This window comes from Tasmannia lanceolata, unplaced genomic scaffold, assembly GCF_043159265.1.
Source record: "Tasmannia lanceolata isolate RefF3 unplaced genomic scaffold, GAP_Taslan_0.1 ptg000020l, whole genome shotgun sequence".
Lineage (NCBI taxonomy): Eukaryota > Viridiplantae > Streptophyta > Magnoliopsida > Canellales > Winteraceae > Tasmannia > Tasmannia lanceolata.
In genome coordinates, this window is record NW_027518697.1 from 31,294,294 (window position 1) to 31,438,472 (window position 144,179).

Sequence of the window (144,179 nt, forward strand, 5' to 3'; positions counted from 1 at the left end):
TCTTTTCGGTATTTTCGTCATGGTTATTATCCCTTCAGATTGCTCGGTTTCAACCTCTCTAACTCAAAGAGTACCAAAAGAAGTGTTGATGGCGTTTACTCAAACTTTGAGAGGCCGCCAAAGGAAACTGAAAGTTTAGCTGGCTCTTTAAAGCTCTGTCCTCCCTTCATGAAGTCACTGCCATGACCAAATCGCCTTTTCAGGTTTTTGATTCGGCGGACCGCATGCCTTAATTTTTGCTTGGACAGTCTGCCCTTGCAGATTTTCTATCCAGCAGGCTCTGCACCATGATTTTTGCCTAAGTTACCCTTTCCGGTTTTCAGCTTAGCGGGTGAATGACCCTAACTTTTGCCTAGACCGCCCTTGCAGGTTTTCAGTCTAGCGGGTCTAAGACTCCATCATTTTTCTTTCTTGCTGTTTCTCTACAAACCGGAGCCCAAAGTACACCAGAAGGACTTTCAGGTAGGCTTAGGTTCAAACAGGTTAGACTTTGGTATGTTTGCATGCATTTAGACCGAATCTGGACCCTCCAGACTGCCTACGTATCCCCAAAGAAATTGGGAATCAGGTCACGCATAGTTCAGGTTTAAAATCTTTTATGACGAAAGTCATAAAAGATGCCGTCATAAAAGATGCCCCTGGTTTAAGTTTTGACAAAGAAATTTTGATTTTGCTTTTGGCTCAAAGGTGCTTTTAGCAGAAAGGGTTTTCATCATTCACCATTTTTTTTAGGCCCAAAGGGTTTGCAAATGGTTTAAAATATTTGGGATATTGGCTTGAAGTTCGAATCGTCCAAGGATGGCCTCCTGGTGTACTTAAGCATAATATTTCTTTAATTGAGCCAGGTTTGTAGGTTCATTTAATTTTTCTCCATTTTCATTGAGGAGTCTTACGACTTTTTCAGGCAGGACTTCATCGACGATGTAAGGACCAGACCAGTTTGGCCTGAACTTTCCTCTTGGGTCAAATACCGGTTCCCTGTAGGACTTCAATACAAGATCTCCAGGCTTCAAATCTTGGACACAAACTTTCTTGTTGAAAGCTCTCTCAATCCGTCTCTGATATCCCTAGATATGATACAAGGCTCTCAGCCTCTTCTCATCTATCATCTCATCATGTCTGGCCTTCGCCCATTTTGACTCTGGCAGGTTAGCCTCCATCATCACTCTCAAAGAGGGAATTCTTAACTCAACAGGGAGAACAGCTTCCATTCCGTACACCAAAGAATACGGAGTTACACTCGTTGAAGACCTGATTGATGTCCTATAAGCCCATAAGACATAAGGGAGTTTGTTCGACCAGTCCTTGTAAGTCTCAGTCATCTTACTGATAATGACCTTGATATTCTTATTTGCTGCCTCTATAGCCCCGTTTGTTTGAGGTCTGTAAGAAGATGACTTATGGTGCTTAATTTTAAATTCTTCACACAGGTGCAACACCTCTTTCTTGAAATGTGATCCATTATCTGAAATCAACTCATGAGGTACTCCGTATCTGCAAATTATATTGGTACAAATGAACTTTGCAACTGTGTTCGAAGTTATGGAAGCATAAGATGCAGCCTCGATCCACTTCGTAAAATAGTCGATAGCTACCAAAATGTACTCATGTTCGCTGGATTCAGAAATACTTTTCCAATGATATCTATTCCCCATACTGAAAACGGCCATGGCGAAGTCAATGAGTGCAATTCTGAAGGAGGAACATGAATAAGATTAGTATAAACTTGGCACTTGTGGCACTTCTTCACGAAAGCAAAGCAATCGGCTTCCATAGTAGGCCAATAAAACCCAAGTCTCAAAATCTTTCTGGATAATATTTTCCCATTCATATGAGGTCCACAAACTCCTTCGTGGGTCTGTTCAATGAGTTCTGCAGCTTTATCTTCATCAACACAAAGGAGTTGTATGCCATTAAATGACCTTCTGTACCGCTCTTCACCGCAAATGATGAAGTTAGCAGCTAACTTCTGAAGAGTCTTCCTTTCTTTGCTTAAAGCTTCTGGAGGATGTCCCTTGCCTGAAATGAGGTTTCTAATATCTGTGTACCAAGGCTTCCCATCTGGACACCTAGCTGAAATCTCAATAGCATTCACATGTGCAGGAGCCCATTGCAGTCGGACGGCTAGCGGTTGAACTTCCATTGTAGCAGAAATATCTAACATCGAGGCAAAAGTAGCCAAAGCATCAGCAAAATAATTTCTGGTCCTTGACAAGTGAGGAAATGTGACGCTCCTGACTTTCTGGACCAGAGATTCCAAATACGCATTATAAGGGATCAATTTATCTTCTCGAATTTTCCATTTTCCATTAATCTGGCAAATGATCAGAATGGAGTCCCCAAACACATCGATGTCTTGAATCTGCAAAGCCAAGGCTGCTTCGAGTCCGGCAATACAAGCTTCATACTCTGCTATGTTATTGGTGCACTCGAACTGCAACTTGATAGAGATAGGAATGCACTCCTTCTTTGGAGATACCAAAACTGCACCCACTCCTTGACCACGACTGTTTATGGCTCCATCAAAGTACATTAACCACTTGGTGTTGAGAGCCTCTTCTTCTTCAATATCCATAATCTCTTCATCAGGGAATTTGGCTTTCAGAACAACATTCTCCTCAACTGGAGCATCAGCCAATTGCTCAGCTATAACCCGCCCCTTAACTGATTTCTGAGTGACATAAGTGATGTCGAACTCAGACAATAACAATAACCACCTTACAGTCCTTCCTGTAAGGGCGGATTTTTCAAACAAGTACTTTAGAGGATCCATTCGCGAAAGCAGAAGAACCTTGTTCGAAAGCAAATAATGTCTAATCCTCTGGGTTGCCCAAACTAATGCTAGACAAGTCTTTTCCAAAACAGTGTATTTTAATTCATACTCTAGCATCTTCTTGCTGATGTAGTAAATGGGCCTTTCTCTCTTAGACTCAGGATCCTGCTGAGCAAGCATGCAACCCATTGCTGTATCAGTAATCGACAAATACAACAACAATGGCTGGCCCAGAATGACAGGCGATAAGACAGGAGGCAAAGCTAAACACTACTTAACCTTCTCAAATGCTTATTGACACTCATCATTCCATTTCTTTGAGGAATTCTTCTTCAACAGCTTGAAAATAGGTTCACTTGTCATAATCAAGTGAGATATGAACCTTCTTAGGTACTGAACCTTTCCAAGAAAACCTCAGATCTGCTTTTCTGTCTTAGGCGGTTCCATTTCTTGAATCGCCTTGATCTTCTGCGGGTCCACCTCTATTCCTCTTTCACTTACCATCAACCCCAAGAGTTTTCCTGAAGTAACGCCAAAGACGCACTTGCTCGGGTTCAGGCGAAGCTTAGACCTCCTGATTCTTTTGAAGAATTTTCTTAACACAACTGTGTGCTCAAGCCGAGTCTTTCCCTTTACGATTATGTCATCAACGTAAACCTCAACCTCTTTGTGAATCATATCATGAAGAAGAGTCATAGCGGCCCTCTGATATGTAGCACCAGCATTTTTCAAACCAAACGGCATCACCCTGTAGTAATAAGTACCCCACTGAGTAATAAACACTGTCTTTATCATGTCTTCAGGTGCTATCTTAACTGATTGTAACCTGAGAAGCCATCCATAAAGGATAAAAGAGCATGTCCAGCAGTGTTATCCACCATGAGATCAATGTTTGGAAGAGGAAAGTCATCTTTAGGACTTGCCTTGTTCAAATCTCTAAAATCAACCCACATTCTGACTTTCCCGTCCTTTTTGGGCACCGGTACTATGCTTGCGAGCCATTCAGGATATTCCACCACTTGGATGAATTTTACTTCTAACAATTTCTTCACTTCTTCATAGACTTTCAACTCCCATTCTGCTTTGAGCTTTCAGAGTTTTTGCTTCTTTGGTTTAGCACCAAGGATTAAGGGTAATCTGTGCTGGACAATTTCCTCACCTAATCCCGGCATATCATCGTAAGACCAAGCAAAATCTTCCTTGAACTCTTTAAGCAGGGTGATCAATTTTCAAATGGATTCAGAGAGGTATGATGATTTGAGCTTTGAGAGAAATCGAAATTTTCGATTAACAACTTTAGAAGCAAAGGATTTAATGACACCATGCAGCAAAGGACTTTCAGGGCTTAAATATGAGATGCCACTTCATTAGCAACCTGCCCCAGTTTGAGGCATTCTAACCTTCTTCTATTCATTGACCAGAGATTATTCTTTCAAAGATCTTCGCCATTCGTGACAGTGTCACCTTTTTCCAAGTTTCTCAGAACTTGTTAATGAACCTGCCTTCAGAGTGATTGCACCCTACAACAATTCTAAAAATAGAGTTCGTAAATTATTTTTTTTTAACAAAATAGAACCACAGACATTTGTAATAAAAAGACAAAATAAGAAAGATTACTCAAGTAATCTCGTGATGCTTCTGACTTATCAGCATTTTCTTTTGGGTTAGGCTAGCCTCTTTTAAAGAATGTTTCTCCATTGATAAACTTCTTCACTTATTTTTAAGACAGTGATACTTCATATATCTTTCTATCATCTTTCGGATTGCTTTGAAATTAATGCCCTTAGTTTCGAGAATCATTGTTTATTAGCTTTGTCTGACCTACCGCGAGTTCAGAGATCGCTGTAATTCTTCTGGGGAGAACCCAATCTTACCATGACCAAGTCTTCCTTTTTGGATTTTCAACTTGGCGGACCGCTCGGCCTTAACTTTTGCCTGAATCGCCTTTTCAGGTTTTCGACTCAGCAGGCCACCCCCTTAACTTTTGCCTAAGCCGCCCTTCAGGTTTTTAACTTAGCAGGGGAATGATCCTAAATTTTTCCTAGATCGCCTTTTCAGGTTTTCAATCTAGCGGATCTTCAAGCTCCATTTTTTTCTTTTTCTTTATTTTTTCATTTTTTTTTACTTGAACACCAAAAGGACTTTATAGGTGAGGTAGGGCTTTTCAAAGAATGGCTTAAGGTTTTGCAAGAATTTCGACCGAACCTGTGAACAGGTTGCCTACGTATCCCAGTGTAGGAATCAGGTCATGCGTAGTTCAGGGCGAATGCCCCTAGTTTGAAGGTATTTTAATTTTTCTTTTCTTTTCTTTTTGCATGGATTTTTTCTTTTTCTTTTTTTTCTTTTCAACTTCTTTTTGGAATGAATTTTTCCTTTTTCTTTTCTTTTTTCTTTTCAACTTCTTTTTGGAATGATTGAATTTCTTCTTTTGAAACAAACGAACTCGGTTTGACCGAGCTGCCTACGTACCCCAGTGTAGGGATCAGGTCATGCGTAGTTCAGGGTGAATGCCCCTAGTATATTGGGTTTTTGAAGGAAATTTTTATTTAGGCTCAAAAGGGTTTGCAAAAGGTTATATATTTTCTAACTTTGGGTTATGAATTTGGGATTTATTCGGCCAAAAGACAGCCTTCTGGTGTTCAAGCATAGAACCTCTTGAGTTGATCAAGATTTGTTGGTTCTGGCAATATTTCTCCATTCAAATTACGGAGCTTGACGGCTTTTCCGGGTAAGATTTGGTCCACAATGTATGGTCCCGACCAATTTGGTTTGAATTTGCCTCTTGGGTCAAATACTGGTGCACGATTCTCTTTCAGAACAAGATTGTCTTCTTCTAAATCTCTGACCTTAACGTTTTTATTAAAAGCCCGGGCTATTCTGTGCTGGTAACCTTGCACATGGTAAAGTGCCTTTAACCTCTTCTCATCTAGCACGTTCAACTCTTTATATCTGGCATCTGCCCATTCATTTTCTGGCAACTTAGCCTCAGTCAATACTCGAAGCGAAGGTACACGGATCTCAACAGGTAGCACTGCCTCCATCCCGTAAACAAGAGAGTAAGGGGTTGCCCCAGTTGAAGCTCTAATTGATGTTCTGTAAGCCCACAAGGCGTACGGCAACTTATTCGACCAATCCTTATAAGTTTATGACATTTTGCTAATGATAGTCTTGACATTTTTGTTTGCAGCTTCTACCGCTCCATTTGTCTGTGGACGATAAGGCGAGGATTTATGATGCTTAATCTTGAACTCTTCGCAAAGAGAGATTACTTCCTTCTTGAAATGAGATCCATTATCTGAGATAAGTTCATGGAGAATTCCGTATCTGCAAATGATGTTGGTGCGTATGAATTTAGCAACTGATGCGGATGTAAGCTTTGCGTAAGAAGCGGCCTCAACCCACTTGGTGAAGTAGTCAATTGCAACGAGTATGTACTCGTGACCATTAGATGACCTAGGAGAAATCTTGCCAATGATGTCAATTCCCCATACCGAAAACGGCCAAGGAGAGGTAAGAGAATGCAATTCGGTGGGTGGTACATGGATGAGATTCTCATGTATTTGACATTTATAGCATTTCTTTACAAATGTATGACAATCTGCTTCCAATGTTGGCCAATAGTACCCCAGATGTAGGATCTTCTTTGCCAGCATCTTTCCATTCATATGAGGCCCACACACCCCTTCATGAATATCTGCGAGAATTTCTTCTGCCTGATCTTCAGTGACACATAAGAGTTGAATTCCGTCGAAAGACCGTCGATACAACTCCCCTCCACAAATGACAAAATTAGCTGCCAATCTCTACAAAGTCCTTATTTCTTTATTCGACGCCTCATTGGGATGCCCCTGGCCTGAGATGTAGTTCTTTATGTCCGCATACCATGGTTTTCCATCGGGACATCTTGCAGCTATCTCTATAGCAACAACATATGCAGGAGCCCATTGCTCTTGAACCGTGATGGGCCTCATCTTCATATCGTGAGGTATGTCAATCATAGAAGCTAATGTCGCTAAGGCATCGGCGAATCTATTCTTCAACCTTGGCAGATAACTGAAAGTGATGCACTTGAATTGTTTAGCAAGAGCATTCAAGTATTCATGATATGGCAATAGCTTTTCTTCTTTGGTTCTCCACTCTCCTTGAGTTTGGCAAATGATTAGCTTCGAATCTCCATATACGTCAAGATTCTCTATGCCTAAGGCCAATGCGGCCTCAAGCCCAACAATGCATGCTTCATACTCTGCCATATTGTTGGTGCAATTGAATTGTAACTTAACGGCAAGGGGAACATGCTCATTTCGAGGTGACACCAGCAATGCCCCTACTCCTTGTCCTGTTTGATTTGCTGCTCCATCAAAATAGAGGGTCCAACCAGTTTCTGGATATTCATCTTCTACCATCATGATCTCTTCATCTGGGAACATTGGTTTGAAAGGTTGATTTTCTTCTCGGGGTGCTTCTGCCAATTGCTCAGCAATGACTCGGCCCTTTACTGATTTTTGGGTTACATGGGTGATGTCAAACTCAGACAACAACAATAACCATCTGGCAGTCCTGCCTGTCAAGGCTGGTTTTTCAAAGAGATATTTCAGAGGATCCATCCTTGACAGGAGCAAGACCTTATGTGATAAAAGGTAATGCCTGAGTCGCTGAGTAGCCCAAACCAGAGCTAAGCAGGTTTTTTCTAGGACAGTGTACTTCTGTTCATACTCCAACATTTTCTTACTGAGATAATACACAGCCTTTTCATGCTTGGTTTCTGGATCTTGCTGTGCTAACATACAACCCATTGTGGTTTCTGTTACTGACAAGTAAAGTAGCAATGGATGCCCCGGTATTACTGGTGCTACTATTGGCGGTTCAGACAACTTCGCTTTATCTTCTCGAAGGCCTGTTGACATTCCTCTGTCCATTCCTTGGAAGTATTTTTCTTTAGGAGCTTAAAGATAGGTTCACAAGTTAATGTCAGATGAGCGATGAATCGCCTTAGGAACTGTATCCTTCCTAGGAATCCCCGAATTTCATTCTCGGTTTTAGGCGGCGGCATCTCCTGGATAGCCTTAATTTTCTGAGGGTCTACCTCTATGCCCCTTTGACTCACCATAAATCCAAGCAACTTACCGGAGGTAACCCCGAACACACACTTGCTAGGATTCAGGCGAAGCTGGTATTTGAGAATTCTTTCAAAGAACTTCTTAAGGTTCGGGATATGGTCTCTCCTTTCCTTGGCCTTTACTATCATATCATCAACATAAACTTCGACTTCTCTATGTATCATGTAATGGAGTAAAGCTGTAGCTGCTCTTTGGTATGTCGCACCAGCATTCTTAAGACCAAATGGCATTACCCGATAGCAATATGTCCTCCATTGTGTAATGAACGAGGTCTTAGCCATGTCCTCGGGTGCCATCTTAATTTGATTGTAGCCCGAGAAACCATCCATGAACGATAGTAATTCATGCCCGGCCGTATTGTCTACCAGGATATCGATATGTGGTAGAGGGAAATCATCTTTTGGACTTGCCTTGTTCAAATCCCTGAAATCTACACACATTCTCACCTTTCCATCTTTCTTCGGTACAGGTACTATATTTGCGAGCCATTCTGGATATTCTACTACTTGCAAAAATCCAGCATTCAACTGCTTAGTAACCTCTTCCTCTACTTTCAAGACCCACTCGGGCTTCATTCTCCTTAGCTTCTGCTTTTTAGGTTTAATTCCTGGCAACAAAGGTAGCTTGTGCTGAACAATGTCTTCACTCAACCCGGGCATATCCTTGTAGGACCAGGCAAAAACTTCTTTATATTCCTTAAGTAGGTTTATTAATTCATCGCGCTCTTCAGAGGATAGAGTATTTCCAATTCGTATTTCCTGTATTAAATCTTCTGTTCCGATGTTTATAATTTTGATTTCATCTTTAAGAGGCTGGGCTCGGCGCTCCTCCTCTTGTTTGAGCATATGCTGCAATTCAAGGGGAGTTTCATCGATCCCTTCTTCCTCGTCTGAGGAGGGAGTGTTATCATTATTAAAGTCAGAAGCAAACACAGAGACATACTGAGAATCAGATTTTATTGAATTGAAAGAAATTACATCATTATCATTGGACTCATCCTGAACAGGCTCAGGATTCACATAGTAAATAAACTCAGAAAATGACTCGCCTGGACTAGGCACTGACACTGATTCAATCGACTTGACTAGACTTGACTTAGCAATAAAATAAGATGGAAAAACATCAGAACTCCAGTTTGAAAGATTTTCTGTTGCGGGTGCAATCTGACTCTGAGGTTCAGTAAATGTATCATTACTCTGAATAACTGCCACCAGCACATCTTCACAATCTGTCTCTTCTTGTTCTTCAGAATAGTAATCAACATCAGGCATATTTTCTTCAAACAAAGATCCCAGCACATCTGGCTCAAGGTAGGCTAACCAGTCCTCAACAGCTTTCTCAACATAATATATCGGCGGTTCTATTCCTGGGAGAGCAAGGCCACTGAATATTTCAAAACCGGGTATCATGATCCCTGTCACTGAGTCATACCATGGTTCAGAAAACCCATAGTATGTAGAAGTCTCACTTTCTTTGATAAAATGACCATTCATCGATAAGGAATATGGAGCCATTGGGAGTACCCTCCCTGTGCGGCGGATTTCTTCCTTCAATTTCAACAATTCTTCCATGGCTTCTTCCTCCTCCTCAGTAGGTACATATCCAAGACCAAAAATTCCATGGTTTGCTTTGATTGGGCGCCAGTGAGATGCCTTGCTTGGATCACGGCCCAAATTCATACCAGGAAAGTAATTCATTTTTCTCATCATCTTGGCTACCACAGGACTGATAGCAAAAGGTAAATACAACTCCTCCCGAGAGGCCTCTTCATAGGAAATAGCAGCAACGTCGAATGCGAAACCATTCAAGTTGTAGTCATCTGCTTTTGCAACTGGAAGGATCAAGGTTTCCCCTGTTATCTGCCCTACTTCTGGCTCTTCGTCACCTCTGACAGTGAACAACTTCCCATCTTTGATGAACTTCAGTTTTTGGTGAAGGGTTGAAGCAATAGCACCTTCCTTATGCAACCAGGGACGTCCCAGAAGCATATTAAACGAGGCCTTGATATCAATAACTTGAAACTCAACCTCAAATTCTTGACCGCCTACAACAATCTTGGTGGTAAGGACTCCGACCACATTTCTACGGGTGTTGTCATATGCAAGGATACCAAGGGTTGATTCGGCAAAATCAGTGGGACCGAAACCCAAGGTAATGGCAGTTCTCAATGGACACATATTCAAGGCGGATCCGTTATCTACCAACACAGATGGTACTTTCTTGCCTCCACAGACAATAGTGACATGAAGAGCTCTAGCATGATTCCGACCTTGAGGAGGCAGCTCCTGATCTGAGAAACTAATGGCCCTGGTGGCCTGGGTTAGAGCAACAAGTTCAGCCAGTTGCTCCGGAGATATCTCTGAGGATACCTGTGTGGTATTCAATTCTTTCAACACAACCTCTCTGTGTTTCTTTGATGCTATCAATAATCCCCATACAGATATAATAGCCAGAGTTTTCTTCAACTGCTGCACAACTTCATCATCTGGATCTTTCACATATTGCGGCTCCTCTCCTCGAGCCAATGCGCCTGGATTTTTGACTCTCAATTCAGCAGGTTTGAAAATTCTTCCGCCCCATGTCTGGCTTCATCCAATTCAGGCTCATCATAAGTGATAATTTGAGGGACTTGTGGCTCGTAGGTGATTACCAAGGGAGGTACTGACTCTCTTGGGTATGATTCATCACAGAAGATGATTTGGGGTTCAGAAACGGGTTCTAAAGCACATATGAGGGTGAGAGGGTCAAACTTAGGATCTCCTATGATTATGGCATTAACGGCAGCAGGAGGATTTGCATGACCAGGTAGCGGGTTTTGGGTGACATTGGGTCTTGGCTGGAATGCAATGACTTTCTCATCAATGAGTTTCTGGATTCTATATTTCAAGGCAATGTAGTTGTCAGTAAGATGACCAGGACCTCTGTGGTACTCACAGTGTAAGTTAGCTCGCCAATTTGCAGGTAGAGGATTGGGGGGAGGCCGGATGGCAGGTAGGGTTATGCGACCTGAAGCAAGACACTGCTTAAGCACCTCTGAAGATGGAATGGGAAGAGGGGTAAATTCTACCCGGGTTTGTTGCCGAGGTGCGGTCGCGGGTTGAGCATAGTCCATCACTAAAGGTTCTTGGGATTTAGAGGGCTGAGCATTGGAACGAGAGATACTACTGACTTGGGCTGGCAGGGATTTTTTGAAATCTCTGGGGTTTGGGTTGCTACGGTTAAATACACCTTGAGTCATAGCCTCCTCTATCTGGGTGCCAGCCACAATGAAGTGTTTGAAGTCTGGATAGTATTGCAATGACATGTGATACTGGAGTTGGGGGGGAATATTTTTCATGATTATTTGAACCTGCTCTTCTTCAGACGGGCGCTCCATCATCTGAGCTGCTATTCTCCTCCATCTTTTCACAAAAATCAGAAAGGATTCCGTCGAGTCTTGCTTTGTTCTCTCTAAATCCTTTCTGGTGATTTCTGTCCCATCATCATATTTGAACTACCTGATGAATTGCTCGCCGATATCCTTCCATGTCCTGTAACGAGTCTTGTCCAAGACCATGACCCATCTCCTAGCAACCTTGGTTAGGGAAACTGGGAACAATTGAGCCATTTGCTCAGGAGATAAGCCTTGAGGCTGACACATGATGGTGAACATTTGCAAATGTGTGATTGGACAACCCACACCATCATATTTGTCGAAATCGGGCATTTGAAAATTGGCAGGAAGGCAGATTTCGGGAAATAGAGTAAGATCACTAGGATTGAAACCGCCCTGGTCTTGAAACTGAATGTCTTGAACTTTTCTGGTAAGACTCTCTAATTTCTCCATAACAGTCTTATCAACCATGGACTGAGAAGGCCTACTGCGATCATCGCTGTACTGCTCTTTTTCCAAATCTTCTTCGGCTTTATCAGGGATAGTGATGAACACTGGCTGGGCAGGTGCTGCTGAAGTAGCTGCTTGGTGCATAGGCCCTTTATCCTTGGACAACGACAGTCCCAACTTTTCAGAAAGCTGAGCCTTGATAACTCGGTTCTCTTCTTTGAGTTCTTGAAGCTGTTGGAGAATCAAAGTAAGAGTATCGGTAATAGCAGCGGGTGGAAGACCATCTTGGTTGTCTGCCATTGGTGAGGATGAGGACGGGAAGGAAGGAGATGCTGGGGTTCTTAGAGAAGGTGGCGGGGATGCAGATTTCCTCTCCAATCGCGAAGAGACCCAAACCCAAGGAGTAGTAGGGTTAGCTATGATGTTTACTTCCCTGTAATATTTGAAGGACACATTTTAAAATCACGGAAAGAAGTAAACAATGACGCATGCATAGACTAGGATAATGAAAGAGAAAGATGAACTTTATTAATCAATCATTAAAGCTTGAGTACAGGGTTCATTCTTTCAAAGATAAACGGATAAGATTAAACATGAAACTAAGCATTATTTTTAGACTTCTTCTTCGGACGACAATCTTGCTCAGCTGACTCTTTTAAAGGCTTGATGATTTTGACATCCCAAGCAGATGAAACGGCTTTGACAATCTTGGGCTTGAGATCCTCAGGCGGATAGAAATGACGAAGGGGAGGCACAATAGATTGCTCCCTTCCATACTGACGCAGGATCCTGGCAGGAACATAAAAGGAAGTCTTTTTGAGACCAAGAAGGCGAACGTAGTTAGCTTCTCCAGTATGGAAGACAGCTTCTTGGATTCTAGGAATTTGCCAATAAATCTGATATTGTTGGCGAGAATTTAACCATCCGACCCAATCGCTTTTATGATCGAAAGAAACATCATGACGCCATTCATTGAAGGTGTACAACGTATGATCAAAATGGACAGGAGCTGCAATTTTTAGCTTGTGGCATAACCATACCTGAAGTAAAGCAGGACATCCTGAGAAAGAACCAACGAAGGAGCGAACATAAGAGCCTGGACCTGAGCCGGCACAAAGACGAGCCATATCATCCAATCCATTGAAGGTTTCTGCAAGCATAATAGGAATTGGATTGGCGCCCCGATCCATTTGATCCACGAGATCCAAAAGAACAGCTGACGCAAAGCGAGAAGGCTGGACAGTGAGGAACCTGCCGAAGGAGCAGAATCTCAAAGCGCGACGTCGGGCTTTTTGAATATCAACAGCACCAATGTGTCCAATAGGAGGATAAATGTCAATCAGTTGTTGCATGGACACTTCTTGGCCTTTCATGAAAGAGTTCATGGATTCATCTGGATTATTCATCAAGCGAAGGAACAAAGGACGATAATCTGGTACACAGGATGGCGTCACCAGAGGGCCATCCACAAGATATTTCAATAAGGCACACCATTCTTCAAAGGTGGGACACATTTCTTGGTTGCCAAAACGGAAGACATGATGATCGGGATCCCAACACTCTGATGCGGCATAGAGTAATCCCCAATCGAACTTAATGGTCGCCACATAGCCGAAGAGATTTTTCTCTTGCTCACTTATGGCATAGATATGGGATTCTCTTAATGTACCACGGATCCAATCAAGAATTGCACGAGTAGACATGGTGCCTGCAAGCCAAGAGAAGGGATAAAGAATGATCAGGATTAGATGAACACGAAATTGGGATAAGTTCCTGCCAGTACAAAGAAAGTATGGATACATGATCGAATCACATGATAAAAGATTGAAAGTCGTACGATCAAGAGATAGGATGAGATAGCATAGGATTGCTTTCAACGGATAGATCATGAATGACTAATCCTATGAGATCTTTGGAAATGATGGGATTTATATCCTAACCCCAAAGGGAAAGTTTTTAATCTTCGCACATTTTAACAGTGTTACCTGAAGGCATCAAACCCTAATCGTAATCTAGCGGAGTGGAGACAGGATCTCGACTCATGACTTTGTTCGTGTATCTAAGGACCGATCGTGACCATTGGAAGATGGACCACGGCCTAATCTAGACACCAATGGGTAGGATATCCTAAGCTAGGCTCACACACGTGACGCACATGTGTTCGTATACTACATGCATGTGTGGGTTAATCTAGGGGTAAGGCCAAGAGTTCCCTTAGCGCGAATCCATGTTCGATATACTGTACCAGTGTCCGGCGTATCAGTACGTGAACAAGAGATCCGTTTACACACCATAAGGTGCTAGGCTAAGGGTGGAATGCTTCTCTAGCACAGAGGCACCAGGTGATGAAATCCTAGTCAACCATGCTAGATAACACTCCGGGATCCTAAAATAGGACGTGTGTGCATGTGAGATGCAGGGTTTAGATGCAAGTGATGTAGGTGTGTGCAATAAGTTCGCGCAATCTATGATGCCTTCAGGTTTTGTTAGATTAAGTTTGAGTATGATGTGATGAGAAATAAAGCATACAAACTAATCTAACAAGTATATAAGAGATAGAGTTTTTATGAGCCAGTTAAATTAAATTCAAATGAGTTATCTTTTAAAATTTTAATGAAGTTAGGTGATCCCCAGCAGAGTCGCCAAACTGTGGGACCCGATCTCGCGAGAGGGGTGGGGCGCGAGCCGCCACGCACTCTCTTGGTCTCTCGTACCCACGCGATTGGCGTGTGCTTCTTAGTATTGATTTTAATTCGTCTTTTATGTGAACTTGGGATCACTAAGGCAATCCGAATTCCACACAAAAGAGACTGACAGAGTCGCCACCTAGATGTGGGATATAGGACCCATAATTAACCAGAAATCTAGACTCGCTACCTGGTTACGAGAATGGAAGGTATGGGGATTTATCCACCACATGCACCATTCCTGCCCGATAATCGGTCTTCGATTCCAAAAGCTAACTCTTTTGAATTTATTTTAAATGGCTCATTCAACTCTCTGCTAGTGTGCGAACTAAGGGACATGCATCCTAAAATCTAATTTCAATATGAATCCTAAATGTGTATCTTGATTTCTTAATTTGTCTGGATTCAATCTAAGTGCAAGTTCTCCTAAGATTCTAATTTCATGGAAAATCTTAAGTGATTTAATTAAGCATTTACAAGAAAATTAATATACAAAACCCCACAATTTGTTGTGGAGCAGACTCGTGGTTGGTATGCCATCAGACATCCAAGCTGCCTACGTACCCAAGCCTCACTGGGATCAGTGTCGACGTAGTTCGGTGCACCTAAGCTAAGCTACTTATGCCTAACTCAACTAAGACACCGATCTAGACTGATTTGACTGTTTCAACAGTTTTAAGAGGAGTTATTTAATTCAAGTTGAGGATTTTATTATCCTGGGATTTCATCTAAGATTCTATATGATTCTTATCTAAATGCAAGTTGTCCCTTAGACTAATGCAGGTTAACCTACATCCTAGGTAACTAGGCTTGTCCTAGGGAAAATTTGGGTGACTAGTGTAACTAGACCTATGGCACGGTTGCTATCCATAGCAAGCGTCCGTGATGAGGCTGGACTCCTAACTCTAGGACTCCCTAAAACCTAAGACTCCTTAAAACTTAGGACACGACACGACACCAGTGTTCCTAAATTGAGCTCTAATGGTTCTTATGACGGAAACCATAATCCAATGGTTCCGAGAGACACGAGATGAATCGATTTCAGTTCTTGAAGTTAATTAATTTCAGATTTCAAGGATTTTCTGTTTCTGGACATTTAAGGATTACCAATAGCTCTAGGGTTCACCAATTTTGGCCTAGAATAACATCCAAGGAAGGGAATCGTGCGCTTTTTCCTTGTGCAATTTAATACTTAGGTTATAGCATCTTATTGCCTGGCATATCTCAGGATTTCCGTGGACAGTGAACCTCGGAGCCAACAACATGCTATAGCTTAAATATTTAAATTGTCAAAGATTGGTTGCAATTGGGATATGATTATGGATGCGTTGGTCATTTTTCCAGAGAAATCTAAAGATCCTAAGATTTCTGTTTCAATGGATTGAGGAGTGAACGTGTGACAGAATTGTAAGGTTCTTTAGAAGCTTTATGATGACTTTTAATTAATTCCAGTTTTTCAGTGGATTTTATCAATTTTAAACCATATGAGTGATTTTACAAGTGAAATTGTTGCAAACGAATTCAAAATGATTTGAAATTTCTGCAGCAACAAGATGTGATAGAATGTAGCTTATTGAAAGAGGTTTGCAGATTTTTACATTAAGCTCATATTTAATTTTGATTTAACAATAATAAGACCAGATTGCAAAAATAACACAGAAACTACTAGAAATAGAAATCTACATTCATTGAAATTTCTACAGTAGAAAGATATAAGTAAAAATAGCATGCTGTGAGATTTTTATGAATTTTAGAAACTATTTACTATCAATGTCGGATTTTACAATTTTCAGACCAGATTATGAATTAACAGTACATCCCATAGGAAACAAAATCCAAATTAATTTAAAAATTTACAGCAGCAAGAAATATGAAATATAAGACTACTGTAAAAATTGTGTGAATTTTAAAGGTGATCTGATGTCAGTAAAAATTCTCACAAAATCTGATAATTTTCAAAGAAAGCATAAAATAATATACCAAACAGAATCCAAAAATTCTTAAAAATTCATGGTAGAATGTATTAGTACCATATTATTTTCCCACAAAATTTCATTATTGTTGGAATCTTTTTATTATATATTTTATTTTTCTTCGTCGAAAAGATATTTTTGAAGAGTTTTCTATTTTTAAAACACGATTTTCGAGAAAATTACGACTCCGGAAAACGTCCTTTAATCTTGTTCTGATATGATGAACACAATAAAAATTTAAAATTCCAAAAAATAGATCATCCTGAGATGGCTATTTTTTTCGAATTTCGTAATTTCTCAGCCATTATTTTAAATAAAATTCAACTCTTCACTCAAATTCTAAATAACCTTTGATCCAATGCCCGATCCGATCCGATAGTTATTTTACTCTATTTAAGTAGAACATTGTATTAAAATTTTGGGACGAAACGGATTTGAAACACTCATGAAGATCATGATTTTTAGCTCACAGATATAATATTGAATTAAATTCAATTAAATGCTTAAAAATCATGCAAAATACATGAAAAATACCAAACAATCTTGGAAAAATCTGAGAATCGTGTACCTACCTGTAGTCGAGATCCTCGCCCAATTCAAGAGCCGAAAAATCCGAAAATCCCGCCGCCGCACGATCCGATTCCTTCTTTTTTCTTTTTGTTTTTCTTTTTTTTTCACAACTGAGAGAGAGAGTGATATGGATGAGAGAGAGGCCAAGGGAGAGTGAGAGGGTAATAGAGAGAGAGAGAGAGAGAGAGAGAGAGAGAGAGAGAGAGGTTGGCGAAGAGAATGAGTGAATGAAAGATACAGTGAGGAGATGAGAGCGAGCGAAAGAGATAGAGAGGGGTTGACAGAGAGAATGATAAGGGAAGTGAGTGTGGGAGATTAAAAGCAGAAAGGGAGAGTGAGGGAGTATAACCAAGAGGAAGAGTGAGAGGGTGAGAGGGTGAGAGGGTGACTGAGAGATGACAGATAGAAAGAGAGAGTGAGAGATAACAGAGATGAAATAGTGAGAGTGAAATAACAGAGAGACAGATAGAAAGAGAGGGAGTGAGCGTGAGAGATAACAGAGATGAGAGAGTGAGAGTGAAATAACAGAGAGACAGATAGAAAGAGAGGGAGTAAGCGTGAGAGATAACAGAGATGAGAGAGTGAGAGAGAAACAGAGGAAGAACGATGTTATGTTTTTCTTCGTTTTTTTTTTCTCTTTTTTTTTTTGAAAAATTCAAACTCTAATCCGCTGTTGCCCCCCGGAAAAGGAATGTGAAATCTCCCTAAAAACCTATGGGAGAGGAACTCTGTCACAAAGAAGGTTGAGGGTGAAGATCTGCTTCAGCAAGGATGGAACTCCAAAAATTTTGTTTGACAGAGGATCCCTTTGACGAGAATCCAAGAGAGGGCTTAAATATGGGAGATGAAGTGTGTGGGAGATCTGTGAGAGATAACAGAGATGATAGAGCTGTAGCAAGGTGAGTTCTGTCCAAGAAAAAAACGTGAATTCTCTCCAGGGAAGGTTTTTCGAGAGGTTTTTCTATTTTTCTTTTATAAAAGGATCATCCTCTTAAGCGTGAAGATCTGCTGCCCAAGACAACCCAAACGTGATATCTCTTTCCATTTTTAACATATCTTAAAATAACCCCATGTAGTACTGCCATTTTAGCATTTTCTAGAATTCATACCCATCTTGGTTCACTCGGTGAGGCTGAAATTAGTATACCCAATAAAGATGAAACATCCACTCTCCATCTATTCCTTTATGGCTTATTAAATGTGCAATATAAATGGTAAGCTGCCACCCTTGATCAATAGCTTGCCATCCAAAACATATTAAGGAATGCCATTAACTCCTCCAAATCTTAGAAGACAATAAGATAAGGAAAGCCATGGCACGTATACTTTCTCTTCTAAATGACTACACTTGTAGCTTTCTAACAGAAATCCAACCCTTGCACTTAATCTTGAATTTTGAGTCAACTTTGGGTAGGTCCCACCTTTGGAAGAATTTGCAACATAAAAGAGTCCTAATCTACATTGGTGGGTCTTACCTGCAGGAAAGAACACACACATGGGTCCCTAACCGTTCCCATAGATTGATCAAGCTATTCAACTTGTGGGCCTCAATTTGTAAACCAGACACGCCCCCTAAATCTCCTCCATTGGATGATCTAAACCGTTGATTTGATGGGAGACCATAAGATAATTCTGGCTGTCCGATTGAGGGGTCATTTAAGGAAACCGATTTTTATTTTTTAGATCCAAATAAATTCAAACCCAATATTTATTAAAACGATGTGGGGCACACTCGTTTGATAAAAAATGCTCAAAGTGGATCCACCAAATGGATCCAAATTCTCTCTTGCTTAGATTCTTGTGAACAACCCCTCTCAACACTTAGCATAAAAAAATGCGAAACATGGCGGAAACGATTAAAAAAATTGAGAAAATATAAGAGGCGAACACAGGAATTGGAAACACCGAAGAACCAATAGAATAACACTAACTTCTTTGTTGACTAAGGCGGAGCAAAATGGGGGTGTCTACACAGTCATGCTCAAAATGCTCTGGATGAAATCTGGCAGCGTAACGGCTATACAAGGGATCCCCACAGCTCAACCAAAATAGTAGGGCAAGACTCTCAGCAAGAATATCAATACTCAACCCACAGTGAGAAGGTAAGCTCACAATCAGTAGATGAAGTGTGGTCATAGGAGAAAGATAATCAAATGAATGACTGGCCATAGGTGAGAGCATATGACAACGGGTCAAATCCTATAACTAATAAATCGAAGGGCTAATCATGGCCAAGGTAATGGCGATCAAAAGCTATTGACTAGATCTAGATCTGAATAAAGAATAGGTATAACCGATTGAAATGAATCGAGCAGCATCGAGCAAAACCATTAGAAGATGAGTTTGAAACTATTAACATAGGCACTGAATCCCTGCTTCAGGAGATAAAGATGACAAAACCTTATCCCCTGAAGAGCGTGCGGAATTAATCAAATTGTTAAAAGAATTTAAATAAGTCTTTGCCTGGTCATACAAAGACATGCCAGGATTAAGTGAGAAAATTGTCCTGCACCATATCCCTCTCTTCCCAGAAGCTAAGCCGAAGAAGCAGAAGCTCAGAAGGATGAAGCCTGAATGGGTCCTCAAAATCAAAGATGAAGTGGTCAACCAACTGAAAGCAGGTTTTCTAGAGGTTGTCACATATTCCGAGTGATGGCAAACATCGTTCTAGTGCCTAAAAAGGATAGAAGAGTACGGTGTTGCGTCGATTTTAGAGATCTGAACAAAGCCTGTCCAAAGGATGACTTTCCTTTGCCTCACATCGACATCCTCGTCGATAACACGGCAGGTCATGCCTTACTCTCATTCAAGGACAGTTTTTCTGGATACAATCAGATAAAGATGGCTCAAGAAGACAAGACCAAGACAACGTTTACTACACAGTGGGGAACCTACTGCTACAGGGTGATGCCATTCAGTCTCAAGAATGCAGGTACAACTTATCAAAGGGCTGCAACTACGCTCTTACATGACTTGATCCACAAGGAAGTAGAGGTCTACGTTGATGACATGATTGTCAAAGCCAAAACTCGAACATACCACGTTCAAGTTTTAAGGAGATTCTTCAAAAGAATCATGAAAGATAAGCTTCGGCTTAATCCAAACAAGTGTGTTTTTGGAGTTGTCTCCGAAAAATTATTAGATTTCCTAGTCTGCCATAGATGAATCGAGGTAGACCCTGCCAAAGTAAAGGAAATTCAGGAAATGCCGTCTCAACAAATAGAAAAAGAAATCAGAGGATTCTTGGGAAAAGTTCAGTACTCAAGCCGTTTCATAACTTAGCTTACCAGTACATGCGAGCCGATTTTCAAGCTTCTAAAGAAAAATGCTTCCAAGCAGTGGAACCCTGAATGTCAGCAAGCTTGAGAGGATCAAAGAATGTTTGTCATCACCACCAGTGTTATCACCTGCAGTCGCTGGACGACCCTTTCTCCTGTATCTTTTCACCACGGACACGTCTCTCGGATGTATGTTGGCACAAGAAGATCCAGAAATAAGAAAAGAAATGCCAGTTTATTATCTCAGTAAGAAGATGCTGGAATATGAACTGAATTACACTCAACTGGAGAAAACCTGTCTAGCACTAGTGTGGGCCACTCAAAGGCTCAAGCACTATTTGTTATCACAGAGGATCTTCCTCATATCTCGAATTGATCCGATGAAGTATCTGTTCAAAAAACCAGCCCTGATCGGCAGAACTGCTCGTTGGTTGTTGTTGTTATCAGAATTTGACATCATATGTGTCACCCATAAGTCTGTCAAAGGTAGAATCATTGCAGAATAGTTAGCCGATGAACCTACTGAAGATACAGAGCTGAGCCGTGAATTTCTAGATGAAGGGATCATGACGATCAGAGATGCATCCAGTCAACTACATGGACTATGTACTTTGACGGAGTGTCAAACTCAAGAGGAATTGGTATTGTTCTTGTCTCACCTCGAGATGAGCACATACCAATCTCCATCAAGTTAGAATTCAGCTGCACCAACAACATGGCTGAGTATGAAGCTTGCATAACTGGTCTAGAAGGAGCCCTGTCATTAGAGGTACACGACCTCGATGTGTACGGAGACTCTCTGTTGATCATTTGTCAAACAAACGGGAAATGGCTTACCAAAGAAGATAGGTTGATTCCGTATCACACTTACCTTACGAGTTCAATGAAGAATTTCCACAATATCAGCTTTACTTACATCTCTAGATTGAGAAATAGATTCGCTAATGCCTTGGCCACTCTTGCATCCATGGTTGACATCCCAGTAGGGGTTAAGGTCCGTCCTTTGGCAATAAAGCGACACGTCATCCCAGCATATGTACACATGGTTCAGATAGCAGCCAGATGTCCAAACGAAAAACCTTGGTATTTCGATATCAAAAATCTTATCTCCGGCAGGGGACACCCTCCAGAGGCCTCTTTAAAGGAGAAAAGAGCATTGCAGAAACTGACATCTAGGTATGTCATTTGTGGAGGAGACCTCTACTGCAGATCATTTGACAGAGTCCAGCTCCTTTGTGTCGATGAAGACAGAGCCGCAGAAATCTTAGAAGATGTTCACTCAGGTGTCTGTGGTCCTCATATGAACGGCAAAATATTAGCTCGGAAGATCCTCCGTCCGGGTTACTCTGGACTACTCTCGAAGCAGATTACTTCTCTTTTGTTAAGAAATGCCACTAATGTCAGATTCACAGTAACCTGATACATGTGCCACCCTCAGAGCTTCACTCGCTCACATCTCTGTGGCCTTTCTCAGTCCGGGGAATCGACATTATTGGCAAGATTTCCCCTAAGTCCTCCAGTGGGCACGAGTATATACTTGTTGCGATCGATTACTTCACTAAGTGGATCGAAGCACAATCATATGCTTTAATATCATCGGCATCAGTTGCCACGTTTATCTAGGCCAACATCATCTGTAGATATGGAGTCCCGCACGAGTTGGTATCAGACAACGGTTCCCACTTCAAGAAGGAGGTAGCCACGTTGCATGAAGAATTCAGAATCAAGCATCGTAAGTCGTCTTCGTACCGGCCTAAGACTAATGGCGCTGTTTGTACATCCACTGGAGCAACTCCGTACTCACTCATGTATGGTATAGAAGCTGTTCTACCAATCGAGTTGAAAATCCCATCACTCAGAATCCTGATGGAAAGTAATCTACCAGAATCTGAATGGGGCCGCATTAGTCATCAAGAATTATGCATAATGGATGGGAAAATGTTGAAAGCAGCGTACCACGTACAAGGCTATCAGCGCAGAGTAGAAAGAGCTTTCAATAAGATGGTTTGAATCTGAGAACTCAGAGAGAGGGATATGGTGTTAAGAGAATGCCGAGCTTCTGTGTTCGATCCAAGGGGAAATTTTAGACCTAACTGGTCTGGCCCCTACATCGTTGATGAAATCCTGTCCGAAAAAGACATCAGACTTCTTGACCAAAATGGAGATAGAATTTCCGAACCTACGAACCTCGATCAAATAAAAAGATATTATTCTTGAACATCGAAGGCCTCCTTGCCCCGATCAGAGCCTAAAATGACTCATCAACAAAATTCAAAACTCTTTTGAAAATACCTTCAAGCCTCGAACTACGCGGACCTGATCCGAACCTTCTTTGGGGTACGTAGGCAGCCTGACAAATTCAAGTTCAGTCACACTTTGTAGAATAAGCAAAACCCTTCACCCATGCTCCTTAGCAGAAAGCCTCGAACTACGTAGATCTGGTCCTAATCCTTCTTTGGGGTACGTAGGCAGCCTGATCACTTCAGGTTCGGTCCCTTTTGGCAAAGCCAACATAAGTCATTTACTTCACTCTATTCGATCCCCTTTTCCCCACATAAAAGCCTCGAACTACGTGGACCTGATAACAATCCTCTTTGGGGTACGTAGGCAACTTGGTCAGTTCAAGTTTGGTCCCATTTGGGAAAGCCAAACAACCCAATTAGTTTCCCTTTAAAAAGCCTCGAATTACGCGGACCTGATCCCAACGTTTTCTTGGGGTACGTAGGCAACCTGATCATCTCAGGTCCGGTCACCATTGACAAAACCAACAAACCTTGTTCTCAGAATCTCTAAAGACTTCACAAGCAAGTCTTTCCAATGTCCAGAATAAGAAGATCTGAAGATCCGCTAGGTCGAAAAACTGAAAGGGCAACTTTGGCAAAAATTAGGGTCATCGTGCCTGTAGAAACGAAAAACCCGAAACATGTTTCTAGCAAAACTCAGGGTATAAACGGTCCGTTAAGTTGAAAATCCACAAATGATAACTTAATTGTTGGCAAGGCATGCCTTTGAAAATATCGAGCAAAGCACTCTTTAATCTGAAACAAAATGTATTAATACTTCAAACAATCTAAAGGGTATTTGGACCATGATTGAAAAATAGGAGCAGGGAACACTGCCCATGAACAAAAACATTATAACTCATCTATTTAGGGTTCGACTTACCTAAAATAAATCAAACTGAAAGCATTTGTTTTAGTAAAATCGAGTCTCCATCCTTTCCTCCATATAAGGAAATTTAGAAGAGAAAAAGCTCCATTCCCAAGCTAAATCGTTACCCCGAAAAGGTAAGCATACGTTGAAGGAAAATATTGCGGGTTTCTCTTCTATTTTTGAAGAATCAAGATCCAGCTCAGTACTCCGTCTACAGAACAAGAATGGGCAGAAATTGTAACTTCACAATCATGGATGCTTAGAATGTGCTTTCCTTTCATTGCAATGAAATTCCTACTCTTGTTTCTTACCTCGTATTGACTTTCTCTTGTCCATAGGAATAAATATACTAAAGGCATTTTGTATTATTAGTCATAGAAATATGACTGTGGGACATGATCCCGCGAGAGGGGCGTGGGGCGCGAGCCGCCGCGCGCTCTCTCTTGGTCTCTCGTTCCCACGCGATTGGCGTGTGCATTTTTAATTGTTGATTTGAATTCGTCTTTCATGTGAACTTGGGATCACTAAGGCAATCCGAATTCCACACGAAAGAGACTGACAGAGTCGCCACCTAGATGTGGGATCTAGGACCCGAAATTAACCAGAAATCTAGACTCGCTACCTGGTTACGAGAATGGAAGGTATGGGGAGTTATCCGCCACATGCACCATTCCTGCCCGATAATCGGTCTTCGATTCCAAAAGCTAACTCTTTTAAATTTATTTTAAATGGCTCATTCAACTCTATGTTAATGTGCGAACTAAGTGACATGCATCCTATGATCTAATTTCAATGAGAATCCTAAATGTGTATCTTGATTTATTAATTTGTCTGGATTCAATCTAAGTGAAAGTTCTCCTAGAATTCTAATTTCATGGAAAGTCCTAAGTGATTTGATTAAGTATTTACAAGAAAATTAATATACAAAACACCACAATTTGTTGTGGTGCCGACTCGCGGGTGGTATGCCATCAGACATCCAAGCTGCCTACGTACCCAAGCCTCACTGGGATCAGAGTCGACGTAGTTCGGTGCACATAAGCTAAGCTACTTATGCCTAACTCAACTAGGACACCGACTTAAACGGATTTGACTGTTTCAACAGTTTTAAAAGTAGTTATTTAATTCAAGTTGAGGATTTTATTATCTTAGGATTTCATCTAAGATGCTGTATGATTCTTATCTAAATGCAAGTTGTTCCTTAGACTAATGCAGGTTTGCCTACACCCTAGTTTACTAGGCTTGTCTTAAGGAAAGATTGGGGGACTAGTGTAACTAGACCTATGGTACGGTTGCTATTCATAGCAAGCGTCCGTGATGAGGCTGGACTCCTAACTCTAGGACTCCCTAAAACCTAGGACACGGCACGACACCAGTATTCCTAAATTGGGCTCTAATGGTTCTTAGATTGGAAACCATAATCCAATGGTTCCGAAAGACACAAGATAAATCGATTTAAGTTCTCGAGGTTAATGAGTTTCAGATTTCGAAGATTTTCAGTTTCTAGACATTTAAGGATTACCAATGGTTCTAGGGTTCACCAATTTCGGCCTTGAATGGCATCCAAAGGAGGGAATCGTGCGCTCTTTCCTTGTGCAATTTAATACTTAGGTTATAGCATCTTATTGCCTGGCAGAATCTCAGGATTTCCGTGGACAATAACCTCGGAGCCAACAACATGCTATAACTTAAATATTCAAATTGTCAAAGATCAAGTTGCAATTGGGATACGATTATGGATGCACTGGCCATTTTTCCAGGAAAATCTAAAGATCCTAAAATTTCTGTTTCAATGGATTAAGGAGTGAACATGTGACAGAATTTTAAAGTTCTTTAGGAATTTTTATATGATTTTCAATTAATTTCGAATTTTCCATGGATTTTATCAATTTTAAGCATATGAGCGGTTTTACAAGTGAAATTGTTGCAAATAAATTCGAAATGATTTGAAATTTCTACAGCAGCAAGATGAAAATGTATGTAGCTTACAGGATGAGTTTTGCATATTTTTACATTAAATTCACATTTAATCTTGATTAAACCATTAAATGTTCAGATTGCACAATTAACACATAAACTAGTAGAAATATAACTCTAAATTCTATGAAATTTCTACAGAAATACTATATGAATCAAAATAGCATGCAGTGAGAGTTTCATGAATTTTAGAAATTATTGACTACCAATTTCGGATTTTACAATTTCCAGACCAGATTATAAATTAACACTACATCCCATATTAAAACAGATCCAAATAACACGAAAATTTTACAGTAACAAGTAATATGGAAGATAAGACTACTTTAAAAATTTTATGAATTTTAATGATGATCTGATGTTAGTAAAAATTCTCCTAAAATCTGATAAGTTTCAAAGAAAATATTAAATAATATACCAAATAAACTCCAAAAATCTTTATAAATTCATGGTAAAATGAATCAGTAACATATTATTTTCCCACGAAATTTCATTAATTTTAGAGTCTGTTTGGTATATAATTTAATTTTTCTTCGTCAAAAGATGTTTTTTGAAGAGTTTTCCATTTTTAAAACACAATTTGCGGAAAAAATCAGAAAAATTCGGAAAAATACAGAAATATTTTGAGAACAATGCACCTACCTGTGGTGAAGATCTCCGCCCAATCCAAAAAAATATAAAAAATCCTGCCGCCGCCGATCCGCTCCGCCGTCTTTCGCTTTCTCTGGAGTGTTTAGAGGGAGTGATTGAGGGAGTGAAGAGATAATGGAAGAAGAATATTAGGGAGAGGGATGGAAGAATATATTGAGGAAAGGGATTGGAGGGAGTGATTAGAAGAGATAATGGAAGAGAAAGAGATAATGGAAGATAAATTTCTCTTTTTTTTTTTCCTCCATCTTATGGATGGGAAGGGAGATATATATAGGGAGAGAAAGAGAGAGAGAGAGATATGTTGGTGGAGAGCTCATCATGTTGTCCCTCTTAGTGGAGAATCCATCATTATTGTTCTTAGTGGAGGGCCCATCATGTTTCTTAGTGGAGAGTCCATCATTATTGCTCTTAGTGGAGGGCCCATCATGTTTCTTAGTGGAGAGTCCATCATTATTGCTCTTAGTGGAGGGTCCATCATGTTTCTTAGTGGAGAATCCATCATTATTGTTCTTAGTGGAGGGCCCATCATGTTGTCTTAGTGGAGAGCTACCATCATTGCTCTTCATAAGAGGCCTCACAAGAGGCCCCATTGAGGCCCCACAACGCGGGCCCCACAACGCGGGCCCCACAATGTGGGCCCCATAATGTGGGCCCCCGGTTGATTCAATTTTAAACAAATGTTCAATGCGGGCCCACCAAACGGGTACAAATTCTCCCTTGCTCGGATTCTCACGAATAACCCTTCTCCGCACTTTAGCGGAAAAAAACAGAACATTGCAGAAATGACCAGAAAGATTTGAGAAAGCGTAAGGGACGAACACCGGAATAGAAAATACTGAAAAATTGACAGCGAAACCCTAATTTCTTTTTTAATCAAAGCAGAGCAAAATGGGGTGTCTACAGATGCCCCTCTTTGGTAGAGATGACGTAGTCATCGAATACCAAAGTCAAAATGACAGAACCATTTTGCGTAGCTTTAATCGACAAAAGACTCTACGGAACCTAGACGCAAGCATTTACTACCTAATGTAAAACCCAAAACGAAGTCCTAGAATTGGAATGTAGTAAAAAAATCCCGCTGCGGTGCCGCTCGACATCACATTTATATGATGTTCAAAGAGAAAAGACCATTTTTGAATGGACTCAGAATGAAATACCATATTTTTACGGCTTCCAAGGAAATGAGACATCACATTTGTATGATGCTCAAAGAGAGTAAGAGACCATAGTTGTATGGACCTGAAGAGAATGGAATACCGTATTTTTACGGAGTTCCAAAGAAATGAGGTATCATATTTGTATGATGCTCAAAGAGAATAAGAGAACGTAGTTGTATGGACTCGAAGAGAATGGAACACCGTATTTTTACGGAGTTCCAAAGAAATGAGGTATCATATTTGTATGATGCTCAAAGAGAATAAGAGAACATTTTTGAATGGACTCAGAAGAGAATGGAATACCGTATTTTTTACGGAGTTCCAAGGAAATGAGGTATCATATTTGTATGATGCTCAAAGAGAATAAGAGAACATTTTTGAATGGACTCAGAAGAGAATGGAATACCGTATTTTTTACGGAGTTTCAAGGAAATGAGGTATCATATTTGTATGATGCTCAAAGAGAATAAGAGAATATTTTTGAATGGACTCAGAAGAGAATGGAATACCGTATTTTTTACGGAGTTCCAAGGAAATGAGGTATCATATTTGTATGATGCTCAAAGAGAATAAGAGAACATTTTTGAATGGACTCAGAAGAGAATGGAATACCGTATTTTTACGGAGTTCCAAGGAAATGAGGTATCATATTTGTATGATGCTCAAAGGGAATAAGAGAACATTTTTTAATGGACTCAGAATGAAATACCGTATTTTTACGGCTTCAATCTTCGGTTGAGATTAATGAATTTGGAGGTTTTTTTATGAATTTGAATTTGACGTAGAATTGGATTTGATGAATTTGGGGAATTTGAATTTGACGTAGGATTGGAGTTGATGAATTTTGGGAATTTGAATTTAACGTAGAATTGGATTTGATGAATTACGGAATTCCAAGGAAATGAGGTATCATATTTGTATGATGCTCAAAGAGAATAAGAGAACATTTTTGAATGGACTCAGAAGAAAATGGAATACCGTATTTTTACGGAGTTCCAAGGAAATGAGATATCATATTTGTATGATGTTCAAAGAAAGAAGACCACTTTCAAATGGACTCAGAGAGTATATGATAGCAGAGATTATCAGGAAAGGGGGAACTGGAATCTCCAATTAACAATTTTGGAAGCAAATGATTCAATACCACCATGCAGCAAAGGTCTTTCAAGGCTTGAATATGAGATGCCACTTTATTAGCAACCTGCCCCAGTTTAAGGCCTTCTAACCTTCTTCTATTCATTGACCAGAGATCATTCTTGCAACGATTTTTCACCATTCGTGACAGTCGCACCTTTTCCAAGTTTCTCGGAATCCGTTAATGAACCTGCCTTCAGAGTGATTGCACCCTACAACAATTCTTTAAAATAGCATTTGTAAATTTTTCTAAAAATAGAACCACAGACATTGGTAATAAAAAGACAAAATAAGAAAGATTACTCAAGTGATCTCGTGATGCTTCTGACTTATCAGTATTTTCTTTTGGGTTAGGTTAGCCTCTTTTAAAGAATGTTTCTCCACTGATAAACATCTTCACTTATTTTTTAAGACAGTGATACTTCATATATCCTTCTATCAACTTTCGGATTGTTTTGAAATTAATGCCCTTAGTTTCGGGAATCATTGTTATTTTTGCCTGACCTACTGAGAGTTCAGAGGTCGATGTAATTCTTCTGGCGTGAACCCCATCTTACCACGACCAAGTATTCCTTTTTAGATTTTCAACTTGGCGGACCGTTCAACCTTAACTTTTGCCTGAATCGCCTTTTAGGTTTTCAACTCAGCAGGCTACCCCCTTAACTTTTGCCTAAGCTGCCTTTTCAGGTTTTCAACTTAGCAGAGGAATGATCCTGAATTTTGCCTAGATCGCCTTTTCAGGTTTTCAATCTAGCGGATTTTCAAGCTCCATTTTTTTTTTTTTTTTTTTTTTTTTTGAACACCAAAAGGACTTTACAGGTGAGGTAGAGCTTTTCAAAGAATGGCTTAAGGTTTTGCAAGAGTTTCGACCGAACCTGTGAACAGGTTGCCTACGTATCCCAGTGTAGGAATCAGGTCATGCGTAGTTCAGGGGAATGCCCCTAGTACATTGGGTTTTGAAGGAAAATTTTATGTAGGCTCGAAAGGGTTTGCAAAAGGTTATATATTTTTTGATTTTGGGTTATGAATTTGGGTTTTATTCGGCCAAAAGACGGCCTTCTGGTGTTCAAGCATAGAACCTCTTGAGTTGATCAAGATTTGTTGGTTCCGGCAATATTTCTCCATTTAAATTACGGAGCTTGACGGCTTTTCCGGGTAAGATTTGGTCCACGATGTATGGCCCTAACCAATTAGGCTTGAATTTGCCTCTTGGGTCAAGTACTGGTGCTCGATTTTCTTTTAGAACAAGATTGCCTTCTTCGAGATCTCTGATTTTAACCTTTTTATTAAAAGCCCGGGCTATTCTGCGCTGATAACCCTGCACATGGTAAAGTGCTTTTAACCTCTTTTCATCTAGCATGTTCAGCTCTTTATATCTGGCGTCTGCCCATTCATTTTCTGGCAACTTGACTTCAGTCAATACTCGGAGCGAAGGTACACGGATCTCCACAGGTAGCACTGCTTCCATACCATAAACAAGAGAGTAAGGGGTTGCCCCAGTTGAAGCTCTAATTGATGTTCTGTAAGCCCACAATGCGTACGGCAACTTATTCGACCAATCCTTATAAGTTTCTGACATCTTGCTAATGATAGTCTTGACATTTTTGTTTGCAGCTTCCACCGCTCCATTTGTCTGCGGCCGATAAGGTGAAGACTTATGATGCTTAATCTTGAACTCTTCGCAAAGAGTGATAACTTCTTTCTTGAAATGAGATCCGTTATCTGAGATAAGTTCATGGGGAATTCCATATCTGCATATGATGTTGGTTCGTATGAATTTAGCAACTGATGCGGATGTAAGCTTTGCATAAGAAGCTGCCTCAACCCACTTAGTGAAGTAGTCAATTGCAACGAGTATGTACTCGTGACCACTGGATGACTTAGGGGAAATTTTGCCAATAATGTCAATTCCCCATACCGAAAATGGCCAAGGAGAAGTAAGAGAATGCAATTCAGTAGGTGGTACATGGATGAGATTCGCATGTATCTGACATTTATAGCATTTCTTCACAAATGTGTGACAATCTGCTTCCAATGTTGGCCAATAGTACCCCAGACGTAGGATCTTCTTTGACAACATCTTCCCATTCATATGAGGTCCACACACCCCTTCATGAACATTTGCGAGAATTTCTTCTGCCTGATCTTCAGTGACACATAAGAGTTGAATTCCATCGAAAGACCGTCGATATAACTCTCCTCCACAAATGACAAAATTAGTTGCCAATCTCTGCAAAGTCCTTATCTCTTTATTCGACGCCTCATTGGGATGCCCCTGGCCCGAGATGTAGTTCTTTATGTCCGTATACCATGGCTTACCATCGGGACATCTTGCAGCTATTTCTATAACATCAACATATGCAGGAGCCCATTGCTCTTGAACCGTGATGGGCCTCATCTTCATATTGTGAGGTATGTCAATCATAGAAGCTAATGTCGCTAAGGCATCGGCGAATCTATTCTTCAACCTTGGCAAATAACTGAAAGCGATGTGCTGGAATTGCTTAGCGAGAACATCCAAGTATTCATGATATGGCAGCAACTTTTCTTCTTTGGTTCTCCATTCTCCTTGGGTTTGGCAAATGATTAACATTGAATCTCCATATACGTCAAGATTCTCTATGCCTAAGGCCAATGCAGCCTCAAGCCCAACAATGCATGCTTCATACTCTGCCATATTGTTGGTGCAATTGAATTGTAACTTAACGGCAAGGGGGACATGCTCATTTCGGGGTGACACAAGCAATGCCCCTACTCCTTGCCCTGTTTGGTTTGCTGCTCCATCGAAATAGAGGGTCCAACCAGTTTCTGGATATTCATCTTCTACCATCATGATCTCTTCATCTGGGAACATCGTCTTAAAAGGCTGATTTTCTTCTCGGGGTGCTTCTGCCAATTGTTCAGCAATGGCTCGGCCCTTTACTGATTTTTGGGTTACATGGGTGATGTCAAATTCAGACAACAATAACAACCATCTGGCAGTCCTACCTGTCAGGGCTGGTTTTTCAAAGAGATATTTTAGAGGATCCATCCTTGATAGGAGCAAGACCTTATGTGATAAAAGGTAATGCCTGAGTCGCTGAGTAGCCCAAACCAAAGCTAAGCAGGTTTTTTCTAGGACAGTATACTTCTGTTCGTACTCCAACATCTTCTTACTAAGATAGTATACAGCCTTTTCATGCTTGGTTTCTGGATCTTGCTGTGCTAACATACAGCCCATTGTGGTTTCTGTTACTGACAAGTAAAGTAGCAATGGATGCCCTGGTATTACTGGTGCTACTATCGGTGGTTCAGACAAACTTTGCTTTATTTTCTCGAAGGCCTGTTGACATTCCTCCGTCCACTCTTTGGAAGAGTTTTTCTTTAATAGCTTGAAGATAGGTTCACAAGTTGAAGTCAGATGAGCGATGAATCGTCTTAGGAACTGTATCCTTCCTAGGAATCCCCGTATTTCCTTCTCGGTTCTAGGCGGCGGCATCTCCTGGATAGCCTTAATTTTCTGAGGATCCACCTCTATGCCCCTTTGACTCACCATGAATCCAAGCAACTTACCAGAGGTAACCCCGAATACACACTTGCTAGGATTCAAGCGAAGCTGGTATTTGAGTATTCTTTCAAAGAACTTCTTGAGGTTCGGGATGTGATCTCTCCTTTCCTTGGCTTTTACAATCATATCATCGACATAAACTTCGACTTCTCGATGTATCATGTCATGGAGTAAGGCTGTAGCTGCTCTTTGATATGTTGCGCCAGCATTCTTAAGACCAAATGGCATTACCCGATAGCAATATGTCCCCCATTGTGTAATGAACGAGGTTTTAGCCATGTCTTCGGGTGCCATCTTAATTTGATTGTAGCCCGAGAAACCATCCATGAAGGATAGTAATTCATGCCCGGCCGTATTGTCTACCAGGATATCGATATGTGGTAGAGGGAAATCGTCTTTCGGACTTGCCCTGTTCAGATCTCTGAAATCTACACACATTCTCACCTTTCCATCTTTCTTCGGTACAGGTACTATATTTGCAAGCCATTCCGGATATTCCACCACTTGCAGGAACCCAGCATTCAACTGCTTAGTAACCTCTTCTTCTACTTTCAAGACCCACTCGGGCTTCATTCTCCTTAGCTTCTGCTTTTTAGGTTTAATTCCTGGCAACAAAGGTAGCTTGTGCTGAACAATGTCTTCGCTCAACCCGGGCATATCTTTGTAGGACCAGGCAAAAACTTCCTTATATTCCATAAGTAGGTTTATTAATTCATCGCGCTCTTCAGAGGATAGAGTATTTCCAATTCGTATTTCCTGTATTAAATCTTCTGTTCCGATGTTTATAATTTTGATTTCATCTTTAAGAGGCTGGGCTCGGCGCTCCTCCTCTTGTTTGAGCATATGCTGCAATTCAAGGGGAGTTTCGTCGATCCCTTCTTCCTCGTCTGAGGAGGGAGTGTTATCATTATTAAAGTCAGAAGCAAACACAGAGACATACTGAGAATCGGATTTCATTGAATTGAAAGAAATTACATCATTATTCTTGGACTCATCCTGAACAGGCTCAGGATTCATATAGTAAATAAACTCAGAAAACGACTCGCCTGGACTAGGCACTGACACTGATTCAGTTGGCTTGACTAGACTTGACTTAGCCGTAAAATAAGATGGAAAAATATCAGAACTCCAGTTGGAAAGATTTTCTGTTGCAGGTGCAATCTGACTCTGAGGTTCAGTAAAGGTAGCATCGCCCTGAATAACCGCCACTAGCACATCTTCACAGTCAGTCTCTTCTTGCTTTTTAGAATGATCTAAAACGGGCAACTCCTGACAAACAACATCAGGCACATCTTCTTCGAACAAAGACCCCAACATATCTGGCTCAAGGCAGACTATCCAATCCTCAACAGTTTTTTCAACACAATATACCGGCGGTTCTGTTTCTGGGAGAGCAAGGCCACTGAATATTTCAAAACCCGGTATCATGATCCCTGTTACTGAGTCATACCATGGTTCAGAAAACCCATAGTATGGAGAAGTCTCACCTTCTTTGATAAAGTGACCATTCATTGATAAGGAATATGGAGTCATCGGGAGTATCCTTCCAGTGCGGCGGATTTCTTCCTTCAATTTCAACAATTCTTTCATGGATTCCTCCTCCTCCTCAGTAGGTATATACCCAAGACCGAAAGCTCCAGAGTTTGCTTTGATTGGGCGCCAGTGAGACGCTTTGCTTGGATCACGGCCTAAATTCATACCCGGAAAGTAGTTCATTTTTCTCATCATCTTGGCAACCACAGGACTGATGGCAAAAGGCAAATACAACTCCTCCCGAGAGGCATCTTCATAGGAAATAGCAGTAACATCGAATGCGAAACCATTCAAGTTGTAATCATCTGCTTTTGTAACTGGAAGAATCTGAGTTTCTCCTGTTATCTGCCCTATTTCTGGCTCTTCGTCGCCTCTGACAGTGATCAATTTTCCTTCTTTAATGAACTTCAGTTTTTGATGAAGGGTTGAGGCAACAACACCTTCCTTATGCAACCAGGGTCGTCCCAGAAGTATATTGAACGAGGCCTTGATATCAATAACTTGAAATTCCACCTCAAATTCTTGACCGCCTATAACGATCCTGGTGGTAAGGACTCCGACCACATTTCTGCGGGTATTGTCATATGCGAGGATACCAAGGGTTGATTCGGCAAAATCAGTGGGACCGAAACCCAAGGTAATGGCAGTTCTTAATGGACATACATTCAACGCGGATCCATTATCTACCAGCACAGACGGTACTTTCTTGCCTTCGCAAACAACAGTGACATGAAGAGCTCTAGCATGATTCCGACCTTGAGGAGGCAGCTCCTGGTCTGAGAAACTAATGGCCCTGGTGGCGTGTGTCAGAGCGACAACTTCAGCTAGTTGCTCTGGAGATATTTTTGAGGACACCTGTGTGGTATTCAGTTCTTTCAACACAGCCTCTCTGTGTTTCTTCGATGCTATCAACAACCCCCAAACAGATATGACAGCCTGAGTTTTCTTCAACTGCTGAACAACTTCATCATCTGGGTCCTTCACGTATTGCGGCTCCTCTCCTCGAGCCAATGCCCCTGGATTTTCGACTCTTAATTCAGCAGGTTTGAAAATTCTTCCACCCCTTGTCACATGTCTGACTTCATCCAATTCTGGCTCACCATAGGTGATAATTTGAGGGTCTTGTGGCTCATAGGTGATTACCAAGGGAGGTACAGACTCTCTCAGGTACGATTCATCACAGAAGATGATTTGGGGTTCAGAAACGGGTTCTAAAGCACATATGAGGGTGAGAGGGTCAAACTCAGGATCTCCTATGGTTATGGCATTAACGGCATCGGGAGGATTAGCATGACCAGGTAGCGGGTTTTGGGTAACATTGGGTCTTGGCTGGAATGCAATGACTTTTTCATCAATAAGTTTTTGGATTCTGAATTTCAAAGCGATGCAATTGTCTGTAAGATGACCAGGACCCCTGTGATACTCACAGTGTAGGTCGGCTCGCCAATTGGCAGGTAAAGGATTGGGGGGAGGCCGGGTGGCAGGTAGGGTTATGCGACCTGAAGCCAGACATTGCTTAAGCACCTCTGAAGATGGAATGGGAAGAGGAGTAAATTCTACCCGGGCTTGTTGCCGAGGTGCGGTCGCGGGTTGAACATAGTCCATTACTAGAGGTTCCTGGGATTTAGAGGATTGAGCATTAGAACGGGAGATACTACTGACTTGGGCTGGTGGGGATTTTTTGAAATCTCTGGGGTTTGGGTTGCTACGGTTGAATACACCTTGAGCCATAGCCTCCTCTATTTGGGTGCCAGCTACGATGAAGTGCTTGAAGTCCGGGTAATATTGTAATGACATGTGATATTGGAGCTGGGGGGAAATATTTTTCATGATTATCTGGACCTGCTCCTCCTCAGACGGGCGCTCCATCATCTGAGCTGCTATTCTCCTCCATCTTTTCACAAAAATCAGAAAAGATTCTCTTGAATCTTGCTTGGTTCTTTCCAAATCCTTTCTAGTGATTTCTGTCCCGTCATCATATTTGAACTGCCTGATGAATTGCTCACCGATATCCTTCCATGTCCTGTAACGAGTCTTGTCCAATACCATGAACCACCTCCTGGCAACCTTGGTCAGGGAAACCGGGAACAATTGAGCCATTTGCTCAGAAGATAAGCCTTGAGGCTGACACATGATGGTGAACATTTGCAAATGTGTAATTGGACAACCCACACCATCATATTTATCAAAGTCCGGCATTTGAAAATTGGCTGGGAGACGGATTTCTGGGAACAGTGTGAGATCACTCGGATTGAAACCACCTTGGTCTTGAAATTGGATGTCTTGTACCTTCCTGGTAAGACTTTCTAATTTTTCCATAACAGACTTATCAACCATGGACTGAGAAGGGTTACTGTGGTCCTGACTGTACTGCTCTTTTTCCAGATCTTCTTCAATTTTATCAGTAATGGGGATAAACGCCGGCTGGGCAGGTGCGACTGAAGTAGCTGTATGGTGCATGGGCCTTTTATCTTTGGACAACGATTGTCCGAACTTCTCAGAAAGCTGAGCCTTGATAACTTGGTTCTCTTCCTTGAGTTCTTGAAGCTGCCGGAGAATCAAGGTAAGAGTATCGGTTATAGCAGCGAGTGGAGGACTGTCCTGGTTTTCTGCCATTGGTGAGGATGAGGACGGGAAAGAATGAGATGCTGGGGTTCTCAGAGAAGGTGGCGGGGATACAGATTTCCTCTGTAATCGAGAAGAGACCCGAACCCAAGGAGTATTAGGGTTAGCTATGGTGTCTACGGCCCTGTAATATTTGAAAGACATATTTAAAATCAGAAAGAAGTAGACACTGATGTATGCATAGACGAAGATACTGAAAGAAAAAGGTGAACTTTTATTGATAGATCATTAAAGCTTGAGTACATGGTTCGATCTTTCAAAGATAGACTGATAAGAGAAAACATGACATTAAGCACTCTTTCTAGACTTCTTCTTTGGACGACTATCTTCCTCAACTGACTCCTTGAAAGATTTGATGACTCGAACATCCCAAGCAGATGAAACGGCTTTGACAATCTTGGGCTTGAGATCCTCAGGCGGATAGAAATGACGAAGGGGAGGCACAATGGATTGCTCCCTTCCATACTGACGCTGAATCCTGGCAGGAATATAAAAGGAAGTCTTTTTGAGGCCAAGAAGGCGAACGTAGTTAGCTTCTCCAGTATTGAAGACAGCTTCTTGGATTCCAGGGATTTGCCAATAAATCTGATCTTCATGGCGAGAACTCAACCACTCAGCCCAATCGCCTTTATGATTGAAAGAAACATCATGACGCCATTCACTGAAGGTGTATAACGTATGATCAAAATGCACAGGAGCTGCAATTTTTAGCTTGTGGCATAACCACACGTGAAGTAATGCAGGACATCCTGAGAAGGACCCAACAAAAGATCGAACATAAGAGCCTGGACCTGAGCTGGCACGAAGACGAGCCATCTCATCCAATCCATTGAAGGTTTCTGCAAGCATAGTAGGAATTGGATTGGCGCCACGATCCATCTGATCAACGAGGTCCAAGAGAACAGCTGACGCACAGCGAGAAGGCTGGACAGTGAGGAACCTAGCAAAGGAGCAGAATCTCAGAGCGCGACCTCGGGCTTTTTGAATATCAACAGCACCAATATGCCCAACAGGAGGGTAAATGTCAATCAGTTGTTGCATGGACACTTCCTGGTCTTTGATGAAAGAGTTCATGGATTCATCTGGATTATTCATCAAGCGAAGGAACAAAGGACGATAATCCGACACGTAAGATGGCTTCACCAGAGGGCCATCTACAGGATATTCCAATAAGGCACACCATTCTTCAAAGGTGGGACACATTTCTTGGTTGCCAAAACGGAAGACATGATGATCGGGATCCCAACACTCTGATGCAGCATAGAGTAATCCCCAATCGAGCTTGATGGTGGCCACGTAACCGAAGAGATTTTTCTCTTGCTCACTTATGGCATAGATATGGGATTCTCTTAATGTACCACGGATCCAATCAAGAATTGTACGAGTAGACATGGTGTCTGTAAGCCAGGAGAAAGGATACAGGGATAATCAGGATTACATGAACATGAGATTAGGATGAGTTCCTACCAATATAAAGGAAGTATGGATACTCGATCGAATCAGATAATATAAGATTAAAAATCGTACGATCGAGATGAGATGAGATAGCATAAGATTGCTTTCAACGGATGGATCATGAATGACTAATCCTATGAGATCTTTGGAAATGAATGGGATTTAAATCCTAACCCCAAAGGGAAAGTTTTTTAATCTTTGCACATTTTATCAGTGTTACCTGAAGGCATCAACCCTAATCCTAATCTAGCGGAGTGGAGAGAGGATCTCGACTCATGACTTTGTTTGTGTACCTAGGACCGATCGTAGCCATTAGAAGATGGTCTACGGCCTAATCTAGACACAAATAGGTAGGATATCCTAAACTAGGCTCACACACGTGATGCACATGTGTTCGTATACTACATGCATGTGTGGGTTAATCTAGGGGTAAGGCCAAGAGTTCCCTTAGCGCGAATCCCTGTTCGATATACTGTACCAGTGTCCGGCGTATCAGTACGTGAACAAGAGATCCGTTTACGTACCATAAAGGTACTAGGCTAAGGGTGGAATGCTTCTCTAGCACAGAGGCACCAGGTGATGAAATCCCAGTCAACCATGCTAGATAACACTCCGGGTTCCTAAAATAGGACGTGTGTGCATGTGAGATGCAGGGGTTTAGATGAAAGTGATGTAAGTGTGTGCAATAAGTTCGCGCAATCTATGATGCCTTCAGGTTTTGTTAGATTAAGTTTGAGTATATGTGATGAGAAAATAAAGCATACAAACTAATCTAACAAGCATAAAAGAGATAGAGTTTTCATGAGCCAGTTAAAATAGATTCAAATGAGTTATCCTTTGGAATTGTAATAAAGTTAGGTGGTCCCCAGCAGAGTCGCCAGACTGTGGGACATGATCCCGCGAGAGGGGCGTGGGGCGCGAGCCGCCGCGCGCTCTCTCTTGGTCTCTCGTTCCCACGCGATTGGCGTGTGCATTTTTAATTGTTGATTTGAATTCGTCTTTCATGTGAACTTGGGATCACTAAGGCAATCCGAATTCCACACGAAAGAGACTGACAGAGTCGCCACCTAGATGTGGGATCTAGGACCCGAAATTAACCAGAAATCTAGACTCGCTACCTGGTTACGAGAATGGAAGGTATGGGGAGTTATCCGCCACATGCACCATTCCTGCCCGATAATCGGTCTTCGATTCCAAAAGCTAACTCTTTTAAATTTATTTTAAATGGCTCATTCAACTCTATGTTAATGTGCGAACTAAGTGACATGCATCCTATGATCTAATTTCAATGAGAATCCTAAATGTGTATCTTGATTTATTAATTTGTCTGGATTCAATCTAAGTGAAAGTTCTCCTAGAATTCTAATTTCATGGAAAGTCCTAAGTGATTTGATTAAGTATTTACAAGAAAATTAATATACAAAACACCACAATTTGTTGTGGTGCCGACTCGCGGGTGGTATGCCATCAGACATCCAAGCTGCCTACGTACCCAAGCCTCACTGGGATCAGAGTCGACGTAGTTCGGTGCACATAAGCTAAGCTACTTATGCCTAACTCAACTAGGACACCGACTTAAACGGATTTGACTGTTTCAACAGTTTTAAAAGTAGTTATTTAATTCAAGTTGAGGATTTTATTATCTTAGGATTTCATCTAAGATGCTGTATGATTCTTATCTAAATGCAAGTTGTTCCTTAGACTAATGCAGGTTTGCCTACACCCTAGTTTACTAGGCTTGTCTTAAGGAAAGATTGGGGGACTAGTGTAACTAGACCTATGGTACGGTTGCTATTCATAGCAAGCGTCCGTGATGAGGCTGGACTCCTAACTCTAGGACTCCCTAAAACCTAGGACACGGCACGACACCAGTATTCCTAAATTGGGCTCTAATGGTTCTTAGATTGGAAACCATAATCCAATGGTTCCGAAAGACACAAGATAAATCGATTTAAGTTCTCGAGGTTAATGAGTTTCAGATTTCGAAGATTTTCAGTTTCTAGACATTTAAGGATTACCAATGGTTCTATGGTTCACCAATTTCGGCCTTGAATGGCATCCAAAGGAGGGAATCGTGCGCTCTTTCCTTGTGCAATTTAATACTTAGGTTATAGCATCTTATTGCCTGGCAGAATCTCAGGATTTCCGTGGACAATAACCTCGGAGCCAACAACATGCTATAACTTAAATATTCAAATTGTCAAAGATCAAGTTGCAATTGGGATACGATTATGGATGCACTGGCCATTTTTCCAGGAAAATCTAAAGATCCTAAAATTTCTGTTTCAATGGATTAAGGAGTGAACATGTGACAGAATTTTAAAGTTCTTTAGGAATTTTTATATGATTTTCAATTAATTTCGAATTTTCCATGGATTTTATCAATTTTAAGCATATGAGCGGTTTTACAAGTGAAATTGTTGCAAATAAATTCGAAATGATTTGAAATTTCTACAGCAGCAAGATGAAAATGTATGTAGCTTACAGGATGAGTTTTGCATATTTTTACATTAAATTCACATTTAATCTTGATTAAACCATTAAATGTCCAGATTGCACAATTAACACATAAACTAGTAGAAATATAACTCTAAATTCTATGAAATTTCTACAGAAATACTATATGAATCAAAATAGCATGCAGTGAGAGTTTCATGAATTTTAGAAATTATTGACTACCAATTTCGGATTTTACAATTTCCAGACCAGATTATAAATTAACACTACATCCCATATTAAAACAGATCCAAATAACACGAAAATTTTACAGTAACAAGTAATATGGAAGATAAGACTACTTTAAAAATTTTATGAATTTTAATGATGATCTGATGTTAGTAAAAATTCTCCTAAAATCTGATAAGTTTCAAAGAAAATATTAAATAATATACCAAATAAACTCCAAAAATCTTTATAAATTCATGGTAAAATGAATCAGTAACATATTATTTTCCCACGAAATTTCATTAATTTTAGAGTCTGTTTGGTATATAATTTAATTTTTCTTCGTCAAAAGATGTTTTTTGAAGAGTTTTCCATTTTTAAAACACAATTTGCGGAAAAAATCAGAAAAATTCGGAAAAATACAGAAATATTTTGAGAACAATGCACCTACCTGTGGTGAAGATCTCCGCCCAATCCAAAAAAATATAAAAAATCCTGCCGCCGCCGATCCGCTCCGCCGTCTTTCGCTTTCTCTGGAGTGTTTAGAGGGAGTGATTGAGGGAGTGAAGAGATAATGGAAGAAGAATATTAGGGAGAGGGATGGAAGAATATATTGAGGAAAGGGATTGGAGGGAGTGATTAGAAGAGATAATGGAAGAGAAAGAGATAATGGAAGATAAATTTCTCTTTTTTTTTTTCCTCCATCTTATGGATGGGAAGGGAGATATATATAGGGAGAGAAAGAGAGAGAGAGAGATATGTTGGTGGAGAGCTCATCATGTTGTCCCTCTTAGTGGAGAATCCATCATTATTGTTCTTAGTGGAGGGCCCATCATGTTTCTTAGTGGAGAGTCCATCATTATTGCTCTTAGTGGAGGGCCCATCATGTTTCTTAGTGGAGAGTCCATCATTATTGCTCTTAGTGGAGGGTCCATCATGTTTCTTAGTGGAGAATCCATCATTATTGTTCTTAGTGGAGGGCCCATCATGTTGTCTTAGTGGAGAGCTACCATCATTGCTCTTCATAAGAGGCCTCACAAGAGGCCCCATTGAGGCCCCACAACGCGGGCCCCACAACGCGGGCCCCACAATGTGGGCCCCATAATGTGGGCCCCCGGTTGATTCAATTTTAAACAAATGTTCAATGCGGGCCCACCAAACGGGTACAAATTCTCCCTTGCTCGGATTCTCACGAATAACCCTTCTCCGCACTTTAGCGGAAAAAAACAGAACATTGCAGAAATGACCAGAAAGATTTGAGAAAGCGTAAGGGACGAACACCGGAATAGAAAATACTGAAAAATTGACAGCGAAACCCTAATTTCTTTTTTAATCAAAGCAGAGCAAAATGGGGTGTCTACAATGACTAATAATACAAAATGCATGATCAAATCATTAGAGAAACCTTGCAAGGGGCATTTTGCAAAATGCTAAAAAACAAGTTGTTCAAAGAACTAAAATATGGGCATTTTGTATAAATATCTACCTAGAATGGACGTCTATTTATACAAAATACACTTTATTTCGAACACAACAACACAGAACACATGCAAATAAAAGCAAACAAGCAAAACTGATCATATATCAAATGTATGCCTGATCAATCCAAAAAGATAAATCATCTCAATCCCAAAGGGAGAACATCAGAAACAAGAATAAAGATCACTGCTCAGCTAGAGGGTTTGTCGAACCCTGCTCCTGAGGATCCTGGACTACATCTGGGGCAGATAACGGGTCTGTTAGCCCAAGGGTTTCCCATGGGTTCACTCAATCACCTTGTTTTGATGATTAACAAACACAAATCGATTAGTCATTTATTGACTAATTGTTTGCCTTGAGTGTTGTGTTATAGACAGGTAATTCACAGGTCAATCCATGCTAGCACACACACAGATGGCCTAAGCTTGAAGATGAACCAAACAAAGGACAAATGAGCTAGAGCATACTTGGACAAACCATACCTTAGAGGATCAACCAAGGAGAAGTTCCACACAACCATCTCAAAGCATTGAACAAACAAAGGAAGATCAATGAAGGCCAAAGCTTGTGGATCAACAACTTCCAAAGGAGCTTGAACCAAATGGTGGCATCATCCTTGGAAGGTGTCAAGCAAAGAAGCTCAACCTTGAAGATCCCAAAGCAAGCCAAGCACACCATTGAAGTTCAAATGAAGATTGGCACAAGAGAACAAGAGAGTACCTAGAATGGTAGTATGTATCACCTTTATCTCTTGTGTTTTCTCTTATCAAGGCACATCTTAAAACCCCTAAAAATATGTTTTTCAAAGAGACTAACACACCCTTTAAGGACTTAAATGGATAAGTGAATGGCCGTGGTGGTGTACCAACATGTTGGGACCAATATGGCATTCAGCACAAGAATGAACAAAAAAGAGTTCCGAAGCAACAACCTGGACCAGCAACTAAATCCTATCAAAACTTGTTTAAAACATTTTCAAATATTTTTGAAAATATTTTTAACAGATAGTTCTTATTTTTCTCATATCCGTAGAGTATAAGAACATCAAAATCTGATGAGAAACGAAAGAGATATGACTTTTTCAAATGGGACACTGTTTGCTGGAAATCCAGTCTCGGAACTCCGAGAATTATTCTCGGAGCTCCGAGATCGGAACTCCAAGAAAATTCTCGGAGCTCCGAGAAATGATCCAGGTTCTAAAATTAAAAGCCCTATTTGGTGTCTCGGAATTCCGAGAATACCCTCGGAGCTCCGAGCTCGGAACTCCGAGAATATTCTTGGAACTCTGAGCAGTGTATTTGTTCAAAAAATTATAGCCGTTGGAGGCCCAACGGCTAGTTGACTGTTTGATCCGAAAATAACCGTTTTGCCCCTGAAACGGTCATATTGAGTTGGGACACCATATATACCCATCTAATGGGTCTAAAAGACTTGATGAACATTGTCCAACTTCAACAAATTCTAGAAAATCATTTGTGAATCATTTTTGGGTAAAAACTCTCACCAACCTCTTGTGCCTTGATTTGGAGAAAATCATTTGAGATTGGTTTAGGGTTTAAACTTGTGATTGATTTTTAAGAGAATCTTGTGGGAGCTTGAGTGTGCATTTTAGCCTACTTAGAGGGAAAGCTAATCTTCTTCTTCATTCAATCGGTGGCAAGGGCATCCGTGTTTAATTCCCTTGGGTGAAGCGCTTAGAACTCGGCGGAGAAGGAGAGTCATTGTAAAGGTGGAATGGCATCCTCATATAATTCCCTTGGAGTGTAAAAGCATTGGAGCCGGGTGTCATGGAGGTCTTAATAGTGAAAATCCTCAAGTGCGACCTTGAGTAGAGTGGAGTAGGCCGTTGGCCGAACCACTATAAATCCTTGTGTCGCTTGCGTTGGTATTTCTCGATTTCTCACTCCCTCTCTCACTCTCTTATTTGTGCTTGTCTTATTATTTAGAATTGAGTGAGTTAGCATTGCCATCCAACGTGAATATCTTTATATTAGTAATTAGCCCACTAAATCTCCTAATTAAGTTGGTTGTTTAAACAAGGGTTTTTAAGCTTATATACATTTATGAAAATTGGTTAAGCTTAACTAATTAAACATAATTAACCAAGGGATAAAACTAGGGTGAAATTAGTAAAAGTTTTCAAAAGGCAAAAGTTTTATAAACATCCTATTCATGCCCCCTCTAGGTTGCCAAACCAAGTCTCTACTTGGATTTCATCATCCAACTTATTTCTATAGACCCATCTAGTGCCAATCACAGGATGGTCTCTAGGTCTAAGAACTAATTTTCAATCTTTATTTCTTTCGAATTGATTTAGCTCATTTTGCATGGCAATAATCCAAAATTCATCTTTCTCTGCCTCATTTATACTCTTAGGTTCTATATGTGACAAGAATGCAGCAAACTCACACACATTTCTATACTGAGACCTTGTTTTGTCTCCTTGAGAGGTATCACCGATGATTTGGGTACTTGGGTGACCGTTAGGGCTGCAACTCGAGCCGGGTTTTACCCGACCCGCATCGACCCGACCCGAAAATAGCCTGGGTTGGGTTCAGGTTTCATGGGCTTCTGGTCGAGCCGAGTTGAGCATTCAAAAGCCCGCATGAATCTCGGGTTGAGCCGGGTTTGAAGGGGCCTGACCCGACCCGACGCTAGTTACATAAGTTATAGTATGTACATTTTTTTTCTATTGTTAGTTAAAAGTTAAAAGTGAAAACCCACACACCCACTGTTATTGTATGTGAGTGTAATTTCTGCTTCTATGAGTTGAGTTGAGTTGATTCAAGTGTTTGATTCAGCATTGTTTGATTGTAATTACAACATTGTTTGATTACAACATTGTTTGATTCAAGTGTAATGTGAGTGTAATTACATCATTGTTTGATTCAAGTGTAATGTGAGTGTAATTTCTACTTCTATGAGTTGAGTTGCCTTGCCAAACAAGAATTTTCCTTAAAAAATTGCGTCAACGTGAAAAAACCCGACCCAACCCGAGATTTATCATGGGTAGGGCCGGGTTTGGGAATCGTGGGTTTTCCGAAAAAAAACCCTACCCGACCCGACCCGAGATATTTCTTGGGTAGGGTTGGGTTCTTCAAAACCCGACCCGAGTTGCAGCCCTAGTGACCGTATAGAATCCGTTTCCCTTTCCCTTGATCATCAACCTCTTTCGGAGGACTTTCTAGCTCTAGTGTCTCTAAGGTTTCGCTAATATTATCAACAACACTTCATTTTCAATTTCGTTTAGGTTTGTGTTTCGGGGAGTAACCTCATAATCTTCATCATCATGTGATTTTTTCATTTCTTTACTAAGTTCATCAAATTTCACATGAATGACTTCTTCAGCACATAGTGTTCTTCTATTGAATACTCTGTATGATTTACTTCTTGTAAAGTATCCAAGGAAAATACCTTCATCGGATTTAGCATTAAATTTATGAAGGTTATCTTTTATATTCAAGATATAACACTTACATCCATACACCTTAAAATATTTAATATTAGGCTTTCTATCATTCCAAAGCTCATAAGGTGTTTTGTGAGTGTGAGGCCTAATCATGACTCTATTAATGACATAACAAGCAGTGTTAACGGCTTCCGCCCAAAAGATTCTAGGGTTTTTTTGTCATGAAGCATAGACCTAGCCATTTCCTGAAGAACCCTATTTTCCCTCTCCACTACACCATTCTGTTGTGAGGTTCTAGGTGTTGAAAAATTGTGATCAATTCTAGGTTCTTTACAATATGAACTAAAGTGAATATTTTCAAATTCGGTACCATGATCACTCATAATTTTTGAAATCTTGCAACCTTTTTCAACTTGTAATCTATTGCATAAAGTATAAATTTTTTCAAACGTTTCATCTTTGGATGCAAGAAAACAAACCTAAGTAAATCGAGAGATATCATCAACAATCACAAACACATATTTTCTACCATTAAGACTACATGTTTTAATGGGACTAAACAAATCCATATGCAATAATTGTAATGGTCTAGAAGTAGATATGATATGCTTGGGTTTAAATGAATCCTTGTGTTGTTTACCAAGTTGACAACCTCTGTTGTTTACTAAGTTGACAATCTCTACATACAATATCATTCTCATATTTCAACTTGGGTAAACCTTTTACAATTTCTTTTGAGGCAAGCCTCGACATTAGATCCATATTCGCATGTCCTAGCCTTTTGTGCCAAATCCATGAATTGTCTTCCACAGAGGAAAGACATTTCACGTCTTAGTCGTTTAGCTCTTCCAGGACCAATGAATATAGGCTTCCGTCTCTAACAGCTGCAAATTTAATTTTACTCTCATTTTCTTTCTTAACTATGCACTTGTTATTTTTAAACAAAACTTCACAATTAACATCGCGTAGTTGGCTAATACTCAACAAGTTTTGATGTAGGCCTTCAACAAGAAAAACATTTTTTATACTAAGATTTTTGAATTTAATAGTACCTTCCCCAATGATTTTCCCTTTGCCATTGTCTCCAAAGGTGACATGTCCTTGATTTTTCATGACAATGCTTGAGAATTTGGTGGGGTCTCTGGTCATGTGCCTTGAGCATCTACTGTCCAGGTACCATCTATCCGTTGTGGCTCTTGAGCTCAAGCACCCCTACAAAAAGGATTTAAGTCTTACCATTAGGTACCCAAGCTATGTTGGGTCCTCCATTGTTAGTATCAATAGGCTTATCCTTTCTTACCCAAACAAAGTTAGATGATTTTCTCAATCTACATTGATAATTATAATGTCCTAATTTTCCACAATAATAACATGTAGGAGAGAAAGTATTAAACTTCTTGTAGGGGGTTTTGGACCTAACAAACTTGGTTTTATGAGCAACCTTCTTTTGGGAATATTGGTAACCAAGACCTTGCTTCCCAATAGAAACCTTGCTTCCTAAAATCTCATCAAGTTTTTCCTTTCCACATGCATGTCTAAGAACAAGTTTATCATTTTCATATTTGAGTTTCTTGTTCTCATCACATATTTTTTCAATATCAATATACAATTTTTCATTTTCTTCTTTCAAATGATTAAACTTACACTTTAAGTTTTCATATATTCCTTTAAGCAAGGTGTTTTCCATGAAGAGTTTATCATTTAGAGAAGATTTTTCATCAAGCTCGTTTTTCAAGTTTCCAAAGTCCTTGGTTATATTTTCAAGTGACTTATTAAATTTTTTATTCTTGGAAACTTCAAGAAGTAGTGCCTTGCTGACTTTTTGACAGGTATCAATTAATTCATTTAGGGTAGGTTGTTCATTTTCATTATCACTTTCACTACCACTACTATTATCACTATCACTACTTTGAACAAAAGAGTCTAAGATTTGACTTACATTGAGTTTGGAGGAATCACTTGCCATGTAGCACACAAAGTTGGATTTCTCGTCTTCACTTGATTTGCTATTGTGGAACCCGATCCCGCGAGAGGGGTGGGGCGCGAGCTGCCACGCTCTCTCTTGGTCTCTCGTACCCACACGATTGGCGTGTGCTCTTTTATTATTGATTTTAATTCATCTTTTATGTGAACTTGGGACCACTAAGGCAATCCGAATTCCACACAAAAAAGACTGACAGAGTCGCCACCTAGATGTGGGATCTAGGACCCATAATTAATCAGAAATCTAGACTCGCTACCTGGTTACGAGAATGGAAGGTATGGGGAGTTATCCACCACATGCACCATTCCTGCCCGATAATCGGTCATCAATTCCAAAAGTCAACTCTTTTAAATTTATTTTAAATGGCTCATTTAACTCTTTGTTAATGTGCGAACTATGTGACATGCATCCTATGATCTAATTTCGGTGTAATTCCTAAATGCATATCTTGATTTTCTTAATTTGTTTGAATTCAATCTAAGTGAAAGTTCTCCTAAAATTCTAATTTCATGGAAAATCCTAAGTGATTTAATTAAGCATTTACAAGAAAATTAATATACAAAACACCACAATTTGTTGTGGAGCCGATTCGCGGTTGGTATGCCATCAAGCATCCAAGCTGCCTACGTACCCAAGCCTCACTGGGATCAGAATCGACGTAGTTCGGTGCACCTAAGCTAAGCTACTTATGCCTAACTCAACTAAGACACCGACCTAGACTGGATTGACTGTTTCAACAGTTTTAAGAGGAGTTATTTAATTCAAGTTGAGGATTTTATTATCCTAGGATTTCATCTAAGATGCTATATGATCCTGGCTAAGTGCAAATTGTCCCTTAGACTAATGCAGGTTAACCAAATCCTAGGTAACTAGGCTTGTCCTAAGGGAAAGTTTGGGTGACTAGTGTAACTAGACCTAAGGCACGGTTGCTATCCATAGCAAACATCCGTGATGAGGCTGGACTCCTAACTCTAGGACTCCCTAAAACCTAGGACTCGACCTGACGTAAGTGTTCCTAAATTGGGCTCTAACGGTTCTTATGACGGAAACCGTGATCCAATGGTTCCGAAAGACACGAGACAAATCGATTTAAGTTCTTGAAGTTAATGAATTTTAGATTTCAAGAATTTTCGGTTTCTGAACATTTAAGGAATACCAAAGGTTCTACGGTTCACAAATTTCGGCCTATAATAGCATCCACGGAAGGGAATCGTGCGCTCTTTCCTTGTGCAATTTAATACTTAAGTTATAGCACCTTATTGCCTGGCATATCTCAGGATTTTCGTGGACAGTAAACCTCGGAGCCAATAACATGCTATAGCTTAAATATTCAAATTATCAAAGATCGATTGCAATTGAGATACGATTATGGATGCACTGACCATTTTATCTAGGAAATCTAAGGATCCTAAGATTTCGGTTTCATTGGATTGAAGAGTGAGTATGTGACAGAAACCTAAGGTTCTTTTTAAATTTTCATAATGATTTTTAATTAATTTCAATTTTTATTGGATTTTATCAATTTTAGACCATATGAGTAATTTTACAAGTGAACTTATTGCAAACAAATTCGAAATGAATTGAAATTTCTACAGTAACAAGATGGGAATGTATGTAGCTTACTGGAAGAGTTTTATAGATTTTTATATTAAGCTCCTATTTATTTTTGATTTAACAATAATGAGACCAGATTCTTAAAATAACACAACTACTAGAAATAGAAATCTAAATTTATTGAAATTTCTACAGTAGTAAGAGATGAGTAAACATAGTATTCTGTGAGATTTTCATGAATTTTAGATACTATTTACTATTAGTTTCGGATTTTTCAATTTTTAGACCAGATTATGAATTTACACTACATCCCTTAGAAAAGAAATTTTAAATCAATTGAAAATGTTACAGCAGTAAGAAATATGAAATATAAGACTACTGTGAAAATTTTGAGAATTTTAATTGTGATTTGGTCAGTAAAAAATCTCACAAAATCTGATTGTTTTCAAAGAAAGCATCAAATAATATACCAAATAAAATCCAAAAATCCTTAACAATTCATGGTCGAATGTATCAGCATCATATTATTTTTCCACGAAATTTCATTAATTTTGGGAATCCATTTAGTATATATTTTATTTTTCTTCGTCAAAAAGATATTTTTGAAGAGTTTTCTATTTTTAAAACATGATTTTTGAGAAAATTACAACTTCGGAAAATATCTTTTAACCTTGTTCTGATATGATGAACACAAAAAAATTTTAAAATTCCAGAAAATAAATCATCCTGAGATAGCTATTTTTTCAAATTTCGTAATTTCTCAGTCATTATTTAAAATAAAATTCCATTCTTCACTCAAATTTTTTAAATCCTTTGATCCAACGTCCGATCCGATCGATGGTTATTTTAGTCTATTTAAATAGATCAGTGCATTAAATTTCAAGACAAATCGGATTTGAAACACTCAGGTAGATCATGATTTTGAACACACACATATAATATTGAATTAAATTCAATTAAATGTTAAAATCATGCAAAAATATATAAAAAAATACCAAATAATCCTGGAAAAATCTGAGAATAGTGCACCTACCTGTGATAGAGATCCTTGCCGAATCCAAGAGCCGAAAAATCTGAAAAATCCCGCCGACGTCCGATCCGATATCTTTTCTTCTCTTTCTTTCTTTTGTTTTTTTTTCTTTGTTTTTCTCACTGTGGATGGAGAGATAGGGAGGGAGAGTGTGAGAGTGAGAGTGATTGAGGGAGAGAGATAGAGAGAGAGATTAAAACCAAGAGATGGAGATAATGAGAGTGAGATAAAAGGAGAGATAAAGAGACAGAGAACGATAGAGAGGTAGTGAGAGAGAGAAAACGATAACTCTGTTGTTGTTTTTTTTCTTCTTGCTGCAGACAGAGAGGGAATGATAGATGAGAATGAGTGAAACAGGGAGTGGAGTGAGGGAGAGTGGATAGAGCGTGAGAGGCTAAGTGAGAAAACGAAGAGAGAAGGATCGAGAGGTGGCTTTATGAAAAAGCCGATACTCTGTTTTAAATCCTTTTTGTCTTTTTTTTGTTTTGTAACAGAACTCTTGTTTGGGAAGGTGTAGAGGGGATGGGAGGTGAGATGGTTGAGAGGGTAGGGAGGAATTAACAGAGGGGTTGAGAGATGGTGAGTGAGAAAACAGAGGAGTTGAGAGACGAGGACCAGAGACAATACGGTACTATGTTTTCCCTTTATATATATATATATATATATATATATATATATATATATATATATATATTTGCTGCAGCTTCGATGGGCTGTAGATGGTGAGAGAGTGGAGAGACCGTGGGATCACAGAGGGAGAGGTGGAGATGGTTGTTATGGAATAGAGAAACAGAGGGAGAGGGAAACACAGAAGGCTGCTGTTGGGAGGAAAAACAGAGGGTGTTAAGTGAGGGTGCGTGATAGATAGAAAACCAAGGGTGGTATCAGGGAGTGAGAGGAAAACAGAGTGAGAAAGGGAGAGGGAGATTGGGGATCGAGGAGGCAGAGAGAGATCGAGAGTAAAGCAGAGTCGGGTTCTTCCTCTCTTTCTTTTTTTTTTTTTTTATCACAGGGTTGCCGGCTTAAAACGAGAATACATTCTTTCTTTCTTTTTCTTTTCGAAGAATCCGAGAAATTCTTGTTAAATGACGTTTTTAAGAGAGAAAATTGCTGAATTTTTTAGAAGCTTCTCTGTTGGGATAAAAAAAATCGATTCAAGATCTGAGACCCGAAAATAGCAGGCCACAGCTTGCTTTTATTCCAAGCTTGTCTCTTGCCTCTTTTTGAAGGATGGAAAATTGGCATGCCTAAAAAAAATCAAATTCTTCTTTTGGGCTCCACCTAGTTTCCATAAGAGTCAAGTTTCTAAAAAGAAAACACCCTTGCTGCCACCTTTCAAGCATGCACATACACCTTTCTATCATCTTTTTGAATGGGAAACATTTTTATACGAGGTCTTATAAGTTGCATGGGGTTTGCCAATGTAACCATCTTTTGCATGCACGTATGCATGCATATGCCTCAACAGGTGATGTCATCATGCATGGGTACTTTTTTCACAATATAGAATATGACATGGTCCACCCGTCCACTTGATGAGTTTGCAAGATAAATGGGCCATGCTCCCCTTAGTTCAATTTCGTGAGTTGATGTAAACTGTTTATTTAGCGGGCCGCGGCACAAGTTGGGCGTGCCTTCATCTGCATCATTTCCAAAGTATGATCTTAACCATCCAATTAGATGCTTCCTATAAAGTGGTGGTTACCTCCTAATGATCTTAACTATTAGATTGGTGGGTCACAGCATGAGAATCCATGAGCTCACCACTCTCATTTAATAAAAACAATGCGGGGTACACTGACTTGATCCCATTCCAGTTAAAGTGTTCAATGTGGGCCCAGCCAATGGGTCCAAATTCCCCCCTTGCTTGGATTCTCGTGAATAACCTTTCTCAATACTTAGCGAAAAGAAAAATGCAGAACATTGCGGAAATGATTAAAAAGATTGAGAAAATATAAGAGACGGACACGGGAATGGAAAACACCGAAGAACCGATAGAAAAACATTAATTTCTTTGTTGATTAGAGCGGAGCAAAATGAGGGTGTCTACAGATGCCCCTCTTTGGAAGAGATGACGTAGTCATTGAATACCAAAGCGAAAGTAACAACACCATTTTGCGTAACTTTGATCGTCAAAGGACTCCCTAGACACAATACAACCTAACATAATGCAAGACCCTAGATGAAATCCTTGAATTTGAACATATATCACAATCATTTACCCTAAACACCATGAGATGGCAGTTTAGAATAACGGAGAATCAGATTTACTCTGGGTGCAAAAATTTTGCAACCCAGAACAAAGGATGATTATGATGCGGCGCCGTTCACAAACGGTCAATGAGAGAATGAGATATAATTTTCGAATGGATTCTGAAGAGAAGGAACAAAGATCGTTCCCAAACGATTTTTAGAAGAAAATGAGACACCGTTCATAAGCGGGCTCAAGGAGGATCGGAGACCATTCACAAATGGACTCAGAAAATGAGACACCATTTCACAAACAGGCTCAAGGAGAATAAGAGACCATTTACAAATGGACTCGAAAAATGAGACACCGTTGACAAACGGGCTCCAAGAGGATAAGAGACCATTCACAAATAGACTTTGAAAATGAGACACCTTTCACAAAAGGGCTCAAAGAGGATAAGAGACCATTCACAAATGGACTCGAAAAATAAGATATCGTTCACAAACGAGCTCAAAGAGGATAAGAGATCATTCACAAATGGACTTCGAAAATGAGACACCTATCACAAAAGGGCTCAAAGAGGATAAGAGACCATTCACTAATGGACTCGGAAAACGAGACATCGTTCACAAACGAGCTCAAAGAGGATATGAGACCATTCACAAATGGACTTCGAAAATGAGACACCTTTCACAAAAGGGCTCAAAGAGGATAAGAGACCGTTCACAAATGAACTCGGAAAATGAGACATCGTTCACAAACGAGCTCAAAGAGGATAAGAGATCATTCACAAATGGACTCGGAAAATGAGATACCGTTCATAAACAGGCGGGTAGAAGATAAGAGACTATTCCCAAATGGACTCGAAAAAAATGAGACACCGTTCCCAAACGGGCTCGAAGATAAGAGACCGTTCCCAAATGGATTCGAAAAAATGTGATATCGTTCACAAACAGGCTCGAAGAATTTTAAGAGACCATTTCCAACTGGACTCGAAAAATGAGACACCATTCCTAAACGGGCTCGGAGAAGATAACAGACCATTCCTAAATGGACTCGGAAGATGAGACACCGTTCCCAAACGGGTCTCGAAGAAGATAAGAAACTATTCCCAAATGGATTCGAAAAATGTGGCACCGTTCCCAAACGGGTTCGAAGAAGATAAGAGACCATTCCCAAATGGACTCGAAAAATGAGACACCGTTCCCAAACGGGCTCAAAGAAACGAGATAGTTTCGATTGATGAATTCAACAACGAAGAATTTAGAGATTTTTCATGAATTTGAATTTGACGTAAGATTGGATTTGATGAAGTTTAGATTTTTGAACTCAATGAAATCGGGGATATTATAGATCGTGCCTGATAAAGATATTGGAAACTAAGACTTTGACGAATGATGAGACGACAAACCTTATGTAAGAAGAACCATTACTAACGAGAATGGATTAGGAACACTTTCATGAAATCTCAACAAGATTTTTCGCAAAGAGACTGTTGGTCTTGTCTTCTGAAAATTTTGATAACTGGGACCTTGATCTAAATACTTGAAATTGGTAATCTAGAACAACGGCTTTCTTGGATACTAACTTGGAAAAGTGGGATTTGCCTCTTGACAGGTGTTTAGATAAACATTTCTTGACCAGAATAGTATTTAACTAACTGGAAGGAAATTCTGAATTTTAATGGTTCATCTTTCTGAGGAATTGGCTCAACCACCATTGCATTTGAGGCTCTTCCAAGCTTAAAGTGCCTTCCTGGGGTATGATCTGCTTACGGGAACTGGGCTTTCTGATGTTTCTACTTCTGAATTCTTCTGAGTTAATCTTCTTTGAAATGAAGCTGCTTGACTAGCTTCTCGAGCTCTTTCAAGTACAATTGCAGGGAGCTGACGAGGCTGGGCCTCCTTCACCGAGACAGTTGTATCATTTGGACATAAGAGCAACGATTGACTCTTTCTAAAGAGAAAACTTAGATAAAAGGCACTATTCAAAAGATTGAGAAGCTCTGAAGGGGTGAACATAGAATGACAAAGATTGACTAGCTACACTGACAGACACAGTGATGCTTCTGACTTAGTTAACGTTTTGTTTGGTAATTCTATCTTTTCAAAGAGTAGTTTCTCAATTAATAAGCACTGGACTTCTCCCTTAAAACAGTAATGCCTCAAGGATTTGGTTACCATTCCTAGGATTGCTTAGTTTCAATGCCCCCAATTTCTAGGATGGCACTTGAATTTGCCTGAACTTCTGTTGATCTTCAGTCTTGATATCGGCTGTAGCCTTCTTATAATGATTCTCTTACCGTGACCAGAATTCAGAGGTTGCTCGACAATAAAGGCCTTGTGTTCGAGCCAAGATCCAATGCTACCAATAACCCATTACCTGGTCATGCAAACCCTGCTGCTGCTGTCAATGCTATAACCATAGAGGCCCAAAATTTTGATCCTCTCACTCTTATCCGTGCCCTAGAACCTACCTTTGAAACGTCTGGGTCAGAACCTTTTGAAGAAGAAGATACAGACAGTGAAGATGTTCTATTAGCTGCTATCCTGATATGAACCAGCTTGCGCCGAGCCGCCGAAGCTAGACAGTTGCAGCAGTTAAAGTTTTAGTCACTTACTATTTTATGTTGAGTCAATCATCATGGTCAGTACAATTGTTGAGTCCGGTCTTACAGTTCAAGGTCAATGCCTAGTCCAGGCAAGTTATCTTTTATTTTTCTTTTTATTTAGAGTTGTGAATCCTGAGCATGTTCAGGATAGGTCGTCAGATGTAATAGCTTTTTCTTTAAGTAAAATTTCAGTTCCAATAGTTCACTTGTGTCTGTTTCTTAAAGTATGCTTCTGATCTTAAAGTAAGACTCCCTCCTTAAATGAGGACAAAATTGACGAAACTCCACTTGAGTCACAGCAATTACTTGAACAAGAGGAGGAGCGCCAATCCCAGCCTTTCAAAGATGAAATTGAAGTGGTAAACACTGGCACTGAAACTTTGATTCAGTGAACGCCGATTGAAAATACATTACCCTCTGAAGAATGTGAGGAATTGATAAACCTATTTCGAGAATAAAGAGATGGTCCAGTAAGCGCTACCATTAATGCCAGGAGAAAAACCCAGATAGAAGGTTCAAGAAAAAATGAAGTGCATATCACATGCTATACAAGGGGCATGGATTCGAAACAACTTCCATATCTTCAGTCAATGGTGTGGTACCCGAATCCCGCGAGAGGGGTGGGGCGCGAGCCGCCGCGCTCTCTCTCTTGGTCTCCTGTATCCACGCGATTGGCGTGTGCATTTAATTATTGATTTGAATTCGTCTTTCATGTGAACTTGGGATCACTTAGGCAATCCGAATTCCACACGAAAGAGACTGACAGAGTCGCCACCTAGATGTGGGATCTAGGACCCGAAATTAACCAGAAATCTAGACTCGCTACCTGGTTACGAGAATGGAAGGTATGGGGAGTTATCCGCCACATGCACCATTCCTGCCCGATAATCGGTCTTCGATTCCAAAAGCTAACTCTTTTAAATTTATTTTAAATGGCTCATTCAACTCTATGTTAATGTGCGAACTAAGTGACATGCATCCTATGATCTAATTTCAATGTGAATCCTAGATGTGTATCTTGATTTATTAATTTGTCTGGATTCATTCTAAGTGAAAGTTCTCCTAGAATTCTAATTTCATGGAAAGCCCTAAATGATTTGATTAAGCATTTACAAGAAAATTAATATACAAAACACCACAATTTGTTTGTGGTGCCGACTCGCGGGTGGTATGCCATCAGACATCCAAGCTGCCTACGTACCCAAGCCTTACTGGGATCAGAGTCGACGTAGTTCGGTGCACCTAAGCTAAGCTACTTATGCCTAACTCAACTAGGACACCGACCTAGACGGGATTGACTGTTTCAACAGTTTTAGGAGAAGTTATTTAATTCAAGTTGAGGATTTTATTATCTTAGGATTTCATCTAAGATGCTATATGATTCTCATCTAAATGCAAATGGTCCCTTAGACTAATGCAGGTTTGCCTACATCCTAGTTTACTAGGCTTGTCCTAGGGAAAGATTGGGTGACTAGTGTAACTAGACCTATGGCACGGTTGCTATACATAGCAAACGTCCGTGATGAGGCTGGACTCCTAACTCTAGGACTCCCTAAAACCTAAGACTCCCTAAAACTTAGGACACGACACGACACCGGTGTTCCTAAATTGGGCTCTAAGGGTCCTTACGACGGAAACCATAATCCAATGGTTCCGAGAGACACGAGATGAATCGAGATGATGAATAGTGTGAGGGAATGGGAAAGATAGAGAAAGGTGCGACTGAACTTGGGAGTGCCAAATTGCCTACGTACCCCGTGATGGGGATCAAGCCACACGTAGTTCCACTGGGGAGGTTGCTTGGATTTTGGAAAACAGGTTTGGTATTTGGATCAGGAATCGGGTTTGTATTTGAGCATTGGACTTGAGATTCAAAAACATTGATATAGCAATGGGATTTTGGAATTGGGAATTTGCATCAAAGAATTGAGCATATTGGAATCATCAAGGGTTTGAATTTTCGGAATTCAAAGTGGGCGGGCTTATGAGATTCGGCCAAATGGATTCAGACATGCGACTCGGATTGTGTTGGGATATGACTTGGTTGGATTGGGTTAATGGTTAGGGTCAAGTGAGTCGGGTCTAAGTTAGGAGCAAACCCGAGACTAGCCATGGTCTAACTAGGAGGAAGCAGGGTACAAACCAGGGTGCGGACCAGGGTGCACCAGGGTGCGAACCAGCAGGGAACCAGGGTGCGAACCAGCAGGGAACCAGGGTGCGAACCAGCAAGGGAACCAGGGTGCGAACCAGTAGGGAACCAGGGTGCAACCAGCAGGGAACCTGGGTGCAACCAGCAGCGAACCTGGGTGCAACCAGGGTCTAACCAGAGTGCGAACCAGCAGGGAACCAGGGTGCGAACCAATATCGAACCAGGGTGCGAACCAGTAGGGAACCAGGGTGCAACCAGCAGGGAAGCAGGGTGCGAACCAGTAGGGAACCAGGGTGCGAACCAGTAGGGAACCAGGGTGCAACCAGCAGGGAACCAGGGTGCGAATCAGTAGGGAACCAGGGTGCAACCAGCATCGAACCTGGGTGCAACCAGCAGCGAACCTGGGTGCAACCAGGGTCTAACCAGAGGCTAACCAGGGGGAAAACAGACCCTACATGCTTCCTAACATGGTTTTTCTTTTAAAGTAAAAGATATGCATGAAAACAGACCCTACATAGAATTGAAATAAATGCCTACCTCTTTGGAAACCCACTTTGTGTTTGATTTTTCTTTGATGGTAATTCCTTGAAGATGATTCCTTGCTTGATAATGACTGCTTTTGATATATATCACCCAACGTATAAAATCACCCGATCCGGCAAGGATGGCCGAACCCTTGAAGAGATGAGGGAGAGGGATGAATTTTCTAAGAGAGGGGTTCTTTTTTCTTCTCTTGGATGGTGGGATGAGAGGGTATTTATAGGAGAATGGGATAGGAGGTTAGGTGAGGTTAGGTGGTTTTGGATGGTTAGGATGAGAGGATGAGGTTAGGTAAGGTTAGGTGGGGTTAGGTAAGGTTAGGTGAGGTTAGGTGAGGTTAGGTGAGGTTTGGATGGTTAGGATGAGAGGAGAGGTTATGTGAGGTTAGGTGAGGTTTGGATGGTTAGGATGAGAGGAGAGGTTAGGTGGTTTTGGATGGTTAGACCCAGGTCAAGATCTGCCATTGATCTAACGATTTACGGAAATCGGGTCTCGGAATGGAATCAGGGTCCGGGCTATGAAGTGACCCTAGCTTATTTTGTCCTGATTGATGATTCGTAAAGTCAGATCAAGATATTAATGACCTAAAACATATAAATCAATGATAGAGGGGGTTCTCACATGGATTTAACACACTAATTTCTTTGTTGATTAAAACAAAACAAAATGGGGTGTCTACAGATGCCCCTCTTTGGTAGAGATGACGTAGTCATTGAATACCAAAGCAAAAAATGACAAAACCATTTTGCGTAGCTTTAATCGACAAAGAACTCTCTAGACACAATGTACCTTAACATAATGCAACCTTCACATAATGCAATACCCTAGATGAAATCCTGGAATTTGGAATGCAAAAAAAAAATCCTGCTGCGGTGCCGCTCACAAACGGGCAACGAGAGAAGATGAGACCATTCACAAATGGATTCAGAAAATGAGATACCGTTCAGAAACGGGCTCAAAGAGGATAGGAGGCCATTCACAAATGGATTCGGACAATGAGGTATCGTTCACAAACGGTCTCAAGGAGGATAAGAGACCATTCACAAATGGACTCGAGAAATGAGGCACCGTTCACAAACGGGCTCAAGGAGGACATGAGACCATTCCCAAATGGACTCAGAAAACGAGACACCGTTCACAAACGGGTTCGAGGAGAAGACGAAACCATTCACAAATGAACTCGAGAAATGAGGCGCCGTTCACAAACGGGCTCAAGGAGAACACGAGACCATTCACAAATGAACTCGAGAAATGAGGCGCCGTTCACAAACGGGCTCAAGGAGAACACGAGACCATTCACAAATGGACTCGAGAAATGAGGCACCGTTCACAAACGGGCTCAAGGAGAACACGAGACCATTCACAAATGGACTCAGAAAATGGGACACCGTTTACAAACGGGTTCAAGGAGAAGACGAGACCATTCACAAATGGATTCGAGAAATGAGGCACCGTTCACAAACGGGCTCAAGGAGAAGACAAGATCATTCACAAATGGACTCGAGAAATGAGGCACCCTTCACAAACGGGCTCAAAGAGGACACGAGACCATTCACAAATGGACTCAGAAAATGAGGCACCGTTCACAAACGGGCTCAAGGAGAAGATGAGACCATTCACAAATGGACTCAGAGAATGAGACACCGTTCACAAACGGGCTCAAGGAGAAGACGAGACCATTCACAAATGGCCTCGAGAAAAGAGGCACCGTTCACAAACGGGCTCGAAGAATTTAGAGGTTTTCATGAATTTGAATTTGACGTAGAATTGGATTTGATGAATTTTGGATTTGAACTTAATGAAATCGGGGACATTATAGATCGTGCCCAGTAAAGATATTGGAAACCAAGACTTTGACGAATGATGAGACGACCAACCTTATGAACGAAGAACCATTAGTAACAAGAATGGATTAGGAACACTTTTATGAAACTTCAACAAGATTTTTCTCAATGAGACTGTTGGTCTTGTCTTCTTGGGATTTTGATAACTGAAACCTTGAACAAGACATTTGAGATTGGTAATTTAGAACAATGGCTCTCTTGGATATAATCATGAAAAAGTGGGATTTGCCTCTTGACAGGTGTTTAGATAAACATTTCTTGACCAGGATAGTATTTAACTAACTCGAAGGAGATTCCGAATTTTAATGGTTCATCTTTCTGAGAAATTGGCTCAACCACCATTGTATCTGGGGCTCTTCCAAGCTTAAGGTGCCTTCCTGGGGTATGATCTTTTTACGGAAGCTGGGCTTTCTGATGTTTCTACTTCTGAACTCTTCTGAGTTGATCTTCTTTGAAATGTAGCTGTTTGACTAGATTCTCGAACCCTTTCAGGTATAATTGCAGGGAGCTGCCTAGGCCGGGCCTCCTTCACCAAGACAGTTACATCATTTGGACATAGGAACGACGATTGACTCTTTCTAAAGAGAAAACTTAGATGAAAGGCACTACTCAAAGGATTGAGCAGCCCTGAAGGAGTGAACTTAGAATGACAAAGATTGACTAACTACACTGACAGACACAGTGATGCTTCTGACTTAGTTAATATTTTGTTTGGTAAGTCTATCCTTTTGAGGAATAGTTTTTAAATCGTAAACACTGGACTTCTTCCTTGAAACAGTAATGCCTCAAGAATTTAATTATGACCCCTAAGATTGCTTAGCTTCAATGCACCCAGTTTTGAGGATGTCACTTGAATTTGCTTGAACTTCAGTTGATCTTCAGTCTTGATACCGGCTGTAGCCTTCTTATACTGATTCTCTTACCGTGACCAAGTCACCTCTTCGGGGTTTTTAACTTGGCGGACCGTGCTAGCCTTAACTTTTGCCTGAACCACCTTTCTAGGTTTTTGATCCAGCAGGCTATCTCCTTAGCTTCTGCCTAAGCCGCCCTTTCGGGTTTTCAACTTAGCAGGGGAATGATCTTAAATTTTGCCTAGACCGCCCTTTCAGGTTTTCAGTCTAGCAGATCTTCAAACTCCGCTCTTTTTCTTATTCATCATTTTTTTTTTATTGTGTCTCGGGATCTAGCTCATTAGTTCTGAACACCAGAAGGACTTTTATAGGTAGGATAGGGCTTTTCAAAGAATGGCTTAAGGCTCAACAAAGATTTCGACCGAACCTGTGAACAGGTCGCCTACATATCCCAAGGTAGGAATCAGGTCGTGTGTAGTTCAGGGCGAATGCCCCTAGTTTGAAGATCAATTGTTTGAAGGTTAATTGATTTTTTTCCTTTTTTCTTTTCTTTCTGGAACAATTAACTTCTCTTCTTTTGGAACTTGTCCCTCTTTTTTTTTTCTGGAACGATTGATTTTTCTTTTTCTTTTTTTTGAATCGACCGAACTCGGTTTAACCGAGCTGCCTACGTACCCCAGTGTAGGGATCAGGTCTCGCGTAGTTCGGGGCGGATGCCCCTAGTTTGATGGGTTTTCAAGAAAATTTGATTCAGGCTCGAAGGGTTTGCAAACCGGTATTCTTTTGACGTTGGGTTCTGATTTTGGGATTTATTCGGCCAAAGGAGGCCTTCCGATGTTCAAATTGGGAATCGATCTAGGTTACTAAGGTCCCTCTGGTACTGATTATTTATTTATTTTTTCTTTTCTTTTTTTCCACAGAATTTGACGGCATTTCCAGGTAAGAGATAATGGATCTTCTTCTTCCAAGATTCTAATACGTGCTTTTGACTTTCATAGAGCGAAACTTGTTCTTTGACATCCTCCATCTATGGATTCGTACTCTCGATATCTGATGATCACTTTTCATTGTTTGCTCTTGAACTTTTCATCTTGAATTTGTTGGCTTTTTGTTATGAATTTGAGAACCAAGGTCATTGATTGGAAATATGAAAGTTGTTTCCACTCTATGCCCCTTGTATAGCATATATCTTCTCACTTTCTTCATTTTCTTTGAGCTTTCCATCTATGTCTTGCCCCTGGTATCGGTTGTAGCTTTTCTAGACAATCTTCTTATTCTTGAAATAATTTTATCAATTCTTCACACTCTTTAGAGGGTAATGTATTTTCAATCGGCATTCACTGAATCAAAGTTTCAGTGCCAGTGTTTATCATTTCAATTTCATCTTTGAAAGGTTGGGATTGGCGCTCCTCCTCTCGTTCAAGTAATTGCTGTGACTCAAGTGGAGTTTCGTCAATTTTGTCCTCATTTGAAGAGGGAGTCTTATTTTAAGATCAGAAGCACACTTAAGAACAGACACAAGTGAACTTTTTGGAACTGACTGAAATTTTATTTAAAGAAAAGCTATTACATCAGACGACCTATCCTGAACATGCTCAGGATTCACAACTCTAAATAAGAAAGGGAAACAGAAGATAACTTGCCTGGACTAGGCATTGACCTTTAACTGTAAGACCGGACTCAACAATTATACTGACCATGATGACTGACTCAACATAAAATAGTAAGTGACTAAAACTTTAACTGCTGCAACTGTTTGGCGTTGAAGGCTCGGCGAAGGCTGGTTCGTTCTGAACATCATCATGGCTGATACTTTCAATTTTGGACAATGATGACTGATTCGCATAGGGAAATGCCCCTAGCTCAAGGATTCTGAGAGTGAACTCTGAAGGACTTAGCAAAATAATCTTGAAAAAGGTAGCCCCTAGAGGAGGAACAGACCAGGGGGTACAAGCAAGATTGGATTATCTGGACCAGGCATGATCAGATCATGAGAACGCATAATCGAAAGATTGTGAGATTCTGCATCTGCCAGTTAGGGGATGGCATGAAGATACGATCGAATCGTATGACAGAAGAACGAAAGACGCACGATCAAAAGATTAGATGAGATAGCATAAGATTGCTTTCAACGGATAGATCATGAATGACTAATCCTATGAGATCTTTGGAAATGATGGGATTTATATCCTAACTCAAAGGGAATTTTTTTTCACATTTTATCAGTGTTACCTGAAGGCATCAACCTTAATCCTAATCTATCGGAGTGGAGAGAGAATCTCGACTCATGACTTTGTTCGTGTATATAAGGACCGATCGTGACCATTGGAAGATGGACCACGGCCTAATCTAGACACCAATGGGTAGGATATCCTAAACTAGGCTCACACACGTGATGCACATGTGTTCGTATACTACATGCATGTGTGGGTTAATCTAGGGGTAAGGCCAAGAGTTCCCTTAGCGCGAATCCCTGCTCGATATACTGTACCAGTGTCCGGCGTATCAGTACGTGAACAAGAGATCCGTTTACGTACCATAAAGGTACCAGGCTAAGGGTGGAATGCTTCTCTAGCACAGAGGCACCAGGTGATGAAATCCCAGTCAACCATGCTAGATAACACTCCGGGTTCCTAAAATAGGACGTGTGTGCACGTGAGATGCAAGGGTTTAGATGCAAGTGATGTAAGTGTGTGCAATAAGTTCGCGCGATCTATGATGCCTTCAGGTTTTGTTAGATTAAGTTTGAGTAAAATGTGATGAGAAAATAAAACAAGACAAACTAATCTGACAAGTATACAAGAGATAGAGTTCTTATGAGCCAGTTAAATTAAATTCAAATGAATTATCTTTTGGAATTTTAATGAAGTTAGGTGATCCCCAGCAGAGTCGCCAAACTGTGGTACCCGAATCCCGCGAGAGGGGTGGGGCGCGAGCCGCCGCGCTCTCTCTCTTGGTCTCCTGTATCCACGCGATTGGCGTGTGCATTTAATTATTGATTTGAATTCGTCTTTCATGTGAACTTGGGATCACTTAGGCAATCCGAATTCCACACGAAAGAGACTGACAGAGTCGCCACCTAGATGTGGGATCTAGGACCCGAAATTAACCAGAAATCTAGACTCGCTACCTGGTTACGAGAATGGAAGGTATGGGGAGTTATCCGCCACATGCACCATTCCTGCCCGATAATCGGTCTTCGATTCCAAAAGCTAACTCTTTTAAATTTATTTTAAATGGCTCATTCAACTCTATGTTAATGTGCGAACTAAGTGACATGCATCCTATGATCTAATTTCAATGTGAATCCTAGATGTGTATCTTGATTTATTAATTTGTCTGGATTCATTCTAAGTGAAAGTTCTCCTAGAATTCTAATTTCATGGAAAGCCCTAAATGATTTGATTAAGCATTTACAAGAAAATTAATATACAAAACACCACAATTTGTTTGTGGTGCCGACTCGCGGGTGGTATGCCATCAGACATCCAAGCTGCCTACGTACCCAAGCCTTACTGGGATCAGAGTCGACGTAGTTCGGTGCACCTAAGCTAAGCTACTTATGCCTAACTCAACTAGGACACCGACCTAGACGGGATTGACTGTTTCAACAGTTTTAGGAGAAGTTATTTAATTCAAGTTGAGGATTTTATTATCTTAGGATTTCATCTAAGATGCTATATGATTCTCATCTAAATGCAAATGGTCCCTTAGACTAATGCAGGTTTGCCTACATCCTAGTTTACTAGGCTTGTCCTAGGGAAAGATTGGGTGACTAGTGTAACTAGACCTATGGCACGGTTGCTATACATAGCAAACGTCCGTGATGAGGCTGGACTCCTAACTCTAGGACTCCCTAAAACCTAAGACTCCCTAAAACTTAGGACACGACACGACACCGGTGTTCCTAAATTGGGCTCTAAGGGTCCTTACGACGGAAACCATAATCCAATGGTTCCGAGAGACACGAGATGAATCGAGATGATGAATAGTGTGAGGGAATGGGAAAGATAGAGAAAGGTGCGACTGAACTTGGGAGTGCCAAATTGCCTACGTACCCCGTGATGGGGATCAAGCCACACGTAGTTCCACTGGGGAGGTTGCTTGGATTTTGGAAAACAGGTTTGGTATTTGGATCAGGAATCGGGTTTGTATTTGAGCATTGGACTTGAGATTCAAAAACATTGATATAGCAATGGGATTTTGGAATTGGGAATTTGCATCAAAGAATTGAGCATATTGGAATCATCAAGGGTTTGAATTTTCGGAATTCAAAGTGGGCGGGCTTATGAGATTCGGCCAAATGGATTCAGACATGCGACTCGGATTGTGTTGGGATATGACTTGGTTGGATTGGGTTAATGGTTAGGGTCAAGTGAGTCGGGTCTAAGTTAGGAGCAAACCCGAGACTAGCCATGGTCTAACTAGGAGGAAGCAGGGTACAAACCAGGGTGCGGACCAGGGTGCACCAGGGTGCGAACCAGCAGGGAACCAGGGTGCGAACCAGCAGGGAACCAGGGTGCGAACCAGCAAGGGAACCAGGGTGCGAACCAGTAGGGAACCAGGGTGCAACCAGCAGGGAACCTGGGTGCAACCAGCAGCGAACCTGGGTGCAACCAGGGTCTAACCAGAGTGCGAACCAGCAGGGAACCAGGGTGCGAACCAATATCGAACCAGGGTGCGAACCAGTAGGGAACCAGGGTGCAACCAGCAGGGAAGCAGGGTGCGAACCAGTAGGGAACCAGGGTGCGAACCAGTAGGGAACCAGGGTGCAACCAGCAGGGAACCAGGGTGCGAATCAGTAGGGAACCAGGGTGCAACCAGCATCGAACCTGGGTGCAACCAGCAGCGAACCTGGGTGCAACCAGGGTCTAACCAGAGGCTAACCAGGGGGAAAACAGACCCTACATGCTTCCTAACATGGTTTTTCTTTTAAAGTAAAAGATATGCATGAAAACAGACCCTACATAGAATTGAAATAAATGCCTACCTCTTTGGAAACCCACTTTGTGTTTGATTTTTCTTTGATGGTAATTCCTTGAAGATGATTCCTTGCTTGATAATGACTGCTTTTGATATATATCACCCAACGTATAAAATCACCCGATCCGGCAAGGATGGCCGAACCCTTGAAGAGATGAGGGAGAGGGATGAATTTTCTAAGAGAGGGGTTCTTTTTTCTTCTCTTGGATGGTGGGATGAGAGGGTATTTATAGGAGAATGGGATAGGAGGTTAGGTGAGGTTAGGTGGTTTTGGATGGTTAGGATGAGAGGATGAGGTTAGGTAAGGTTAGGTGGGGTTAGGTAAGGTTAGGTGAGGTTAGGTGAGGTTAGGTGAGGTTTGGATGGTTAGGATGAGAGGAGAGGTTATGTGAGGTTAGGTGAGGTTTGGATGGTTAGGATGAGAGGAGAGGTTAGGTGGTTTTGGATGGTTAGACCCAGGTCAAGATCTGCCATTGATCTAACGATTTACGGAAATCGGGTCTCGGAATGGAATCAGGGTCCGGGCTATGAAGTGACCCTAGCTTATTTTGTCCTGATTGATGATTCGTAAAGTCAGATCAAGATATTAATGACCTAAAACATATAAATCAATGATAGAGGGGGTTCTCACATGGATTTAACACACTAATTTCTTTGTTGATTAAAACAAAACAAAATGGGGTGTCTACAAATGGCCTGGTCACAAGTTTCACCAGTGACAATGTAAAGCCATCAAATTCAATATGAAAAGTGCGAGAGCAATCATCTCAGAGCGATCATCAAAATATCAAGGGCCACCGATTCAAGGATGAAATGATGTCCAGAAACCAGTATGCACCCTCAAAGTCAAATTATTTATCAATATCTAAAAGGAAGAAGAATCATTATCTCTTACCGGGAAATGCCGTCAAACTCCGAAAAAAAGGAAAAAAATAAATAATAAATAATCAGTACCAGAGGGACTCTAGTAACCTAGATCGATTCCCAATCTGAACATCAGAGGCCTCCTTTGACCGAATAAATTCCAAAATCAGAACCCAACGTCAAAAGAATACCGGTTTGCAAACCCTTTGAGCCTGAATGAAATTTTCTTGAAAACCCATCAAACTAGGGGCATTCGCCCCGAACTACGTGAGACCTGATCCCTACACTGGGGTACGTAGGCAGCTCGGTTAAACCGAGTTCGGTCAATTCAAAAAAAAAAGAAATTCAATCGTTCAAAAAAAAGGAACAAGTTCCAAAAGAAGAGAAGTCAATCATTCTAGAAAGAAAGAAAAAAAAAAGAGAAAAATCAATTAACCTTCAAACAATTTATCTTCAAACTAGGGGCATTCGCCCTGAACTATGCACGACCTGATTTCTACCCTGGGATACGTAGGCAACCTTTTCACAGGTTCGGTCGAGATCTTTGTTGAACCTTAGGCCATTCTTTGAAAAACACTATCCTACCTATAAAGTCCTTCCGGTGTTCAGAATTAATGATATAGGTCCCGAAGCACAAAAAGTGAAAAAGCAAAAAAACAGAACGGAGTTTGAAGATCTGCTAGACTGAAAACCTGAAAGGGCGGTCTAGGCAAAATTTAAGATCATTCCCCTGCTAAGTTGAAAACCCGAAAATAGCAGGCCACAGCTTGCTTTTATTCCAAGCTTGTCTCTTGCCTCTTTTTGAAGGATGGAAAATTGGCATGCCTAAAAAAAATCAAATTCTTCTTTTGGGCTCCACCTAGTTTCCATAGGAGTCAAGTTTCTAAAAAGAAAACACCCTTGCTGCCACCTTTCAAAGCATGCACATACACCTTTCTATCATCTTTTTGAATGGGAAACATTTTTATACGAGGTCTTATAAGTTGCATGGGGTTTGCCAATGTAACCATCTTTTGCATGCACGTATGCATGCATATGCCTCAACAGGTGATGTCATCTTGCATGGGTACTGTTTTTCACTATATAGAATATGACATAGTCCAGCCGTCCACTTGATGAGTTTGCAAGATAAATGGGCCATGCTCCCCTCAGTTCAATTTCGTGAGTTGATGTAAACTGTTTATTTAGCGGGCCGCGGCACAAGTTGGGCGTGCCTTCATCTGCATCATTTCCAAAGTATGATCTTAACCATCCAATTAGATGCTTCCTATAAAGTGGTGGTTACCTCCTAATGATGATCTTAACTATTAGATTGGTGGGTCACAGCATGAGAATCCATGAGCTCACCACTCTCATTTAATAAAAACAATGCGGGGTACACTGACTTGATCCCATTCCAGTTAAAGTGTTCAATGCGGGCCCAGCCAATGGGTCCAAATTCCCCCCTTGCTTGGATTCTCGTGAATAACCTTTCTCAACACTTAGCGAAAAGAAAAATGCAAAACATTGCGGAAATGATTGAAAAGATTGAGAAAATATAAGAGACGGACACGGGAATGGAAAACACCGAAGAACCGATAGAAAAACATTAATTTCTTTGTTGATTAGAGCGGAGCAAAATGGGGGTGTCTACAGCTATCTGATGTGTCGCTTAGCCCATCCCAATTAGTACTAAAACTCTTCTTCTTCTTGTCATCTCTTCCTTTTCTTCTATCTTCCTTCTTCTTTAATGATGGACAGTGAGTATGAATGTGTCCCTCTTTACCACATTCGAAACATCGAATATGATCATTTATCTCTTCTTCTTCTGTCTTTATCTCTCTTTGGGGATGTGCTTCTTCTTGAGCTCCTATTTTTCCGATTGAATTTTCCAAACCTCGAGATCTGTTTGGAGAGGAGAGCCATTTCCGAAGTTAGATTTTCCATACTTAGCTCTCTCACTGTCATCTTCTTCGCTTTCCACCCTGGCTTTAAAAGCCACATCCTTCTTCCTAGATTCTTCCTTCTTTCCTTTTCTTTTGCTTTCCCTCTTATTCATCTTCATCTCATGAGTGATGAGGTTAACCATGAGGTCATTTAGTTTAAGGGTATCTAAGTCTTTTGATTGTTCTATTGCCGTGATCATTGGATCCCATGAATCAGGAAAGCATCTTAGGAGCCTTTGGACTAGTTCATAATTTGTATAGGTTTTTCCTAAAGCATTCTATTCATTCACAATATTAGTAAACCTTGTGAACATGTTGGAGATAGATTCTCCTTCATGCATCTCAAAGGCTTCAAAATCACTAATAAGCATATTTACTTTAGATTTCTTCACTTGAGTTCTCCCTTCATGGGTCGTCTCAACTGATGTCCAAATTTCCCTCGCCGTCTTACAAGTCGAGACTCTATTGAATTCCTCAGGAGAAAGAGCACAAAATAATAGTGTTACTCCCTTGGCATCCAATGTAGCCTTTCTCTTGTCGCTGGGCCTCCATTCCTTCCTATCCATTGTGGGTTCAATGTACCCATCTTGGACTAACTCCCAAATTTCAAAATCTATGGATTTTAAATAAAAGGCCATTCTAATTTTTCAAAACCCGTAGTTTAGTCCATTGAAATACGGAGGTCTATTTGAGGCATGACCCTCAATATATCCCGAGGGAACTACTGGAGGAGGAAGGGGATTAGATGAGGATGGAGGAGGATCGGTTACCATGGATCTTTCTCTTGTAGATTTTAGGTTATAAAATCTCTATTAAGAGCCTTTAGCTCTGATACCAAGTGAAATCCCAAAGGGCAACAACCGAGAGGGGGGTGAATTGGTGTTTTCAAATTTTTCTATTTGAAAAGCCAGAGCAAGTGAGTTTGGCCAAATTAGTTCTAACCTTGTTCAAGTTATATTAAAAATAAGAGGGAAAGAGATTACCAATACCACAAGAGAGAGGAGGAAGAGTAAGGAGACCACACAATGATTTATAGTGGTTTGGTCACAACTTGACCTACTCCACTACCCAAGTACTTCGCCTTTCCTTTGGATTTTCTCTACTATGGTAAGACTTCTTGACGCCGTCTCACAAAACATATACACATTCACCACCTCAACAAGGGGACACAACCTTATATTACAAATCCACCTCCAAAGATGTTCTTCTTCGTTGCACTCCGGCCTTGAAGTAAGAAACTCCTCTTTGCAATCTCACATACACATGACAAGAAAAAGAAGGGAAAATGAAGAACACTCAAGCCTCTTATAGGCGTATACAACTCTCAAAGCTCACAAGACTCCCAATAATTAAAACTAAGAGCTTAGGGAGAACCTCTTGACAAGAAGTGAATGCAAGTTTAAATGCTCAAGAGATTTGGAGAAGAATCTTTTTGATTTTTCAAGAGAAAGCTCTAGGTTTGATATTCAAATGTTCAAAAGGTTGTTAGAGAAGGTCTTTGATGGGGTTTAATAGACCTAGTTCATTTGGAAAAGAACAAGGGCAAAACTGTAATAAAACTGGGTGGTTGCACCTACCCACTGTACACCCCAACGTCTCTTTTGCGAGTCCGCCGCGGTTGACCGAGCCACAGCGGTCGCCCGCCCTTATCGGGCGCTCCTTTTCTATTTTCAAAATCTTCATCGCCGCTGTCGACCGAGGTCATCGCGGTCGCTCGTAGAGGGCTAACTGTTTGAAAATATTTTGGCTTTGAAAAAGGCTTACGCGGTCGACCGGACCTTCGCGGTCGCCCGCCATGGGCTTACTGTTTCTAAAATTTATTTTGCCTAAAAACTTTCTGCGGTCGACCGAGGGGTTGGCGGTCGACCTCTGATACCCATATGGATGTTTTCTGAATTTTCAGAAAACGCATCCGCGGTCGACCGAATTATCCCGGTCGACCGGCCCGATAAATTTCGATATGGCTTGGAATTCCAGTAAGCATATCGCGGTCGCCCGGCCTATCTCGGTCGACCGGCCCTGAGTGAAAATCTATTTTTAACCTTAAAATCCAGGGGTTTTAAGCCATGGTCTTTGAGAGTTAAACATGTGTTTTCAAATGCATTTATGCACTTAGGGAAATGGTTTTAAAGATGATTTGAAAACATCAAAACATGCAAACAAAAAATGCCAAGAGGATTCCCATGCATTCTAAAAACTATAACCTTGGGTCTTCTTAATATTCAATCTTGTTGGGCGTTTGCATGATCTTCTCCTTGTCTTGAGATTGTCTTCGAACATGTTCTTGCACTTGTGGTTCCTTTGATTATTTAATACACCATACGGCTTGAAGGGAGACCACCAAGACTTGACTTTTTCCAAGACTAGCCCTTGTTTTTCTTGCTCCAAGTGCTGACATGAATGAACCCTGTCTTAATCACAACACTAGAGCAACCATTAGCAAACTGCCATCAATTTGAATTTGTTGATCATCAAAACAAGAGAGGGATGTACCCTTGGGCTTACAATATTCAACTCTTTACATCTGGCATCTGCCCATTCGGTTTCTGACAACTTAGCCTCAGTCAACACTCGGAGCGATGGTACACGGATCTAAACAGGTAATACTGCTTCCATCCCATAAACACGAGAATAGGGAGTTGCCCCAGTTGAAGTTCTAATTGATGTTCTGCAAGCCCACAAGGCATACGGTAGTTTATTCGACCAATCCATATAGGTTTCTAACATTTTGCTAATGATGGCCTTGACATTTTTGTTTACAGCTTCTACCGCTCCATTAGTCTGCGGCAGATAAGGTGAGGATTTATGATGCTTAATCTTGAACTATTGGCAAAGAGTGATTACCTCCTTCTTGAAATGAGATCCATTATCTGAGATAAGTTCATGAGGAATTCCATATCTGCATATGATATTGATTCGCATGAACTTAGCAATTGTTGCAGATGTTATCTTGGCATAAGATGTGGCTTCAACTTACTTTGTGAAGTAATCAATCGCAATGAGTATGTACTCGTGACCATTAGACGACTTGGGAGAAATCTTGCCAATAATGTCAATTCCCCGCACCGAAAACGGCTAAGGAGAGGTAGGAGAATGTAATTCGGTGGGTGGTACATGGATAAGATTCGCATGTATTTGACATTTATAGCATTTGTTCACAAATGTGTGACAATCTGCTTCCAATGTCGGCCAATAGTACCCCAGGCGTAAAATTTTCTTAGCCAACATCTTTCCATTCATGTGTGGTCCACACAATCCTTCATGAACATCTGTGAGAATTTCCTCTGCTTGATTTTCAGTGACACATAAGAGTTGAATTCCATCGAAATACCGTAGATATAACTCTCCTCCACAAATGACAAAATTAGCTGCCAATCTCTGTAAAGTCCTCCTTCCTTTATTCGAGGCCTTGTCGGAATGCCCCTGGCCTGAGATGTAGTTCTTTATGTCTGTATACCATGGCTTACCATCGGGACATCTTGTAGCTATTTCTATAGCATCAACATATGCAGGAGCCCATTGCTCTTGAACCGTGATGGGTCTCATCTTCATATTGTGAGGTATGTCAATCATAGAAGCTAATGTCGCTAAGGCATCGGCGAATCTATTCTTCAACCTTGGTAAATAATTGAAAGTGATGCACCAGAATTGTTGAACAAGAACGTCCAAGTATTCATGATACGGCTGTAACTTTTCTTCTCTGGTTCTCCACTCTCCCTGAGTTTGGCAAATGATTAACTTCAAATCTCCATATACGTCAAGATCCTCTATGCCTGAAGCCAATGCGGCCTCAAGTCCAACAATGCATGCTTCATACTCTGCCATATTATTGGTGCAATTAAATTGTAACTTAACGACAAGGGGGATATGCTCATTTCGGGGTAACACAAGCAATGCTCCTACTCCCTGCCCTGTTTGGTTTGCTGCTCCATCAAAATAGAGGGTCCAACCAGTGTCCAGATATTCATCTTCTGCCATCATGATCTCTTCATCTGGGAACATCGGCTTGAAAGGTTGAATTTCTTCTCGGGGTGCTTCTGCCAATTGTTCAGCAATGACTCAACCCTTTACTGATTTTTGGGTTACTTGGGTGATGTCAAACTCAGACAACAATAATAACAATCTGGCGGTCCTGCCTGTCAGGGTTGGTTTTTCAAAGAGATACTTCAAAGGATCCATCCTTGACAAAAGCAGAACCTTATGTGATAAAAGATAATGTCTGAGTTTCTGAGTAGCCCATACCAAGTCTAAGCAGGTTTTTTCTAGGACAGTGTACTTCTGTTCATACTCCAACATCTTCTTGCTAAGATAATACACAGCCTTTTCATGCTTGGTTTCTGGATCTTGCTGTGTTAACATACAACCCATGGTGGTTTTCATTACTGACTAGTAAAGCAGCAATGGGTGCCCCGGTATTACTGGTGCTAATATCGGTGGTTCAGACAAGCTTTGCTTTATCTTCTCAAATGTCTGTTGACATTCCTTTGTCCATTCTTTGGAAGCATTTTTCTTTAAGAGCTTAAAGATAGGTTCACAAGTTGGTGTAAGATGAGCAATGAATCGTCTTAGGAACTGTATCCTTCCTAGGAATCCTCGAATTTTCTTCTCGGTTTTAGGTGGCGGCATCTCCTGGATAGCCTTAATCTTCTGAGGATCTACCTCTATGCCCCTTTGGCTCACCATGAAGCCTAGTAACTTACCAGAGGTAGCCCCGAATACACACTTGCTAGGATTTGGGCCAAGCTGGTATTTGAGTATTCTTTCAAAGAACTTCCTCAGGTTCGGGATATGATCTCTCCTTTCCTTGGTTTTTACAATCATATCATCAACATAAACTTCGAATTTTCTATGTATCATATCATGGAGTAAGGCTGTAGCTGCTCTTTGGTATGTCGCACCGGCATTCTTGAAACCAAATGGCATTACCCGATAGCAATAGGTCCCCCATTGTGTAATGAACGATGTCTTAGTCTTGTCCTCGGGTGCCATCTTAATTTGATTGTAACCGGAGAAACCATCCATGAAAGATAGTAATTCATGCCCGACCGTATTGTCTACCAGGATATTGATATGTGGTAGAGGGAAATCATCTTTTGGAGTTGCCTTGTTCAAATCCATGAAATCTACACACATTCTCACCTTCCCATCTTTCTTTGGTACAGGCACTATGTTTGCAAGTCATTCTGGATATTCCACTACTTGTAGAAACACAACAGTCAATTGCTTAGTAACTTCTTCCTCTATTTTCAATACCCACTCGGGCTTCATTCGCCTTAGTTTTTACTTTTTAGGCCTAATTTCTAGTAACAGAGGCAGCTTGTGCTGAACGATGTCTTCACTCAACCCGAGTATTATTGTTATTAAAGTCAGAAGCAAACAAAGAGACATACTGAGAATCAGATTTCATTGGATTAAAAGAAATTACATCATCATCATCGGACTCATACTGAACAGGCTCAGGATTCACATTGAAAATAAAATCAGAAAATGACTCGCCTGGACTAGGCACTGACACAGACTTAACAGACTTAACTCGACTCGACTTAGCAATACGATAGGAAGGAATAACATCAGAACTCCAATTTGAAAGACTTTCTGTTGCGGGTGCAATCTGACTCTGAGGTTCGGGCGAAGGTGGAATCACTCTGAATAGCAGCTACCAGAACATCTTCACTGTATGTACCTTCTTTTTATTTAGAAAACTCTAACCCATATAACTTCTGCCAATTAACAGCATGTTTATCTTCTTCAAACAAGGATTCTAGCAAACCAGGTTTAAGATAGACTAACCAATCGTCCACAGCTTTCTCAACACAAAGTATAGGCAGTTCTATTTCTGGGAGAGCAAGGCCACTGAATATTTCAAATCCTGGTACCACAATCCCGGTTACCGAATCATACCATGGTTCAGAGAACCCATAGTATGGTGAAGTCTCATCTCTTTGACAAAGCGACCATTCATGGATAAAGAATACGGAGCCATTGGGAGTACTCCTCCAGTGCGGCAAATTTCATCTTCTTAATTTCAACAGTTTTTCCATAGCTTCCTCTTCTTCCTCAGTCGGTTCATATCCGAGGCCAAAAGTTCCATGGTTTGCTTTGATTGGGCGCCAGTTAGACCCCTTGCTTGGATCACGGCCCAAACTCATGCCAGGCAAGTAATTTATTTTTCTCATCATTTTGGCAACAACGGGATTGACGGCAAAAGGCAAACACAACTCCTCATAAGAGGCATTTTCATAGGAAATAGTAGCAACATCGAACGCAAAGCCATTCAGATTGTATTCTTCTGCTTTTGCCACAGGGAGAGTCAGAATTTCCTTTGTTATCTGCCCTATCTCTGGCTCTTCGTCACCTCTGACAGTGATCAGCTTTCCATCTTTGATGAACTTTAGCTTCTGATGAAGGGTTGAAGCAACATCACCTTCCTTATGCAACTAAGGATGTCCCAGAAGCATATTAAACGAGGCCTTGATGTCGATAACTTGGAACTCAACTTCAAATTCTTGACCACCTACAACAATCTTGGTGGTAAGGACCCCGACTACTTCTCTGCGGGTGTTGTCATATGCAAGGATCCCGAGGGTTGATTCGGCAAAGTCGGTGGGACCGAATCCCAAAGTAACAACAGTTCTCAACGGACATACATTCAGTGCGGATCTATTATCAACTAAAACAGATGGTACTTTCTTGCCATTACAGATGACAGTGATATGGAGAGCCCTAACATGGTTTCGACCTTGAGGAGGCAACTCCTGATCTGAGAAACTGACAACTCTGGCAGCCTGGGTGAGAGCAACAACCTCAGCCAATTGTTCTGGAGATATATCTGAGGATACCTGAGTGGTATTCAATTCTCTTAACACAGCTTCCCTATGCTTCTTAGATGCTATTAACAATCCCCAAACAGATATGACAGCTTGGGTTTTCGTTAACTGCTACACAACCTCATCATCTGGATCTTTCACATACTGCGATTCCTCTCTTCGAGCCAATGCCCCTGGATTTTAAACTCTCAGTTCAGCAGGTCTGAAGATCCTTCCGCCCCTAGTAACATGTCTGACCTCATCTAGCTCCGGCTCGTCATAAGGAATAACTTGAGGAACTTGTGGCTCATAGGTGATCACCAAGGGAGATATAGACTCTCTTAGGTATGACTCATCACAAAAGATGATTTGAGGTTCAGAAGTGGGTTCTAAGGCACAGACGAGGGTGAGATGGTCAAAATCAGAATCTCCTATGGTTATGGCATTAACGGTAGCAGGAGAGTTTGCATGACCAGGTAGTGGGTTTTGGGTAACATTGGGTCTTGGCTGGAATGCAATGCCTTTATTATCAAGGAGTTTCTGAATTCTAAATTTCAAGGCAATGCAGTTGTTAGTAAGATAGCAGGGACCCCTGTGGTACTCACAGTGTTAGTCAGCTCTCCAATTTACAGGTAGAGGATTGGGGGGAGACCAGATGGCGGGTAGGGTTATGCGACCTGAGGCAAGACACTGCTTAAGTACCTCTGAAGGTGGAAGAGGGAGAGGGGTAAATTTTGCATGGGTTCGTTGTCGAGGTGTGGCCGCGGATTAGGCATAGTCCATCACTAGAGGTTCTTGAGGCCTAGATGACTGAGCATTGGAACGAGAAATGTTACTAACTTGGGCTGGGGGAGATTCTTTGAAATCCTTGGTGTTTGGGTTACTACGGTTGAATACACCTTGAGCCATAGCCTCCTCTATTTGGGTGCCCGCCAGGATGAAATGATTGAAATCCGGGTAATACTGTAAAGACATGTGATACTGAAGTTGGGGGAAATATTTTTTGTAATTATTTGCACCTGCTCTTCTTCAGAAGGGCGCTCCATCATTTGTGCTGCTAGTCTCCTCCATCTTTTCACAAAAGTTAGAAAAGATTCCTTTGAGTCTTGCTTGGTTCTCTCCAAATCATTTCTAGTGATTTCTGTCCCATCATCATATTTGAACTGCTTGATGAATTGTTCACCAATGTCCTTCCATGTCCTCTAACGGGTTTTGTCTAGGACCATGAACCATCTCCTAGCAACTTTAGTGAGCGAAACAGGGAATAGTTGGGCCATTTGCTCAGGCGATAAGCCTTGAGGCTGACACATGATGGTAAACATCTGTAAGTGGGTGATTGGACAACCCACACCATCATATTTATCGAAATCCAGCATTTGAAAATTGGCAGGGAGACCGATTTCGGGAAACAATGTAAGATCACTTGAGTTGAAACCACCCTGGTCTTGAAGCTGGATGTCTTGAACTTTCCTGGTAAGATTTTCTAATTTCTCCATAACCGTCTTATCAACTGTGGACTGCGAAGGCTTACTGTGATCTTCGATGTACTGTTCTTTTTCTAACTCTTCTTCACTTTTATCAGGGATGGGGATGAATACTGGCTGGGCAGGTGCTGCTAAAGTAGCTATATGCTGCATATGCCTTTTATCTTTAGAATTGGAAGACAATGGCCCCAACTTCTCGGAAAGCTAGGCCTTGATTACTCGGTTCTCCTCTTTGAGCTCTTGAAGTTGCTGGAGAATTAAGGCGAGAGTATCGGTAACAGTAACAGGTGGAGGATTATCTTGGGTTTTTGCCATTGGTGACGATGAGGATGAGAAAGGAGGAGATACAGGGTTCTTAGAGAAGGTGGTGGAGAGACAGATTTCCTCTCCAACCGTGAAGAAATTCGAACCCAAGGAGTAGTAGGCTTAGCTATGGTGTTAATTTTCTGAAATATTTGAAAGACATATTTTAAAATCACGGAAGGAAATTGACAATGATACACATATAGACGAAGATATGATAGAGAAAGATGAACTTTATTGATCAATCATTAAAGCCTGAGTACATGGTTCACTCTTATTAAAAATGAGACTAAATATTCTTTCTAGGCTTTTTCTTCGGACGAGAATCCTCTTCAACTGACTCTTTTAGAGGTTTAATGACTTTGGTATCCCAAGCAGATGAAACGGCTCTGACAATCTTGGGCTTGAGATCCTCAGGCGGATAAAAATGACGAAGGGGAGGCACAATAGATTGCTCCCTTCCATACTGACGCATCCTGGCGGGAACATAAAAGGAAGTCTTTTTGAGACCAAGAAGGAGAACGTGGTTGGCCTCTCCAGTGTTGAAGACAGCTTCTTGAATTCCAGAAATTTGCCAACGAATCTGATCTTGTTGGCGAGAATTTAACCAGACGACTCAATCGCTTTTGTGATCAAAGGAAACATCATGACGCCACTCGCTAAAGGTGTACAACGTATGATCAAAGTGGACAGGAGCTGCAATCTTTAGCTTGTGACACAACCACACTTGGAGTAATGCAGGACATCCAGAGAAGGACCCAATGAAAAAGCGAACATAATGACCTGGATCTGAGCTAGCACGAAGGCGAGCCATATCATCTAACCCATTGAAGGTTTCTGCAAGTATAGTAGGAATTGGATTGGCACCATGATCCATTTGATCAACAAGATCTAAAAGAACAGCCGATGCAAGGCGAGAAGGCTGGACAGTGATGAACCTAGCAAAAGAGCAGAATCTCAAAGCGCGATGTCGGGCCTTTTGAATATCAACGTCGCCACAGTCTCCAATAGGAGGGTAAGTGTCGATCAGCTGTTGCATGGACACTTCTTGACCTTTTATGAAGGAGTCCATGGATTCATCTGGAGTGTTCATTAAGCATAGGAACAAAGGACGATAATCTGGTACACAAGATGGCTTCACAAGAGGGCCATCTACAGGATACTCCAACAAGGCACACCATTCATCAAAGGTGGGACACATCTCTTGGTTGCCGAAACGGAAGACATGATGATCGGGATCCCAACACTCTGATGCGGCATAGAGTAATCCCCAATCAAGCTTAATGGTTGCTATGTAGTCGAAGAGATTTTTCTCTTTCTCACTTATAGCATAGATGTGTGTTTCCTTTAATGTACCACGGATCCAATCTAGAATTTTACGAGTAGACATGGTGCCTGTAAGCTAAGAGAAGGGATACAAGTATGATTAAATCAAAAAGAAAGATCAGGATTACATAAACATGGGATTGGGACAAGTTCCTGCCAGTTTCGAGAAGACATGATCGAATTGCATGAGAGAAGAATGAAAGACATATGATCAAACGATGGTGAGATTGCATAAGATTGCTTTCAACGGGTAGATCAAGAATGACTAATCCTATGAAATCTTAGGAAAGATGGGATTTATATCATAATCCCAAAGGAAAAGTTTTTTAATCTTCTTACATTTTAACAAGTGCTACCTGAAGGCATCAAACCCTAGTCCTACTCTAGCGGAGTCGAGAGAGGATCTCGACTCTTGACTTTGTTTGTGTACCTAAAAACCGATCGTAGCCATTTGAAGATGGACTACGGCCTAATCTAGACCCAAATGGGTGAGACCTCCTAAATCAAGGCTCACACACGTGATGCACGCATGTTCGAACTATATGCATGTGTGGGTTAATCTAGGGGTAAGGCCAAGAGTTCCTTTAGCGCGAATCCGTGCTCAATATACTGTACCAGTGTCCAGAGTAGCAGTACGTAAACCAACAAATCTGTTTACGCACCATAAAGGAACTAGGCTAAGGGTGGAATGCTTCTCTAGCACAGAGGCAAAAGGTGATGAAATCCCAGTCAACCATGCTAGATAACACTCCGGGTTCCTAAATAGAACGTGTGTGCATGTGAGAAGCATGGTTTTGGATGCGAGTGATGTAAGTGTGTGCAATAAGTTCTCGCGATTCTATGATGCCTTCAGGTTTTGTTAGATTAAGTTTGAGTATGATGTGATGAGAAAATAAAGCAAACAAACTAATCTAGCAAGTATATAAGATATAAGGTAGAGTTTTTTATGAGCCAGTTAAAATAAATTCAAACGAATTTTCCGTTGAAATTTTAATGTAGTTAGGTGGTCCCCAGCAGAGTCGCCAATCTGTGGGGCAGCGCGACCGCCACACTCTCTTGGTCTCTTGTACCCACGCGGTTGGCGTGTACTTTTTTATTATTAATTTAATTCATCATTTTCATGAACTTGGGATCACTAAAGCAATCCGAATTTCACGCAAAAGAGAATTACAGAGTCACCACCTAGATGAGAGATCTAGGACCCATAAGTGACTAGAAATCTAGATTCGTTACTTGATTACGACAATGGAAGGTATGGGGAATTACCACCACATGCACCATTCTTGCCCGATAATCCGGTCTTTAATTTCAAAAGTTAACTCTCTTGAATTTCTTTTAAATGACTCATTTAACTCTATATTAATGTGCGAACTATGTGACATGCATCCTAAAATCTAATTTCAATGTACTCCCTAATGTATATCTTGATTTTCTTAACTTGTTTGGATTCAATCTATATGAAAATTCTACTAAAATTCTAATTTGGAAAAAAATCCTAAGTGATTTTAATTAATTTAGTTAAGAATTTAGAAAAAAATCTAATATACAAAACCCCACCATTTGTGGTGGGCCGACTCGTGATCGGTATGCCATTTAAAGCCTAAAGCTGCCTACGTATCCAAGCCTCACTGGAATCAGAGTCGATCGTAGTTTGGTGCCTAAAGTAAGCTATATGCCTAGGTTGCTAAGATACCAATCTAAATTGGACTAACTATTTCAACAGTTTAAGAAAATTTATTTAATTCAAGTTGAGTAGCTTTTATTATCTTAGGACTTCATCTAAGATGTTATATGGTCCTATCTAAGTGCAAGACGTTCCCTAAACTAATGCAGGTGAACCTACATCCTAGGTTAACTAGGCTTGTCCTATAGGGAAATAGGTTAACTAGTATAACTAAATCTATGACTCGATTGCTAATAATAGTAATCGGTCGTGATGAGGCTGAACTCCTAACTCTAGGACACCCTAAAACCTAGAACACAACATGACGTAAGTGTTCCTAAGGAGCCCTAAAGGTTCCTACGATGGGAGACCGCAATCCAACAGTTCCCAAAAGACATGAAGTAAATTAATTCAATTTGTTGAAGGTAATGATTTAAGATCTTTAAAGGTTTTCGACTCCTAAAATCTAAGGAATACCAATGGCTCTAATACTGGCAAGTTTCAGCCTTGAGTTGCATCCATAGAAGGGAATCGTGCTTTCCACCCTTACATAATTTGGCACGTAAGTTATAGTATGTTATTGCCTGGCATAGTTCTGAGGATTTCCGTGGACAGTGGACCTCAGAGCGAACAACATACGATAATTTAAATGCTCAAATTATCAAGGATTGATTGCAATTAGGATACGTTTATGAACACAATCTTGGCGGTTAAACTATCATAGCATTGCAAATTAATAAAGAAAATCAATGATTCCTAAGGTTTCTATTTCGATAGTTCAAAGATTGAATACATGATGAAGAATTAGCATTCTCTGGAAATTTTTATAACAATTTGAATTTATTTTGATTTTCTTAAGTATTTAAAAAAAATCAGTTCAGATTATAGATTTACACATCAACTTATAGAAAATCTAATCGAATTAAGCTGACATGTTTACAGTAGCTTTCTCTTGACCAGAGAAGATTACTGTAAAATTTTCATGGATTTTAAAGATGATTTACTATCAATGTTTGATTTTAAAAATATCTGTCCAGATTATGCAATTGCAAAGGAACACATAGTCAAAATATTCCAATAAATCCAAAGTTGGTAAGCACATGCAGTTCCAACAGTGAATTGTAATAAAATATTTACAAAATTTTTCATTGCAATTTGCTATTTGTTTCTGATTTAATATGGCATGCTTGATTTGGCATAAAAAATCATAAGACATATATAATAGCAACCAAAAATCTTAAAAACATCACTGGAGATCAGATAAGGTTTTAGTTACATCTCATCTAAATTTCGCTTTTGAAAACCTTGTATATTTTTCGAAAATGGGTTTTTTCCAAAAATACCCCTAGAATTACATAAAATTTTAAACCCCTTAAATTAAATCCAAAATTCTTCAAAAATTTTGTACTGTTTCAAAACCTTAAAATTCTGTTATGGTTAAATTTGCATCAATTTTGAATCTATTTTGATACCTTTTTAAATTCAATCTTTGGAATTTTACCCCTTTAAGGGTAAAGTTCAAAAGGTCAAATCGCGGTCAAAACAAGTAACATTTGGTTTTTCAACTGTCAACTCTCCCTTTTGAACCATATTCTGAATAGCATGCTTCAAGGCTAGATAGTTTTCTGTTAAATGACTCGAGTTCCGATTATACTCGCAGTATTGATCCAACCTCCAGTATTGAGGTAATGGGTTAGGTACAGGTTTGATATCTGGAAGTCTTATCTTCGTGTCTCTTATCAATCTCTTCAGGATCAAACTGTCTACGAACTTTCTTTCCCACCGGCTTGGCAACTTCAGTAACAGCCTTGGCCACGGCTTGGCATAATTGACAGCATGAACTTCTTTAGGTGGGACCATAAGCCTCTTTCATTCTCGAATGTCTGCTGAAGTCTTGGCCCTCAGACCTTTTGCAATAGCATCTTCAGTCTTAGTATCGGTTTTTATCAAATGGTCAAAACTTGAGTAATGTTGTGGTTCCATAAAATGGAAGTATTGTGAAGATAAACTCTTAGTAACCAACTTTATCTGATCTTCCTCTGACAACCTTTGACTTAACTATGCAGATCTGCGCCTTCAGCGCCTGATGAAAGAGTAAAGGTCTCCTGAGGACCTTGCTTTAACTATTTCAGATCTCTTTTAGTGACTTCTATAGCCTCTTCCATGAAAAATTGTTCGACAAATAGGTTCGAAATGTCCTCGATAGTTCTAATCTCCTCAGGCTTTAGCCTCAAAAACCCCTTCTTAGCTATTCCTACGAGGGACATAGGAATTAGATGGGCCATTTGCTCTCGGTTTAGGCCATGCTGCTGAGAGAGGGTAATAAACCATCTGACATGGTTTCTTGGACACCCTACTCCACCGTATTTATTGTAGTTTGGGGCCTTAAACTTGGGTGGTAAAGTGGTACTGGGGGACATTAGGAATTCAGAGATATCAAACTTTTTAGGGCCTTGAAATTTCATATTCTCAATGTCACAAGCCATCTTCTCACACATGTCATACAACTCATTTTCCTTGTTTTGCTTCTGAGCACAGTACTCTTCTGCATATTGCTCATCATCCAGATCAATCTCTATAGGCTGAACAGTAGGCCTATTGAGATTGGGAAATGTAACAGGAGGAGGTGGAATCACGGGCTCTCTAGAAGTAGAGGCTCTGTCGTTAATCTGAGTTTTCATATGGACCAATTTCTCTTTTAGTCCTGCTATTTCTCTGGTCATATTCTTCATCATATCTTGTAGGCTTACTAGGATATCAACTGAGTCAGCCATTGAATTGGATTCAGACGAGTAGGAGAGTCAAAGTGACGAACAAGTCTAGATACTGAGGAAAGTTTAGACCAAGTGGGTTTTGATTGGTTATCTCTTGTTGGAGCGATGGTGGCTCTCTTTCAGAATCCTAAAATGAAAGTTAACAAACTAGATTAAATGAATGATGAGTGAGATAAGACATTCTGATCAAATAGAGATAAGAAAGAACAAACACACTTTTCATTGATAAAATATGATCTGATTACAAAGATAAACTGGTAAAATAAAAGATAACATGTCATAACAATGAAACTCTGATCAACAAAATGCTTATGACATATGACAGATGAAACTCTCATTCTTTCTTTTCTTCCAACCTCGCCTTCTTAGATTTTTGCTTTTCTATGTCTTCAATTAACCATTGATAATATCCTAGAGATACTCCTGCATGTACTCCTCCTCCAGGTATTGCTCCTCTAGGAGTCTTGTCCCGCATACAATGTAAGAACACCTATGATTTGCGATCCCAATCTCCACAAATGTCTTTGGGAATATAACGGTTGAATTTTTCAGGATGATGGACTAGTGTCAGAAGATAAAACTCATTTTGGAAAACCCCACATGGACATTCAGTTTGGAGACCTCCGTACGGAAGATTCGCTTTGGGATATAAAAGGAGGTTTTCTCCAAACCAAGGAATTGGACATACCCATTAGCTTGGGTTTGGATTACTCCGTCATGATTAATGAAGAACCTCCAACGGATTTGGTCAGCCTGACGGGAGCCTAACCAATCCTCCCACTCTGATTCAGTGTAATTGAATGTCTTACACTCCCATGTCCTACGCTTGGATAAAACCATGTCTTTGTCGTTTGGGGGGACAAAGATTTGAAGTTTGAGGCAAAGCCAAACATACAGGAGTACTGGGGAACCAGCAAAAGACTTCTTAACACCATTGGTAATGTCATCTAACCTTATAAAGGTCTCTGCAAGGATAGTAGGTACTGGGTTACTTCATCGGGAAATTTGGTTAGTAAAATCCAGAAGCAAAGGGGAAGCATTGTCAGATTGTCAAAAAGAAGCCATCTAGCATATAGACAAAGAACTAGAGCATGAATACGGCTAGTTTGATGCTCACGAGTGTACTTGCCTAATTTGGAAAAGACTTTGACTAATTGAGTAACTGATACACCCTTTTCATTCAAAAAGAACTCGATAGGCTCAGGTGAAGTGGGGAACAGTCTCTTGAAACTAGTGCGGTAACCCAACTTGGACTCAAGCTTGACAAGGGGACCATCACGAGAATATTCTAATAAGTGACACCAGTCCTCAAAGAAGGGACACACCTCCTGCATACCAAATCGAAACACGTGAAGATCGGATTTCCAAAACTTAATAGCTGCATTAAGGAGATTCCAGTCTATCTTGATGAAGGGTAGGCATGCAACTGCATCAAGGTTATGACCAGCACAGTTCTCTACAAGGCGATATCCTCTACGATCATTCACCCACGATTTCAAATCCGCATTAGACATGATGGTTCACCTGATAATCAAGGAAGGTAAATAGGATGAGAATAAGGTCAACCCTAAATATGAAGTTATAAAGAATGTCCTTGGCTAAAATCATGTACTCAAAGGATACAGGTAAGATCAAACTTTTCCATCAATGATCACGATATGATCCAAGAAGTAGGTAAATTATTGAAAAAATGACATGGATCAGATCTATGATCGAAAGGATAGAGAATAGACCATGGCCACAATATTGGCAAAGTAGGACCATTGACCAGATCTAACTCTCAACGATGGATTGATATACTTGATTAATTTAGATAAGGAACCTTCACTAGAAAGTAAGTCCTAGTCTAATAATCAATAAACATAAAAATAAGATTTATCATCAATGGATCAAAAGATAGACCTTGGTCATAAAGGTGGCAAGTAGAAGCCACCGGCCAGGTCTAAATCTAAAAGATGAACTGGTATAATTGAGTGATTTAGACCAGAAATACCTACTAAAAAGTAGGTCCTGGTCTTATAATCAAGGAATATAAAGATAGAATTTCTCATAATTAGATAAGGAAGCCTCACAAAATGAGTAAGCCCTAATCTAATAATCAATAAATATAGATAAATATATATAATATATATCCTAAGCAGGGGCATCATCCCTAGTCTAATCTAGCAGAGTCAGGGGTATTGACTCATGACAGACTGGTGAGTGTACTAGAACCACGTTTGTAGCCACACGAGGTGAGCTACCAGGACAGGGCTCCTAACTCTAAGCTTACATGTGTGAGCTTCACATGTTCGTCCCTATATGCAAACAAAGGACAAATGCAATATATAGAGGGGGTAAGGCTGAGGTCCACCTGGCCGGGTGCATAGTTACCTGTATACCGTGATGTAGACACCCCCATTTTGCTACGCTTTAAAAAATAAAAGATTCGGTAGTTTCATCAAGTCTTGAGTTGATATTCCGCAATAGATTAGGCATCTATGCGTTCTAGGATATATTTCATCTCATTTTAGGTGTTTTTGCAATCCTAAAAGTTTCTAGGGTGTTCCCAATAGTATCTAGAAGATGGAAGTTTAAGTTTCCAAACAAGAAAAAAAACCTTCTATTTTTAGAAACTCATAGGGCTTCCACATTTTCATCGTTTTATGAATATTTTGATCATTTCCAATATATCCAAAATCATCTTGAGAGTATGACTGAGGAATCATGAGTAATTTCATAAGTTTTGGGAGACCTGCTAAATTTAGATTTCTCAGAGTTTCTCTTATTCTTGCACTTCAGGGGTATTTTGGTCTTTTCCTCTGTGATTCATTTGATCCCTGAACCGTATCTGAGAAATCTTGAGTCATTTCGTGAATTTTAGGAAACCTGCTATTTTTGAAATTTCTCAGGATTTTTCCTAGTTTCACCAAATTTTGCACCTCAGGGGTAATTTGGTCATTTCCAATATGTTTCATTTGACCTCTAGGGTATATCTAAGGAATCTTAGACGATTTCATGAATTTCGTAAAACCTGCTAAATTTAGAATTTCTCAGGGGTTTCACTTGATTTGGAAATTTTATGTGTCAAAGGCATTTTGGGTATTTTCAGGGGATACCAAATGAGCCTGTTTGATATTGCTCACCAAAAGGACCCAACTTTAAAAGTTTCTACTTTTGAAGTTTGACCACAAAGACTTTCCATTTTTAACTTTCCCCTTTAGGGGTGAACCAATTTGGGGGTATTTTGGTCACATTTGGATGTGTAATGGTCAAATAGGGGGATTTTGGTCCGAAAAGTTGTTTTCCCAAAAAAGATGGTTCGATCACGTGTTAGGGGTGCACTATAAATGTCAAATGGGTTGAGTCCATATATAAAATATTGAATTTAAAAGAATTTTATTAAATTTTTATAAATAAAACCCAAAACCCATGTGAGAAGGCCCATTGGGCAAAGCCCACATAGGAAGGGGCCCAAGTGGACCCACCCATGTGGGTCGGCCACATAAGTGGGCGCCCCACATGAGTGGCCCACTTAGTTGGGTGCCTAACATGGATGAGGTGGGATGATGATGTCATATTTGATGTGTTTTGAAAAAAAAAAAGAATGAAAAGAAGGAAGAGTTATAATTAGAAAGGGCTAGTATGGTCAGGTTAGTAAAATGGCCATAACATTTTACCTTCTCGTCCAACAACTTCATAACGATACTTGTTTCGAACGTCTCAAAAAGGTCTACAACTTTTTAGTTTATGATTTCTCTTGATTCTGCCCTTAGGTAAAAAACAAGCTATAACATTAGACAGTCTTTTTTTGGACGAGAATCTTTCATATATATGTTATTTCCTATGTGAGAAGACTTCTAGATTGATCTTGAAGGATATTCATTGTGTAATTTAGCATTGCTTAGCTTGCAAGAAACAAGGTTTAGAAATAAGTTCAATATGAAAATCAAAGAATGAGAAAGTCAAAGCACAAATTGGAAACAAGCCAAAAGAAGAGAGCTCACAATGAAAATTTCCAAAATCATTCAACCTAAGTCTTTTATCTATAAAATCAAACCTTCCCAAGACAATTCTTTCTCTTGAAAAACCAACCCTAGGAAGCTGCAAAATTCGTCCCTCTCTCTCCTCTCTCTTGGAATTTATTCCACTTTTTTGTGTGCTTTGGTGTTCATCTCTACCACTTGGTTCTACACGAAGTGCTTTCATATATTCAACATATTCAACATAGTGGAGGCTATACTATTATTCTTCGGGGTTTTCTTTACGATTAAAAGGGTAAGTCAAAGCGTATATCCAAGGATCACTTACCCTAGAGACAAAGAGAGCAAGCAAGGTTGGTCTTCCAAAACCCTCTTTCATGTAGCTTAAATTAGAAGCATGCTAGGAGTGAATTTATGATTTTCTTTGAAAACTTATTAAGATGAAAGTGTTTACATGTGAAATTTTGAGAAGATGAGATCAGGTTTAGGTTAATTCATAATCTGAAATTTTTCTTGGAAAATCTATTTTTTAATATTAAAATTCGATTTTTGAACTTAAGAAGGTTTAGATCTATTTTACAAAGCAATTCTAATAAGCCTTTGCAATTTTTAAAAATTTGCAATCTCTAAGTTTTTTATGTATTAAAGAGTAAAGAAATTTGAAAATTTCAGGAATTTTAACTTCGTGTTGACCACTATTTGACCTTTTGAACTTTACCCTTAAAGGAGTAAAATTTCAAAGATCGAATTTAAAAAGATGTCAAAATAGATAAAAAAACCAATGAAAATTTAAACATAACAGACTTTTAAGTTTTTGAAACATCACAAAGTTTTTGAAGAATTTTGGATTTAAAATAAGGAGTTTAAAAAATTGTTTAATTCTAAGGGCATTTTTGGAAAAAAACTAATTTTCGAAAAGTATATAAGGTTCCAAGAAGTAAAATTTGGATGAGAAGTAACTAAAACCTAATCTGAACTCTAGTGAATTTTTCAAGATTTTTGGTTGCTGTTAGATATGTCATATGATTTTTTATGCTAAATCAAGCATGTCATATTAAATCTGGAAAAAATATCAAATTGCAATAAACAATTCTGAAAATATTTTATTGAGGTTTACTTCTGGAATGACATGTTCCCACAAAGTTTGGATTGATTCAGACTATTTTTACTATGTGTTTCTGTGTAATTTCATAATCTGGACAGAAATCTTTAAAATCGAAAATTGATAGTAAAATCCATGAACATTTTATAGTAATCTTCTCTAGTCAAGAGAAAGCTACTGTAAACATTTCAGCTTATTTCGGTTAGATTTGCTATAAGTTTATGTGTAAATTTATAATCTGGACAGATATCTTCAATATTGGAAAACTGATAGCAAAACACAGTTAAAATCCATGAAAAGTTTACAGTAATCTTTTCTGATAAAGAGCAAGCTACTGTAAAAATTTCAACTTATTTCATTTAGATTTGCTATAAGTTTATGTGTAATTTTATAATCTGAACTGAAAATTTTAAATCCTTAAGAAAATCCAAATAAATTCAAATTGTTATAAAAATTTTCAGATAATTCTAATGCTACATCATGTATTCAATCTTTAAACTATCGAAACAGAAACCTTAGGAATCATTGATTTTCTTTGTTAAATTTGCAATGGTATGATAGTTTAACCACCAAGATCGCATTCATAATCGCATACTAATTATGATCAATCCTTGATAATTTGAGTATGTAACTTATAGCACGTTATTGGCTCCGAGGTCTACTGTCCACTGAAATCCTGAGAAACATGCCAGGCAATAACAAACTATAACTTACGTGCTACATTATGTAAGGGTGGAAAGCATGATTCCCTTCTATGGATGCAATTCAAGGCTGAAACTTTCTAGTATTAGAGCCATTGGTATTCCTTAGGTTTTAGGATTCAGAAACCTTTAAAGAACTAAAAATTGTTAATTTCAGCAAACTGAATTAATTTAATCCGTGTCTTTGGAACCGTTGGATTACGGTCTCCCATCATAGGAACATTTAGGGCCCTTTAGAAACACTTACGTCACATTGTGTTCTAGGTTTTAGGGTATCCTAGAGTTAGGACTTCAGCCTCATCACGACCGATTGTTATCATTAGCAATCGAGTCATAGATCTAGCTACACTAGTCAACCCATCCCCCTATAGGACAAGCCTAGTTAACCTAGGATGTAGGTTCACCTGCATTAGTTTAGGGAACGTCTTGCACTTAGATAGGACCATGTAACATCTTAGATGAAGTCCTAGGTTAATAAAAGCTACTCAACTTGAATTAAATGAATTCCCTTAAACTGTTGAAACAGTCAGTGTAATTTAGATTGGTGTCCTAGATGTCTTAGGCATATAGCTTAGTTTAGGCACCGAACTACGATCGACTCTGATTCCAGTGAGGCTTGGATACGTAGGCAGCTTTGAATGCTTGGATGGCATACCGAGCACGAGTCGGCCTCCTCACGTGGTGGGGGATTTTATGATCGTTTACTTATTTCTTCTCTTAATTGAATTAATTAAAATTCTTAGGATATTCTGAAATTAGAATCTAGGAGAACTCTCACATAGATTGAATTCAAACAAATTAAGAAAATAAAGATACACATTAGGGATTACATTGAAATTAGATTTTATGATGCATGTCACATAGTTCGCACACTAATATAGAGTTAAATGAGCCATTTAAAAGAAATTCAAGAGAGTTAACTTTTGGAATTGAAGACTAGATTATCGGGTAAGAATGTTGCATGTTGTGGTAATTTCCCATACCTTCCATTTTCGTGACTAGGAAACGAACCGAGATTTCTTGTCACTTATGGGTCCTAGATCTCTCATCTAGGTGGCGACTCTGTCATTCTCTTTGGCGTGAAATTCGAATTGCTTTAGTGATCCCAAGTTCACGGAAATGATGAATTGAATTAACAATAAAAAGCGCACGCTAATCGCATGGGTATGAGAGACCAAGAGAGAGGGAGGCGGGTCGCACTGCCCCTCTTCGCGGGATTGGGTCCCACAAGTGACTATCGCCCAGTATACGAACTATGTCCATTTTACACACTAAGTGTCCAAGTGTTGAGTGTATTACTAGTGCGGTGATGCCCTCGAGGGCGGGTATATCCCTCGAGGGCGGGTATAGTCCTCACGGCTCCTGCTCATAAGACCCCAAATAGGTCATCTGATAGCTGTGGGAGTCGATTTTTCCCGTGTTTGCGTAAGACGACAGGGGATCACCACAATCAGGTTTTCAGGGAGGGGTTAGGGGATGTTATTTGATCTACGAATTTTGTGAACTCGGGACCGTAGTCCTAACTTCGCAAGTTAGAGAAACTCAGAGTAGCCACCTAGTTTAGGGCCTAGGACCCGTGTCTATTCTTCTAAGGAAATGAGTAACGACTCGAATTTCATTGGAAGAATAGTAATCAGGGGTTCCTTTGCTCTGAGCCTAGAACCTTATATTTTACTTTGTTCGCTTAAGGCATGGTCTTTACAGATATCTGGGTAAGGGTTGTGGTTACAATTGGGGAAGGTGTTAAGCACCCCTCTTGCTCGGATTAATTCGGTCTCTTAACTTAAATTGGCATTTTGGAAGGATTTAAAATAAAATGATTTTATTTTATTTTCCTTGTTAGATGATGCTTAATTCCGAATGTAAATGAAGTGTATTTATGAAAGAAATCAAAAGTAAGCGATAGTTAACCTGATTGATGTTGTAAGTTGCTTACGGAAGATCCATACAATTCAACTTACTCACAACGCGAGTTAACTTAAATCAAACGAAAAATGATTGTATAGAAAGTAAAACAAAAGAAAGATAGCGGGGTTTATATAAGTTCAACGTGGGGCGTAGAACTTATTCACCACCACATATCTTACTTTTGTAAAGCAGTAAATGCAGAAAGTAAAACCAAGTCAGAGGGAATAATGTCCCAAGCTGTAGACACCCCCATTTTGCTACACTTTGAAAAGTGAGAGATTCTGAAGTTTCATCGAGTCTTGAGTCGGTCTTTCACATTAGATTAGGTATTGTTACATTTTTAAGGAGTTTTGAGTTGATTCACAATCCTAAAAGTCTCTGGGCGGTTACATTGGCCTCCAGAAGATGAAAATTCAAGTTTCCGATCAAGCAGGAAAACATGCTATTTTTGGAATTTTTCAGGATTTTTCCTATTTTTCATCAATTTTTGCACTACAGGGGCATTTTGGTCATTTCCAGTGTGTCCTATTTGACCCCTAATTTGTGTCTGAGAAATCTTGAGTGATTCCATGAATTTTTAAAAACCTTCTAAATTTAGAACTTCTCAGGGGTTTCACTTGATTTGGAAATTTTGTGAGACGAGGGCATTTTGGGCATTTTCAGGGGATTCCAAGTGATCATGTTTGATATCACCAACTAAAAAGAGCCAACTTAAAAAATTTCTATTTTAGAAGTTTGACCATTAAGAATTTCCATTTAAACTTTCTCCTTCATGGGCAATTCGGTTTGAGGGCATTTTGGTCACTTTTTTATATGTGTTGATCAAACGAGGTCATTTGGGCAAAAAGATTTTTCCAAGGGGTGAATGAGGTTTGGCCATGTGTGTAAGACCTACCATGTGCATCAAATGGTGTGGGCCCACCATTATAAATTCCGAATTATTCTTTGAAATGGGTTGGATTTCATAAAAGATGAGAAAGAGAAAAATGTTAATATGACCAGGTTAATAAAACGGCCATAACTCTTTAACCACCTGTCCAAAACATTCATAGGTGTACTTGTTGGAGACGTCTCAAGAAGCGCTATAACTTTCAAGTTTATAACTTCTCATGACTCTTCCACGAAAAACAAGTAAAAAACGAGCTTTAAAATCAGCAGTGCCATTTGGATGGGAATTCCAGCCCACTAAAATTATCATTACTCTTCAACCGATTGGCGAAATTTAAAGTGTAAATATGCGGTGGAAAGGTCTTTGAAAGGGTTACAACTTTGTAGTTTATGACATTTCCTAATTCTGCCTCTAAGTTGTTCAAAAATGAGCTCTAACATTGTGCAGTCCTTTTTTGACAGGAATATTTCATAAAAGGGCGTGTTTCCCATTTGTAAAAGCTTCTAGAATAATCATGAAGGATCCTTTTTGGTATAATTAGAATGGAATTCCTGCTTAGCAAGGAATTCTAATTAGAAAACAACTCTATTTTAGAAAGTAAAGGAAGGAAAGAAATAGGAAAATATTGGAGACTCATTAAGATCAGATTGCTAGGATTACACAGTAACCCTAAGCAATCGAGCTTCAAATTAGTTGAAACGTTTCCAGTAACAAGATATGGATGACTGTGGCTTACAGGAAAAATTTTATGGATTATCATTAAGATTTGATATCAATTTCTGATTTTTTAAAATTCAAATCAGATTATAGATTAACACAGAAACCTATATCATATCAATTTTAAATTACTTCAAACTTTCACAAAATAAATATATAGATCGTTAGAGCTTACTGAAAAATTGGCATGAATTATCATTGATATTTGATATCAATTTCTGATTTTTCAAAATTCAAATCAGATTATAGATTAACACAGCAATCTATAGCATATCAATTTACAATCAACTCAAACTCTTACAGTATAAAGATGATCATAAGATTAGACGACTGTATGACTTTCATGGATTTTTATTACGATTTGATGCCCATTTAAATTCACACAAAAATCAGATGAAACCAAAGAATTACTTAAAAAGCAAACCTAATGGTATCCTAAAATCAAATAAAAAATTCCAGTAGATATATAATAGATTATAAATTTTTTTATCAAAATTTCAAAACTTAAAAATTAAATCTCCTCCATAAAATTGGTTTTTAAATATAAGAGATCAATTTGTTTCCTAGGCGTTAAAACCCGTTTATTAAAATAAATTGTAAAACCTTATCAAATCTTTGCAAAATCAAATGAAAATATTTATCTAACATTCCAGTAACCTAAGTTACTGGTTTGTAAAGAAAAATTTGGCACGTAAAACGGGGAAGCGTTAGAAAACAGTAAAAACCATATTTTTTTAAAACTATTTTTCAATGGAAACTTCCATTTATTAGTAAGCTTTAATTCTGGAAAGTTTCATTAATTTTTAAAACCATTTGGTATTTATTAAAAATGGCCAAAATTTAAAATAATTAATAATCCGATTAAGTAAACTCCAAAAAATATAAAATTTTTTGGGTGATCTAAAAACCTTGTGAAACTACTGGAAACAAACTTTCACTAAATGTGGACATGATTTGATATACGTTTGGCTCCATTCATCAAGAAATAACCATTTTCGGGGTTATTCTTTGAAAAATAGAATGAAAAATAAAACGACCGAACCGCGGTTGGAAATTAAGTTTCCAGTAGTTTTGTATTTTATATAAAACCCAAAAAATATCAGTTTTTAAAAGGAACCATATTTTCAAACACTTGTTTTGGTAATCTAATTTAAATCCATATTGAATAAAAACAAAAGAAAACCATTTTTAAATGGAGGAAAATTAATTTTTGGATCAAATTTTAGATTTTGAAAACTCATAATCTATATTATAACATACTGCAATTTCAAAGAAAAACTCGTTGATTTGATCCATCAAAATTAAAACCCTAGCATGCTTTTTCTACTTCACAAAGATGAGGAATCCTTACCGTTGATCGCGATTCTTGTCTCTAGGGTGCGTAGATCCGAGGTATACACTTTGTCGCACCCTTTTATACGATGAAGAAGACTCAAAGAACACCCGAAAGATCCTTGATGTGTGATTTGTTGAAGAAGAAAAGGGAATTCAAGAATCTCTTTTATGAATAACCTTTGAGAGAGATGAACACACTTCAAGAGAGAAGAGGTTTTTTTTTTTTTTTTTGGAGGAGAGAGAAAAATGACGAATTTGGATTTTTTTTGAATCTTTCTTCTTATTGTATGCTTTGATTTTTATACAAAAAAGCTAGGGTTAAGAGATAAATAGTAGTTTCCAATGTGAGAGCTCCCATTTTGGCTTGTTTCCAATTTTCCTCTCTTGCTTTCTTTCTTTCTTTCTTGTTTCCAAATTTGATTTGACTCCAATCTTAATTTCTTGTCAATCAAGGCATGCTATTCTCATTCCACATTACTTCTTTGGAAGAAAACCTTTTTAAGCAATCATTCATCTTTTCCTTTTTCCTTCTTTTCTTTTTTTTATTCTTTTTATTTTTCTTTTAACAAATATGATGTCACTATTGTGACATCATCAAGGTTGGGTGCTCAACTCATGTGGGTCAGCCATATGAGGTGCCCACCATGGTGGTCGACCCATATGGGTGAACCCACATGAGCTCCATCTTTGCGGGCTTTAGCCCAATGGGCTATTTCACACGGGTTTCGAGTTTTTCCGTAAAGATTCAATAAAATATTTCTAAATTCAACATTCTATATATGGACCCAACCCATTTGACATTTATGGTGCATCCCTCACACAAGATCGGACCATCTTTTTTGGAAAATAACTTTTCGGACCAAAATGTCCCTATTTGACTGTTAGACATCCAAATGCGACCAAAATACCCTAAGATTGGTTCACCCCTAAAGGTAAAAATTAAAAATGGAAAGTCTTTGTGGTCAAACTTCAAAAATAGAAACTTTCAAAATTGGGCTTTTTTGGTCAGCAATATTAAACAGGATCATTTGGTATCCCCTGAAAATACCTAAAATGCCCTCAACACTTAGAATTTTCAAATTAAGCGAAACCCCTGAGAAATTCTAAATTTAGCAGGTTTTCCAAAATTCAAGAAATCATTCATAATCTTTCAGACATATTTCGGGGATCAAAAGAATTACACAGGAAAATACCAAATTACCCCGAGGTGCTAGAATTTGGCGAGACTAGGGAAAACCCTGAGAAATTCTAAAAATAGCAGATTTTTTCACTTGCTTGGAAACTTGATTTTACATCTTCCGGAGGCCAAAGGAACCCCCTAGAGACCTTCAGGATCGCGAATCAACTTCAAAACTCCCATAATGAGGTGAAATCTACCCTAAAATGCATGTATGCCTAATCTAATGCTGAATACGGACTCAAGACTCGATGATACTACCGAACCTTTCGCTTTTTAAAGCGTAGCAAAATGGGGGTGTCTACAGTGGTAATCCGTCATTCCTTCCATTCTCGTAATCAGGTAACGAATCTAGAATTTTGAGATCGCAGATCATTGCAGTGTCACTTATGGGTCCTAGGTCCCTTACCTAGGTGGTGACTCTTGTCATTCTCTTTTATGTGAAATTCGGATTTCTTTTGTGATCCCAAGTTCACGGAAAAGATGATTTTTATCAATAATAAAAAGCACACGCCATTCTCGTGGGTACGAGAGACCAAGAAAGGGAGGTGGATCGCGCCCCCCTCGCGGGATCGGGTCCCACAGACTGGCGACTCTGCTGGGGACCACCTAACTTCATTAAAATTTCAAAAGATAACTCATTTGAATTTATTTTAATTGGATAATGAGAACTCTATCTTATATACTTGTGTTGCTAGATTAGTTTGTATGCCATGATTTATTTTCTTTTCACATTATACTGCAAACTTAATCTAACAAAACCTGAAGGTATCATACATTGCGAGAAATTATTTCACACACTTACATCACTTGCATCTAAACCCCTGCATCTCACTTACACACACGTCCTATTTAGGAACCCGGAGTGTTATCTAGCACGGTTGACTGTGATTTCATCACCTGGTGCTTCTGTGCTAGAGAAGCATTCCACTCTTAGCCTAGTACCTTTATGGTGTGTAAACGGATCCGCTTGTTCACGTACTGATACGTCGGACACTAGTACAATAATCGAACACGGATTCACCTTAAGGGAGCTCTTGGCCTTACCCTTAGATTATCCCACACTTGTAATAGTACGAACACGCGTGTTGTGAGCCTAGATTAAGATATCCCACCCATTTGTTTCTAGATTAGGCTGTAGTCCATCTTCCAATGGCTACGATCGACTACCATCTCTCTCTACTCCGCTAGATTAGGATTATGATTGATGCCTTCAGGTAACACCAGATAAGATGTAAGTAGATTAAAAGCTTTCCCTTTTGGATTAGGATATAAATCCCATCTTTTCTAAAATCTCATAGGTTAGTCTCCTCTTAATCTATTCTTCAACATCGATCATGGCGATCTTGCCTAATCATTCGATCATAAATTGTGGTTTCTCTCCTAATGGTCTAGCCATACTTGTGTCCTCCCTCATCTCTTCCTGTTCAATCCCATCATTTTAAAATTCCCTCTCATTCAATTTCATAATTCTCAAATTCTATAAATTCCTTCTTTCATTTAGACATATCATTCCCTATCAATATGGTCCACCATTCTTAGTCTTAGTCTTAGGCAATCCCAATTTGTCTAATATCATTAGCCTAGGCCAGGAAAATTCATTTCTTGGGATATCTAGTCTTTCTCGTGGACTGTTACCTTAACATCTAGACCCTATTCTATGTGTGATTTAATTCTCCTTTTCTATCATTATAGGTCATGCATCCGGTGTCTTAGAGTTTTCCTAAACCATTTCAGTCATTAGGATAGGGTTTCCCTTCTCGGTCGTTCAGTTTAGGTTATCATTCTCTTGGATTCATTGCATCCCTAGTTTAAGAACAATTTCTTCTTACCCTAAGGACAACCCTTTTTCAGGATTATCTGCTAAGCCCTGCAGAGTTCATTTCGACAGTCCTTAAACTAGGGGCATTCCCCTGCACAGTTGTGTCATCGTTGTTATGTCTTATTCATTTGAGGATCCATCCTCTTATCTCCCATTCCTTGCTTAGTCTGTGGTCATGTTCATTCATAACAAGCTTATATCTTATTTTCCTTGTTTCCATTTCAGGAGCTTTCATAGGCATTTCTATTACTTCTCGAGTTCGAATTTCTTCATTATTGGAAAGGTGATCTGTCTCTCAACAACCTTCTGTTATTGATCTAGCTCCTGCACCTTCTCCTCCGTTTGCTCCCATGGCGGAAAGCTTTGAAAATACCCAGTTTAATACCATTACCGATACCTTGGCCTTGGTTCTCAAGCAATTGCGAGAGCTTGAAGAAGAGAATCAATACATCAAGGCTCAAGTAAATGGGAAATTTGGTTCAACCATTGTTGCTTTTAAGAGCAAAGGTCCTAGCTTCTCCATGGCATATGAGTGTTCTCAAAGTTCCATGGTTATGGGTTCTGAAGAACTGATTGCGAATCTCTCTAGACAAGTGGCCACTCTGGCGCATGAGGCTCATCAAATGAAGCAGCAAATGCAGATGAATTATTCCCAACCTCAGGACTCCGACCACCAGGATGATAGAGCACAAGGTTTTGTTATACGGAACTTGGCTGGTGAAAGTTCGAAAGAACCCCTCAGGCCTCTAACTCATGAACATGATCGGGAAGAATCACTCAAAAAACTAAGAAGGGAATTCATCAACCTCCCAATCCCATGATCCGATGATCTGAAATGGTGGAGTATAAGTGAGGGACAAGAAATTTCAGATATGGGAAATCAGAGATTCAAATTCTCCAAACCAGATTCGATAATCGAACTCAGTAGTAGCAGTGAAGTGACAATGATTCAGATGCTGAAGGAAAATTGGATGTAGTGTTGCCAGATGGATTTCTCGATCCCTTGCTACCAGAAGAACTCATGTAATATTATCAAAATCAGAATCGCCAATACGCTGTGAATGCTGTAAGTCCGATCTCCACGGGTCAAGAAATCAAAGAGGCCGCCGCACATGGGGCTTATAACAGGTGCAATTTTCCTTCAAAAGATATCAAGGGGCCTGCACCAGCTCAGATTCCCGAAATAAGTAATATATCAAGGACTAACCAGTCGCAAAACCCAATGGTATTCAATCAACCAAGGGCTGCACCTCGACCATGGGTCCAAATATAAATTACTCCTCTTCCTCTTCCACCATCTGAGATATTCAAGCAGTGTCTAGCCTCAGGTCACATTACCCTACCCGACATTAGGGCTCCTCCTAATCCTTTACCAACAAATTGGAGAACGGACTAGTATTGTGAATACCATAGATGCCCTGGCCACCTTACTGATAATTGCATTGCCTTGAAATTCAGGATCCAAAAGTTGATTGATGAAAGAAATTAGCATTTCAGTGGAGGCCTAATATAGTCAATTACCCTATGTCAAATCATGCATTGCCAGCAAATCCCAATGCCTAGACAACCCAAGGTTCAAAGAAGCAAAGGTCTACTTGCAGTGAAGAAGAATCAGAAGTTGAAAGCACCAGTTATGAGCCAGCTTTCGCCGAGCCTCAAAGCAAGACGGTTGTAGCAGTTAAAGTAATAGTCGTTTGCTATTTTATCTTGAGTCAGTCATTATGTTAGTTCATTTATTGAGTCCAGTTCTGCAAGGTTAGAGTCGATTCCTAGTTTAGGCAAAGTTATCTTTTGCTTTCCTTCTTAGTTTGAAAGTTGTGAATCTTGAGCATGTTCAGGATAGGTCATTTGATGTAATAACTTTTTATTAAATGAAATTTCAGTCACAGAAGCTCATATGTGTTTGTTTCTCAAGTATGCTTCTGATCTTAATAAAAATAAAAATGAGACTCCCTCCTCAAATGAGGAAGAGATCGATGAAACTTCACTCGAGTCATAGCAATTGCTTGAACAAGAGGAGGAGCGCCGATCTCAACCTTTCAAGGAAGAAATTGAAAGGATAAATATTGGCACTAAACTTTAATCCAATAAATGCCGATTGGAAATGCATTACCTTCCAAAAGAGTGCGAAGAATTAATAAACCCATTTTGAGGACCGTAGGATTGTCTAGAGGCATTACAACTTATACCAAGGGCAAGACTTAGATAGAAAGCTCAAAAGAATAAAAGAAAGTAAGCGACACATGCTACACAAGGGGCATGTATTGGAGACAACTTTCATGTCTCCACTTGATGACCTTGGTTTCCAAATTTATCTTGTGGCAATATGAAGCCCACAAATTCAAGATAAGAAAGTTCAGAAAGCAAGTATAAAAAAGCGATCATCAAGTATCTAGAGTTACCTATTCATAGATGAAGGATGCCAAAGAAGTAGTTCGTCCAATCAAAGATGAAAGCATATATCAGAATCTTGAAAGAAAAAGATTCATCATCTCTTACCTGGAAATGTCGTCAAACTACGTGAAAAAAAAAAATAATAAAAAGAATTTATTGACCTAGATCAATTCCGAACCTGAACATTGGAAGGCCTCCTTTGGTAGAACAAATCCCAAATTCATGACCCAGTGTAAAAAAGAATACCCATTTGTAAACCCCTTTGAGCCTGAATAAAATTTGTTTAAAAAACCCATCAAACTATGGGCATTCACCTTGAACTAAGCGAGACTTGATCCCTACACTGGGGTACGTAGGCAGCTCGGTCAAACCGAGTTCGGTCGTTTCAAAAAGAAAAAAAAAGAGAGTCAATCAATCAGAGAAAAAAAAGTTCAATTGTTCCAAAAAGAAAAAAAAAAGAAAAATTAATTTACCTTCAAACTAGGGGCATTCGCCCTTAACTACGCATGACTTGATTCCTACACTGGGATACGTAGCCAACCTGTTTACAGGTTCGGTCGAAATTTTATGGAGCCATAAGCCTTTCTTTGAAAAGCCCCATCCTACCTATAAAGTCCTTCTGGTGTTCAGAATCGAGGATCTAGGTCCAAAAACACAAAAAGGAAGAAGACAGAAAGAAAAAAACGGAGTTTGAAGATCTGCTAGACTGAAAACCTGAAAGGGCGGTCTAGGCAAAATTTAAGATCATTCCCCTACTAAGTTGAAAACCCGAAAGGGCGGCTTAGGCAAAAGCTAAGGGGCTAACACGGTCTACCAAGTTAAAAACCCTGAAGAGGTGCTTGGTCACGGTAAGAGAATCATTATAAGAAGGCTACAGCCGGTATCAAGTCTGAAGATCGAAAAGAAGTTCAAGCGAGTTTAGTGTCATCCTAGAAACTAGGGGCATTGAAACCAAGCAATCCTAGGAATGGTAATCAAATCTTTGAAGCTTTACTATTTCAAGGAAGAAGTTAAGTGTTTATCAATTGAGAAACTATTCTTTGAAAGGTTAGACCTGCCAAATAAAATATTAACTAAGTCAGAAGCATCAATGTGTTTGTCAGTGTAGTCTGATAATCTTTGTTATTCTACGATCACTTTTTCAGGGCTCCTCAATCCTTTGAATAGTGTCTTTTACCCAAATTTTCTCTTTAAGAAGAGTCAACCACCGTCCTAATGTCAAAATGATGCAATTGTCTTGGTGGAAGAGGCCCGGTGTCGTCAGCTCCCTGCAATGGTACCTGAGCCAAGTTAATCCTGAAAGAAAGACCTCAATAATCTAGTCAAAGAGCTTTATTTTAAAAAAGATCAGCCCAGAAGCATTCAGAAGTAGAAACATTGAAAAGTGCAGTTTTCATGAGAAGACCATGCCCCAGAAAGGCACCTTAGGCTTGGGAGAATTTCATATGTGATGATGGTTGGGCCAATTTCTCAGAAGGATGAACCATTAAATTCAGAATTTCCTTCCAATTAGTTGAATACTACCCTGGTCAAGAAATGTTTATCTAAACACAGTCAAAGAATCCCACTTTCTAATTTCAGTATCAAAGAGAGCATTTGTTCTAGGTTACCAGTTTCAAGTATTTAGATCAATATTTCAGTTATCAAAATTCCCAGCCAGACCAACAGTCTCTTTGCGAAGAAATCTTGTTAAAGCTTCCTGAAAGCGTTCCTAAACTATTCTCATTCATGATGTTTGTTGTCTTGTCTTTTGGCAAAGTCCTAGTGTCAATGTTGACCCTGATTTCATCCTTCATGGATTTCAAGAAACTAAAGTTCATCAAATTCAACTTCGCATCAAATTCAAGTTCATGAAAAACTCCAAATTCTTCATTGTCGAATTCATCAATTCATCTCAATCGAAGTTGTCTCATCTCTTTGAGCCCGTTTGGGAACGGTGCCTCATTTTTTGAGTCCATTTGGGAATGGTCTCTTACCTTCCTTGAGCCTGTTTGGGAACGGTGTCTCATTTTTTGAGTCCATTTGGGAATGGTCTCTTACCCTTTTTTGAGCCCGTTTGGGAACAGTGTCTCATTTTCTGAGTCCATTTGAGATTGGTCTCTTATCCTTCTTTGAGTCTGTTTGGGAACGGTATCTCATTTTTTGAGACCATTTGGGAATGGTCTTTTATCCTCTTTTGAGCCCGTACAACTACGGTGTCTCATTCTCTTTGAGTCCATACGACTATGGTCTCTTATCCATTTGGGCATGTATGACTACAGTGTCCTATATCCTTTTGGGCCCGTATGACTACTGTGTCCCATTTCCTTCGAGCCCGTTCAACTACGGTGTCTCATTCTGTTCGTGTACATACGGCTATTGTTTCTTATCTTTTGGGCATGTATGACTACAGTGTCCCATTCCCTTTGGGCTCGTATGACTACGGTGTCCCATTTCCTTTGAGCCCATACAACTACGATGTCTTATTCTCTTCGAGTCCATACGACTATGGTCTCTTATCATTTTGGGCCTGTATGACTACAGTGTCCCATTCCCTTTGGGCCCGTATGACTACAGTGTCTCATTTTCTTTGAGTCCGTACAACTACGGTATCTCATTCTCTTCGACTCCATACAACTATGGTATCTTATCCTTTTGGGCCTGTATGACTACAGTGTCTCGTTCCCTTTGGGCCCGTATGACTACAGTGTCCCATTTTCTTTGAGCCCATACAACTACGGTGTATCATTCTCTTCGAGTCCATTCGACTATGGTCTCTTATCCTTTTGGGCCTGTATGACTACAGTGTCACATTCCCTTTGGGCCCGTATGACTACGATGTCTCATTTCCTTTGAGTCCGTATAACTACGGTGTCTCATTCTCTTCGAGTTCATACGACTATGGTCTCTTGTCCTTTTGGGCCTGTATGACTACAGTGTCCCATTCCCTTTGGGCCTGTTTGACTACGGTGTCCCATTTCCTTTGAGCCCGTACAACTACTGTGTCTCATTCTCTTCGAGTACATACGACAATGGTCTCTTATCCTTTTGGGCCTGTATGACTACAGTGTCCCATTCCCTTTGTGCCTTTATGACTACGGTGTCCCATTTCCTTTGAGCCCGTGCAACTATGGTGTCTCATTCTCTTCGAGTCCATATGGCTATGATCTCTTATTCCCTTTGAGCCTATACAACTACTGTGTCTCAGTCTCTTTGAATCCATTCAAAAGTGGAATCTCATTTTCTCAGTGCCTGTTTGAAAACGGCGCTGCATCATAATTATTTTTTATTCTAAGCTGCGTGATCTTTGCTCTTAGATTGAACTCCTTTCTCCGTTATTCTGAACTACCAGCTCATGTTGGTAGGAATAAATGATTTTGAATATGTTCTAGGACTTTGTTTAGGGTTTTGCATTAGGAAGCATTTAGCGTCTAGGTTGCATTTTGTCTAGAGAGTCCTTTGTTGATTAAAGCTGCGCAAAATGGCTCTGTCACTTTTGCTTTGGTATTCGATGACTACGTTATCTCTACTAAAGAGGGGCATTTGTAGACACTCCCATTTTGCTACACTTTGAAAAGTGAGAGATTCGGAAGTTTCATCGAGTCTTGAGTCGGTCTTCCACATTAGATTAAGTATTCTTGCATTTTAAGGAGTTTTGAAGTTGATTCACAATCCTAAAAGTCTCTAGGGGTTTCCATTTGCCTCCGCAAGATGAAAATTCAAGTTTCTGAACAAGTAGGAAAACCTGCTATTTTTGAAATTTCTCATGGTTTTCCCTATTTTGCATCAATTTTTGCACTACAGGGGTAGTTTTTGTCATTTCCAGTGTGTTCCATTTGACCCACAATTTGTGTCTGAGAAATCTTGAGTGATTCCATGAATTTTTAAAAACCTTCTAAATTTAGAACTTCTTAGGAGTTTCACTTGATTTGGAAATTTTGTGAAACGAGGGCATTTTGGGCATCTTCAAGGGATTTCAAGTGATCGTATTTGATATCACCCACTAAAAGGAGCCAACTTAAAAACTTTCTATTTTAGAAATTTGACCATGAAGACTTTCCATTTTAACTTTCTCCTTCAAGGGCAATTCGGTTTGAGGGCATTTTGGTCACTTTTTGATATATGTTGATCAAACGAGGTCATTTGGGCAAAATGATTTTTCCAAGGGGTGAATGAGGTTAGGCCATGTGTGTAGGACCTACCATGTGCATCAAATGGTGTTGGCCCACCATTATAAATTTTGAATTATTCTTTGAAATGGATTGGATTTCATAAAAGATGAGAAAGAGAAAAGGGCTAATATGGTCAGGTTACTAAAACGGCTATAACTTTTAAACCATATTGTCCGAAAAATTCATTTCTGTACTTCTTGGAAACGTCTCGAGAAGCGCTATAACTATATAGTTTACAACTTCTCATCATTCTTCCACGAAACAAGTTAAAAACAAGCATTACAATCAGGCAGTGCCATTTGGATGAGAATTCCAGCCCACTAAAATTGTGATAACGCTTCTACCAATTTGTCACATTTAAAGTGTAAATATGCGTTGGAAAGGTATTTTAAAGGGCTACAACTTCTAGTTTACAATGTTTCCTAATTCTACCTCTAAGTAGGTAAAAATGACCTCCAACGTTGGGCAGTCCTTTTTGGACAGGAATATTTCTTAAAAGGGTGTGTTTCCCGTACGTGAAAGCTTGTAGAATAATCTTGAAAGATCTCTTTTGGTATAATTAGAATGTAATTCTTGCTTAACAAGGAATCATAATTAGAAAACAACTCTATTTTAGAAAGTAAAGGAAACAAAGAAAGAGGCAAATATTGGAAACTTACTAAATATGAAGTACTCACAAAGGAAACTTCTTATTCAATTCAAACTCTTGATTTTCTATATAAACAACACACCAAATCCTAGATGGGGAGCTGGCAAAAACGTCCAACTTGGCCTCCTTCTTGAGAAAACGTTTCATCTTGATTGGGGTGTGGAGATCATCTTCCACACTTCATCTTCTTCAAAGTTCCATATTATTTCTTCCATCCGTCTTCTAAATTCAATATATTAGAGATTATTGGATTGTTCTTCGGGGTTTTTCTAGCATTTATAAGGGTGTGACAAAGCAAATATCCCGAATTTACACACCCTAGAGACAAGGATTTGCGATTAACGGTAGGTGTTCTTTCTCTTTTCAATCTTAGGTTTAGAAAGGCATATTTAGGATTAATTTTAGGGTTTGTTTTCGTATATGGTCTATATGGATGAATTTTTGAATGAATTTTTGAATGAATTTTTATTATGTTGGAATATGAATCATAATCTTTTAAATTCTAGATATTTACTTTAAAATTAAATTTTCTCCATTAAAAATCAATTTTCTTTGATTTTCTTTCAATATGGGTTTTAAACTTCGTTTTCAAAGCAAGTCATGCCAATCTTGGAGTTTCTCTAAAACAAGTATTTCTGAGATTAAAGTAAATTCAAAAACTTCTGGAAAGCCTAATTTTCAGCCATGGTTGACTTGTTTTATTTTTCAAACGGTAACTAAGAAAATGCTTATTTTTCGACAAATAAAATAAACAACGAATCAAACCAAGTCAAAACTGGATGAAATTTGGTTTTTAGTTGTTTTTTAATATTTCCAGATCTCTCAAGAAACTTCAAAAGTTTTTGAATTTAGTTGATCCTATTTTAAATTATTTTAAAATTGGCTTAATTTTAATAAATATCAAATGGATTTGAAAACTCATCAAACTTTCCAGATTATGAGTTTAGACAGATTTATAATTTTCCATGAAATAAAAGTTTGAAATTTTTTTTTCATCAATGTTTTATACTCGATGCTTTGTTTTGTGTGCCATAAGTATTTTTCATACTAAAATTAATAATTTTTGAAAATTTTCTTTACAAACCAGTAATATATATTACTGATATGTTATAAAAAAATGTTTCATGAGTTTTTATGAAGTTTTGATAAGTTTTTTGAGTTTTTCATGATAAACAGGGTTGAATTTCAAGAAAACCATTAGTCTTTTTCATAAAAATTGAGTTCCTAGAGATATATTGGTTTTCGGGCACTGAAATTTGGATGAAAAATATTATGATTCATATTTAGTCTATCTTAATTTTCTAATGATTTTAGGATTCAAGTAAGCATGCTCTTTGATTTTTTTTCTTCGAAAATAGCCTGTTATGGATATGACTGAAATAGATAGTAAATCATTATAAAACTTGATAAAAAAATTTCTGTATATTTTATTCATGTATATCATGTCACTGTAAAATTTTGGTTTGATTTGGAATCCGTTTGCTATGTGTTTCTTTATAATGTCATCAATCTGACCTAATTTTAGAAAAATGATTAAAATCAAATTTAATTTATTAAATTATGAAAAATTTTAGAAGATAATAATTTTCAAGAACACATCATATTCCTAAGTTTCTAGAATAGAGAACTTAATTTACTGTAGGATGCTTTGTAAAACATTAATCTGATCAAATTTTGATAAATTCACTTAAAAATCCAAATTAATTCAAAGCATCATGAAATCTTTTGAAATACTTTAATTTTGTAGCATGTATTCAATCCTTAATCCACTTAAACAGAAACCCTAAAAATCTAATAATTTCTTTGTAAACTTGCTATTCTAAGTTAATTTGAATGCAATGTTTGAATTCATGATTGTTTACTTTTTGCGATCAGCCCTGGATAGTTTAGCATCTAATTTATAATATGTTGTTGGCTCTGAGGTCATTGTCCACAAAAATCCTTAGAATATGCCAGGCAACAATATGTTATAACGTATATGCCAAATTATTTGAGGATGGAGAGCACAATTCTCTGCCATGAATGCAACCCAAGCATGAGACTGGTAAACCCTTAGAGCCTTAGGTTTTAGATGTTAAGAACCCTTAAAAAGAACTAAAAATAATTTACTTAATGAATTTAGGTTGCGCAAACTCAAGCTCCAATTGATTTTGGAACTGTTGGATTACGGTCCCACCTCGTCAGAGTCCTGGAGTTAGGAGTCCAGCCTCATCACGGCCGGTTGCTCCTATTAGCAATTGACCCTTAGATTAGGTTTCACTAGATAATCCATTTTCCTTTTAAGACATGCCTAGTTAACCTAGGATGTAGCGCCCACCTGCATTAGTCTTAGAGATGTTTTGCACGTAGATAGGATCATATAGCATCTTAGATGAAGTCCTAAGTTAATAAAACTTAAACAACTTGAATTAAAAAAATCTCTTTAAAACTGTTAAAACAGTCAATCCAGTTTAAATCAGTGTCTTAGACGTCTTAGGTATATAGCTTAGTTTAGGCCATCGAACTACGTCGACTCTAATCCCAGTGAGGCTTGGGTACGTAGGCAACTTGAATGTTTGGATGGCATTCCAAGTACGAGTCGACCCTACACACACTCAAGTAGGGTTTTAGGATTTTATTTTATTTATTTCTTGATCATTTTCAAACCCTAAATTAAATTGAGTTTTTATATGGTGGCCGACCATCAAGTACCGTCAAAACGGTACCGCCTTTGATATTTGATCCAACAACAGTCCACTTTTTAAGATGCTGCTGTTGGATCAAATATCAAGGGTTGTACTTTTGAAGTACCACCTTCACGTGACTTGACGGTCGGGCATCATATAATTTCTCTTTAGGATAACTCTCACATAGATTGAACCAAACCGAATGAAGAGAATCAAAAGATGCATCTAGGAACCACATTGAAATTAGATCATCTAGGATACATGTCCCGTAGTTTGTACATCAAGAGAGTTTAAATGAGCCTTTTAAAATAAATTTAAATGAGTTAATTTTGGGATTGAAGACCGGATTATCAGGCAAGAATGGTGCATATGGTGGTACTCCACCATACCTTCCATTCTCGTAATCAGGTAATGCATCTAGACTTCTAGGATCACAAATCATTGCAGTGTCACTTATGGGTCCTAGGTCCCTTACTTAGGTGGTGACTCTGGTCATTCTCTTTTGTGTGAAATTCAGATTTCTTTTGTGATCCCAAGTTCACGGAAAAGATGATTTATATCAATACTAAAAAGCACATGCCATTCGTGTGGGTACGAGAGACCAAGAAAGCCGGGTTGGGTCACTCTCTCGCGGGATCAGGTCCTACAAAAGCGCTCGGCCGCAGCTGAACAAGTCTCTGTGACACCTCAACCTCATACCTTACTTTAAAATTTAAAAGTACAGAAAGCAGTAAAGTGCTAGAATTAGTAAAAGGCAGGTAGAGGGGCTTGACATCTAAACGATGAAACCCACCCTGACAGTTTCGTAAATGAAAGCAGTAAAATGCTAGAATTAGTAAAACGCGGGTAGAGGGGCTTGACATCTGGACGATGAAACCCACCCTAACAGTTTCGTAAATGAAAGCTGTAAATAGCAGAAAGTAGTAAAGGGGCAGGTAGAGGGGCTTGACATCAGAAATGATGAAACCCACCCTACCCGTTTTGTAAATACACAATTGAAAAGTAAATGGGTTACATTATTTACATTTTTTAGGTTTTCTCCTTACCACTTGGAGAGTTGGGCAACGTAACCGCGCTTGTTTGATGAGAGAGGCTTCAGAGATTGCCGAAATTTTGGCAGAACCACGGCGCTATATTGAGAATAGGGCGTTGGGAAAAGGGAGAAATACACCGGGAGAAGGTGTATACACCGAGAGAGAGAGAGAGAGAGAGAGAGAGAGAGAGAGAGACGTAAGATGATAAAAAAACCTTTACCCCCTCCCCTATTTAGAGGGGAGAGGTAAAAAATATCTCGTTCAAACCAGAATTCTGGGATGACATCATCCCCGGTTCCCGCGATAGTTCGTCTCTTCTCCGTTTTGTTTTGTAGTATTTTTCGTCTCTTATCGATATGTTCGATCGTCCATATCTCTTCCGATTGGACTCCGATTCGCACGCGATCAGGTTTGTTGGATTCCTTATGTTCATGGCTTTCCAATGAGCCAGAAATTGAGTGCTTTCAAGAGACTGGGTATCCTTTGGATGCCAAAAGAAGGTTTCAGACCCAAATTTAACATGCCGATTGGGAATGCTGCGTGCAGACGGGCTTACTGATGGATGCCGTAAATGACGATCGCTGTGTGGACAGGTTTCCGGTTCGACGAAAAAGGCGTCTGCCATGTTAAAACGGGCTTTCGGGTGGCGGTGGTTTCGTCTCTTATCAATGCATTCGGTCGTCCATATCTCTTCCGATTGGACTTTGATTTGCACGCGGCCAGGTCCGTTGGATTCCTTGTGTTCAAGGCTCTCCAATAAACTAGAAATCGAGTGCTTTTGGGAGACAGGGTGTCCTTTAGACATAAAAAGAGAGTTTCAGACCCAAAGTTAACCTACCGATTGGGAATGCCGCAAACAAACTTACTGATGGATGTCGTAAAAGGCAGTTGCTGTGTAGACATGATTATGGTTTGCCGAAAAATGCAGTTGTTGTGTGGAAACAGGCTTTCTAGTGGTGGTGAAACGGCTTTCATAAATAGTTTGTTGCCCTAAAGAGAGATTGAGAGAAACACAACTGGTGCACTAGAACTCGTCATAAGGTTCTTCCTAGCGTCACCTATCACTTATACTATCTTGACAAAATTGGGTGCCTATAGATGCCACTCTTTGGTAGAGGGTGCAAAGCACCTGAATGCCAAAGTAAGGAGACAGCGAAATTTTGTCAATGAAGGCTAATGATAAGCTTACAAGATTCACATCGAGTTCTTGGGCGTGCAGCCCTCTCTGAGGAATCTTGCTATCAGGTCATCGAGTGGAAACCTCTCGCCGACAGTTTTGGGCTTTTGAAAATACGACCGTTTAGAACGAATCCTGGGATGGACGTCATTACTAACAGCCGGGAGGGACATCAGGAATCAAGTTAAGGATACATTATTCGGGGAGGGACCTCTGAGTCAGGTTGAGGACACCTGATTTGGGGAGGAACCTCTGAGTCAGGTTAAGGACATCTGATTTGGGGAGGGACCTCGTGGGACATCATTTTGACATTCAGTGCGGACATTGATAACAAGAATGCCAAAGCGACATTTGTTGATTGATATGATGGATCGTACGCAAGATTTCGATATGACATTATGTTTTAGATAGTGTCGGATTTTGATGAGTTACCCTGTATAAACGGACTTACTCGGGCTTTGATTTGATTTGCAGGATCATTGTAGGAGCGAAACACTTTTGGTTTGGAAAGTGATTTGTTTAAAACAACAAACGCTTCCTAGAGAGCTACCGCGTTATAATGGGTTTGCTCAGAATTGGCTACCGTGTGATAACGTGTCCTAATTGGATTGAAGGGTTAACGTGTGATAACTGGTTGGTCCAGGAGAGCTAACGCGTCAGAACGGGTTTGATCAGATTAGATACCGCGTGGAAACGGGTTTACGCTGGGTGGAAGGGTTACTGTGTGATAACGGGTTGGCCAGGGAGAGCTAACGCGTCGTAACAGGTTTGCTCATATTTGGATACCGTGTGATAACTGGTTTACACTTGTTTGAAAAGGGCTACCATGTTCAGACGGACTAGCCTTGGAGAGCTAAGGTGTCGTAACTGGTTAACTCAGATTAGATACCATGTGGAAACGGGTTTACACTGATTTGAAAGTGCTACCATGTTCAGACAGATTTCATCGACTTTGCTGGGGAATTGAGTTGTGACTTTATTCTGGTTTTAAAAGGGCTACCGTGTTCAGACGGACTTACCCTGGAGAGCTAACTCGTCATAACAGGTTAACTCAGATTAGATACCGTGTGGAAATGACTTTACACTAGTTTGAAAGCGCTACCATGTTCAGACGGACTTACCATGGAGAGTTAACGTGCCATAACGGGTTAACTCATATTTAGATACCGTGTGGAAATGGGTTTACACTGGTTTGAAAGGGCTACCGTGTTCAGATGGACTTACCCTAGAGAGTTAACGCGTCATAACGGGTTAACTTAGATTAGATACCAAGTGGAAACAGATTTATTCTGGTTCGAAAGGGCTACCATGGTCAGAGGGACTTACCCTGGAGAGTTAATGTGTCATAACTGGTTAACTCAGATTAGATACCGTGTGGAAACGGATTTACACTAGTTTAAAAGGGCTACCGTGTTCAGACGGACTTACCCTATAGAGTTAACGCACCATAACGGGTTAACTCAGATTAGATACCATGTGGAAATGGATTTACACTGGTTTGAAAGGCCTACCATGTTCAGACGGACTTGCCCTGGAGAGTTAAAGCGTCATAACGGGTTAACTTAGATTAGATACCGTGTGGAAATGGGTTTGCACTGGTTCGAAAGGGCTACCGTGTTCAGATGGACTTACCCTGGAGAGTTAACAAATCATAACAGGTTAACTCAGATTAGATACCGTGTGGAAACGGGTTTACACTGGTTTGAAAGGGCTACCATGTTCAGACGGACTTACCCTGGAGAGTTAATGCGTCATAACGGGTTAGATTAGATACCATGTGGAAACGAGTTTCTTCTGGTTTGAAAGGGCTACTGTTTTCAGACGGACTTACCCTGGAGAGTTAACGTGTCATAACGGGTTAACTCAGATTAGATACCATGTGGAAATGGATTACACTGGGTTTGGAAGGGCTACCATGTTCAGACGGACTTACCCTGGAGAGTTAACGTGTCATAACGGGTTAACTCAGATTAGATATCGTGTGGAAACGAGTTTATTCTAGTTTGAAAGTATTTCGAAAGACTTTTGCTGGGAATGATTCCTCATGAGGCTATTCTGGTTTTGATTGCTTGATTTGGACGCACTCTGTTGTGGACGTGGGTACAAACTTTATTGGGAAAAAAGTCTGTTGGGGATTTGGTTGCAAACTTCGCTGGGAATTTGGGTACAAAGTCCGTCGGGAATTTGGTTGCAAACTCCGCCGGGCATCTGAATAATTCGGGAGGGAAAGGTCGAAATCTTGTCGATGGATTGAAGAATTGATTCTGAAGGGGATGTAAACATCCGTTGAGAGATCGAGATTGATTCTTATTGACCCATGTTTGGATTGCAAACTCCGCAGGGGATCCGAATAATTCGGGAGGGAAAGGTCGACATCTTGTTGATGGATTGAAGAATTGATTTTGAAGGGGATGTAAACATCTGCTGAGAGATCGAGATTGATCTTTGTTGACCCATATTTGGATAAATCCATTATCAGATAGGATTTTTGCTTTTCCCGGCTTTGCAGGGCAATTGATCGATCTGCTGGGTGAGAGATGTCCTACCGCAGAACCTTGACTCTGCTGATGAGAAGGAATGCTCTGTAGGGGAGGCTTTGAGTGGCATAAGATTGCCTTTAGGATTTTCTAATAGCGGGTAGACATCGGTATACTTAGCTGGAGAGAAAACAGGATGTTCGCACGTCCCAGATTGAATTTGGCACGGCGCGAGACTTGTTTTAGAAGTGGTTGGGTTCTGCTAGGAATGATTTACGATGCTCTGGATTGTCTTCAAGAGTTTCAGAATTCTAAAGCAGAAGTTTGAGAGGCGGTTGATGCCTAAAGAATGACCTACGCGGACTTCGTAAAGAAGGATGTGCGAATCCTTGATTTATTCGGGAGTACAGGAGACCTGAATCTACTGAATATATTTCGAATAAACACACTTGAAAGATCTAGGGACTGCCGAGAGAGTTGGTTATATTTAAAGCTGAAAGATTGGTGGAATCCACAGACGAAATATGAGTAAAACAGGCACAAAACGGCGAAAACAACCAAATTGGGGGAAATATTCCCAAAATTGGGGGAATATTCCCCCAAATTCGTTTCAGACGAATCCCAATTCGTTTGGGACGTAAATGGGAGGGTTGTAAGGGTTTAAATACCCGTACAACCTTCATTTCTCTCATTTTTTGACGAGTTGAGTTGGTTACTCTCTAAGGTTTTTGAGTTTTCTTCACGAGGTTTCTGAGTTTTCTTCTGCTTGCGACAAATATGGTGCAGAAGCCTCATATTCAGGGGAGAGACGTTTGGCGGGAGTCCTCAGGGGACGAGGAGAGGGATCGCACTCCATGGTACCAGGGTACCCTTCTGAGAGGTACAGTCGGACACGTCTCGCGGTTGTTTCGCGACAGAGAGGTATGCTCTTTGAATTTAGCTTTTTATAATTCCTAGGCTTAAGAATATATTTAGCTTTTGGTGCTTTCAGTAGTATAGCTCTTTAATCGTCTCTCGTCGCCTTTGACATTGGCTCTTCCTCATATGATTACGAGAGGGTCTGTGAGAGACACCAGGACTAGAAGGGAGGTCCTACACCCCCGAGCTCAGGCATATAGTGGGGACAGGTTTAGACAGATTAGTCTATACAGATTCTGAGGGGGTGGGCACAACCTTTGTGTTTGCTCTTGCTGAGAGATGGTGGGAGACGACCCACACTTTTCACTTCCCGATCGGGGAAGTCATGATGATTCCTGCAGCCTTTTCTGTGCTGACGGGACTTCAGATGGGAGGGATCCCCATTCAGCTGACTGATGTTTCAGAGGCAGATGTCAGAGATTTTTTAGGAGTGCCAGAGCACGATCCTCTAAACTAGGATGGTAGACATTCACATGCTTCCTTGCCGAGGCTCCAGATGAACCGGTTGGATCATTGGCCAGCCAGACCAGCAGTTCCAGGGGATGACTACTTCGTCAGTTGGCGAGGAGCTTTGTTATGGGCCTTCTTGGCCGTACCCAGTTTAGCAACATAGGGAACACAGTTCGAAGAGAGTTCTTGAGCATCATCCCCCACATTGACAAGCTTGCGGAGTATGACTGAGGAGGAGCACCGTACGCTTATCTGATCCATGAGATGGATGCTTTGTCACGAGACGGATCACACTTTGTGTGTAGTCTCTGGTACATTTGGGCAGTACGCTTCCATCCCTTCTCTCTTTAAGTTTGAAAATATTCTAGCTGCTTCTTTTTTATTCATTTTTTAAGATATGAAATGTTTAAGCAACTGAAATATTTTCTGATGACTTTGAATAGGCATGGGCTTAGGAGTGCTTCGGCCTTCTTGCTCCTGTACCGAGGGAGCCGATGAGGGTTTTCGTTCTAGCACAGAGACGCTGGACAGTAGGGGAGACAGGATCACGCCCTCTGTACTCGGCAGATGAGGTTCGTCGAGCTATGGACCGGATTCAGCTTGACATTGTGAGTACTTTAAAGTGCTTTTATTTTTAGTACTGCATCCCCTTAATTTGAATTATATTCAATGATTCTGATACATGGCTTATGACTTGGCAGGTTCGGTGGAGACCCTTGGATGATCACCCAGAGATCATGAGAGATGCATATGCTTATGCGAGGAGCATTACTTGGAGGACGGTGGCATTTGTTTGCCACATGGGACTAGCCATCTATCTTTCTGACAGGATCGCCCGACATTCGCTAGCGCACAAGAGTTAGAGGATTCCCTACGATCCTGCTGGCAGTTTGAGGACCATAGACTGGGTGCCTGAGGCTCAGTGAGGGGTCCTACGAACACAGGGATTTATCGTCCCAGACGACCACTTCCGGTCAGGGGACTACAGAGCTTAGGCCTCTGTTGAGCTTATGGGTCCTTTGACCTTAGGAGAGGTATTCCTTTATACCTTCCTCTTTCCTTTTAGTTAGGATTACTTTGATTTTGAAATGCAATATCTGATGCGAATCCTTTGTCTTCTACAAGAGGATCTAGAGACAGGTGATGTCCCTGAGGCTCCTGCGCCCACAGAGGAGCCTTATGATGAGGACAGGGCTTTCTACGCCGCCATCAGGGCCACAACCATTGCGGCTAGAGGTGGTCCATTGATCAGAGAGACTACTTCGACAGCACCAGCACCAGAGAGAGAGGGGCCCGTTACTCGTAGCAGGGGAAAGGAGACAGTGATGGCGCCTTCTTCGTCGTCTACTTCTCCGACGAGGACAGCTCTTCGCCCACCAGCTGTACCGAGCTCATGCCCGAGCGTCTTGTAGACGTGCTACTCGATCCGATTCTTCAGGGGCTGGTCCTTCCTCACTTCCTGAGTACTTTTCGCTGCCAGGCTGGACGATACCTTCCTGCGACAGGAGAGTGGAGTTTGAGATAGTTCGGCCATCAGGGGCGATTGGATACCCTATTCCGGAGACCTATCTCGCGGTAAGTGAATTTCGATTATGCATTAAATTCATATTTTGAATTCTGCTCGCATTTTTTATTTGATTTTTGCTTGGCAAATGTAGATCCCTCGCAATCAGGCGAATCAGCTGCTGCTGATGGTGGGTGCTCTTCGATCACTTGCCAGTGATGAGATAGGAAGGAATGAGAGGATGTCAATAGCTCGACAGGAGGACATTCATCTTATTACTGAGCTCCAGCATGAGATAGAGACCTTGAGACAGAGATTAGCTGTGAGCGAGGGTCCACGGACCAGACAGGTATTTGCTCTTCTCATTTCTAAATTTGAATTCCTGTACCTATGATTTGATATTTCTTGACGCTCTGATACATCTTGTGGGTACAGGGGAGGAGAAAGAGGCGAAGAGACCCTGAGCCAGAGGAGGTGTACAGACCAGAGATGCCTGTAGCAGAGGGTTGGGATAGTACTGATGATAGAGACGACGAGGCTGACGAGGACTATGTCCCAGAGGACCCCGAGGTTGTTGAGACTACCTCGCCTGATCACAGGCGGAGTAAGAGGCTAGCGAGAGAGAGTGCTGCCTGGGCGACGAGGGCAAGGATTGAAGTTGGTCCCGGAGGCATGTACGCGCCTCCTCCTTTAGCGCTAGATGTTGGCCCTAGCGACAGAGCTGTCGTGGCTACTGGAGGTGAGCCTGGTTCGACTCGCGACATGCTTGATTCTGGATAGGATCCAGTTCGCTAGATCGCTTACTGGGCAGTGTCCAGGTTTCAGCGGGTGGGGACCCAGGGGGCTCTTTAGCTTCCCAACCTAGGACAGATATGCCCTCTTCTTTGTGTGGATCGTCCAGGGCAGGATCCGATAGATCTACCACCACCTGGGTAGTGATTTGTGCCTTATGTTTTCTTTCTCTTTTTTTTTGGTTCCCCCAGTTGGGGATGAGATGTACTTTGCAATTGATCAGACATATATATATGGATCACTTTTTTTTACTTGTTTGTTTTTATCTGCAATTGTTTGCGCTTGTTTTTTGAGAAAAGTGGATTTTTGTATAAATAGAAATCCATTCTAGATGTGTATTTATACAAAAACGCCCCTAGTATAGTTCTAAAAGAAACAACTTGAATTTTGAACATTTTGTATGGTTTTATGGTTTTACCAAAAGCTGATCTTGGTTTCTTAATGATTTGATCATGCATTTTGTGTTATTAGTCATATTTCTGTGAATAATAATACAAAATGCCTCTAGTGTATTCATTCCCATAGTTAAGAGAAAGCTAAATACAAGGTGAAACCAGGGTAATAATTTTATTGCAAACAACAAGGGAGATACATGCTAATAGTCACAAAGTGTAAGGTTACATTCTTTCGAATGCTTTTCTTCTGTACACGGAGTACCAAATTGGATCTTGATCTTCTGAGAACTGCATACGGGATACTAAGTCAGTCTTCTGAGATCTGTACACGGGAGGCTGAGATGATCTTCTGAGATCTGTACGCGGGGTACTAATTAGGATCATGACCTTTTGAGATAAAGGAATCTGCTGTACCTTTCTTCAATATATGATTACCTGAGCCGGGCAATGATATAGCTGAGGGGAAAAGACGAAATTTCTTCTTCTCTCTTTTTTCTTTTGAATTCCCATGCAGGGAGAAAAGAAAGGAGACTCGACTTTACTGAAACAAATGCTTTTGATTTATTTAGGTAAGTCGAAAACTTATGTAGATGAGTTTAAATGTTCTTACACATAGGCAGTGTTCCCTGCCCCTGGTTTTTAATCATGGTCTAGAGACCCTTTAGATTGTTTGAAGTATTAACTCATTTTGTTTTGGATCAAAGAAATATTTGACTGGTCATTTCGAAGATATGTCCTGCCAATAATTAAGTCGTCCTTTGCGGATTTTCAACTTGACGGACCGCTTTATACCTTAACTTTTTCTAGAAAAAAGTTTCAGGTTGCGTTTCTACAGGTATGATGATCCTTATTTTTGCCTAAGCTGCCCTTTCAAGTTTTCGACTTAGTGGATCTTCAGATCTTCTTGTTTTTGACATTTGAAAGATTTGTGGGGATCCTGAAAAGGTTTGTTGGTTTTACCAATGATGACCGAACCCGAGATAATCAGGTTGCCTACGTACCCCAAGAAATGGTTGGGATCAGGTCCGTGTAGTTTGAGGCTTCTCTGTGAGGAAACTGGTTGGGTGCTTTGGCTTTGCCAAATGGCGACCGAACCTGGGTTTGTCAGGCTGCCTACGTAACCCAAAGAGGATGGGATCAGGTCCGCGTAGTTCATGATTTTTCTAAGAAGTGTGAGTGATGATTCATTTAAACTTTGATTGACAATCTTCAATCGTTTTTAAGAGTAATATCTTTTTAACTGATCGAGGTTAGTGGGTTCAGAAATTCTATCCCCGTTTTGGTGAAGAAGTCTGACGGCTTTTCTGGGAAAGATTTCATCAATGACGTAGGGGCCAGACTAGTTAGGTCTAACCTTTTTCGGTGGATCGAACATAGAAGCTCGACATTCCCTAAGCACCATATCCCCTTCTCCGAGTTCACAGATTCGAACCTTCTTGTTGAAAGCTCTTTCTAATCTGCGCTGATAGCCTTGTACATGGTACGCTGCTTTCAACCTTTTTTCATCCATCATACACAACTCTTGATGATGAATACAGGCCCATTCAGATTCTAGTAGATCACTTTCCGTCAGGATTCTGAGTGATGGGATTTTCAACTCGATGGGTAGGACCGCTTCCATACCATATGTGAGTGAATAAGGAGTGGCTCCAGTAGAAGTGCGGACAAACATTCTGTATGCCCAGAGTGCGAACAGAAGTTTACTGGACCAATCTTTGTATGATCGGGTAATTTTCCGAAGAATAATCTTGATATTCTTATTAGCTACTTCGATAGCGCCATTAGTCTGAGGTCTGTATGGAGACAACTTATGATGCTTGATTCTAAATTCTTCACACAGTGATGTTACTTCCTTCTGAAATGCGAACCATTGTCTGATATCAATTCGTGAGGGACTCCATATCTACAGATGATGTTGGTCCGGATGAACTTTGCGAGTGATGCTGATGATATCGAAGTGTACGATTGTTCTTCGATCCATTTAGTGAAGTAATCGATTGCAACAAGTATGTATTCATGCCCACTGGATGACTTGGGAGAGACTTTTTCAATAATATCAATACCCCAGACTTAGAACGGCCACGGAGATGTGAGTGAGTGCAGCTCTGACGGCGGCACATGTATCAGGTTAGCATGGATCTGATATAAGTGACATGTTTTGACAAACGAAAACCAATCTGCTTCAAGGGTAGTCCTGAAGTAACCAAGACGAAGGATCTTCCGTGCTAACATCTTGCCATTCATGTGAGGACCACAGACACCGGAGTGAACATCTTCTAAGATTTCTGCAGCTCTATCTTCATCAACACAAAGGAGCTGAACTCCATCAAATGATCCGGTAGAGGTCTCCTCCACAAATGACATACCTAGATGACAGTTTCTGTAGTGCTCTTCTCTCCTTTAAAGAGGCCTCTCGGGGATGTCCCCTGCCGGAGATAAGATTTTTTATATCAAAATACTAAGGTTTACCATCTGGACATCTGGCTGCTATCTGAATCATGTGTACGTGTGCTGGGACGACATGTCGTTTTATTGCCAAAGAACGGACCTTGACCCCAACCGGGATATCAACCATGGATGCAAAGGTGGCTAGCGCATCAGAGAACCTGTTTCTCAGTCTAGAGATGTAGGTGAAGCTGATGTTGTGGAAACTCTTCATCAAGATCGTAAGGTAAGTGTAATATGGAATCAACCTATCTTTTTTGATGAGCCATTTTTTATTTGCTTGACAGATGATTAACAGAGAATCTCCGTATACATCAAGGTCTTGTACCTCCAAGGATAGAGCTGCTTCCAGACCGGCTATGCAATTTTCATACTCAGCCACATTGCTGGTGCAGTAAAAGTCTAATTTGATAGAGATCGGAATGTGCTCATCTCGAGGTGAAATAAGGACAATGCCGACCCCTTTGCCTTTCGAGTTGTATGCTCCATCAAAGTACAGAGTCCAAGTAGTAAGACTAGGCACATCTCTGATCATCATGATTCCTTCGTCTGGAAACTCGCGGCTCAGTTCTGCATCTTCAGTGGGTGCATCAGCTAACTGTTCTGCATTTGATTATGCCTTTAATAGATTTCTGGGTGACATACGTGATATCAAACTCTAATAACAACAACAACCAACGCGCAGTTCTGCCAATCAGGGCTGGTTTCTCGAAGAGATACTTCATCGGATCCATACGAGAGACGAGGTAGAATCTTCGTGATAGCAAGTAGTTTCTAAGCCTTTGAGTGGCCCACACTAATGCTAAACAAGTTTTCTCCAGTTGAGTGTAATTCAGTTCATAATCTAACATCTTCTTATTGAGATAATAAACTGGCATTTCTTTTCTTGTCTCTGGATCTTCTTGCGCCAACATACATCCAAGGGATGTTTTCGTGTTTGAAAGATACAGGAGGAATGGTCATCCTGCGACTACTGGTGACAGGACATGAGGTGATAACAAACAATCTTTGATCTTTTCAAAGGCTTGCTGACATTCAGGGTTCCACTGTTTGGACACATTTTTCTTCAGAAGCTTGAAGATTGGTTCGCACGTACTGGTAAGCTGAGTGATGAAATGGCTTAAGTACTGAACTTTTCCCAAGAATCCTCTGAATTCTTTTTCTGATTGCGAAGACAGCATTTCCTGGATTGCTTTGACTTTGGCAGGGTCAACCTCGATTCCTCTATGGCTGATAAGGAAACCTAGTAATTTTCCTGAGATGACTCCGAAAATGCACTTGTTCGGGTTTAGCCGGAGTTTGTACTTTGCTATCATTTCAAAGAATTTCCTCAGGATGCGGATGTGATATGATCGATCCTTGGTTTTGACAATCATGTCATCAACATATACCTCTACTTCCTTGTGAATCAAGTCGTGTAAGAGAGTAGTTGCAGGCTCTTTGATATGTTGCACTAGCATTTTTGATACCGAATGACATCACTCTGTAGCAATAGGTTCCCCACTGTGTAGTGAATGCTATCTTGGCCTTGTCTTCTGGAGCCATCATTATCTGGTTGTATCCCGATAAACCATCCATAAAGGAGAGTAAGGCATGACCTGCTGTGTTATCGACAAGGACGTCAATGTGAGGTAAAGGAAAGTCATCCTTTGGACTAGCTTTATTTAGATCTCTGAAATCGACGCAGAAACGCACTCTTCCATCCTTTTTAGGCACTGGGACAATGTTTGCTAACCACTTGGGATATGTGACGACCTCTAGAAATCCTACTTTCAACTGATTTGTCACCTCGTCTTTGATTTTATGAAGCCATTCAGGCCTCATCTTTCTGAGCTTCTGCTTCTGGGTAGAGAGGGATATGGTGCTGGACATTGTATTCACTTAATCCTGGGATATCCTTGTATGACCAGGCAAAGATTTCTTTGAATTCTTTTAACAATTTGATTAATTCCGCACTCTCTTCAGGGGATAAGGTTTTGCCAATCTTAATCTCTTGAGGGAGGGATTCAGTGCTTATGTTAATAGGTTCAAACTCATCTTCTAATAGTTTTTCTTGACGTTGCTCCCTTCGTTTGATTAGTTTTTTAATCTCGAGGGGAGTTTCGTCAGCTTCCTCGTCTGAGGAGGTTTGTTCAATGTTATTTAAAGCATTAGTTTCAATATTATCAAGAGACAAAGGCTAATATAGAGAAAGTTCTTTGATTGATTCAAATGATACATCAGAAGAACTGACTGACGCGCCTTCTTCAGGCTCATTTACATTTGAAACACTTTCAGTTCAAGGTAATCTGCCCAATCAAACTTCAAAATCTCTGCGCGCCTGTACTGCTTTCGCCGCCAAATATCATCTTCTTCACCTGGCCAACCCGTAGCAAAGAAAATCTGAAAACCAGGGATTCTCTCGCTTGTTATGGGATTTGTAGACCATTTTGGAAAATCATAGCAAAGGAAGTCCTCTCCTTCTCGGCAAAACTGACCATTCAGAGTTAAACTGATATCTGGCATAGGCATGACTTCACCAGTTTTTTTGTATGACCTTCTCCGGACTAGGCTTTGATACATATCTTGTTCCTCCTGATATGTGTTGTGATAACCCAAACCAGTCGTACCGACATTGGAAGGAAATTGCAGATAATCAAATTGGACTACCGCTTGTTGATATCGTCATAATCCCATTCCGGGGATGTATCAGTTAATTTTGAGCGTAGTGGACACAACAGGATTGATAAAGTGAGGGAGGGGAACCAATTCTTTCTTGGCTTGCTCCCAGCTGATATGAGTGACAGCAAGGTGAAACCCATTGAGGTAGATACTACCGTCGGCTGACTTGCCATGGGCAAAATAAGGTATTTATACTTATGTTTATTAAATCACATTAAAATCAATTAGTCACTTGGAATCCTAGGTTAGAGCAAAATTTTTGTTCTACACAGTTTATTCTTTCACAACGTGTAGCGATTTTGCTCGGGGTTTTACTACCACCAATATGCGGGCTTTGGTACATCTGGGTGGTACCCTTTCCTCTTTTGATTTTGAGTTTATCTGCTTTTACAGTTTATTAATTATGATATGAACTGTTAAGCAATTTTCTTCCGTTTGTTGGCCATAGTGCAGGCATGGGCCTTCGAGTCATTTGGCCTTCTTGCTCCAAAGCTTAGGGAGCCAGACAGAGTTTACTTCCTGGTGCAGGTTCGCTGGGTACCAAAACATACGGGGGCACGCCCCATAACTACGGTGGACGAGGTCCATCGAGCTATTTACCGGATTCAGTCTGATACTGTGAGTATTTTATTTTGCTTTTATTTCAGCAAAATACTCTTTTATTTGCTTTGAATTTTATTCATGCCTTTGACATACGATCCGTGTTGCGACAGGTCCGGCGGAGACCTCTGGATGACCTTCCGGAGATTCTGACGAAGTAGTTTGCACATTCCAGGCGCATCTCCCGGGGTATGGAGGTATTCAACTACTAAATGGGGCCGGTGCTTTACCTGCCGGACTGGATTGCCCACCAGGCCCTGGGGTACGAGGTCCAGAGGATCCCTCCTCATCCCCATGGCAGCTTGAGGGTCTCGGAGTTCTGAGAGATTTTCTCGAAGCTCCGAGAAATTCTCGGAGTTCTGGGATGACAAACAGAAGTTGGAAATTGATCCTTGGACCATTTCTTGGAGCTCCGAGAGTTTTCTCGGAGTTCCGAGCTCGGAGCTCCGAGAAGCCTATTTTCAGCTGGTTTTTCATTTTTGTTTCTTATTCATTTGGGCTTCCAACTCTACACCAAGTTGGGATTGTTATGAGGGTTCCAAAGTGTTGGAACACCACAAGGACAATCTCTTAAACATTTAGGAGTGTGTGATTTACTTCATTTATGCCTCTAAACACCTAAACTAGGATTGGAACGACTTCGATCTTCAATTGTGATGCTTCAAGTCTTCATGCGTCTTAGATCTCCGATGTCTTTTTGTTAGCCTTATTCCAAAAGCATTTTTACAAAACTCCATCCAAAAAAGAAAAGAACTTCATATCTTATATATCGAAGTAGTCCATGGAGTGGCAGGTCTGATTCGTGTGGACGACGGTTTGAAAGCTGAGTAGCTCTTATGCCTCAGAATCGGTAGAGAGATCTGGAGGCTGAAGATCAGAGAGAATTTGCATCTAGAGTGCTGAGTAGTACTCCTGGTGTACCTTGTCTTCATGAGGAACGAAGATGTTGTAGATAAAGACTACTCTGCGCTTTTGCCATGCTGAATACACAGCGCTGGCTGTATGTGTATCGAATTCTTCTGGTGGATGAAAGCGCGAGAGCAGCTTATATGGCCTTTGTTTACCTCCGAACTGATGCATGATCCAGTTAGAGATGTAGAAAGAAGTATCCTGAAGGCCAAGGATCTGAACATAGTTGGCCTCGAAAGTAGTCTGACCACTCAACTTCGCTATCGAAATGAACATTTCGGGTCCATGACTCGAAATTCAGAATGGAGGGGATTGTTCAAGGTCGAGGACAATGTGAAGCTTTAGGCACAACCAAATATAGAGGAGGGTGGGACACCCTGTGAATGAGAGATGAGGATATTGGAATACATCATCAAGCCCATTGAAAGTCTCAACATGTATGGTTGGTATAGGGTTGGCATCTAATGGCATCTAGTCGACCACACTAAGGAGAGAAAGAGAAGCCATGTTGGACTTCTGACATAGAAGATACTTTGCGTATACACAGAATGTATAGGCCTCTTGACAATGTTGTTGGAATAACAGGTCTTCTAAGTCTCCAACAAGAGCATAGGCTTCAATGAGCCTATCTATGTAGACGCATTCTGACGCCATGAAATCGTTGGGGTCTTGCAATGGCATGCAGAGCAGTTGATGGCACAAGAATTTATTTAACTCGTATCTAATCTCAGGGCAGATGAGGGGTCTGTCATCCAAGTACTGCAAAAGAGTACATCCTATTCGAAGGTAGGACACATTTCTTCTTGACCAAAGCGAAAGACATGGTACCGGGGATCCCAGTATTTTGTCGTTGCTTTGAGAAGGTTCCAATCTATTTGGATGAACTCATACAAGGGCAACAACTGTTAATGATAAGACATATGTTTAAACAATTGGAAGCTTTCAGGCTGACTGTAACTTCGGATCCATTCGGACATCATTTTTGCAGTCATGGTATGTTCCATACAGAAGATAAAAATGAGATTTCAAAACAAAAGATAAATACAATACATATGCACATATTTTTTATTTATTAACATTTCCTTTTCTTTTTACATGGTCTGTAGTAGGGTGAAAGCAAAACGAAACAGAAAGCGATAAAAGAGAGGCAAAGCGGCGTTCCCTGTCTCCTGTACGGGATGATTCAAGGTCCGAGAGGCACTATACCCTGAAGGATTCCATTTCAAGTAGCGGATAGTAGTCGGTTGCTACTTCATTTCCGCATGCTTTGGCTATCTAAAGTATGGGGATTGACTTCCAATTTTTCCATTTAGAAGCAATAGTTTTTGCAATCTCCTTGGAAAATTCTTGCGGAGGGAAAAAGCGACGAAGTGCTCAGGAATCTCCTGCTTGGCCCCATATTGGCACATGATGTACTTCGGGATGTAGAAAGTAGTGTTCTGCAGACCAAGCAGCTGGACATAGCTGGCTCCGGGTGTTGACATAACGGTGGAATCGTATTCGCGCAGCCTCCAATAGATGTTTTTAGATTTAAGGGTAGTCAACCACAACACCATTCTGGGTATAGTTTATAGATCCATAAAATCTCGCCAAGCAGGGTAGTTGTAGATAGAAACATTCGTTCGAGTACCCGGGGTGGCTATGTATAGTTTTAGACAAAGCCAAATGTAGAGGACCAGACACCCTGCGAAAAAGTGACGAGGATCGTCATGGACAGCATCCAATCCGTTCAAACTCTTTACTAACATGATGGTATGGGATTGGCTCCTTCAGTAACCTATTCTAATATGTTGAGAATGTGGAAAGAGGCTTCATCAGAACCCTGCCTTGTCAGGTACCTGGCGTATATGTAAAAAATGAGGGCTTGATGTCGGACCATCTGATAGGAGACATCCTCTATATCCTGCACTGGAGAGAAAGTACCGATGAGTTGATTAGTCAGGACACCGCTCGAGGTTATGAACATCTCAGGGTCCTGATAACGTAGGCAGAATAGTTGTTTGACCCTTTACAGATAGCCTGGCCTGACAATAGGCCTAATGGTGGGTCCTTCATGTGGAACTCCAAGCAGGGAGCAGAATTCTTCGTAGGTGGGACATATCTCTTCTGATCCAAATAGGAAGACATGTTTGTCCTTATCCCAAAGCTGGGCGGATGCCCTGAGGAGATTCCAGTCGATCTAACAATGAGAAGAACTGTTCAAATGGACTACTGTACCACTGGTTGAAGTCGAGACTTTCAATAGAGTAGAAATTATGGATCCAATCAGACAACGCTTCTGGGTCCATGATCTACCTACACAAGAGACAGAGAATAGAAAACACAGTAAACAAACAAGATAAAACATGCGAAAAAAAGTTTGTTTTTTAGTTTTTTATGATTTTTACGACTTTTCTTGAATTTGGATGGAATTTTGACATATCCAAGACACACAAAGGGTTAAGAACGAGGTTTGTCCCTATGGTTGCTGAATGGGGAATCTCCCCTGAGAGGATTGAATTTGGTTTAGGAATTAGAGAAAGATCTAACCCTGCTTGAGATGATGATTTGGACAGAGGTCCGACAATCGGATCATGAAGATGATCGAGATGTGCATATCCTTACCAAGGAGGACATGCTTATTTGAGTAGGGCTCAGATGTTTTGACCATGATGATGGTAATGGAGGGTTCATCCTCATAAGAGAGGACAGACTTATTTAAGTAGAGCTCTGTCATTTGACCATAACGATGGTTCGGACGGGTCTGAACTCCTTTTGAAAAGGAGAGTCGGAAAGGCTGTGACCGGATTGGTCAGGACAGTCTATCTTAGTATGAGGAGATAGATTTATTTTGAGCAGAGCTGCGTCATTTGACCATAATGATGGTCTGGACAGGTCTAAATTCTTTTAAAAAGGAGAGCCAAAAAGGCTGCGACTAGGTTGGTCAGGACAGTCTATCTTCGTATGAGGAGATAGATTTATTTTGAGCAGAGCTCCACCTTTTGACCATAACGATGGTCTGGACGGGTCTAAACTCTTTTTGAAAAGAAGAGCCGAAAAGGCTGTGACTGGGATGATTAGCACAATCTATCTTCGTATGAGGATATAGATTTATTTTGAGCAGACCTCCTCCGTTTGACCATAATGATGGTCTGGACGGGTCTAAACTCTTTTGAAAAGGAGAGCCGAAAAGGTTGTGACCAGGTTGGTCAGGAGAATATGAATGAGGAGTCAAGGTTTCAAAGAGAAAAAATGACTTTTGGAAAAGATAGGACCAGAATGTAGGCCTTTCGGTTAAGCGTGTTAATCGTAAGATGGACATTCCTCCAGGGTACATGGTTTTTTTTCCAAGGAAAGTAATGGTATGGGTTTGCAACCATGACTCTGGAAAAAACAAAAGGTTTGAAATACCCCTAGTTTTGGGTGAAAATGAATTGCGACCGATGTGCATTGGGCTAGGGTGATAAAATCCCTAGCAAGACTTGAGGCAACCCAGTGACACTTTTCTAAACTCACTGGACATGCCCTATGTGGGCCAAAGGCTTAGTGCATTCTTATTTTGGAAATCTGATCACATCTTTCGAGAGTAACAGGTTTTGGCTTTGCTTAACTCTAAGCTCGGCATGCTCTATGTGGGCATGGTATACAACTACGTGCGTATGTTGGGCTTATGCATTGTGATGAAGGCTTGAAGGACCCCCTTGCCGAGATGTATGAACAACCCTTACCAGGAGGCCCTAGTGCGGCGGGAAGTTCAGTACGACCTCGTTTTAACGCCACCTCAAGGGTGACGTGGAAAGAGGAGGTGCTTTCACGTCAAACAGTACCGTGACAAACATCAATCCGGGTGATGAAATCCCAAATGCCACCCATCCGGACCAAGCGCTAGTAACTCCCAAGGGTATTAGGTATGCAAAACCTGGTGTGTACAATGTTTGACATAAATTAAATAGGTAAGCCTAGGTGCCTCCCGAGGCATTTTCACACAATTGGCGGCAATTTGAGCATTGGCTCTTGCAAACTTGTAGAGCTAGCGTATGATAGTGAAAGTAAACCTAACACTTTTTTTAATTTTGCTCGTGAGGAGCAGCCGCAACTTGCGAGAGATTCACAACTTATGATTGCGGGTTAGATTAACTGTAATAAAGGCGAAAAAAGCCAAGTTTTCTGATATTTTCTGCAAATCTGCCAAGTCGAGTCACTCTAGAGTTACAACTCTTATCCCAGCAGAGTCGCCAGTCTGTGGGACCCGATTTTTTCCCACCCTGATCGCTCATCTCACGAGGCGCGGGATCACCACGTCGGGTGCTCTCTTTTGAAAGAGTGGGAGTGTTTGTCTACGTTTCTCGTGAATTTAGGAATGTCGATAATAAGGGCAGAGATTGACCCCAAGGTGAAGAAATTCTTCCAAGTGGCTGGATATGGGAAGGGGATCCTTACTAATAGCCTAAGGGAGTTTTGAAGTACGTGTATGCATTCTTATATATATATATATATATATTTTTTTTTTTTAATTTTTTTTTATTTTTTATTTTATCGGGGTCCGAATTTCACAAGAAAGAGAGCTTTAGAGTCGCCACCTAGGTTAGGGCCCTGGACCCGTGTCTGCTTTCCCGATGAAACGTGGATAAAGATCCAAGTTTCATTGAAAGAGCAGTAACTACAGTTGTACTCTAGGTCAGGTGCCTAGGACCCATAATTTTGCTTTGTTTGTTAAGGCTTGGTCCTTACAAAAATCTGAGTAAGGGTTATGGTTACATTTGGGGAAGGTGTTTGGGACCCGTCATGCCCAGGGTAAATCTGGTCTGTTGACTTGATTTGGCATTTTTGGAGAGATTTATCAGAAATATTTACTTTTTACCCTTTTATTACGGTTAGGCTTAAATCCTATGCGTAAAATAAAATGGATTTACAAAGAAAAGAAGAAAAAATCGGTTTGGGGTTATTCTGATTGAAGTCGTATACTGCATGTTTCGAGTCTATCTCTCAGTTGACCTCAATCAGGATAACTAAAACAAACGGAAAATGACAAGACAAAAGGGAAAGAAAACACCAGGTTTATAGTTCCCTCCGTTTTCCAACGCCGTGGAGCACCAGGGCTTTCGTCTCTGTCCCTTTTATCTAGGTGGGATAGGAGACAGAGTGGCGGGATAAGGAGAGGGAACATAGCCCTATTTATAAGGAGAGGAGAGGGATTTACGTTACACGATCTAGGGCAAAAGGAGCCCTAAATCCCATAACTACCCTGGACCGGGTTTTGTAACAGAAGCGCAGAAAGCAAGAAAATAAATGTAATTTTACCAAAAGTGTGAGGACGTCTTCTAAGAAATCAGCGGCTTAATGGTACAAGTTGGACGATGTAGCTTCGTGTTCTCCAAAAATTCGGCAGAACAACTACGCTATTCGGACGAAGGGGATTCGGGTTCGCCGTAATTTCGGCAGAGCAACAACGCTATTTGGACGAAGACGCTTCGGGTTTGCCGAAATTTTGGTAGAACAACAACGCTATTCGAATGAAGGGGCTTCGGGTTTGCCGGAATTTCAGCAGAACAATGGCGCTATTCGGACAAAGGGGCTTTGGATTTGCCGAAATTTTGGCAGAACAACGGTGTTAGTTGAAGGATGTCGATCCGAGTCTTCAGAAATTCGGCAGAGTGCCAACGCCCAGTGTGAACTACCTAAGAATCTCTCTACTTTCTCTCTTCTAAAGCAAAGAAACTAGGGTTTTTTTTGGAGAGAACCTTCTTTCAAGAGGGTATTAAAAAGCAGAAAACTAAAATTTCTATAACTAAAATCCTAATTTTGAACTAGAAAAACCAGAAAACTCTCTGATGGAAATTCTCTCTGAATTAAGTAACTTCTGAATTCTGATTTACTTCTACCCCCTATATATAGGGGACGACCCAAATTTTCTCAGAGTCCGAAATTGGACCTGACACACGGGTGTCAGTATCAGGTCGGCAAGGTTTCGAAATTCGTGATTTTTTATCTTTTGTGGAGGATTTTTGGGGAGTTTCGACGAGCCGTAACTCATTCGTTTGGACTCCGAATCGTGCGCAGTCAGATCCGTTAGGTTCCTCGTTGCGAGGAGATTCCGACGAGTCTAATATCTCTAGATTTCAGAACGTGAAGTGTTTTTGGGTAAAACAGCGTATGTTTTCGACTCAAAGCTAACTTATTGGTTGAAATGCCGTGTGAAAAAGGGCTTTTTGGTTGTGCCGTAAAAGGCGGGTGCCGTGCAAAAGATGGGCTTTTGTTGTATATATGGCATAAAATCATTTTCGAGAAGTATTTTCCTGTTTCAATAACCTAGAGAGAGAGATTGAGAGAAAAAATAATACGGGCTCTGGGACTCGTCATGAGACTCTTCCTCGCGACAACTTGTCATTAGTTCCACCTTTACAAAATTGGGTGTCTACACCTATACAAGCTAATCATTCACTAATGATCAATTTATAAATCAATTAAGCAATTGTTCATATCTAGTGTATATCTTGTATGCCCATTTAAATCAACTTGATTAAAGCAAGATTAAAACTAGGGTGATTTTGGAAAAGGGTTTAAAAGGCAAAATTTTATAAATACAACCAATTCACCCCCTCTTGGTTGACACACCTATATTTCAATCAACAAGTTACTGAGAATATTTTGGGATAATTCCATTGTGATTTTACTTTTCCAAGAATGACAAATAAAGGAGTCAATGTGTTGAAATATTGTTGTGAGGAAGATAATTCAGGGTCAATTAATGTATATTGAATGCATAAGTACCACACTTATGTTAGCGGATCCAATAACAAAAGGTTTACCATTTGAGCTCATATAGTGCGCATAAGATTGATGGGTAAGGCCGATTATGTTGATTAGTGGGAGTCTGCATAAAGGTTTATGAACATTGTAATGTGGTTACTTTTGATGTTTTGATCCTAATAAATAAAGTTGTCCGCTTTATCATTATTTGTGTTGCGCACATTAAATGGTTATTTTGTAAGCAGAACGTCGGTAATGACATAAAGTGGACTATGTTTTATTCATGTTGTATAGTTTGCTAGCATTGCGACCATAGGGAGGTCAATGGATAGTTTAATAATCCAATGATTACATGATCCGTTGTTAGTACATTTATTGAATGGAATGTAAAGTTGTTGTTGTGAAAGGTATGAAGCTCATGCAAGCCAAGTGGGAGACTGTTAGAAGTTTTCTAAGTTTGGAGTTTCCAAACTTAGTGTTTCCTTTTTGGTGGGCATTCTAGAACATGGTTTTCCATATTCTAGAGTTGCTAAAATTAGTGTGGCTTTGCATTCTAAGTAACCTTTCATATCTATAAGGTAATCCCTTAATTTTGGAAGCATTTTAGAAGGCAACTTAGCTAAATAACACTTGCTAATTTATGCCTAAGGAATCCATACGAATTTGGGCTGAAAATAGAAGTTCTATGGGAGCTTTTGCCAATAAAAGGAGACTCTTGGTCCCTCTTTCCACCATTACAACTTATGAGCTCTTTAAAAAAGAGAATTCAAATTTAGAGAGGCTTCCTATTAAGCCTAGTGGGGCGTGAGGAAAGAGAAGTTCTTTTCTGAGCCGATCTTGTGCTCGGAAAAGATTTAAGGATCGTCGGCTTAGACACCTTGAGGAGGCAGCCACGGCTGATTTAATCCATCTCAATTAAATTCAAATTTTTCTTTGTTTTTCTTTGCCAAAGATCCAAAGATATCATTAAGTGATATTTAAGAATAACACATTGTAGCCAAACAAGCCCTAAGGTTCTTTGAATAATGTCATTTTAGGTGCAAATAGGGCAGAAAATTGGGAAATGGGCTAAGGGTTGGAGTGGTTGTGTTTTGCACCTAAAATACTGGCTAAACTATTTTAAGAATGGTTGCTGAACCCAACCTAAGGGCATGTCTCCAAGTGATGAGAGTGGCTAAAAATTAGGAAACAAAAAACACTACTCAAGATAAGATCATCTTTTTCGTATTTTTTAGCCACATCTCATGCTCATCTCAATCAGCCACATCTCATGCTCATCTCAATCAGCCACATCTCATGCTCATCTTAATCGTGCATCCTCAAATCTCACTTCTCCCACGACCCTACCCCTCTCTCACAACTTCGAGACACTAATTTATCATGATAAAATTTTTTATGGCAGCCAGACATAGCCTCCATGTAGGCCGTAGGGCACGCTCCACGACCAAACAATTATTAGACTAGTGCTTGGTTTGCTGCAAAAAGACTCTAAGCTCACGAAGGTAAAAGTAGGGAAATGATATAAGCACTGCCATTTTTTATGGATAAGCTGGGGTAGGCAGACCCCGGGCGGAGCCACGTATAGCATGGAGGGGGCCACAACCCCCCAATGACTTTCAAAATCCTTTTTTTCACAAAAAAACTTTTTTTCACAAAAAAAGGGTTTTACTAGCATTCATGAACGTCGCTAAAAAAGAAAGTATATTTACCGGCGTTCATGAATGCCGGTAGTAGTAAGCACCCCCAAGACCATTGCACTTAGTCCCCCCAAGTGTAAATTCCTAGATCTGCCCCTGGGCAGACCCCTACCAGACTGTATTAATAAAGAAAAGGATTACAAGAGGAATTAGAACAACCCCAACAAAGGGAGAAACAAGCAAACACAAACAAAAGACATCAAAAAATTGCTCCAAAAGCTAAACTAGTGCAGAGAACACAAAAGTAGGGCACCAAAAAAAGAGCCACAAACCCCACGACAAGCAAGAAACCTCAATCTCCAAAACTAGGAGATTTTCCAAAGGGAGATCGCTTTGAGAGGGAGGGAAGAACACAAGGGCGAGAAGCCCGAAAGAGGAGGGATGGAAGCTTTCCTTTCCTGTTTTGAACCTTGTGCCATGGATTAGGCTGCCAAAGTGGGAAGATCTGGAGAATGACTATTTCTAGGATTCGGGTTTTCTGGATCATTTAGAGCCGCAAATCTATTTGATTGTTGAATGCTAAGATGCGCTGAGCCTTTTCCAATAAGGTTTCTATTGACTTTGATTACTGGTTTTGATGCACGGAGCCCTTTCCTTTCCTATATAAGCATTGCCATGTTTTGATATTTCCACTAAAGCATCTTGTCTTTTAGTATTTAAAGAGCTGTCAAAAGGTTATTACAGTTCCCAAAAAGCTCCCACAAGCCAATTAAAAAAGAAAAGACAAGCTGGGACCGTGGCCCGTGGGACCGTTAAAACATGGTTGTGATGATCATGGTTTTAAATTTCGACCGAAATCCCAAATTTCGGTCTAAAATTTTGGGTTTCGGTCGGTAACGAAACTGAAATCGATTATACCAGAAATGGTAGTTTATTTCTGCCGAAAAAAAAATATTCTGAAATTTTCTCCGAGATAAACTACGAGATAAAATAGCCATTGAATTGATTTCGTCGGATTTTGGCCCAGATTTCAAATTTTTGGCAGAAATTTCGGTTTCAGTGAGGACCGAAATGCATTCCGAAACCGAAATTTGAAACCATGGTGGTGATATCATTTCCCTAAAAGTAATGTAGCCAATAGTCAAACTTCAGTAACTCAAACTGTATTCTTAGGATCATTTGATTAGTGTACGTTTTACGGCATGTTTTAGGCAACAGGAGATCCAAGGTTGACTACACGAATTGAACAGTTCAGATCAATCAAGATGAGGCTCATTGCCACACCGTAAACTGATAATGGCACTCCACTGTTCATTTTATAGTCTTTAATTTGTTGTTACAGGCTGTTAAAAATTAAATGACAAATTTGAGAGAATTTCTATTACTCTTGGATAATATTCATTAACAAGAGAATGTGCTTATATATAGCACTTACATGATAAACAGAGAAATAAATCAAGATAACTATGGAAGGAGATATGTGTAGAATATTCTAACCTAATTACTAATCAAATCTAGTTTCCTAATCTATCTAGGTTACCTCTACTAGCCAACTTGCCTAGTATAATAAGATGATCCAATGGTGATATCTCCACACAATCCACCAATGAGATCTTATGAGATCTCACATATTCTAACATGCCCCCTCAAACGTATGTGGATTGAAAAATCTACATACGTTTGATTACAATGAAATTCCCCAATAAGAAAATAAAATTTTCTCCTCATAAGAAAATAGAATCTTTTGATTTGAAGCACACTATCGAAGTTTGATGATGAATATCCCCCCTGATGTTGTTGCTGAATAACTGATGATGTCCAAGACTGATTGCCAAAGAAGACGTCGCTTGTTAATGTGTTGTGAAGAGGGCTTAAAAGCCAATAGACATAGCCTCAATGGGCTTGATGATACTCAAGCTTCGATGGGCTAGTAGAAATGGGTCATGCCGAACCGAACCAAAACCGAGCCAAAACCGAATCGAAAATTCGATTTCGATTTGGTTTAACCAAACATATTCAAATTTCGGTTCGGTTTGATTTGGGGGTCAAACCGAACCGAAACTGAAGATTTCCTATGATTATGTGTAAGGGATGTAAGCCGAATGGCTATCGATCACTCATGTTTTGATTGAACCACCCATATTGATTGAACTTGGTAAGTTGCTTGTATATGAATTAAACAAGTTCTATTCACAAGAAAGCAAGGTATCGTGGTTATTACAAGATATTGTGGTTATTACAAGTGATCTTCGGAACTAAAGTAAACACAAATTGAAGATCCAAGATAGATTGAAGCCAACAAGAAGATTGAAGAATCAAGCAACCCAGAAGAGAAGCTGCTCATGAAATATTAGAATGTATGCTCTCTCTTGGTTGATTGTGTTTTTCGCACCTAGGGAGTCCTAAAACTAACATTAGACATGTATAGGAATCATACTCCCTTTAGTCATTTCAAGTCAGTAGTAAATTTCCTCAAGAAATGTAAATCCAAGTATCCAGAGGAATTACGGATGTCCGGGATATTAGCGGACGTCCGTCTGCACCTTTGAAAAATATCCGAGGAAAATGCGAACGTCCGGGAAACTGGCGGACGTCCGTCTGAACCTTTTGATTTCAGATAAAAATAACCGAGAAAATGGCGGTCGTCCGGGATCCTGCGGGCGTCCGTGAAAGGACTTTGGCACGCTGTAGACACCCCCATTTTGCTCCGCCCTAATCAACAAAGAAATTAATGTTTTGTTATCGGTCTTTTTCAGTGTTTTCCATTCCCGTGTCAGTCCCCTATGTTTTCTCGATCTTTTCAATTATTTCCGCCGTGTTTCGCATTTTTCTGTCAAGTGTTGAGAAGAGTTATTCAGAAAAATTCAAACCAGAGAGAATTGGGACCCGTTTGGTGGGCCCGCATTGAGCATTTGAATTAAATTTGGATCTAGAAAGTTGGCCCATATGAGAAATATCCAAGTTATCTGTGGAGTTTATCATGGATGTTAACAATCAAATTTCATAGGAATAAGTGTGCCCAACATGGAGTGGAGTTCACTAAGTTGAAGCAAGCAGACCCGCCTAAATTTTCGATGAATGGATCTCATGGAAAATTCGGCCAAGGAATAGGCCTGACATTTGGTTGAGGGATTTAAAATGGAGTGGCCCACTAAATATGCGTGGGGCCCACCCAAGGTAATTCAATCTTATTCTTCGGGGTCCGTATGGAAATCTAACGGAAAGGATTTGTTGGCCACCAATTAAACCTTATGGAGTGATTCAAGAGGTGGTGTAACCGATCCACATTGCAGCCTATCAATTGGACGGCCAAGATCAGCTTGCGGCAATGGATTAGAGGATCGAATCATTTATACGGCAGCCCATTGAAATGGATGGTTCGGATCATCTTATGAGTGATCTATAAAACTACCCAGTTATATAGTGGCCCAATAAAGTGAACGGTTTGGATTACCCTATAAGAAACGATTTATTGAGCATATCCCATTAATGACTTGTTAATCGGGTGGTTTAGATTATCCTATGGAGTGGGCCCCACCATTTTCTTAAAATAATAGTAATAGCAAGGCAAGATGTAGAATTTAGCCATGTTTGAATGGGGCCCATCAAGTTAATATGGAAAGAGTCTACTACTAATTGGAAGGATACTAAAGTTAGTTAGAATCGGCCATTATCGAAGAAGAGTAATAGGCAATTCTGCAAAAGGAAGAAATTCGTTAATACAGTCCCTATTAGTAAGCCATACGTAAAGGGTAGCAGCAGATCTTTGTTGCTAATACGGGGCATGCAGGATGGCTTTATTTTTTGATCTATGATTCGGCAGTAGGGGAAGATCCTAATAAGGAGATCCATATTGCTATTCCGGGGAAGGGAGGAAAGGTTCTATGTGGTGAAAGAAAGGAAAAGGAGGAGAGACCTCGGGGAGAACCTCGGTTTTTTTTGCTGGAGAAGAAAAAAGAAGAACAGAGGCTCTCTCAACTCCCCTCTCATCTCACCCAGCCCACCCCAATCTCTCAGGCTCGGAAAAAAGAGGAAAAAGAACAGAGGCTGCTCTCTCTCAACTCCCCTCTGCATCTCCCTCAGTTTCCCTCACCCTCTCGCTCTGTCTGCTTCTCCCTCAACCCCTCGCCACACTCTGTTTTCCATCTCTCCCTCGCTCAACAGCGAGCTACCTGTTCCTCACTCACGGCAGTAGCTCTCCCTCTCCCTCACTCTGTTGTTCCCTTCCCCTACCTCGATCTCTCTCTCTAACCTCCCCTCAAGCACAGCCGAACCATATTTATCATTTTCTACAAAAAACAGAGTGCCGGTTTTTAAAAAAAAAAAACGAAAAAGGAAATCTCATTCACGACCTTCTGTTTCCTTCCCTCATCCTCAAAGCCTCTGTTGTCTGTGTTTCCCTTTGCCCCTCTCTCTTTTTGTGTTTCTCATCTCCTCCACCATCCTCAATTGTTCTCAACTCCCATCTGTTTCTTCCTCTATTTTTTATTTTTTATTTTTTACTCAAAATTTCGGTTTCTATCAAAAACAGAGCACGGTTTGCTCTCTCTCTCTCTCTCTCTCTCTCTCTCTCTCCCTCCCTCTCTATCTCTCCCTCTCTCTCAATAGCCGGCCATCTCTCCATCTGTCGGCTCTCTCGGCCTCACTCTCACACCCTCTGTCAATCTCTCTCTCGGCCTCACTCTCACACCCTCTGTCAATCTATCTCTCGGCCTCTCTCTCACTCTCTCTTGGCTTCACTCTCTCGGCCTCTCTCTACCACTCTCTTATTCCCACATTCCCTCTCCCTATCTCCTTTTCTTAAGAGAGAGAGAAAGAAAGTGGAAGTGGATCGCAGCGTCGGTGGGATTTTCAGATTTTTTCGGCTCTCGGATTCGGCGGTGATCTCCACCATAGGTAGGTACATTGTTCTCGAATTTTTCAGAAATTATTTGGTATTTTTTTAGATTTTTGCATGATTTTTAAGCATTTAAATGATTTTAATTCAATATTAAATGTGTGTGCTTAAAATCATGATCTGCATGAGTGTTTCAATTCTGTTTCGTCTCGAAATTTAATACAATGATCTATCTAAATAGAGTAAAATAACTATCGGATCGGATCGGACATTCGACCAAAGGTTTTTAGAATTTGAGTGAAGAGTGGAATTTTATTTAAAATAATGGCTGAGAAATTACGAAATTCGAAAAAATAGCCATCTCAGGATGATCTATTTTTTTGATTTTTTAAAATTTTCTTGTGTTCATCATATCAGAACAAGATTAAAGGACGTTTTCTGGAGTCGTAATTTTCTCGAAAATTGTGTTTTAAAAATAGAAAACTCTTCAAAAACATCTTTTTGACGAAGAAAATTAAAATATATACTGAATGGATTCCAAAATTAATGAAATTTCGTGGAAAAATAATATGATGCTGATGCATTCCACCTTTAAATTTGGAGAATTTTTGGATTTTTTTTGGTATATTATTTTATGCTTTCTTTGAAAATTATCATACTTTGTGAGAATTTGTACTCACATCAGATCACTATTAAAATTCACAAAGTTTTTACAGTAGTCTTATATTTCATAGTTCTTGCTTCTGTAAAATTTTCAATTCATTTAGATCTTTTTTCTTATGGGATGTAGTGTTAATTCATAATCTGGTCTGAAAATTGAAAAATCCGAAATTGATAGTAGATAGTTTCTAAAATTCATGAAAATCTCACCGCATGCTATGTTTACTTATATATTACTACTGTAGAAATTGTATTGAATTTAGATTTCTATTTCTAGTAGTTTCTGTCTTATTTTTGCAATCTAGTCTTATTATTGTTAAGTCAAAATTAAATATAAGCTTAATGTGAAAATCTGCAAAACTCATCCAGTAAGCTACATACATTCACATCTTGCTGCTGTAGAATTTTCAATTTATTTCGAATTCATTTGCAATAATTTCACTTGTAAAATCACTCCTGCGGTTTAAAATTGATAAAATCCATTTAAAAATTAAAATTAATTAAAAATCATCATAAAGATTCTAAAGAACCTTAAATTTCTGTCACATATTAATTTCTTAATCTATTGAAACAAAAATCTTAGGATCTTTAGATTTCCCTGGAAAAATGGCCAGTGCATCCATAATCGTATCCCAATTGCCCTCGATCTTTGACAATTTGAATATTTAAGCTATAGGATGTTGTTGGCTCCGAGGTTACTGTCCACGGAAATCCTGAGATATGCCAGGCAATAAGATGCTATAACCTAAGTATTAAATTGCACAAGGAAAGAGCGCACGATTCCCTTCCTTGGATGCCATTCGAGGCCGAAATTGGTGAACCCTAGAACCATTGGTATTCCTTAAATGTCCAGAAACAAAAAATCCGTGAAATCTCAAATTAATTACCCTCAAGAACTTGAGTCGATGTGTCTCGTGTCTTTTTGAACCATTGGATTATGGTTTCCGTCGTAAGAACCATTAGAGCCCAATTTAGGAACACTGGTGTCAGGTCGTGTCCTAGGTTTTAGGGAGTCTTAGGTTTTAGGGAGTCCTAGAGTTAGGGGTCCAGCCTCATCACGGACGTTTGCTATGGATAGCAACCGTGCCATAGGTCTAGTTACACTAGTCACCCAATCTTTCCATAGGACAAGCCTAGTGAACTAGGATGTAGGCTAACCTGCATTAGTCTAAGGAGCAACTTGCATTTAGATAAGAATCATATAGCATCTTAGATGAAATCCTAGGATAATAAAATCCTCAACTTGAATTAAATAACTTCTTCTAAAACTGTTGAAACAGTCAATCCCGTCTAGGTCGGTGTCTTAGTTGAGTTAGGCATGAGTAGCTTAGCTTAGGTGCACCGAACTACGTCGACTCTGATCCCAGTGAGGCTTGGGTACGTAGGCAGCTTGGATGTCTGATGGCATACCAACCTCGAGTCGGCACCATAACAAATTGTGGTGTTTTGTATATTAATTTTCTTGTAAATGCTTAATTAAATCACTTAGGACTTTCCATGAAATTAGAATTTTAGGAGAACTTTCACTTAGATTGAATCCAGACAAATTAAGAAATCAAGATACACATTTAGGATTCCCATTAAAATTAGATCATAGGATGCATGTCACATAGTTAGCATATTAATAAAGAGTTGAATGAGCCATTTAAAATGAATTTAAAAGAGTTAACTTTTGGAATTGAAGACCGATTATCGGGCAGGAATGGTGCATGTGGTGGATAACTCCCCATACCTTCCATTCCTGTAACCAGGTAGCGAGTCTAGATTTCTGGTTAATCATGGGTCCTAGATCCCACATCTAGGTAGCGACTCTGTCAATCTCTTTTGTGTGGAATTCGGATTGCCTTAGTGATCCCAAGTTCACATAAAAGACGAATTAAAATCAATATTAAGAAGCACACGCCAATCGCGTGGGTACGAGAGACCAAGAGAGGGAGCGTGGCGGCTCGCGCTCCACCCCTCTCGCGGGATCGGGTCCCACAGTTTGGCGACTCTGCTGGGGACCACCTAACTTCATTACAATTCCAAAGGATAACTCATTTGAATCTATTTTAACTGGCTCATGAAAACTCTATCTCTTATATACTTGTTAGATTAGTTTGTATGCTTTGTTTTCTCATCACATCATACTCAAACTTAATCTAACAAAACCTGAAGGCATCATAGATTGCGCAAACATATTGCACACACTTACATCACTTGCATCTAAACCCTTGCATCTCACATGCACACACATCCTATCTTAGGAACCCGGAGTGTTATCTAGCATGGTTGACTGGGATTTCATCACCTGGTGCCTCTGTGCTAGAGAAGCATTCCACCCTTAGCCTAGCACCTTATGGTGCGTAAACGGATCTCTTGTTCACGTACTAATACGCTGGACACTGGTACAGTATATCGAACATGGATTCGCGCTAAGGGAACCCTTGGCCTTACCCCTAGATTAACCCACACATGCATGAGAATACGAACACACGTGCATCACGTGTGTGAGCCTAGTTTAGGATATCCTACCCATTTGTGTCTAGATTAGGCCGTAGTCCATCTTCCAATGGCTACGATCGGTCCTTAGGTACACAAACAAAGTCACGAGTCGAGATCCTCTCTCCACTCCGCTAGATTAGGATTAGGGTTTGATGCTTTCAGGTAACACTGTTAAAATGTACGAAGATTAAAAACTTTCCCTTTGGGGTTAGGATATAAATCCCATCATTTCCAAAGATCTCATAGGATTAGTCATTCATGATCTATCCGTTAAAAGCAATCTTACGCTATCTCATCTCATCTCTTGATCGTACGCCTTTCAATCTTCTATCATGTGATTCGATCGTGTATTCATACTTTCTTTTACTGGCAGGAACTTATCCCAATCTCGTGTTCATGTAATCCTGATCATTCTTGTATCCTTTCTCTTGGCTTACAGGCACCATGTCTACTCGTAGAATTCTTGATTGGATCCGTGGTACATTAAGAGAATCCCATATCTATGCCATAAGTGAGCAAGAGAAAAATCTCTTCGGCTACGTGGCAACCGTTAAGCTCGATTGGGGATTACTTTATGCCGCATCAGAATGTTGGGATCCCGATCATCATGTCTTCCGTTTTGGCAACCAAGAAATGTGTCCCACCTTTGAAGAATGGTGTGCCTTATTGGAATATCCTGTGGATGGCCCTCTAGTGAAGCCATCCTGTGTTCCAGATTATCGTCCTTTGTTCCTTCGCTTAATGAATAATCCAGATGAATCCATGAACTCTTTCATGAAAGGCCAAGAGGTGTCCATGCAGCAACTGATTGACATTTATCCTCCTATTGGACACATTGGTGCTGTTGATATTCAAAAAGCCCGACGTCGCGCTTTGAGATTCTGCTCCTTCGCCAGGTTCCTCACTGTCCAGCCTTCTCGCTTTGCGTCAGCTGTTCTTTTGGATCTCGTGGATCAAATGGATCGGGGCGCCAATCCAATTCCTTCTATGCTTGCAGAAACCTTCAATGGATTGGATGATATGGCTCGCCTTCGTGCCAGCTCAGGTCCAGGGTCTTATGTTCGCTCTTTCGTTGGTTCTTTCTCAGGATGTCCTGCTTTACTTCAGGTGTGGTTGTGCCACAAGCTAAAAATCGCAGTCCTGTGCATTTCGATCATACGTTATACACCTTCAGTGAATGGCGTCATGATGTTTCTTTCGATCACAAAAACGATTGGGTTGAATGGCTAAATTCTCGCCAAGAAGATCAGATTTATTGGCAAATCCTTGGAATCCAAGAAGCTGTCTTCAACACTGGAGAAGCTAACTACGTTCGCCTTCTTGGTCTCAAAAAGACTTCCTTTTATGTTCCTGCCAGGATCTTGCGTCAGTATGGAAGGGAGCAATCTATTGTGCCTCCCCTTCGTCATTTCTATCCGCCTGAGGATCTCAAGCCAAAGATTGTCAAAGCCGTTTCATCTGCTTGGGATGTCAAAATCATCAAGCCTTTAAAAGAGTCAGCTGAGCAAGATTGTCGTCCAAAGAAGAAGTCTAGAAAGAATGCTTAGTATCATGTTTAATCTTATCCATTTATCTTTGAAAGAATGAACCCTGTACTCAAGCTTTAATGATTGATCAATAAAGTTCATCTTTCTCTCTCATTATCTTGGTCTATGCGTGCATCATTGTCTACTTCTTTCTGATTTTAAAATATGTCTTTCAAATATCACAGGGCAGTAAACACCATAGCTAACCCCACTACTCCTTGGGTTCGGGTCTCTTCACGATTGGAGAGGAAATCTGTATCCCCGCCACCTTCTCTGAGAACCCCAGCATCTCCTTCTTTCCCGTCTTCATCCTCACCAATGGCAGACAACCAAGATGGTCTTCCACCCGCTGCTATTACCGATACACTTACCTTGATTCTCTTACAGCTTCAAGAACTCAAAGAAGAGAACCGAGTTATCAAGGCTCAGCTTTCTGAGAAGTTGGGACCGTCGTTGGCAGACAACCAAGATGGTCTTCCACCCGCTGCTCAGCTTTCAGCAGCACCTGCCCAGCCAGTGTTCATCACTATCCCTGATAAAGCCGAAGATAATTTGGAAAAAGAGCAGTATAGCGAGGATCGCAGTAGGCCTTCTCAGTCCATGGTTGATAAGACTGTTATGGAGAAATTAGAAAGTCTTACCAGGTTCATGACATCCAGTTTCAAGACCAGGGTGGTTTTAATCCAAGTGACCTTACACTGTTTCCCGAAATCCGCCTTCCTTCTAATTTTCAAATGCCAGATTTCGACAAATATGATGGTGTGGGTTGTCAAATCACACATTTGCAAATGTTCACCATCATGATGCCAGATTTCGACAAATATGATGGTGTGGGTTGTCCAATCACACATTTGCAAATGTTCACCATCATGTGTCAGCCTCAAGGCTTATGTCCTGAGCAAATGGCTCAATTGTTCCCAGTTTCCCTAACCAAGGTTGCTAGGAGATGGTTCATGGTCCTAGACAAGACTCGTTATAGGACATGGAAGGATATCGGCGAGCAATTCATCAGGCAGTTCAAATATGATGATGGGACAGAAATCACCAGAAAGGATTTAGAGAGAACAAAGCAAGACTCGAGGGAATCCTTTCTGATTTTTGTGAAAAGATGGAGGAGAATAGCAGCTCAGATGATGGATAATCATGAAAAATATTTCCCCCCAACTCCAGTATCACATGTCATTACAATATTATCCAGATTTCAAGCACTTCATTGTGGCAGGCACCCAGATAGAGGAGGCTATGGCTCAAGGTGTATTTAACCGTAGCAACCTAAACCCTAGAGATTTCAAAAAATCCCCGCCAGCCCAAGTCAGTAGTATCTCTCGTTCCAATGCTCAGCCCTCTAAATCCCAAGAACCTTTAGTGATGGACTATGCTCAACCCGCGACGCACCTCGGCAACAAACCCGGGTAGAATTTACCCCTCTTCCCATTCCATCTTCAGAGGTGCTTAAGTAGTGTCTTGCTTCAGGTCGCATAACCCTACCTGCCATCCGGCCTCCCCCCAATCCTCTACCTGTAAATTGGCGAGCTGACCTACACTATGAGTACCACAGAGGTCCTGGTCATCTTACTGACAACTGCATTGCCTTGAAATATAGAATCCAGAAACTCATTGATGAGAAAGTCATTGCATTCCAGCCAAGACCCAATGTCACCCAAAACCCGCTACCTGGTCATGCAAATCCTCCTGCTGCCGTTAATGCCATAATCATAGGAGATCCTGAGTTTGACCCTCTCACCCTCATATGTGCTTTAGAACCCGTTTCTGAACCCCAAATCATCTTCTGTGATGAATCATGCCCCAGAGAGTCAGTACCTCCCTTGGTAATCACCTACGAGCCACGAGTCCCTCAAATTATCACTTATGATGAGCCTGAATTGGATGAAGTCAGACATGTGACAAGGGGCGGAAGAATTTTCAAACCTGCTGAATTGAGAGTCGAAAATCCAGGGGCATTGGCTCGAGGAGAGGAGCCGCAATATGTGAAAGATCCAGATGATGAAGTTGTGCAGCAGTTGAAGAAAACTCAGGCTGTTATATCTGTATGGGGATTATTGATAGCATCAAAGAAACACAGAGAGGCTGTGTTGAAAGAGTTGAATACCACACAGGTATCCTCAGAGATATCTCCGGAGCAACTGGCTGAAGTTGTTGCTCTAACCCAGGCCACCAGGGCCAATAGTTTCTCAGATCAAGAGCTGCCTCCTCAAGGTCGGAATCATGCTAGAGCTCTTCAAGTCACTATTGTCTGTGGAGGCAAGAAAGTAACATCTGTGTTGGTAGATAACGGATCCGCCTTGAATGTGTGTCCATTGAGAACTGCCATTACCTTGAGTTTCGGTCCCACTGATTTTGCCGAATCAACCCTTGGTATCCTCGCATATGACAACACCCGCAGAAATGTGGTCGGAGTCCTCACCACCAAGATCGTTATAGGCGGTCAAGAATTTGAGGTTGAGTTTCAAGTTATTGATATCAAAGCCTCGTTCAACATACTTCTAGGACGTCCCTGGTTGCATAAGGAAGGTGCCGTTGCTTCAACCCTTCACCAAAAATTGAAGTTCATCAAAGATGGGAAGTTGTTCACTGTCAGAGGTGATGAAGAGTGTAAGCCCAAGGGTTCCCCAAGGATTCCCCATGGGTTCATTCAATCACCTTGTTTTGATGATTAACAAACACAAATTGATTAGTCGTTTATGGACTGATCAGTTGCCTTGAGTGTTGTGTCTTAGACAGGAACTTGACATGCTTGACATGTCATATCGCCATTACACAATGCAACACAACACATGCTTGAGGATCAACATGCAAAGGAGCTTGAACACATTGGTGGCATCATCCTTGGAAGATGTTAAAGCAAGGAGCTCAAGTGAAGATCCCACAAGCAATCCAAGAACCACATTGAAGATCAAATGAAGATTGGCTCAAGAGTTCATTCAAGAGAGTGTTCAAAAGGGTAGTATGTATCACCTTTCTCTCTTGTGTTTTCTCTTGATCAAGGCACATCTTAAAACCCCTAAAATATGTTTTTCAAAGAGACTAACACACCATTTAAGGACTTAAATGGATAAGTGAATGGACATGGTGGTGTACCAACATGTTGGGACCCATATGGCATTCAACACAAGAATGAACAAAACAGAGTTCCGAAGCAACAACCTGGACCAGAAACTAAATCCTATCAAAACTTATTTAAAACATTTTCAAATATTTTTGAAAATATTTTTAACAGATAGCTCTCATTTTTCTCATATCCGTAGAGTATAGGAACGTCAAAATCCGAAGAGAAATGAGGGAGATATGAATTTTACAAGTTCGACACTGTTTGCTGGAAACCAGTCTCGGAACTCCGAGAATTATTCTCGGAGCTCCGAGCTCGGAACTCCGAGAAATGCACCAGGTTCTTAAACTTAAATCTCTGTTTGGTTTCTCGGAACTCCGAGAAACCCTCGGAGCTCCGAGCTCGGAACTCCGAGAAAACTCTCGGAACTCCGAGAAGTGTATTTTCTCAAAAAATTATAGCCGTTGGAGGCCCAACGGCTAGTTGATTTTTTGACCCAGTTTTGACTGTTTTACCCCCCAAACGGTCACATGGAGTTGGGACTTCATATATACCCATCTAATGGGTCTAAAAAAGAGAGGAACATTGTCCAACTTCAACAAACCATAGAAAATCATTTGTGAACTATTTTTGGTTAAATTCTCTCACCAACCAAACTCTTTGTGCCTTGATTTGAGAAAATCTTTTGAGATTGGTTTAGGCTTAAACTTGTTTATTCTTGAGAGCATCCTTGGAGCTTCAACTTGCATTGTAGCCTACATAGAGGCAAAGCTTTTATCTTCTTCTTTATTCGATCGGTGGCAAGGGCATCCGTGTTTAATTCCCTTGGGAGAAACCGCTTAGAACTCGGCGGAGAAGGAGAGTCATTGTAAAGGTGGAAGGGCATCCTTATCTAATTCCCTTGGAGTGTAAAAGCCTCGGAGCCAGACGTCGTGGAGGTCTCAATAGTGGAAATCCTCAAGTGCGACCTTGAGTAGAGTGGAGTAGGCCGTTTGCCGAACCACTATAAATCTTTGTGTCACTTGTGTTGGTATTTCTCTATCTTTCTCTCCCTCTCACTTTCTTATTTATTTGTGCTTGCATTCTTACATATTTGGAATTGAGTGAGTAGTTAGCATTTTGGTTTTGATTGAATATTGGTACCTTGCTAACTAGGCTATAAATCACCTAATTAAGTTTGCTAATTAACAAGGGTTTTTGAACTTATATTAATTTGTAATATTGTTTAAGTTCAACTATTTCAAACTTAATTAAACAAGGGATAAGTCTTGGGTGAAATTTTAGTAAAAGTTTTCAAAAGGTAAAAGTTTTATAAACATCCTATTCACCCCCCCTCTAGGTTGCCAAACCAAGTCACTACTTGGATTTCAATTGGTATCAGAGCTTGGGCTCTTGATTAAGACCCTAACCGGTTAAGAGTTAAGCGATCTAGTTTTTTGGCAACTTAAAAGATGGGATCTAGACTTCCTATTTTGGATGGTTCGGATTATGGATCGTGGTTGATCCATATGAAGACATACTTAAAAGGTCTAGATAAAGATATGGTAAAGATAATTGAAAATGGATTTATGTTAAATGCTAAATCTAAAGGATTAAATGAATATAATAAAAAATTATCTTTACTAAATACAAAAGCCCTAATTGCAACATGTTGTGCATTACCACCACACGTTTATGAGAAAGTATCCTCTTGTAAAAATGCTAAAAATGTTTTGGACTCTATTGAAAATCTTTCAAATCAAAACATGTGCTTAATGGGATTATCTAATGTAGACCCCGTGGATAATGCCGAATTCACACTTGAAGAACTTGTTGAAAATGTCCAAGAATTACATAAGAAACTTGAAGATCAACTAGCTAAGAATTCAAACTTGAAAAACAATTTAGCTAGTATTCACAAGGAGTTTAGGTCACTAGAAATAGATCATGCACATCTTAGTGAAGAAAATGAAATTTTTAAAAAAGATTTTATTGAACTAAGTAATACCATTGCTTCACTAAGAGAGGAAAATCAACTCCTTAAAGAAGAAGAAGAGAAAATCAAAATGTTTTCATCTCTTGAATCAATGAATTTTAAAACGGAAATCAATGATTTGATAATTAAGAATGAAACATTAAAGTTGGATAATCATAAGTTACAAGAGAATGTAAAATTCAATTGCCATCATTATCACTCTTGTAATTCATCATGTTCATCCCGTCCATCTACCTACCCTTATGCATCTTGTGACTATTGTGATAGATTTGGACATTACAAATCTAAATGCATGTTTAGATTTGTAAAAAGTAGTAAGTTTATTTGGGTTAGAAAAGATAAATTAACTAGAACAAACTTGCTTGGAACCAACATGGTTTGGGTTCCAAAATCCCCTACTTGAATCACATCATATGATTAGTAGATTTAGGGGTAATGAGCTTAAAATGAAATATCTTTTGATAGATTTGTTTGTGTAGATACCATGTACTTATTCTTGTTTGATTCTCATGTATCTATACGTTCTACTCTAAGTGCACACA

General features: G+C 40.2%; 1 protein-coding gene across 1 annotated transcript; it reads left to right on the forward strand.

Moving 5' to 3' along the window:
* The first annotated feature begins 20,825 nt into the window (after positions 1-20,825).
* LOC143853961 (uncharacterized) lies at positions 20,826-22,231 on the forward strand. Its single transcript, XM_077363657.1, has 2 exons — positions 20,826-21,632; positions 21,845-22,231. The coding sequence occupies exons 1-2, from the start codon at positions 20,826-20,828 to the stop codon at positions 22,229-22,231; spliced, it is 1,194 nt and encodes a 397-aa protein (XP_077219772.1).
* The last annotated feature ends 121,948 nt before the right edge of the window (positions 22,232-144,179 follow it).

Excerpts from the sequence above, each read along its gene's own strand:
- LOC143853961 (XM_077363657.1), top strand. The coding sequence starts at position 20,826 with ATGTACTTTGACGGAGTGTCAAACTCAAGAGGAATTGGTATTGTTCTT. Across the intron at positions 21,633-21,844 it reads CCACTAATGTCAGATTCACA|GCCAACATCATCTGTAGATA; the intron begins GTAACCTGATAC and ends ACGTTTATCTAG.